The sequence below is a fragment of the Salmo salar genome, chromosome ssa02 (assembly GCF_905237065.1).
Source record: "Salmo salar chromosome ssa02, Ssal_v3.1, whole genome shotgun sequence".
NCBI classification, from domain to species: domain Eukaryota; kingdom Metazoa; phylum Chordata; class Actinopteri; order Salmoniformes; family Salmonidae; genus Salmo; species Salmo salar.
Window position 1 is genome coordinate 64907607 of NC_059443.1, and position 144179 is coordinate 65051785.

Below are 144179 nucleotides of genomic sequence, written 5' to 3' on the forward strand. Positions count from 1 at the left end.
TAACAAATAATTTGGTCAAACAGATTGTGAACCCAACACTGTACGTTTGATTCAAGAGGGGGGACAATAAATATACCAATTATTTGGTTTTGGTGAATGGGTAGATTTATGTGGTTTTCAGGAGATTGTATTATCTATTTACTTTATTTTGTCTGATCAGTGGAACAATTCTCATTCTTAACATTGTGCTACATTTTCAGCAAGAACACTACTGCTATTCCCCACACTTATTTTATTATTCTGCTTCTTCCCAATTTTGACAGTGCATTTAAATATTTGAAATCTGATATGCTGACCTGTGTCTCTGAAAATGAATTATATGAGGCTATGTAGTTTTTTCAGCCGTTCATGAACAGTTTTGAATAAGTCATACAAATAAGCATTGGATATTAAATGCTCCAGGAATCAAATATAATTTTTGGCATTTTAGAATTGTGTGCATCAGTGGTGGTTCTAGCTTGTATGGCTCCCTGGGCGAACCCCCTCTTCAGCGCCCCAACAAACAAACAAAAATCACCATTCTGCACTAACTGTCATTTTTTATTCAGACATTTTGAACAACATAAATAAATAATCATAACATTTAAATTCTATAAATATATATACAAAAATAAGACTCATAAATATCAAAAAGAAGTAACAAAGACAAATAGAAACAAATTGTAGTTTATAAATAAAAATAAAAAAGAGAATTGAATTATTAAACTATTACCGTATTGCTAACAAAAAACACAAATAAAACTAAATTGCACAAATCCTATATCACACAAATACACATATAGAATAACACACTTATAAAGAAGAGAACCTGATTATTACACTGTTGAACTTCAAACAAGAAACACACAAACTAAATTGCACAACTAATTGCATTACTAATTACATTAGTACTGTACAAAGTTAGAGATGTGCTGTATGATAGATTCCCCCACTCCCCCTACCTCGGGCTTCCAGTGGGGAGACCTGAGGTCAACCTACCCCCACCCCCTTCCCATCTCGTACTTCTGAGTGGGAGCTCACAAACTGGAATCAGGGCACCCACTCCGACAAGGTTAATTGACCCACAGTCCCACACGGTGACATGATATCATTGACATGACGTGTAAATGAGTGATAGAAAACCGATCGTGCAAATGTCACCATTCGGAATATTTGTTGTTTCTTTGTGTTTTTTAAAATTAATATATATATATTTTTTTTGTGTGGGCACCCCATGCCGCCCCCTGGCAAGATGCCACCCTGGGTGGCTGCTCATGTCGCCTATGCCTAAATCCGCCACTGGTGTGCATGCTAGGCAGAGATGGTAGGGGGTCTCACAACTCATAAACTCATATCACATTAATTTATGTTCTACTAGTTGAAGATCCTTGGCATCATCTTACTGATTATTACACTATTGTAAGATGATGCCACTGATATTCAACTAGTAGGCATAAACCACCTGAATATTGATATTCGTTCGATTTTTCTTGAAAAATGTATTGTTATAACAAGAACATTTTCAAACATCTAGCACTTGGAAAATATACAGGGTCAGGGGTGGCCAACCCTCTTGGAGAGCAAATTGAATTTTCTTCCAGCCTGATTTTAAAGTGAGTTCACCCAAATTACAAAATACAAATGTTTGTGTCCTTACCTTGAAAGCAGTCTATGGACAAGGAGACTGCGATCTATAATTTGGTTACCCACTGCCATGCACCTTTAATATTAACATTTCCTGTGGAGAGCCTTGGTGTAGTGGTACGTGTCCTTGGCACATGTCACATACAACCTTCCACCCGAGAACAGGGATCAATCCCTACTTCCAACCTTCCCACTGTTTCTAGCATTTGCCTGTCTCCCTATCTCATTTAATTATTGTCTGAACAAAGTGTCAAATTACTTAAAAAACATGTTTACAAAAATATTAGCATACTTTAAATGTCAAAGTAACAAAGTAGTTAAATTCTGAGAGCTCGTTTAATGTTCAAAGCCTCCTGTGGTTTTTATTTTCCAAATCTCACTCCAAGCTTTCTTCAAAAGTTGGCAGCCCTGCACTGCCTACCTCTACATATTACATATCTTCTCACTCCTTATTTTCTCTCTGGGCTAGATAAGATATGTTTAAATTAAATGATGTAAAGAAAATACGTGATTTATCTCTTTATCACATTTATATGATGTGTAGTGTTTTGAGATTTTATGAACTCAATATAAACTTCCAACTCTGCCCACCAGATGGCTGCAATGCGATGCACTGTTTCTAAACCGGGTCGTAAAACCGTAGAGGAAAACGCCAGCTGACAATCCCGGAAGGGGACATACATTGGTTTGTTTGGCTTGGCAACCTGAATCTGTCAATTGTGGTAATGTTGTGGTTATAAATCAATTTCGTGTGGATAACGTCACGTACCTATATGATTGAAGATTGATGGATAAATATGTTTTTAATCATCAGTGACTAAATAAATCGTGTGTGTGCAGCTCATTAACTACAGTAGCTAGCTATCTTATCGTGCCTTAATCTTATGCCAACTATAAATATTCATGTTCATGCTTTTATTTCAGCTGGACCTAACAATACATAATGCCTGAAGTCAAATCGATGTTCAGAGAAGTGTTGCCCAAACAAGGTGAGTAACGACCATTATGAATAAAGACTGTGTGGTATAAATTAGCAATTTCGTCTATCATGCAACTCAACACAGCAGCCACCCCTTCACTTCTGCAGTAACGTTAGATGCTCTAAAATACTGTAAACACATTCCTTTCAGTAGAAGGAACAGTTCGAAACACTGCCAAGTGTGTGCCAACTGCCAACCGATGTTATGTTCCTTCAGGTTTTTACTCCTACTGAAAATACCTCTCTGCCATCTACTGTTGAAACCGGTCACTGACCCCAAAAGATACACCTACACATAGCCCACCAGATTCTTTCTCTTTACCTGAAAACTTAACTACAGTATGTTCAGTGGAAAACTGCACGGTACTACAACAGTATACCATGTTGATAGTGTGAGGAATTATGCAGATTTTATTGGTCATAGTAATGAGTCTATTCTTTAAAGACAGTCTTGTAAAGTGTTGGTTAATTCCTAGGCTTGTGGCATGCAGGAAACCTGGGTTTGTGTCTTATTTTCTGTTTGCATTCTGATAACTAGAAGACAAGCCTGTAACTTCTCACTCTTGGTTATGCTACCATCTAAAGGGCAGTTGTCCATGGAGGACGTCCCCACCATGGTGCTGTGTAAGCCCAAGCTGATGCCGCTGAAATCAGTCACCCTGGAGAAACTGGAGAAGATGCAACTGGAGGCCCAGGAGGCCATCAAGCAACAGGATCTGGCACTGAACGAGCCACAGTAGACACGGTGGCAGCCACGCAATGGCAGCCCAAGGAGTAGTACGGTCAGTAGACACAAAATGGATGATAGTTTTATTATCAACCAACAGGAACTGAATGAGCAGCAGGAGCCACAATGGAGGACAGTAGCAACACCAGTAGACACAAAATGGACTACAGCCAGATGTTAAGATGGATACAATGGAGGGCAGAGGGTCACAACCTAATATTGCAATATATCACTGTTGGCATCAATCTCATGGATTATTTTAATTGCTGAGAATGTATAATAGCCTTGTAAATATGAGAAGTCTTATTTCTGAGAGAAGTTGAATTGGAGTTTAGGTAAATATAACATCTTTTGTGAACACGTTCTTCAAATAAACTAAGATTTATTTCCCATTTATGACAGTACTAGATTTAGATCACACCATGATTCTCAAGTCATCTTTCATCTACTCACACAAATATATTGACAATAGCATACATTTTGTATAGCAATTTATTGAACTTTTGACAATCAGGGTGCAATTAAGACTTGGTACATTTTCACAACAGTGTTCGCCAAATATAAAAATAAACATTCTGGACACCATTTTGTTGTGAAATGATCGCAACCAGATCCAAATCTCTTAGCTTAACTTTATTTTTTATTAATTGCCTTGAGTAATGACATATTTAATTAAAAAAAATATTTTTAATTTTTTTTTTTAAAGTGAAGAGAAAAAAAAGTCAAGCACAGCATAGAAATAGACTAGTCTGGTACCCAGATCTGTTTGTGCCATCTTGCCCAAATTCCTATGGTAGAAGTTGTGTAAAACAGCACAAACAGATCTTGAAACCAGGCTAGAAACAGACAGCAGCTGGTGAGGGAAGGTGTTGCTTTGAACCAACGATCTGCCCCCCTTTTCATTAAAAAGCTTTATACACAAACCAGTTTAATTCTTGTACAAACACTTTAATCTAGAACAAGAATGGAGTGGCAGTGAAATAAAGAGAAAATATAAAAACAACATGGAATGACTCGTTGAGGTGTGGCACTTTCTGGGTTTTAGCTTATACATGTATACTCAAACACCTTAAATGGGTGTATCGTCTAACTTTTCGTCAACTAAAGAACAAAGTACCATTTTACGCATTTTTTTATGTACATTCTTTCACTGTTAAGGAAAACAATAAGTGACATGGATCATAGTAAAAAGTAGCTTCAGTTTTGCAGAACATCTCTGGCACAAAATGGCTTCTTAGTAGCTTTCCAATTTGAAGCGACCGCCGTCCCCCTCGCTCACAAATCTCTTCCGGCCCCTGTGAAAATAGCCAAAATCAGTACATCTCCATCAATCATAAAACATGGATGTGTGTGAGAAACAAAAATAGTAAATTAAAAAGATACTTACCGACTAGGACAAAGATCCCTCAGCTTTTCACAGATGAAGCCAGCACTGAAACTCTTGTCGACAAACTGCTCCAAGATGAAGTACGCACGAGGGACGTCGATGTTGATTTCAGCTATGTCCATGTAAACTCTTTCGTATCCCTGCAAACAAGATAATTATCATGTAAACAGTGACTTTCAATGTAATTCCAATGAAAAAAATAAGTGTAACATTTTATAGATCAAATCAATGGTAAACAAGGAGATGCAGTTGATTTTTAGGTAAAAAGTATTATATATCACATTGGTCCTCGAACCACAAGTCTCAACACCAGGTGGCGCCACATGCACTGCAGTAGTATAATGTTACCACCAGGTGGCACCCAAGCTCACCCTTCTCATTTGGTCCACAGTGATGATGGAGGACACCCACAGAAACTTCAGCAGCTGCAGAACCATTTTGAACGTTTTCTCCCCTTTGGATTCCAGGACCATGACTATGGCCTATTGATAATAGGAAGAAAAGATGAATAACTTTTCTTACAATCAACTAAGGAAAATTCAGTATGTGAGTACATCAGTGAGTACTTTTCCAATGCACCTACAGGTAATACGTTCATATAAGATAAGTTAACATGAAAACTGGGGAAAGAAAAACTAGACAACGGATGCTGTGAGTTACCTCATAGACAAACTCATGGTGGAAGTGTGGTACCTCCAGTTCTCTCAGACACCTCTCTGCTTCCTTGTTGTCTCCAGACAGAAGATACTCCTTCAGCAACAGGGTCATCTGATACAAGTAGAGAAAAAAAGGGGACAGCCAAAGTCAATGTATGCCCATTGTACACCGGAGGTTCATCGATGACAACAAAAAGGCCTGCTCACAGATAGGGAATAGGAAGAACACATGAAACTAAGCCAGTTCTGCAACGGCTGAGGATGTTCACATGACGTGTACATCCGAGTAGCCGTAATGGACGTGTCGATATCATGTGATCACTGGAGACATCAGTAAAACTCTAAAGCAGGTCTTGATGACCTCACCCTTTCATAGTGAAAGCTCAATGAAATTACATTCCAATAACTTCATTTGGAGAACATAAACAAGATTTAAATAGCTGGCATACATAAAGAACACACACTTGACAAGCAGCTCATTCAGTCCTCTATAAGATGAGCAGGTCTCACCTCTCTGACGAGCTGGGTGACAGGTCTCTGACCCCCACCTGTTCCCCAGAGGTTGTCGATGCGCAGGCCGCCCATACCCATCTTCAACAGTACCGCCGCCCGGTCCAAGGCCGCTCTATATGGAAAACACACAGCGACAAGACAGTGTGGACACTCTCCTGTCAATCATCCATCTCTACCTCCCTCTGTCATGGAATTATCCTTCCCATAGTCATTCATTCCTCTGCCCCAGTTTATACCCTCTCATTCCAAACTCCCATAAACCATCCCTCGGGATGCATTAGATTTCCCTCATAAGTTCTCTCAATGCATTCATAGAATGAAGACATTTCATTACGTAAACTCTGCCTAGCAACAAGCCACCAACTATTCTGTAACCAATGTATGACACTTCCCCAAAAGCTTCACTCATTGGTCTCAGTGAATACACCCACCGAATTACAAGTTGAAACACTTAACATAACAACCCAGGGGTTCCCAAACCTTTTGGGGCTGGGGGACGCCTTTTATGACAGAAAATTCATCAGGGGCCCCCTCAATATCAGAACACAACTCCTACTTTAGAGTGTGATTAAAAAAAAAAAAAAAAAATGTTTTACTACGATTACTGCAGTGCATGCTAAGTCTCAAGACCTGGGAAAGAACATTTTAAATGCCCCCCCTCTGCATCGGAGAGAACATTTTGCCATTTTAAAGCTTTTCCTGAAACTCCACACATTTTCCCATGGAGCAGGCAATTTTGCAGTAGAGTTGAAAAACTGAATCATTGATGGAGTATTGTAGATCTCTGTGAGCCTCCCGGGCCCTGTTGTGCCTATAAGGGTATACTGTAAACGCCCTCATCAACATCTCCATGATCATACCACATAGAAATGGGAGAAGGCGTTTCGTGTTTAATAATAACACCAACACATACCTTGCATGAACACAGTCGACTTTCCCCTTGTAGCCGTCTAAGTAGCTCTTGGAGAGGATCTTGTCTTTGACAGCCCGGGCAATGAATTGGCCGACGAGCTGAAAGAAAAAGCAAACACGGTTAACACACACACACACACACACTCTGGCCTCGAACACTTATCTCTCTGGTCCACCCCAAAAACGACAGAACGGGAAGTTGGCAGAGCTAACGAAGAAATGAAAATAAATAGGGCAGACTGAACTGTTGCCAGATAGCATGCCCATGGGCCTGAAATATCTTGACTGCAGCATAATGTAATCCATTTGGAAATGAAGCGTCACGAACACATGTAAGCTTAACTGCATAGCCATAAACCATTATAGTACAATACACATATTTTATAACCTCATTTGATAATGAATTACTGCAGAGGCAAATAGACAGCAAATCACCTACATTTAGCATCAAAGTAAGCCAATGGAGAGACCAGAGGCTGGATGGATGCATAAACACTTGTGTTGTTTGGGATGAGGTGACAGTGGCACTGTTTGTTGACATGAGTCAGAGAGATGAGAGAGATGAGAGCGTGACGAAAAGAAGAAAAAAAAAGCCAGAGAAAAATGCTGGCCTTGCTGTTCTGGACAGGACAAACTGGACAAAGCCTGTTGCTAACAAGCCATTGTGTCTGTGCAGACAAGAGAGCCCCAAACTCATCTGACCAGAACCAGTCTGGAAAGAGAGGAATGAGAGAGAAAGAGACTGCACAGTCAGGGGGAAGAACAGAGCGGGTGGCCTTGCAGGAAGTGAGAGAGAGAAAGTGTGAGAGGGAGAGATGATAAATAACCCTTTTATCAGCCTCCTACGCTGAGCTAGCATTTTGTGCCTGGCGCTGCCGAGACAATGAGGCGAGAGATCGCATGTCTGCTCTGTGTGGACGGGGAGAAGAGAAAGAAAAGAGCTGAAACTCACCATCGCTTTCTTTCACAGACAGTCTCATCTACCGTACCACAGTGTTATTCAGTGGTGTAAAGTACCTAAGTAAAAATACTTTAAAGCACTACTTTAGTTTTGTACTTTACGACTTTTACTCCACTACATTCCTAAAGAAAATAATGTACTTTACATTTTCCCCGACACCCAAAAGTACTCGTTACATTTTGAATGCTTAACCGGACAGGAAAATGGTCCAATTCACACACTTATCAAGAGAACACATGGTCATCCCTACTGCCTCTGATCTGGAGGACTCACTAAACAAATGCTTAATTTGTCAATTATGTCTGAGTGTGCCCCTGGCTATCAGTAAATATATACAGTACCAGTCAAAAGTTTGCATATATTTTGATTTGTTCACCACTTTAAGGGTTTTCTTTATTTTTACTATTTAGAATAGTGAAGACATCAAAACTATGAAATCATGTAGTAAAAAATTTTAAAAAAAATAAAAAGTGGTGAACAAATCAAAATATATTTTATATTTGAGATTCTGAAAAGTAGCCACCCTTTGCCTTAATGACAGCTTTGCACACTCTTGGCAGTCTCTCAACCAGCTTCATGAGGTTCTCACCTGAATGCATTTTAATTAACAGGTGTGCCTTGTTAAAAGTTCATTTGTGGAATTTCTTTCCTTCTTAATGTGTTTGAGTCAATCAGTTGTGTTGTGACAAGGTAGTGGTGGTATACAGAAGATATCCTATTTGGTAAAAGACCAAGTCCATATTATGGCAAGAACAGCTCAGATAAGCAAATAAAAAACAAGAGTTCATCATTACTTTAAGACATGAAGGTCAGCCAATACAGAAAAGTTCAAGAACTTTTAACATTTCTTCAAGTGCAGTCATTGTAAATAAGAATTTGTTCTTAACGGGGTTAAATAAAATAAATAACCAAGCCCTATGATGAAACTGGCTCTCATGAGGACCGCCACAGGAAAGGAAGACCCAGAGTTACCTATAATGCAGAGGGTAAGTTGATTAGAGTTACCAGCCTCAGAAATTTCAGCCCAAATACATTTTTATAACAGACACATCAACTGTTCAGAGGAGACTGCGTGAATTATACCTTCATGGTCAAATTGCTGAAAAGAAACCACTAAAAGGACACCAATAAGAAGAGACTTGCTTGAGCCAAGAAACACGAGTAATGGACATTAGACAGGTGGAAATCTGTCCTTGGGTCTGATGAGTCCAAATTTGAGATTTTTGGTTCCAACCGCCGTGTCTTTGTGAGATGCAGAGTAGGTGAACGGATGATCTCCGCATGTGTGGTTCCCACCGAGGAGGTGTGATGGTGTGGGGGTGCTTTGCTGGTGACGGTCTGATTTATTTAGAATTCAAGGCACACTTAACCAGCATGGCTACCACAGCATTCTGCAGCGATACACCATCCCATCTGGTTTGCGCTTAGTGGGACTATCATTTGTTTTTCAACAGGACAATGACCCAAAACACACCTCCAGGCTGTGTAAGGGGTATTTGACCAAGAAGGAGAGTGATGGAGCACTGCATCAGATGATCTGGCCACCACAATCACCAGACCTCAACCAAATTGAGATGGTTTGGGATGAGGTGGACTGCAGAGTGAATTAAAGCAGCAAAAAAAAGCGCTCAGCATGTGTGGGAACTCCTTCAAGATTGCTGGAAAAGCATTCCAGGTGAAGCTGGTTGAGACAATACTTCAACTGGGCTTGATTGAGCTTGCCTGGCGCAGTGGAACGGAACACACAAAGTGGAAACCTTGTCCACCTGGCACTCTAAAGCAAATGTATTTGAAAGTATTTCAAATACTGTTTGAACCCAGCTCTGTTATGCACACAGGGTACAGAACAACAACATACATCCCACACAGTAGTGACACCAACAACAAAAAAAAGCATTGTATCTGGGACAAATCATTCACCAACTCTTGTAATGAATAAACTGTCATGGTAAAAACATATTGATACAACAGTAGCTAAGATGGGGAGAAGTCTGTCCATAATAAAGCGCTGCTCTGCATTCTTAACACTATCAACAAGGCAGGTCCCACAGGCCCTAGTTTTGTCACACCTTGACTACTGTTCAGTCTTGTGGTCAGGTGCCACAAAGAGGGACTGGAAAATGAAAATTGGCTCAGAACAGGGAGCACGGCTGGCCCTTAAATGTACGCGGAGAGCTAACATTAGTAATATGCATGTAAATCTCATGGCTCAAAGTGGAAGAGAGATTGACTTCATTACTACTTGTTTTTGTAAGAATTGTTGACAAGCTGAATGGACCAAGGTGTCTGTTTAAACTACTAGCACACAGCTCGGAAACCCATACATACTAGAGGTCGACCGATTAATCAGGGCCGATTTCAAGTGTTCATAACAATTGGTAATCGGCCTTTTTAGACACCGATTACATTGCAATCCACGAGGAAACTGCATGGAAGGCTGACCAGCTGTTACGTGAGTGCAGTGTCAAAAGGACCCAAGTTAAGTTGCTAGCTAGCATTAAACTTATCTTATAAAAAAACAATCACTAGTTAACTTAGTAATATCATCAACCATGAACCATGTGTAGTTAACTAGCTTGTCCTGTGTTGCATATAATCAATACGGTGCCTGTTAATTTATCATCGAATCACAGCCTACTTCAACTTCGCCAAACGGGTGATGATTTAACAAAAGTGCATTCGCGGAAAAAGCACAATTGTACCAACCATCAATGCCTTTCTTAAAATCAATACATATTAGTATATTTTTTTAAACCTGCCTATTTAGTTAAGAAATTCATGTTAGCAGGCAATATTAACTAGGGAAATTGTCTCACTTCTCTTGCGTTCAGTGCAAACAGAGTCCGGGTATATGCAACAGTTTTGGCCGCCTGGCTCGTTGCGAACTAATTTGCCAGAATTTTACATAATTATAACATTGAAGGTTGTGCAATTTAACAGCAATATTTAGACTTAGGGATGCCACCCGTTCGATAAAATACGGAACGGTTCCATATTTCACTGAAAGAATAAACGTTTCATTTTCAAAATGATCGTTTCTGGATTTAACCAGATTAATGACCAAAGGCTCGTATTTCTGTGTGTTTATTATAATTAAGTCTATGGTTTGATATTTGATAGAGCAGTCTGACTAAGCAGTGGTAGGCAGCAGCAGGCTCGTAAGCATTCATTCAAACAGAACTTTACTGCATTTGCCAGCAGCTCTTAGCAATGCTTGATGCACGGCGCTGTTTGACTTCAAGCCTATCAACTCCCGAGATTAGGCTGGCAATACTATAGTGCCTATTAGAACATCCAATAGTCAAAGATATATGAAATACAAATGGTATTGAGGGAAATAGTGGACGCGTCATAATTCCTATAATAACTACAACCTAAAACTTCTTAACTGGGAATATTGAACCACCAGCTTTCATATGTTCTCATGTTCTGAGCAAGGAACTTAAACGTTTGCTTTTTACATGGCACATATTGCACTTTCTTCTCCAACACTTTTTGCATTATTTAAACCAAATTGAACATGTTTCATTATTTGAGACTAAATAGTTTGATTTATGTATTATATTAAGTTAAAATAAAAGGGTTCATTGTTCATTCAGTATTGTTGTAAATATTATTACAAATGAAAAAATAAAATAGTCGGCATCGGATTTTTTTGGTCCTCCAATCAGTCGAACTCTAATGCATACCCCACAAGACATTTTACACTGCTGCTACTCTGTTATCATCTATGCAGTCACTTTAATAACTCTAACTACATGTACATAATACCTCGACTAACCGGTGCCCCCGCACCTCCTGTATATAGCGTCAATATTGTTATTTTACTACTGTTCTTAAATGTTACTTTTATTGGTTACTCATATTTTTGTAAAAAAGAAAAGAAAAGTCAACTGCATTGATGGTTAAGGGCTTGTAAGTAAGCATTTCACTGAAAGGTCTACACCTGTTGTATTCGGCACATGTGACAAATAAGATTTGATGCCACCAGAGGTCTCTTCACAATCCCCAAGTCCAGAACAGACTATGGGAGGCGCACAGTACTACATAGAGCCATGACTATGTGGAACATTATTCCAAAAACAGGTAACTGATGCAAGCAGTAAAATAAGATTTAAAAAATAAATAAATATAAAAAAAACGGGTAAAAATACACCTTTTGGAACATCGGGGACTGTGAAGAGAAAGGTACAGACAAACGCATATTGTTGTATGGTGGTATTATACATTGTGTATTGTACATGTGTAATATTGTCGTATTATACATTGTGTATTGTAGATGTGTAATATTGTCGTATTATACATTGTGTATTGTAGATGTGTAATATTGTCGTATTATACATTGTGTATTATAGGTATGTAGTGGTGTAATATTGTTATATGGTGGTATTATACATCGTGTATTGTAGATATGTATTGGTGTAATATTGTGGTATTATACATTGTGTATTGTAGATATGTAGTGGTGTAATATTGTTGTATGATGGTATTATACATTGTGTATTGTAGATGTGTAGTGGTGTAATATTGTTGTATTATACATTGTGTATTGTAGATGTGTAGTGGTGTAATATTGTTGTATTATACATTGTGTATTGTAGATATGTAGTATGGTGGTATTATACATTTTGTATTGTAGATGTGTAGTGGTGTAATATTGTTATATGGTGGTATTATACATTTTGTATTGTAGATGTGTAGTGGTGTAATATTGTGGTATTATACATTGTGTATTGTAGATATGTAGTGGTGTAATATTGTTATATGGTGGTATTATACATTTTGTATTGTAGATGTGTAGTGGTGTAATATTGTGGTATTATACATTGTGTATTGTAGATATGTAGTATGGTGGTATTATACATTTTGTATTGTAGATGTGTAGTGGTGTAATATTGTTATATGGTGGTATTATACATTTTGTATTGTAGATGTGTAGTGGTGTAATATTGTGGTATTATACATTGTGTATTGTAGATATGTAGTATGGTGGTATTATACATTGTGTATTGTAGATATGTAGTGGTGTAATATTGTTATATGGTGGTATTATACAATTTGTATTGTAGATGTGTAGTGGTGTAATATTGTGGTATTGTAGATATGTAGTATGGTGGTATTATACATTTTGTATTGTAGATGTGTAGTGGTGTAATATTGTTATATGGTGGTATTATACATTGTGTATTGTAGATATGTAGTATGGTGGTATTATACATTTTGTATTGTAGATGTGTAGTGGTGTAATATTGTGGTATTATACATTGTGTATTGTAGATATGTAGTATTATACATTTTGTATTGTAGATGTGTAGTGGTGTAATATTGTTATATGATGTATTGTTTTATATGTAATGTAAGTTCCTTAATGTGTTTGGACCCCAGGAAGAGTAGCTGCTGCCTTGGCAACAGCTAATGGGGATCCCTAATAAATACCATGCTTGAACAGTGCGTCTGTTGACTTTACAGTCGCGATAGGAACGGTCAGATGGCTATAGTAACTGTAAAGCTCTTATTTTATGACCTGCATATAGAATTTCCAAACAGAACATATGCATTCTGTTCTGAGATACACTGCTCCGGTTTGCATGCAGAACAGAACACAGAAACACAGCACAAGCATAAAAGACAACACATATACACACACTGCAGTGCGCCTGCTAAGTCACTCAAACATTCACAAGGGCACGCGGTCAATTAGACATTTTCACAGATACTCCCAAACACTTCTATTCTTAGACGGCGCGATATCAAAACACACTACCTGAGCGGCTCCAGGTGTGTCCAACACCAGGTCAGGCAGCTCCCTTAGTAACTTGTCAAATGAGCTCTCCACGTCTCTACGGCTCAGCACGCGGCCACACAGGTCCGCCAACAGCCTGGACGTCAGCTCTCTGTGGCTGGCCTTGGCCTCCAGGGCCAGGCTCACAGCCAGCATGGGCACACCGCTAGACATGGAGCCCAGGTTGAGTTCACCCAGGAGCTCCTACGGAGGGGAGAGAGGGGGATGGGTTTGGGTCAGATGGAATAAAGAGTCGGTCATGGGGAGAGAGAGAGGGTATTGGCCAAGAAGAGGGAGTGGGCTCATAGGGTCAAATCAGAGAAGAACATAGCTACATCCTTCAGAATTAACTTGGTCTACAGTTAGATAAATGGCAGAAGCAGGTCCAGTGTTTAGGACATTAAAAGCACTAGTTAGCACTACAGAAAACTCAACCTTTGAAATTAACCTACCGCTACTTCATTGGTGTCGCCATGTTCAAAGTACTCCTGCACGATGGGAGTGAGCGTCTTCTCAAAGTCCCCTTCCTCCAGCGGAGGAACCACCGTCTCATACACACAGTTCTCCTGTAGAGGACACCAGAAAGCAGAGGAATGAAGCCGATCAAGACTGGATACCAAAAAACTTGTATAGTACACTTAAGGCTCTGAGTTCTCATGAGCAGGTAAAACTCAGGGTCCTAACCATACTGTACCTAACTCAGACGGTCATAGGTCCAAAATAAAAATGGTCCAATACCTGAGCTTCGTCATAGTTGGGGTCTTTGACATCGACCTCCTCCAGGTCGTACACTTCTCCAGGTGGGCCCCACACCCCTTTGCCTCCCGCTCCACCTGACAAAGAACAAGGACAATGCCTCTGATGTTTTCAAAACAGAAACAGTTTCATGGTGCAAAATAGTTTAAATCTGTAGCAAAACGTAAAAATCATTAGAATCCGGCAGTGTGATTTAAAGACACAATATGCAGAAATCGCGACGCCATTTCCTGGTTGCTAAAATAGTTTGATAAAACAAGCAAGTACAGTGTAGAGAATCATTGTACCATCCGAACCACTGTGAAGTGTCTTTTCCATAGCTAAAAATGTTGTATTTTCAACTGCAAAAACAAAATTTAACAGGAAGCATAGAAATAGCCACATATACTGAACAAAAATATAAAATGCAACATGTAAAGTGTTGGTCCCATGTTTTCCATACGCACAAAAAGCTTAGTTCTCTCAAATTTTGGGCACAAATTTGCTTACATCCCTCCTTTGCCAAGATAATCCATCCACCTGACAGGTGTGGCATATCAAGAAGCTGATTAAGTAGTATGCCCATTACACAGGTGCACCTTCTACTGGGGACAATAAAAGGCCACTAAAATGTGCAGTTGTGTCACACAACACAATGCCAGACATCTCAAGTTGAGGGAGCATGCAATTGGGAAGCAGACTGCAAAAATGTCCACCAGAGCTCTTGCCAGAGAATTGAATGTTAATTTCTCTACCATAAACCACCACCAACGTCATTTTAGAGAGAATTTGGAAGTACCTCCACCAGGCCTCACAACCGCTGACCACGTGTAACCACGCCAGCCCAGGACCTCCACATCCGGCTTCTTCACCTAAAGGATCATCTGAGACCAGCCACCCGGACAGCTGATGAAACTGAGGAGTATTTATGTCTGTAATAAAATATTTTTGTGTGGGGAAAACTCATTCTGATTGACTGGGCCTGGCTTCCCAGTGGGTGGGCCGATGCCCTCCAAGGCCCATGGCTGCACCCCTGCCCAGTCATGTCAAATCCATAGATTAGGGCCTAATTATTTATTTCAATTGACCGATATGAACTGAAACTCCGTAAAATCGTTGTTTATATTTTTGTTCAGTATAAAAATAGCCACATACAACACTCCTTTCTTCAGCAATGTGCGTTATAAAAAGGCCACTATTGATGCATTGCTCAGATTAGGGTGAAGTCATCCCTAGACATTGGTCTTGGGGTCAGTTTTGCATTTCCCCCACTTAGGGTTAAGGTTAGGATTTAGGGAAGGCAAGCTGATCCTAGATCTGCGTCACCCCAGAGCTTTCAAAAACATACTACCAACCAGTAGCCGATATGTGGTCACCTGCAGCGGGTTGACATTACAATGCAGCCTACATCTGAACACAAACACTGTGCTGACAAAGGAAAGGTCAACAGTACCCCATGTACAATATACAGCATGTCACACACACAGCAGCGTTCTGTGCTTGAGACAGGATGCCTCCAATACAACTGAAGTGAAACACTGAAAACCACCTTCAGTTCAAAAGGCTTTTCTCCAGAAAGACAGAGAGCATATGACGTCATAGTGTCAAAATACCACAGGCAGACAGATACTACTGATTGCGGAAACCAGTATGAAACATTACTACAAACAGGAACTGGCCTAACTATACAGGGGTACAGATAAATAAAATCATATTTCCTATAGACCTTTTATTTATCCATACCACTATGGTGGGCCTATAACTAGACAGGAACAAGTGGTGAGCACAAAAATACCCCCTTACTTCCTCTATATGACACTTCCTATATAGTGTGTGTTGTTCAGACAGTATAGCACTTTAAAGGCTCAACTGGTGACATAAACCACATATTTAAAAAGGGGTCATTCCTCATTAGTAAGTAAGTGTTACACAAAGCCACATCTGTTGGTGGCTCTGTAGAAACAGATTGCCAGTCTATTTAAGAAGAGACCCATTTCCAAAGCAGCTCATCTTGTCTAGGCCTACATGTTTTAACCCCCCCACCCTCCTATAAGTCCCACCCAGTGTGTGTGTGTATATGTTACATTCCTCCTGTATATAGCTCTGCCCATTTAGAAAGTTGTCTGTGCCATGGCTGATTCCGGAACATGATGTACCTATTACCCTCGTTGCCCTGAGAGATTCCACCCATAGAATAGTTTCTGTTACACTTCCAAAACCTTACACCACTTTAATTTTTACAGGAGCCCCTAAACCACAGCGGGTCCTAGATTGTGTTCCAAATGGCACCCTATTCCCTTTACTATAGTGAATAGGTTGCCATTTGGGACAGAAGCCCAGGCATTTACATTGACATCATGGTTCTTTGGTTACATAACAACTCAAACACATCTGTGCCAAGATGGTTCCTTTCTATCAGAAAACAACTAACTGTACTGTGCTGCAGCAAGATGTTATTTTGGCAATGGGGACTGACATTAAAGGCCAAGAAAAATACGTCAGTTTCATTTTATCAGATAAGAACCGAACTAACCAGTTCGAAAGGTCTCTCAGAGCAGGAGTACTGATCTAGGATCAGATTCCCACCTTTCCACATAATCCTATTCATTAAGATCTAAAAAGGCTAAACTGATCCTTTATCAGCACTCTTACTCTGAAAGTCACTGTCAATATGAAACCAGAGGTAAAACAGCTGGGGGTATGGCAAGCTGCTCTGACTACATCCCAAATGACACCCTATTCCCAATGTAGTGCACTACTTTTGACCGGGGCCCATAGGGATCTGGCTAAAAGTAGTGCACTATATATAGAATAGGGTACCATTTGGAACACGTACTTTGACTCTGCTGAGAAGCAGCTTCCTCTCCAGTTATACATAACCGCTGAAGCGTCATGCATGTACAAGGTGATTACAAAGTAGTAAATAGCTTATCACCTTGAATATTAATATGCAGGCAACTATAAGATTTAAAAGGAGTCACTCATGTAATTGGTAAACAAGCCAGGCTAGTTGGAGATGTCGGCCACCATGGGAAGGTGAGGTGATGTTATCTACAACAAACCACCATGCTCTTGCCATCTAGGTTACTTTATTGCCTAGTTTGCATGTCTTTGGACAAATGCTCAATCTTGTTTCAGTTATCCAAATCGCTTAGACGAGATATTATAATGTGCTGAATTATGGAGCCTCTATAAGCAATAAGATTTCAATCTTATTTTTCTTTCTTTTTGACTCCAGGAAGGATCATACATCACCCACAAATCTACAAAGTCAGTCACCTTCAAAGGTCATAGGCCTAGTGGAAACTTCTAGGGGGGGAAAAGCCTTCAGCGGATGGATGCCAAAAGGAGATAAGAGTTGTGTTAATATAAGTGAGTGTTAATATAAGTGAGTGTGATCGGATCAGCCTCACCTTGACATTTTTTAACATGCTAATTGGTTTACTACTGGGCTGGCAGTTGGAGGGACAGATACACCTGTTAGGTATTACAATCTTCTAGAAATGTTAACGCCCCATTACTGGTCTTCGGTAGGCTTCAATGGCCTTACCTTCCCTAGCCGTGACTTCACGTGATCACAAGTAGGCCTATGTTAACAACACTTTATTACATAACCACATAAATAGTCACTCCCCATTCCTTTCTCTGATAGTCCTCTTCCCTTCCATTTAACATTATATGTTTTTAACATCTACATAACTCCCCATACCTTTCTTTGGAAGTCCTCTTCCCTTCCCTGCCCGAGACTTCCTGTCCAGCAGTTTGCTCTTGGGGCTGGTGGGGGGTACGGTGCCGTTAGTGCCCCGGGAGGGGTCCCCGTTATCACTAAACGAGTCCCCTCTCCCAGAGTCTCTAGAAGAAGTCTTCCTCAGCCTCCTCTTCGCTTTGGCTTTGAGACGGGCCTCGTGGATACTGTTAGGTGCCGAAATCCAGTTGCCATTTATTTCATTCTTGACGTTTTTGGTGATAATGCCATTCTCCTCTTCGCCCGATAGGAAAGAGTCACTCAGGTCGTCTGCGTCTGTTGGCGGGGGGTGAAAGAGGTGGTGAAAGACAAGGTAAGAAGGCAGTTTGACTGATTGACCAGAAAACACTTTTTGCAGATGTTATATTTCATGAGCGAGGTTATGGGTCATTTGATGTTCACAATGCACTAATTGTCTTATAAACATAGTGTGTATATAATATAATGCATTATCACTTTAAAAAAAACGTATTGACTATATAAAATGTAAGACCAGCAGAATACAAATCATGATCAGTGGTTACAGAAAACGCTGCAGTCACTGAAAGTTAGAATCGCCAGTAATCACTGAGTTACTTCCGCATAAAAAGTCCAGACAGAATAGACTGGTAAAGATAACTTACCAAGGGGGTTAGCGTTCAGCCATGCCTCGCAGTCATTTGCCATTGTTTTAAAATGGGGATTTGGAGCAGCGGAAATGCGTGCGAATAAAAAAAAAAATTATGCAGACACCTAAAATGATAAAATAACGTTTCAATTCATTTTGATGTGCATTCATTTCAATTGGCACGTCAACATGTCCAGACAAGCCCCCCCACCTGACCTAATTCATGCATTGATAATCTCCACACAAAAAAACATTTTGTTGACAGATTTGTATTTAGACAGCAGCACAGCAAATCACTTTTGTCAGTCAATCGCAAGCCCCTGCTGCGACGACGCACCACTACGCAGGCAAAACAATGACCGCATCGTTGTGCAGAAATCAATGACGAGATATTACACGGTAAAAATGGTAAGCAATGAAACAACAATAGTTAAATACAGCTTAAAGTTGATGCACTCTATATACAATTCATATTTCAGGGATAATTTGTATATTGTCATTAGCTTTGCAGTTATCACAAAGTTAAAGGCTGCCTCGGTTGTTGTCACTTGGCAGCCCAAGTCCCAAGCGACGGCACAACAACAAAGCCAGCTATATTACAGTAGGTAAAATAATTTTATCGTCAACTTAGAAGCGCTGCTCCATAATGTCAAACATTAGCTGTCTACCTCTTGCGTGTCCAAAGGAAAATCACTGACCGTTGATGTGGTTTTAAATTCTGTTGTTTTTATGTTGTGCACCCAGCAACACTTGGCATATAATTGTGTTTGAGATATCCGATTGGCTGACCTTGCAAACGTGTTGTAAAGAGGGCACCAATCAAAATCCCGGATGAGACCTGGCTTCTCGTATTTTCTGTAGGGTCGACTTCCTAATGATATAGTGCTGCCCCCTATCGTTGGGGTTGCAGAGTAGCAACAATACGTTTTTGAAAAACTTTCAACACTATTGCTATAACGCTATTGCTATAATAACGACTTATAATAAGCATGTTTGTGTTGGAGAAAAGGTCAAATAACTTTCATTGTATTTGAAACCCAACAAAATAAGCCTAAGTCCTAAATTGTGCAATGTTAGACCCTAAAATACCTAGAACATTTTGTCCACTACAGTGTAGGCCAAGGGTTCTGAAACTTTTTGGGGCCATAGACCCCTTTTGTGATAGAAAATTCCTCATGGACCCCCTCATAATCAGAACACAACTTGAGTGAGATAAAAAAAAAATAGCATACAAGGAGTACTATGACTGGCAGTGCATGGCCGGATGAATCAAATCTCGACTCTTTGGAAGGAACATTAAAGGCCCATACCTTGTCATCAGAAAGTACATTTAGCAGTTTTCAAGCAAATTTCCTGCAATTCTGCACATTCTGTTATGGGGCAGAGAGATGTTTTTGTTGTTGCAGCTTTAAAGCTAATATCAATCAAATGTATTTATAAAGCCCTTTTTACATCAGCCGATGTCACAAGTGCTATACAGAAACCCAGCCTAAAACTCCAAACAGCAAGCAATGCAGATGTAGAAGCACGGTGGCTAGGAAAAACTCCCTACAAAGGCAGGAACCCAGGAAGAAACCTAGAGAGGAACCAGGTTCTGAGGGGTGGCCAGTCCTCTTCTGGCTGTGCCGGGTGGAGATTATAACAGTACATGGCCAAGATGTTAAAACAATCATAGATGACCAGCAGGGTCAAATAATAATAATCACAGTGGTTATAGAGGGTGCAACAGGTCAGCACCTCAGGAGTAAATGTCAGTTGGCTTTTCATATGGGGTCATTCAGAGTTAAAGACAGCAGGTGCGGTAGAAAGAGAGAGTCGAAATCAGCAGGTCCGGGACAAGGTAGCACGTCCGGTGAACAGGTCAGGGTTCCATAGCAGGCAGAACAGTTGAAACTGGAGCAGTAGCACGACCAGGTGGACTGAGAGAGAGAGAGAGAGAGAGAGAGAGAGAGAGAATTAGAGGGCGCATACTTAAATTCACACAGGATAAGACAGGAGAAATACTCCAGATATAACAGACTGACCCTAGCCCCTCGTCACATAAACTATTGCAGCATAATTACTGGAGGCTGATACAGGAGGGGTCGGGAGACACTGTGGCCCCGTCCGACTATACCCCCGGACAGGGCCAACCAGGCAGGATATAACCCAACCCACTTTGCCAAAGCACAGCCCCCACACCACTAAAGGGATATCTAAAACCACCAACTTACTACCCTGAGACAAGGCTGAGTATAGCCCATGAAGATCTCCCCCACAGCACGAACCCGAGGGTGGCGCCAACCCGGACAGGAAGATCACGTCAGTGACTCAACCCACTCAAGTGACGCACCCCTCCTAGGGACGGCATGGAAGAGCACCAGTAAGCCAGTGACTCAGCCCCTGTAATAGGGTTAGAGGCAGAGAATCCCAGTGGAGAGAGTAGAACCGGCCAGGCAGAGACAGCAAGGGCAGTTCGTCACTCCAGTGCCTTTCCGTTCACCTTCACACCCCTGGGCCAGACTACACTCAATCATAGGACCTACTGAAGAGATGAGTCTTCAATAAAGACTTAAAGGTCGAGACCGAGCCTGCGTCTCTCACATGGATAGGTAGACCATTCCATAAAAATGGAGCTCCATAGCAGAAAGCCCTGCCTCCAGCTGTTTGTTTAGAAATTCTAGGGACAGTAAGGAGGCCTGCGTCTTGTGACCATAGCGTACATGTAGGTATGTACGGCAGGACCAAATCGGAAAGATGGGTAGGAGCAAGCCCATGTAATGCTTTGTAGGTTAGCAGTAAAACCTTGAAATCAGCCCTAGCCTTAACAGGTAGCCAGTGTAGAGAGGCTAGCACTGGAGTAATATGATAACATTGTTGGGTTCTAGTCAAGATTCTAGCAGCCGTGTTTAGCACTACTGAAGTGTCCTGCAATTCTACACATTTACAAGAAGTAAATACAACAAGTATTGAGTTGAAATATAATTGGTGAAGTAGGTACTGTGTGTGGATACCAATATCCGTGTGAGCTTCCCAGGCCCATGTTGCCCAGGGGTAAGAACAGACAGTACCAGTCAAAAGTTTGGACACACCTACTCATTCCAGAGCTTTATTTGATCTTTCCTATTTTCTATTTTGTAGAATAATAGAAGACATCAAAACTATGAAATAACACATATGGAATCATGTAGTAACCAAAAAAGTTTTAAACAAATCAAAAAATATTTTTGTTTCTTCAAAGTAGCCACCCTCTGCCTTTATGACAGCTTTGCACACTCTTGGCATTCTCTCAACCAGCTTCACCTGGAATGCTTTTCCTACAGCCTTGAAGGAGTTCCTACATATGCTGAGCACTTGTTGGCAGCTTGTCCTTCACTCTGCGGTCCAACTCATCCCAAACCATCTCAATTGGTTTGAGGTGGGGTGATTGTGGAGGCCAGGTCATCTAATGCAGCACTCCATCACTCTCCTTCTTGCTCAAATAGCCCTTACACAGCCTGGAGGTGTGTTGGATCATTCTCCTGTTGAAAAGCAAATTATAGTCCCACTAAGCGCAAACCAGATGGGATGTTGTATTGTTGCAGAATGCTGTGGTAGCTATGCTGGTTAAGTGTGCAGTGAATTCTAAATAAATCACTGATGGCGTCACCAGCAAAGCACCCCCACACAATCACACCTCCTCCCCCATGCTTCACGGTGGGAACCACACATGCAGAAATCATCATTCTTTTTTATTTAACCTTTACTTAAGTAGACAAGTGTTTAACTAGGTAAGTATTTAACCAAAGGTTGGAAACAAAAATATCAAATTTGGACTCAAATTTGCTTGTGTTTCTTGTTCCAAGCAAGTCTCGTCTTATTATTGGTGTCCTTTAGTAGTGGTTTATTTGCAGCAATTCGACCATGAAGGCCTGATTCACGCTGTCTCCTCTGAGCAGACGACACCATTCTGTATACTTCTGGCCCTTCTTTGGACACTGTGTTAACATCCCTCCAGACGAGCTTCAATGCCATACAACTCTCCTTCCGTCCGTAGCCTCCAACTGCTCTTAAATGCAAGTAAAACTAAATGCATGCTCTTCAACCGATCGATGCCTGCACCTGCCCGCCCGTCCAGCATCACTACTCTGGACGGTTCTGACTTAGAATATGTGCACCACTACAAATACATACAGTAGGTGTCTGGTTAGACTGTAAACTCTCCTTCCAGACTCACATCAAACATCTCCAATCCAAAGTTAAATCTAGAATTAGCTTCCTATTTCGCAACAAAGCATCTTTCACTCATGCTGCCAAACATACCCTCGTAATACTGACCATCCTACCGATCCTCGACTTCGGCGATGTCATTTACAAAATAGCTTCCAATACCCTACTCAATAAATTGGATGCAGTCTATCACAGTGCCATCCGTTTTGTCACCAAAGCCCCATATACTACCCACCACTGCGACCTGTACGCTCTCGTTGGCTGGCCCTCGCTTCATACTCGTCGCCAAACCCACTGGCTCCAGGTCATCTACAAGACCCTGCTAGGTAAAGTTCCCCCTTATCTCAGCTCGCTGGTCACCATAGCAGCACCCACCTGTAGCACGCGCTCCAGCAGGTATATCTCTCTGGTCACCCCCAAAGCCAATTCCTCCTTCGGCCGCCTCTCCTTCCAGTTCTCTGCTGCCAATGACTGGAACGAACTACAAAAATCTCTAAAACTGGAAACACTTATCTCCCTCACTAGCTTTAAGCACCAGCTGTCAGAGCAGCTCACAGATTACTGCACCTGTACATAGCCCATCTATAATTTAGCCCATCCAACTACCTCTTCCCCTACTGTATTTTTTTATTTATTTATTTATTTGCTCCTTTGCACCCCATTATTTCTATTTCTACTTTGCACTTTCTTCCACTGCAAATCTACCATTCCAGTGTTTTACTTGCTATATTGTATTTACTTTGCCACCATGGCCTTTTTTGCCTTTACCTCCTTTATCTCACCTCATTTGCTCACATTGTATATAGACTTATTTTTCTACTATATTATGGACTGTAGGTTTGTTTTATTCCGTGTGTAACTCTGTATTGTTGTATGTGTCAAACTGCTTTGCTTTATCTTGGCCAGGTCGCAATTGTAAATGAGAACTTGTTCTCAACTTGCCTACCTGGTTAAATAAAGGTGAAATAAATAAATAAATAAAAAACAGTTGATGTTGATATGTGTCTGTTACTTGAACTCTGTGAAGCATTTATTTGGGCTGCAATTTCTGAGGCTGGTAACTCTAATGAATTTATCCTCTGCAGCAGAGGTAACTCGTATACATAACAAGTTGTTACTGGGAAACTGTCCAAAGATAGATAGTTTATTGTAAAAAAAAATCCTATTTGACTGTAATGTGTAATGTCAATGATCAAGTCCAAGGGTGCAGTTGACTTGACAAAGTCTGTGCTATCAAAAGGAATAATCATTATACAATTCGTTTTGTCTGACAAGTGTAATATCCTACCTTAACATCTGGGGGCGCTCCCCTCAAACAGTAGAACGTCACAATGCCCCATGCACATGGAAGTACCAGTTTTTCTCATTCTCAAGGATTTTATTTATGCACGTAGTCTTTTACTGTGTTTTGCTTTCCAAATTGTCTAATAAACTAAACTCATTATTTTGCATCCCGTTATTCAATGTGAGAAAATAGAGAAAATAGCTAAATTGGTAACACACACACCACAGGAGGTTGGTGGCACCTTAATTAAGGAGGCAGGCTCGTGGTAATGGATGGAGTGGAATAGGTGGAATGGCATGAAATACATCAAACGCATGTTTTCCATGTGTTTGATGTCATTCCATTTGTGCCGTTCCAGCCATTATTATGAGCCGTCCTCCCCTCAGCCTCCGCCACTGATACACAAACAGCTTTCTCTCGTAACATTTTTATTCAAATGATTGCATCAGAAAATAACCATAAGAAAAGTTCAACAAAATCTTAAACCCAATCTTAAAACTTGGAGCAACATTCACAGTGTAGAAAACAGAGAGAGAGAGCAAGTTTCAAACCCTGCCTCGACAAGATATTATACTGACTTAAAATCACACTTAATTTAACTCTTAAATAACACACATGGTCCAGTTCAAGTTTCTCTACAGTTTAAAGGCACTGTATAAATTATTTAGACATTTGCAAAATATTGAACCTGATTGAAACAAACTTTACAATTCACAAAGTTGTCAAAGTATTTATAAATTAAATCAAATACAGGACAAAACACAATAGAAGAAAACCTGAAGAAAACGTATGGCGATACTTTGGCAAAACTGTATCTCAATTTAAAGGAAAATTCCACACCAAAAAAATATATTTAGGTATTTGTTTCATTAGTCGATTGATGACATAGTCCCAAAATGTTCTGCTTGTCAGAATTTTGGGACTAAAGCATTTACAGCACTTAAGTTTTCAAGATATGTAACTTTCAAAATTGATGCAAAATGCATCATACAGGGATGATTTCTGTATTTTGAAAGTTACATATCTTTCAGACTGATATGTCTTTGTCCATGTCTGTCGGGAACCGTATTCCATTTTGTCTCAATGAACAGACACAGTAGGTATAACAAGTGTAGGCCTTCATATCCTTCAGTTATACACAAAAACACTGTGTAATGAAATATACATTCAAAATTCAACATCTGAATGAAACCAACCTGAGGATTACTTCTACACTACCAATGGCAGATATGTTCTAAGGCACTTTGCATCTAAAAACACATTATGTAATATCCCTAACACTTTACAGACTAAAATTAAAAGTTAAATCAAATGATTATAGTACTATTTGGAGTACAGCTACATAGAACAACATGTAACCAGAACCAGGACAAATACTAATATGGATGAGTTTCAGTTCACTATATCACAGAATCTGACTTCCACAATAATTACTAGGAAGAAGGCTGTGTTTATTCCTGTGATGAAAAACAAACACATTTATTCTCTACTGCAAATAAATCAAAGGCTGAGAGATAGATAAATATCTTTTAACACAAATCTTTGGTGACCGGTTTTCATTTTCACAAATGTAGTACATTAACACTGGAACCTTTTTAAACTACAGTATTTTTATACTATGTACAAAATCAAACATATTGCTATATTGTATAGCCTCGTTATTGTTATTTTGTTGTGTTACTATATTCTTTAGCAAATATTTTTCTTTCTTTTTAACTCTGCATGGTTGGGAATGGGCTCGTAAGTAAGCATTTCACGGTAAAGTCTACACCTGTTGTATATGGCGCATGTGACCAATAACATTTGGTTTGATTTGATTTTTAGCAATGAGTTTTAGTCCAAGCAATTCTCATAGAATCGCTCTTCTCTCCGGGTCCAGTGCATTTTACCGTGTGACTTCCATCCGATATGTCATTTATTCATGTCTCTTTCGTTGAGTGGTCCTTGGCAAGCTCAGATCACTCAGTCTGTAGCACACACGCAACGCTGTCCACCATATCCACTTGATAGTACCGAATGATGAGTATAGGTCAGAGGTCACTCTGTAGCTGAGGTGTCAGTTAGTGCACCAAGTAGACTCTCCTCTGCCAGCTGAGACAGGTACTTCTGTGAAGAGCACAAATATAAAAGTTAGCTTTGTGTACGTAGTTGTAGAGTTCCCCTTTAAGTGGGATATTCAACTGCCTTCAAATACTTAGCCTATAACACAGCTATCCACGTTCCACCTTTATTTCGCTTTCCACTATGATACACTACAACTCCATCCGACTTCCTGTGAATTTTAAAATAAGGAGACCTGATTCATCTGTACTGAGTTTCTTATGCATATTCCGCCATAGAAACTCCTCAGCCAGAGCTACTGCTGTTTGACACAATAGTGAAGGAGGGAGACCTCAGAGAGTGGAATGTTCTGAGAGAGAGGCAGGTGCTTCCTGAACAGACATTAACCTGTCTAGTTTCTACATTCACTGTATTTCCCCAGTCCTGTTAAAGGCCAAAACCATCATCACCAGCCTGCTCTCGGCTAAGCGGGTAGCAGCAGGGAGCCCCGACACACACAATCATACACACAAAACCCCTCAGCTTTTGACGGACAGCGCAACTGTTCTTGAGGTTTTTTACCCTCGCAATGTAATCCATCAAATGTGAAGGAATCTTTTCCCCTTCTGGCTGCTTTCAGCTGTGCAGCTTTGCATGTGTGGGGGGTGTTTGCGTGTGTGGGGGGTGTTTGCGTGCGAGTGTGTGTGGATGTGCCTGGATGGGCATTGGGCACTAATAGGTAACCTAATACAACTCCCAGTACTCAACACTGTGAGGGGGCCTTCCTGTAGTCAATGGGCTGCCCCTTCCACTGCCTGTTCACAGCCGCACAGAAATACCCTGGCCTGCTGAACCAAGAGCCTATTGGGAATGAACCTTCAGAATGTTTTTACTTTACTTGAAGAGCACAATGGGTCTAACAAATGTAGGACTTTCTATCCGCCACTTAGTCTACATGTTGCCTGTATACAAAGTAGGTCCCCAGGAAGGACTAGAGCAGCTGGGAGCCTTTAGGAAGTAAAGTAATGGATAGACTCCCATGGGCACCACACTAACACCCTCTACTCTACTCACTCATCGAAAGTCTCCTTTTCTGACACCCCACTGTAGGACCCCCCCCCCACCACCACCCACGGTGGAGAGGGAAAAAAAGCTTTGGATTTTGACGTATGTGTGTGTGTGTGTGCGTGCGTGTGTGTGTGTAATAGAGATAGTGAGTGACTGATCTCTGTATCTTGTGCTCTGTCCCATGGTTGGGTAACATGTGCCACACTGTAACTCAACTCTAAAGACATTTTTCTGAACTTTGGTCTCACAATGATGTCACTGAGTGATAAGCTTTCAAGCGTTCCCCGTAATAACTAATACATGTCACACATATGTTCATGACTCTTCTGCAAGGGGTAGTGTAAGTTAACGATGGAGAGGGTTAGTGTTTCCTGCTATCAAAATCTTCATCATCATCATCATCATCGTTCATCCCCTTCCTTCTTTCTCTTCTTCTTCCTCCTCTTCCTCCTCCTCATCCTTCTCCTCCTCTTCTTCCTCCTCCTCCTCCTCTTCCTCATAACCATGTCTAATTAGAACGACCTATGTTAATAGTAAATGTGTTGCTGTACCTGAAGGTTCCTGTAGTGGACAGTACTGCGACAGTGAGAGGTCTTGGCTGTCTCCTCGCTGGTGTAGAACAGGCCACACAGCTTACAGTAGAACCCCGTACTGGGCACGATGAACTCCACCCCTAGAACAGCAACACACCAATCAGAAAACTGCTAATACACCTCTAGAACAGCACAAACCAATCAGAGAATAGAACATGTACCCCTTCAGCAGCCGCAGACCAATTAGAAAAGAGAATCCCCCGACCATACAACAGCATCAGACCAATCAGAACACAGCCCACGTACCTCTAGAACTGTTAATAAAAGTTGTTACAAATGTGATTAGAGTGTTAGTACACAGGGACTAGAGTAACGTAATGTAGTGTTACCAATGTAACTGACCGGCTAGAGAGGTTACCCAGGGCTAACTCCCAGGTCTGAAACAGAGGCAGCTAGGAGGAAAGTCAGCGGGCAGCATGGCCCCTCCACCCCTCATGAGTAGCCTTGTTGTCAGTGTGACAGAGGGAAGTTGTCAACTCTTCGAGCTGATCTAGATCAGCTGCACTGTCACTGTCTCTCTCATGGGAGAACACAACACTGCAGCCAGACACTACTCAATTGTGAATGACCGTAGCATTTGGCTGTGAAACACACACACACACACACACACACACACACACACACACACACACACACACACACACACACACACACACACACGGTGCACATACACTGACACACACCCACGTACACACGCCCGCGTACACACACACACACACACACACACACACACACACACACACACACACTTGAAGGCCATCATAGTCCACTCATGTGTAGCGTTCACCAACGAGGCACAGTAAGTCATGTGTTGTGTGTGTGCCTATGTCATTCCAGGCCTAAATAAACACATCTCAGGGGTGCGTTTAACACCTTGCTCTCAACAATTGGCCAGCTGAAGCTACCACATGCGCTCTTTCACTCCAGGCAAAGATAGCATTGGTATAACTGGTTGTTGATTAATAATCATATTATATTCAATAAGCTTTATTTGTCTCCAAGGCCAAGGGGCAATTGCTACTGGACTTAAAATGACATTGCAGATAGCATACATACAACAAAAAACAACAACAATACTTCATGTAAATAAAAGTAATTTGGTCCTTACCCAGAGGGATGCTGTGTTCACTGATAATCTTCTCCTGCTCTCTAGAAGGTGAGGGAGCCCGTATGTCTATCAGGTTTATAGGACGTGGGACATGTGTTGAATTCTGGATGACTGTAAATGAGAAGTGAACATAAGTTACCTATAAAATCTAGAAGAATAACATCTGTCCAATAATAAACAGGAAACATGGATGACGATTCAAAATCCCGATACTGGCTTATTTTATCAGGAAGTAAAATACTGGACATATTATTTCATAGTGAGAGCAAATGTTCTGTACCTCTAGGAGTCTCAGCCTTGTGCTGCTGTATGTCTGGCTCCATGACCGTTAATTCCCTCCCCACGTCCTCCATCTTGTGTATTACATCCTGGGTCTTGCTGCTTTCACACGCACCAGCGTGATTGGTTAGCACCAGCTCCTGCGTCGGCGCTCCACTCTTCAGTACTTCAGCTTCCAAACACGTCTCTTCCAGGGCTGCCTTGAACTCTGGGTTGGGGAAATCATCCAGATCTGAACTGATCTGTTCTGAGGCTACTGGGATGAGTAGCTGTGGATGTGGCTGTGGCTGTGACTGTAGCTGTGGCTGTGGCTGTGGCAGTGACTGGTCTGTGGGGCTGGGGTTTGTGCTAATCTCCCCATCTTTCTCCTCTGTAGGTGTAGGATCCACCACCCCACCTACCCCACCTCCTCTGCCCAACTTGGTATCCTCTCTCTGGGCTAACTCCTTCTCAGAGCAGGGCCTGGGACTGGGGGTGGAGGTTGATCGTGGAGCCTCCCCCTCTTCCTCCTCCTCCTCCTCCTCCTCCGTAGGATCCTTGTGGAGGTCTGAGGCTGACACGTCCTCATGCTCCTGCAGCTCAGGGAGGTCCGGTTCGATGATGGAGTCGTCCTCTCCTACCTCGTCCACTGTGACCAGCTCCTCCATGTTCTTGGGGTACCAGCACTCACCCTCCGTGTCGTCCCCACTCTCCCACTCCTCCGCCTCGCTGTCTTTTTCACTCTCATGTTTGCCACTTCGTTGAGGAGAAACAGACTTCTCTTTGGATCGCTGATCCTCAGCGGTTTCTCCCTGTAATGATATGGCATTTGTTTGTAAATAAGATATAACGTACATGTCCAACTTCTGTTTTACCTATAAATCTTACTTACTTAAAAAAAAATCCTAGCACTTACGTTATTTTCAGTAATCTCTATTTCCAGTTTCTCCGTTCCGTGTCTCATGGTGGGTTTCTTGCTCCTTCCCCGTGTCGGGGACACTCCTCTCTGTCTTCTGTCTTCTCCTGTCCTGGTGGGAAGAGACTCCTCTCCCAGCTTTGACTCTGAGTGTCTGGATCTGTGGTAGTCCCCTCCTTCCCTCCTCTTTGACATGACTCTCCCCTCCTCATGTCTCTGGTACTGTGGCCTCAGGGGCTTCTCTGACTTGTACACGTGTTGTGTTTTGTAGGAGTCCTCATCCATGTTCCTGTACGAAGGGAAGGGGGGCATCCCCTGAGGGCTACCCCGCGGGTGGGGGTACCAGTCTCCCCCCCTGTTTCCCCCCCTCATCCCCTCCCCACTTCCTCCTCCTCTTTCGTCCGCTGATCTGGGACTGATCCGGTCTCGGTCGGAGGGTTTCAGGTACGGCTTGTTCCGTCGATCCTGCATTCTCCCGTTCAGCCTGTCGTCATCCACTGTACCTCCGTTCCTCCATGGCACCTCCTCCCTTTCCCTCTCTCGTTCTCTGTCCTCATCCCCCTTTCTCATGTGTTTGGCGGTCCAGGAGCCCCGTTCCGGGCCTCCTCGGCAGGGTGCCCCCTGCGGGCTGTGGGCTGAACTACAGGAGGTAAAGCTGGGGCTGTGGGAGCGAGGGCTCAGAGAGCGGCTGATGGGACTACGGGACCGCGCTCTCTCTGGCATGTAGCTGGGAGGAAATAATATAATTAATATGCAGTTTGTAGTCAGGAAGTAGTGTTGGATAATTTCCTCCATTATTTGTCGTCTTCTTCAGGGGATCGATCGTACATGGACAATCGCATATTACAACAAAAAATTGCCGCTAAGAAAATGTACAAGGAAAGAATGAAACAAGTCGCCTTACTGATCAATCTCCTGCATCTCGTCCCTTTCCCTCAGAGAGTTGATATCCTGGATGATTGAATCAACGTCTTTACCTGGTTTCTGTATGAACAGAGCGTTTTACACCATAATATGATACTGTACTGTAGATACAGTACACAGTTGGTATGAGCTAAATAACAACTGTAATAAACATTTCAACACCACATTGTCAACCCAGTACAACTCACCTTGAGCTGAAGCTCCTTGTATCTCTTGGACATCCTGATCAGTAGTTTCTGATCGTTGATCGTGGCTGGAGTCAGCTGGTAGTATTGAACCATAGCCTGGGCCGCCTCAATGTACGCCATCTCCACAAACGCCTGTGGAGTGAAGAAGAGGAAGAGGAAGAATACTTTATTGATCCATTTTCCCTTACAGTCCAAGAAAATGTGTCTTACATTTTACCCCAACCCTTTCAAAAGGCAAACACACACAGGTTGGAGATGTTTGCGCAGAGGGTATTCACAGTGCAGGCTGCAACACCCCATGCAGACTTTAGGGCTTAAGTGCCTTGCTAAAGGGCACAACGGCAGTTAAGTGGAGTGAGAGAAAGACACCAGTGTTAGACAACTGTTTGTGACAGTTTAACGTCCTTTTTTTCAAATAACATTTTTGCAATAACATATGTCAAACAAGGTGCGAGCAAATCTTCTATATCCCAGCCAGGTTATCATATTTCATTGGCATCATAAATCAGAAAGACAGTTACAATCTGCTCAGATACATTTCTGGGTAACCAACACCCATGATTTTAGTGTAGTCGAGCCCCTTGAATGTGATGTGGGTGACATTAATGAGTCATTTTAATACAGTGTCTGATAAATGAAATTCTAGAGACTGAGTGAGACATCATGTTCTGTGATTAAAATGGTTGGATGGACCGTAGGAAAAAAGACATCATTATCACATTACAATGGAAAATGGTCCATGAGAAAAAGGCATCTTATCGTATTACAAGATAATATGAAGTGGAAACAATTCATCTGGTCCATAGCAACACAGGGGTACTGGTCCATAGCAACACAGGGGTACTGGTCCATAGCAACACAGGGGTACTGGTCCATAGCAACACAGGGGTATTTGTCCATAGCAACACAGGGGTATTGGTCCATAGCAACACAGGGGTACTGGTCCATAGCAACACAGGGGTACTGGTCCATAGCAACACAGGGGTATTAGTCCATAGCAACACAGGGGTATTGGTCCATAGCAACACAGGGGTATTTCAAGACATTAGAGAACTGCTCCAGTTGTCAAGGGCATTGACCCTTTTCTCCCAACAAATATATGTGACTAATATTGTGACTAGACTCCACAGTAGAGCAGTAGACGTTTGTGAGGGGGGGAAATGGGGTATCTGGTCCATAGCAACCGAGGGTTATTTCAAGACGTTCGCAAAGGGCCACACGTCCTTTGGTTTGCGTTTCTCCATGGCAGTTCTTTGTTCATTGAAGTGTGACTTGACTCCTTAGTGGTGCTGTATACATTAGTGAGTATTTGTTCTGCAGTGATATCCCACAGGGCTAATGGCAGTAGCTGTGAGGGTAAAGCGAAACCACAGGTTTGTTCTTTGAGGCATTTCCAACGACTAGGGCTCACTGTGAGGAGTCTGTCGGGATAGGCCTCAGTCGTTAAGTTAATCGTTTAATTAATCTTTTAATAATCATCAGGTAAGACCAAAAACGAACTCACTTTTTGGCCATTCTGGGACTGGAGGACTGGAGTTGTGTGCTTGTGTTTGGCGTTGTGTGCTTGTGTTTGGAGAGAATAACATTGTACTGTACCTGGTGGGTAGAGCGCATGAGGATGTAGTTGGTGACTTTCCCGAAGGGCAGTCCCAGGTTGATGACATCATTCTCTGTGCAGCTGCCCTCGGGGAGGTTGCAGATGTGGACGACCCGTCCTGTGATTGATTTCCTGGGTGGAAATAGCTAAAATAAAGAGAAAAATGCATCAGTATGTTTATTACTGTTAAAACATCATACAATTCGTGTAATATTTCACTGTATTTCGTGGATTATTTACACTAGTAAAAGTCTGATTAAAATAATCAATTACAGGTATGCTCTTATCTAAAATGACAAATATGAAAAAACATGTCCGCATTTAAGAAAACAGCAAAATGATCTGAGAAATGATCAGACAGAAATGCAGTCCATTCTAGGATGTTGCTGTCTTCTTCCCTCTTTTTGGAAGACTTTTAAGGTCAATGAAAATATTTGAACCTACTTCAGCCACAGACTGTAGACCTAGACTAGACTGTGGGGAACTATTTCCTCTCTAATGTCAAAGCACTTCAACATTATCACTCACACTCAGCTACAGAATGTGATGTATCCCTCCACTCTTAGAGCGTATCCCTCCACCTCAGTGGCTCTGATATAAATAGATCCCTGGTGAAGTGACACGATCGCCGTGACAGCGTGACAATGATAATGAGAGCTTTCTCGCTTGGATTTGGGAACATGTCAGCTGACCATGTACACACACGCACACACACACACACACACACACACACACACACACACACACACACACACACACACACACACACACACACACACACACACACACACACACACACACACACACACACACACACATCCCAGTCATCTTTGTCACTAATCCCTCTGGATTGCCAGAGGGCAGCGTAGCCTAGTGGTTACAGTGTTGGACTAGTACCCAAAAGGTTGCAAGACTGAATCCCCGAGCTGACAAGGTACAAAATCTGTCGTTCTGCCCCTGAACAAGGCAGATAACCCACTGTTCCTAGGCCATCATTGAAAATAAGAATTTTTAACTGACTTGCCTAGTTAAATAAAGGTAAAATATAATAAAAATAGCAAGCCCTGCTGCTCCTCTCCTCCTACCTCCTCCCTCAGAGTGGTGTAACTTACACCCAGGGGCAGCACTCAGCTCTGAGGTAAAAACCATTGGCTTCTCGTCTGACTGACTAATGGCCAACAAAGTAAGTGAATGAAGAGGGCGTCAACACTTTTCCCTAACAGCTACGACACCAGATGTAATGGGAATCAGCATCATGGGTCAACCTATGGAATATATCAACCACTGTGTTGTTCAGTTGATACAGCACTGGATGTACAGTAACATATGTACTGTACACTACTCAGACATTTCATGTTCACTTACGGGAAGACATTCAACATATCTTTATTTTTTATGTATCTGTAATCTTTCATTCTGCATTGTTGGAAAAAGGACCCGTAACTAAGTATTTTGCTGTTAGACTACACCTGTTGTTTACAAAGAATGTGACAAATACAATTTGATTTGATTTGGATTTGGAAATTCCAGGCCAAACCGGGATCATTCCTAACCCTAACTTTCACCTTCAGATCACTTCAAAGCAAAATGTGTTTATGTGTCACATAAAACAGCACTGACAGACAGTCCCTGACAGCCGGGGGTTTGGGTGACCATGATATTACCCAGGGAGGTCATAAATCCCTCCATGTTCTCCCCTAACCTCTGCCCTCTCTACTGTTCAATATGTCAGTTAGTGCTGGATTTCTTCAGATCAGATTTATAAGAACAACAACACTGCAGCCTTTCAGACCTGATCTGTCCGTAACCATGACATTACCCCAGAGACGGGCTGCCCAGCTAGCCTGATAGACAGTCCCCCTCTTACCTCTACCCTTTGTCCTCTCTGCCTTCTGTAAAATGTCCGGTAGTGCTGGATTTCTTCCGAGAATATTCCCTTTACATGTAAGAACAACACTGTAGCCTGACTAGGGTTGCAAAGGGAGGGTATATTAGTGGTAACTTTCTAAGTTTACCAGTACACTACCAGAATTTTGGTAACTTTCAAGGCATTTATGGAATTTTATAGTGGCTTTTTTAGGTACCGTAATTTCCGGACTATAAGCCGCAACTTTTTTCCCAGGCTTTGAACATCGCGGCTTAAACAATGACGCGGCTAATATATGGATTTTTCCCGCTTTGAATTTTTTTTCTCCAAAAAAACACATTCTGTGACGTGCTCAGTTTTTGCCGGCATGAAGCTTTCATTAGACCAATGAAATTGCCGAACGGGTTAAGGTCAAACAACTATTTTTGTTTACTGTTTAGATTAAATCGAGCGCTCTCAAACTTCCCATCATTCTGATTACGGTAGTCATTTTGTCACCCTGATTCCTGGGGGCACAACAAAGTATTTGCAGCCACTCGACATCAGTGTAAATCGTGCATTTAAGGTGGCGCTCCGTGTTCAGCGGGAGGCTTGGATGACAAGTGGGGAGAAATCCTTCACTAAAACGGGCCGCATGCGAAGAGCAACTTATGGTCAAGTCTGCCAGTGGGTCCAGACAGCGTGGAGCATTGTCAAAAAATCCACTATCATCAACGTGTTTCGAAAGGCTGGACTGCTGCGTGTTGAAGAGGGCTCAGCGGGGGATTAGCCTCCGGATGAAAGTGACGAGAGCGACAATGAAAACGATCCAATATCGGATGAAGCAATTCTGAGGCTATTCAACTCCGACACCGAAGGAGATGGTTTCAGTGGTTTCAGTGCACAGGAGAAGGAAGATGGTGACCAATGACTTTCTTGGTAGGCTACTGTTTACTGTTAATTTTGTATTTTTTGTTACAAGCCGTGTTTCGTTAAAGCCTATTTATTTTTGTTACAAGCCGTGTTTCGTTAAAGCCTGTGTAAAGTTCATTTGTTTCAATGTACCGGTAGGCACCTGCGGCTTATAGACATGTGTGGCTTATTTATTTAGTAGCCAGGGCCAGGGATGGTGTTGTTTTTATAAGGAACTTGTACAGAGGAAATCTAGCACCCCCGTAACGTCCCTGATGCGAGTTTGAGTAATGCCCAACGATCTTCTGTAAAATAACTTAACTGTCTTGTTAAGAAAATCAAACTTGCATCGTGCTTGATGGTCCCTATACACCAGGTCACAGGCTAAAATGGGGGAACTCTTACCAGCGTATCTGTATAGCTACCTATTTCCACTAAGGAACACTGCTACATTTGATAGTAGACAGAAAACTAGACCATACTAGTACTATGAGTTAGGAAAGTTGTGTCAAAAGAACATTGCTACTATGCTGCTACCCTATAATCCTTCCCTCACCCCAAGATTAGAACCAAGATGTTACACCACAAGATTAGAACCAAGATGTTACACCCCAAGATTAGAACCAAGATGTTACACCACAAGATTAGAACCAAGATGTTACACCACAAGATTAGAACCAAGATGTTACACCACAAGATTAGAACCAAGATGTTATACCACAAGATTAGAACCAAGATGTTACACCCCAAGATTAGAACCAAGATGTTACACCACAAGATTAGAACCAAGATGTTACACCCCAAGATTAGTAGGTAGTTTATGTGAAGAACATTGCTACTGTGCTGCTACCCTAGACTAATCCGCTATCCCCAATGTTAATCTATCCAAAGCCCTGATTGCCTACAGGGTTAAATAACTGTCGTTTAACTGCCTCTGGCACGCCACCTGATTTTAACGGTTTCAGATGCGAGAGTGATAATTCTATTAGCGGCTCTGTGCCAACTACCACTAGGCTAAGCTAGCTAGCTAGCGTGCACACACACACACACATGAAAGGTCACAGCAGCCCAGTCAGTAAACAGCTACAAAAATAGACAGCAACAGGCTGTTAATGTCCTTGAGGTGAAAGAGGGAACAAGAGTCTTGCCACCGGCCCGGCCGGTCATCGGGGTTGTATCAGTCAGAGTGTTTGCCTTGTAAATATGTGGTCCAGCGATCTGGACACTTGTTCATGCTTTTACATCCTTTGGATCCATAAATTGAGGGTCAAACAGTATCTGTTTCTGGGCTTGGGGAAGATGTTGACGCTTCTAAATCACAGATCTTGGATCAGATTACCCTAGTCATAAACCATTAGGAGGATGACTGTCTGACCTTGTATCAGTGGTTATGGGCTAGACTTGTTCATACTTTTATACAGCCTGAGCCTTACCCCTGACTTGAGGGTCATACAGTGTAAATGTTCTTAGGCTGTGGAAAGATGTCAACACTTCTTAAACACAGCTCTAGCATTTTTTTATTTAACCTTTATTTTACTTGGCAAGTCAGTTAAGAACAAATTTGTATTACAATGGCAGCCTAGGAACAGTGGGTTAACTGGCTTGTTCATGGGCAGAACGACAGACTTTTACCTTGTTAGCTCGGGGATTCGATCTAGCAACCTTTCGGTTACTGGCTCAACGCTCTAACCACTAGGCTACCTGCAGTAGCAATGACATTACCCCTTGCTTCAATTTTAACCATTGGAAGGGTGTAACAAAAAAAAGCCTGACATTGTATCAGTGGTTAAAGACAATTTCTTTACTATAAATCTATGTACTGTAGTGTATTGCAGATTAAAAATATATATTATTTCAAGCCATAATCCCCAAAAGGACCAAAAGGAACCACTGGTCCTTACGTTGACATTGGACATTGTTAGTGTGTATATTACTAATTTAGCTGATCTACAACAGCTGTGGATGGACTGGAGTGTTGCTGTTGATTAGTGTGTGGAGGCTGAAAATGGCAGATGATTTACACATCTCGTAAATCATCATCATGTGTACATTTACCTCATATAGCAGACGCTCTTATCCAGAGCGACTTACAAATTGGTAATGCGATGCTACTGGCGGCAGAGAAGTCAGGCGCAGGAGTGCGGAAACTGATTTACAATGGTTGTGTTTAATAACCATAAACCACCGTCAACAGAATAATACAATCAATGGGTCAAACAAAACCCGGTAAATACCAGCATACCGTGCACAAGCACTACAACAAACAATTACGGACAAGGACATGGGGGGGGGTTAAATACACAACATGTAATTGATGTAATTGGAACCAGGTGTGATGGAAGACAAGACAAAACCAATGGAAAATGAAAGTGGATCGGCGATAGCTAGAAGGTTGGTGATGTCGACCGCCGAACGCCGCCCGAACAAGGAGAGGGACCAACTTCGGCGGAAGTCGTGACAGTACCCCCCCCCCCCTTGACGAGTGGCTCCAGCAGCGCGTCAACACCGGCCTCAGGGACGACCCGGAGTGCGAGGCGCAGGGCGATCCGGACGAAGACGGTGGAACTCCTGCAGCATTGAAGGGTCCAATATGTCCTCGACCGGAACCCAGCACCTCTCCTCCGGACCGTACCCCTCCCACTCCACGAGATACTGAAGGCCCCTTGCCCGGCGCCTCGAATCCAGTATGGAGCGAACAGAGTACGCCGGAGCCCCCCCGATGTCCAGAGGGGGCGGAGGAACCTCCCGCACCTCAGACTCCTGGAGCAGGCCAGTCACCACCAGCCTGAGGAGAGACACATGGAACGAGTGGTTAATACGGTAATCGGGTGGAAGCTGTTACCTATAACAAACCTCGTTCACTCTCCTCAGGACTTTAAATGGCCCCAGAAACCGTGGACCCAGCTTCCGGCAGGGCAGGCGGAGGGGCAGGTTTCGGGTCGAGAGTCAGACCCGGTCCCCCGGTGCAAACACCGGGGTCTCACTGCGGTGGCGTTCTGCGTTCTTCTTTTGGCGCGTCACAGCCTGCTGAAGGTGGACACGGACGGCTTCCCATGTCTCCTCAACGTGCTTGAACCAGTCGTCCCCCGCAGGAACCTCGGTCTGACTCTGATGCCAAGGCGCCAGAACCGGCTGGTACCCCAGTACACACTGGAAGGGAGAGAGGTTAGTGGAGGAGTGGCGGAGCGAGTTCTCTGTCATCTCGGCCCAGGGCACAAACGCCGCCCACTCCCCCGGCCGGTCCTGGCAATAGGACCGCAGAAACCTACCCACATCCTGGTTCACTCTCTCCACCTGCCCATTACTCTCGGGGTGAAACCCTGAAGTAAGGCTGATCGAGACCCCCAGACGTTCCATGAATGCCTTCCAGACCCTAGACGTGAACTGGGGACCCCGATCAGACACTATATCCTCAGGCACCCCGTAGTGCCGGGAGACATGTGTAAACAAGGGCTCCGCAGTCTGTAGGGCTGTAGGGAGACCGGGCAGAGGGAGGAGACGACAGGACTTAGAGAAACAATCCACAACAACCAGGATCGCGGTGTTAGCCTGTGAGAGTGGAAGATCAGTCAGAAAATTCACCAACAGGTGCGACCAAGGCCCGCTGTGGAACGGGTAAGGAGTGTAGCTTACCTCTGGGCAGGTGCCTAGGAGCCTTACACTGGGAGCATACCGAGCAGGAGGAAACATAAACCCTCACGTCCTTAGCCAAGGTAGGCCACCAGTATCTCCTGCTCAAACAGCGCACTGTCCGACCAATCCCAGGATGACCAGAGGAGGGTGACGTGTGGGCCCAATAGATCAATCGGTCATGAACAGCAGACGGGACGTACAGACACCCAGCGGGACACTGGACAGGAGCGGGCTCTGCACGTAACGCCTGCTCTATGTCCGTGTCCAGCTCCCACACTACCGGCGCCACCAGGCAGGAGGCCGGGAGTATGGGAGTGGGATCCATGGGCCGCTCCTCTGTGTCATACAGCCGGGACAATGCGTCTGCCTTTACGTTCTGGGAGCCTGGTCTGTAGGAAAGGGTAAACACAAAACGGGTGAAAAACATGGCCCACCTTGCCTGGCGAGGGTTCAGTCTCCTCGCTGCCCGGATGTACTCCAGATTGCGGTGGTCAGTCCAGATGAGAAAAGGGTGTCTAGCCCCCTCAAGCCAATGTCTCCACACCTTCAAGGCCTTGATGACAGCCAACAACTCCCGGTCCCCCACGTCATAGTTTTGCTCCGCCGGGCTGAGCTTCTTCGAGAAGAAGGCACAGGGGCGGAGCTTCGATGGCGTACCCGAGTGCTGAGAGAGCACCTCTCCTATCCCAGCCTCGGACGCGTCCACCTCCACTATGAACGCCAAAGAAGGATCCGGATGGGCCAGCACGGGAGCCGAGGTAAACAGAGCCCTCAGGTGACTAAAAGCCCTGTCCGCCTCAGCCGACCACTGCAAATGCACCGGGCCCCCTTCAGCAGTGAAGTAATGGGAGCCGCTACCTGAACAAAACCTCGGATAAACCTCCGGTAGTAGTTGGCAAACCCTAAGAACGGCTGCACCTCCGTTACCATGGTGGGAGTCGGCCAATTACACATGGCTGAAATGCGGTCACTCTCCATCTCCACCCCTGAGGTGGAAATGCGATACCTTAGGAAGGAGACGGATTGCTGGAAAAACAAGCATTTCTCAGCCTTGACGTACAGGTCATGCTCCAACAGGCGACCATGCACCCTGCGCACGTGGGACACATGCTCGGCGCATGTAGCGGAGTATATCAGAATGGCATCAATATACACCACTACACCCTGCCCGTGCAGGTCCCTGAAAATCTCATCTACAAAGGCTTGGAAGACTGATGGCGCATTCATCAACCCGTACGGCATGACGAGGTACTCATACAGTGAGGGAAAAAAGTATTTGATCCCCTGCTGATTTTGTACGTTTGCCCACTGACAAAGAAATGATCAGTCTATAATTTTAATGGTAGGTTTATTTGAACAGTGAGAGACAGAATAACAACAAAATAATCCAGAAAAATGCATGTCAAAAATGTTATAAAATGATTTCCATTTTAATGAGGGAAATAAGTATTTGACCCATCTGCAAAACATGACTTAGTACTTGGTGGCAAAACCCTTGTTGGCAATCACAGAGGTCAGATGTTTCTTGTAGTTGGCCACCAGGTTTGCACACATCTCAGGAGGGATTTTGTCCCACTCTTCTTTCCAGATCTTCTCCAAGTCATTAACGTTTTGAGGCTGACGTTTGGCAACTCGAACCTTCAGCTCCCTCCACAGATTTTCTCTGGGATTAAGGTCTGGAGACTGGCTAGGCCACTCCAGGACTGTGCTTCTTCTTGAGCCCCTCCTTTGTTGCCTTGGCCGTGTGTTTTGGGTCATTGTCATGCTGGAATACCCATCCACGACCCATTTTCAATGCCCTGGCTGAGGGAAGGAGGTTCTCACCCAAGATTTGACGGTACATGGCCTCGTCCATCGTCTCTTTGATGTGGTGAAGTTGTCCTGTCCCCTTAGCAGAAAAACACCCCCAAAGCATAATGTTTCCACCTTCATGTTTGATGGTGGGGATGGTGTTCTTGGGGTCATAGGCAGCATTCCTCCTCCTCCAAACACGGCGAGTTGAGTTGATGCCAAAGAGCTCCATTTTGGTCTCATCTGATCACAACATTTTCACCCAGTTGTCCTCTGAATCATTCAGATGTTCATTGGCAAACTTCAGACAGGCATGTATATGTGCTTTCTTGAGCAGGGGGACCTTGCTGAGATCAGGAGCACTCCCTTTAAGAGTGTGCTCCTAATCTCAGCTCGTTACCTGTATAAAAGACCTGGGAGCCAGAAATCTTTCTGATTGAGAGGGGGTCAAATACTTATTTCCCTCATTAAAATGCTAATAATTTTATAACATTTTTGATGTGTTTTTCTGGATTTTTTTGTTGTTATTTTGTCTCTCAGTGTTCAAATTAACCTATCATTAAAATTATAGACTGATAATTTCTTTGTCAGTGGGCAAACGACAAAATCAGCAGGGGATCAAATCCTTTTTACCCTCACTGTACATGATGTCAGAGCTCAGGCTTTGCGCTTCACAGCTATGAATGGGTTTTGACTGACAACCATTCTGAACATGAGCACCGCGAGCGACAAGAAGTTGCCTCCCCCCTCCCTCACGCTAATTGGGCAACTTTTAGCAAATGTTTGGTTGTCCGAGTGAGGTAAATTCTGTAAATTACGAGGACTCTGTTTCTTACATATACCACATGGCACAAATAATATAATATAACAGAATAAAATAAAATAGAATGGATCATTGGTGAAAAAGGATGAATCTATCATTAAAAAAAACTATACTGAAAATGAAATAACACACGTAAAAAGATCTATTCATACTCCAAATAAATGAATACCAAAAATTCAACAGTTACATGTATAAACCGTTATTATCTGGCCAAAGCCTACGGGGGTTTAGTATCTGTGTAACTACATCTTCGCATAAGGTTGCGATTTAATCAGATAGACCCCTTTCATCACTAAAGAGCTGAAATCTGTGTTTACAAGCCAGGCATTTCATTATATAGTTTGTAGGATATATAAGTTACAAATCAAATCAAATCAACAACAACAAATAGTATAAAAAGCAACAAAAATGAACCGGGATTATGAAAATCTATCTTGCCACAGCCAATGTATTTTTTTTGCAGTTTAGCACTGTAGAGTCCTCGCATATGGTTGTGATAAAGTCCATTAGACCCGTTTTATCACTAATACGCAAACTTAAATCTGTTCATTTCACACACGCGTTTTCAAGCCAGGCATTTAATTACATAGTTTGCCGGAGATATCCATTTAAATGGAGTTAAGTTGTCTAGCAAAGACAAAAGCTGCTCTCTGGATCCACAGCTGTCAACAAGGCCCTTCGCTGGTCCGTTATTATTGACTGACACAACACACAACACCATCCACCACCACAGCTTAGATATCCTAATAGCTGAAACACAGTTGAAATCCGTATGCTCAAAACCAGAGAGATATGGATGGAAGCCAGTGGTCAAACTAAAACAAGAGTGCACATCTCAGTCAATATGGTTCTTTTAAATATACTGTATTTAAAAATACATCAAATAAGTAGAACTGACTGGAGAAACACTGCCATACAACAAGAAAAATACACCTTGGCACAAATACATAGCCTGCTATGTGCCCCCATGTTGGGCCCCTGTGTTGAGCCCTTCCTCTGCCATGCTCTCTCTAGGCACAGAGACAAGCCAGGGCATAGGTGGAACAAGGTGACGTGTCTAACCAGCTTTCTCACAGACACACAACACATCACACACCAAATGAAATATACGTTGATTAATTATGTAGGAATAGACACATTCAATTCAATTATATTAATAACTTTAAGAGCAGAGACTGTGCGCCAAAGATGGTGGTCAAATTAAAATACTTCACTGAGGCCATTTACCATTGACAAAAATGGTCAGTTCTTGTCTACTTAAGCTGTGATAGCATGGGTCTGGTCTACTTAGTTTATTGACTTCCATTGAAACAGAAAAAAATGAGGGAGTGGGATGTCTCTCTTCCTCTTCCGTCTCTGCTGTGCGCAAAGTAGAGAATCCCGCACATGCGAAGAAGCTTCAGACCTTTAGCTGTCAGGAAGAGGGTTCCAGAAAACATGGATCTGCAGCCACTCCGTAACTTTAATTAATAAGCCATACTAAATGCTTTTTAGTGTTTTTTATAAATTATTGTAATGCATATAATGCTTAGAATTTGCAATGCTTATAAATGTTTATAAATGCACTATTACTACTAACTTATTGATAGTGTATTTACTATGTATAAATAGTTGATGTATGCTGACTAGTTAAATTAAAGTAATATTTTATATTATAAAGTTATTATAAAGTGTTACCATAAAATCAATCTGTCATTCAGCCCAAATGTACTATATGTATTTCACAAAAGCATGTATTCACTAATCTTGATATACAAAAGCCAAAACATTGACCTTTAAATTGTTTAATCATGCTTATTAATGAAAGTTATTGTAAGGCGTTACCCCAAACTACAGTCCTTATATCTCATTCAGTAGGGCATTTACAGTTTTTGTTTCACAGCAGCAGCCTAACTGATCTTGATAAGAGAAAGCCAAACATTTATCTGACCTTTTACAAGTTTAAGTAACCCAAACTGTACAATCTGACGTTGTAGCCTACACGTATTTACATCCACACACAGCAGTAGCACATATCCCCTAATCTTGATAAGCGAAAGCCAAAACATTTGTCTGACCTTTGACCCAGGTGGGAGTTGGGTAAATCCAGCCCCTGACATGGGATAGGTCCTCATTACTCCAGCTGGTAGGTTAGCTCCGGATGATACATCTGGATAAATGTGGAGGAAACAGGAACGACAGGACCATGAAACACATGGGATTGGGGAAGTATATGTTGTGTTAATTCTTGACTGTGAAGAAACCAGAAAATCACAATGACCTATGTTAAAATGTTGTCATGCTATCCTAGTTTTGCTTGTTATGTTTGTATCATGGCTGTTCTTGAATTTAAAGGGCCAGTCTACTTCACAAGCTCACCTTAAAAATTAAAAATAAAACATATTGGCTCCGATAAGAAAATACCACATTTCTATTATTTTATTATTTTTATTTAACCTTTATTTAACTAGGCAAGCCAGTTAAATACAAATTCTTATTTACAATGACGGCCTACCCTGGCCAAACCCGGACGACTCTGGGCCGTCCTATGGGACTCCCAATCACGGCCGGATGTGATACAGCCTGGAATCGAACCAGGGACTGTAGGGACACCTCTTGCACTGAGATGCAGTGCCTTAGACCACTGCGACACTCGGGAGCCCAAAAATAAGTTGTACTCTCAAAATACTGTAATCTTTACTGAAAAAAAACTATAAACCCCAGACAAATAGTGTAAAAATACAAGTTGCACAATTAGTATTAGTAATTTACATCGGTATTACAAGTTTTATTCGTGTTTTATAAGTACTATATTGAGATGATATCAACACATCAAGTTAGCCCGATCTGCTCCCTACTCCCTAGATCGAAAAATCCAAAATGAGACCCATGCCATGCACCCTGCAGTCTAAAAATAGCAGCAGTTCCACCCCCATCTACTGCATATCTACCACATATCACATATTTCCCCTCTTAAAAACACCACAAAATTGACCTTCAACCTCCAACCCGAAGTCTTTGAGACACAGACACACACACTCCAACCTACCTTGATTGGCGGTGGAAGAGTAAGCCATGGAGTTATTCACTCCGACGTTGTTTAGGCATCCTTCAGACGACCCGGCGGGACCGTAGTGGACGGCTCCGGCTGTGATTGTAGCACTGCGGACAGAACCGGACGCCACGAGAGGCTTGTTTTAGTTTCCTGACTAACTGATTGAGTGATCTGACTACCTGCACTGCTCTGTCCTCCCTGGCTAGTCTATCTTGCTGACTAACAGAAAAGTAAACGTATGAAAGAAAATTAAATAAAGAATTTTGCACACTCTATATATAGTATATCCCAATGATTTAATGGGTATTAATTACACCAATGTTTTGGGCATTATGGCCCTTCTGCAGGGACGCTACCGGAGACTAGTTTTAGATTTCTGACAGACTGACTGACCACCCTCCCCTCGACTGTCCATGCCTGGCTGTTGCTATATCTTGTGACGGGGGACCTCAAGTCTCATATTCAAAAGCCATTAAGGCTGTATATGGAACACAAGTGTAAAATCAAATGCCTCGGCTGTCCGGGGGTTTTTACTTTGGGAATAACGGATGAGATTAGATTAAGGTGAAGACATGACGTAATGGTCACAAGAGTATAACGATTAAACTTACAAAACAAGGACAGAAACTAATACATGAAGTAACTCATCCTCTTTTATAAAGCATTTTATAAAGCATGTATAAACAGGTATAATGGCTTAATTATGAATGTTATTACAATTTTGTAGCCTATATCTGACTGTAACGTACCCTAAGAACAAACTTTCAGTGAAGCACATGCTACACAACTGCTACACAACACAAAAACACGTTTTTGATAATACTTTGCAATAAGGTACACTTTCTAAAGCGTTTCTAATTATGTTATTAATGATTTATAATGCATTTACAAATGATTAAATAACCATTAATGTAGTTATAAACCCTTTAAACTCTATATGAACGGTACCCTATTGTAAAGAGTTTTTTTCCTTATATCTGACGTCAAAACAAGATCAAAACAGAACACATTTAAGAAATAGTTTTAGCCTATACTCTATCTAACAGAAAGGCTCCCTCAATACTGTACTTCACAACCCACAGTATGAGCGGAGCACGTTACACATTACTCATTTGTTGTCAGTCACTCCCTATTCCTAGACAGGAAACAGAAAGACGTTTCTAGATCACACAGAAGCATATCAACGTGCTGTCTAATAGATTTGACCTCCCTATAACTCATCCTTATAACTCACCCTTCAGAGTACAGCAAGCGGTTCTGCAGGTGTAGTTTACCTTTCACGTGCTGGTCCCAGTCCTGAAAACACACATCCAACCAAACCCAGTCAGATAGATAGACCCTGACTCACTGAACGCTAACCCCTACCTCAGTGCACCCCCTTTGAGCACAGCAACATTCCCCCCCTGTGTGTCTGGCCCTGATCATGGGTGGCTGGACTATAATTAAAGGGGCAACGACTTGGAGCGGAGAGCAACTGCTTCTGGAGCAGCTACAGTTAGTCTGGTCTCAGATCTGTTTGTGCTGTATAGCCAACTTGTCATGCCAATGGGATATATGAGTCCCAAAGGAGTTGGCTAGACCACACAAACAGATCTGGGACCAGGCTAACTGTAGTTGGCTCTGTGGTGTAATGATGTTACAGCCTGCACACCACAGTAAAACTAAACTGTTCCTCACACCCCCATTCAAGGAAGAGGCCATTTACAGTTCAGTTCACACACACTAATGAACTAGTAGTTGTTGAGCAAAGGATCTATTACAGAGCTTAACATTAGAAAGAGCAAGATGCAAAAGGGATTGAGTTCAATATTTACACCATAGAATTAGGAATTAGTATACTAGAATCTACATGAACCTTCTTATGATGGGATAAAGGTCAGCCATTTTGGTCAGGAAGTTGATCAACCATGGTTTGCCAGTGTTGTGATAAGATATTGTGTAAAATAATGAATTTGAAGAATTTATCTGCACTGTGTTTGTTAGCTAGCTAGCCAGCCAGTTTTAGAGGAATGATTCCAATAACTTTTCAAATTTACTGCCAATATGCCAACATTCCATTCAAACAATGCAGTCAACCCACAGCGAAACACTGGCTGAAATCAGTTGATGATAGGACTTAGACAAGTTGTAAATGCAACAAGTACTGATTGTATCATATAATAGCACTCACAGCATTCCAAGAAAACTGAAATTGAGACATTAATGGTCTGTTTACATATATTTTTGTCACGCCCTGATCTGCTTCAACTGTCCTCGTGCTTGACTCCACCCCCCTCCAGGTGTCGCCCCTCTTCCCAACTATCCCCTGTGTATTTATACCTGTGTTCTCTGTCTGTTTGTTGCCAGTTCGTCTTGTTCGTTCAAGCTAACCAGCGTTTTCCTGTCAGCTCCAATCGTTTCCCAGCCTCTCTTTCCTCATCCTCCTGGTTTTTGATCTCTGCTTGTCCTGACCCTGTGCCTGCCTGCCTGACCTCTCTGCCTGTGTCTGCCTGCCGTCCTGTACCGCTGCTCCACCTCTGGATTACTGAACTCTGCCTGTCCCTGACCCTGAGTCCGCCTGCCATCCTGTACCTTGGCCTTACCGTGGTTCTTTCGACCCCTGCCTGCCTTGACCTGTCTTTGCCTGCCCCTGTTGCGGCAAGAAACATTGTTACCTCAACAGTCTGCACCTGGGTCTTACCTTGATCCGTGATAGTACGAACTGGCCATGACTGACCCAGCAGACCTGGACCAGCTCCGCCATGCCATCTCCTCCCAAGGAGCCGCCATTGGTAGGCACGAGGAGTTGCTTCGCGGTATGATGGAGGGGTTCCAGGCCACGGCCGAACGTCACGACCAAGCATTGGACATTTTGCGGGAGCATGACGGTAACCTCCCAGCCCCTCTGTAACCCGGCTGGTAGCAGCGCCGTCACCCCGGTTTCCCGGGAACCACGCTTACCTCCACCATAGCACTATGATGGAGATTCCGGAACCTGCCAGGCCTTTCTCTCCCAGTGCTCCCTCGTTTTCGAGCTGCAGCCTTCTTCGTTCCCCTCAGACCACTCGAAGATAGTGTATATTATTACGCTGATGTCCGGGAGGGCACTTGTCTGGGCCACAGCGGTGTGGGAGCAATAATCTGCCATCTGCCTCAGTCTGGAGGTATTCGTGGCGGAGGTGAGAAAGGTGTTCGAGGCTGTGGTGTCCGGGAGAGAGGCTGCCAAGAAATTACTCCAGCTTTGGCAGGACACCCTTAGTGTGGCAGACTATGTGGTGGAGTTCCGCACACTAGCAGCGGAGGGTACCTGGAACCCGGAAGCGCTGTTCGACACATTCCTGCATGGATTATCGGAGGAGGTAAAGGATGAGCTAGCAGCCCGAGAACTACCGACGGATCTCGACTCACTCATCGCTTTAACCTGTTATGGCTAGGGAGCAGTATTTTCATGGCTGGATAAAAAACGTACCCGATTTAATCTGGTTACTACTCCTGCCCAGTAACTAGAATATGCATATAATTATTGGCTTTGGATAGAAAACACTCCAAAGTTTCTAAAACTGTTTGAATGGTGTCTGTGAGTATAACAGAACTCAAATGGCAGGTCAAAACCTGAGAGATTCCTTTACAGGAAGTGGCCTGTCTGACCATTTCTTGAACTTCTTTGCCATCTCTATCTTTTACAAAGGATCTCTGCTCTAACGTGACACTTCCTACGTCTTCCAAAGGGCGCTCAGAGCCCGGGAAAAAACAGAATGTCGTCATCCCAGCCCCAGGCTGAAACACATTATCGCCTTTCTCAAGTGGCCGATCAAGGGACTGTGGGCTTAGGCGCGTGCCCTGGCCGCCCCCGTCTTTGTGATTTTTCCTCTGTTTGCCGAAAAGGAGATTCCCGGTCGGAATATTATCGCTTTTTTACGAGATAAATTGCATAAAAATTGATTTTAAACAGCGGTTGACATGCTTCAAAGTACGGTAATGGAATATTTCGAATTTTTTTGTCACGAATTGCGCCATGCGCGCGACCCTGATTTACCATTTCGGATAGTGTCTGGGACGCACGAACAAAATGCCGCTATTCGGATATAACGATGGATTATTTTGGACCAAACCAACATTTGTTAATGAAGTAGCAGTCCTGGGAGTGCATTCTGACGAAGACAACAAAAGGTAATCAAACTTTTATAATAGTAAATCTGATTTTGGTGAAGGCTAAACTTGCCGGGTGTCTAAATAGCTAGCCCGTGATGGCTGGGCTATGTACTTAGAATATTGCAAAATGTGCTTTCACCAAAAAGCTATTTTAAAATCGGACATATCGAGTGCATAGAGGAGTTCTGTATCTATAATTCTTAAAATAATTGTTATGCTTTTTGTGAACGTTTATCGTGAGTAATTTAGTAAATTGTTAGCAAATTCCCCGGAAGTTTGCGGGGGGTATGCTAGTTCTGAACGTCACATGCTAATGTAAAAAGCTGTTTTTTGATATAAATATGAACTTGATTGAACAAAACATGCATGTATTGTATAACATAATGTCCTAGGTGTGTCATCTGATGAAGATCATCAAAGGTTAGTGCTGCATTTAGCTGTCTTCTGGGTTTTTGTGACATTATATGCTAGCTTGAAAAATGGGTGTCTGATTATTTCTGGCTTGGTACTCTGCTGACATAATCTAATGTTTTGCTTTCACTGTAAAGCCTTTTTGAAATCGGACAGTGTGGTTAGATAAAGGAGAGTCTTGTCTTTAAAATGCTGTGTAATAGTCATATGTTTGAAAAATTGAAGTTTTTGTATTTTTGAGGAATTTGTAATTCGTGCCACGCCTATCATTGGATATTGGAGCAGGTGTTCCGCTAGCGGAACGTCTAGATGTAAGAGGTTAACCATCTGGATCGATGGTCGGCTGCGGGAACATAGGAGGGAGAAGAGGTTCTATTGCAGTCCCAATTGCTCACTCAGGGATCCCACCCTGCAGCTGATAAACTCCGTAAGTCCCCGAAAGGATCCGTGCTTACCCGAGTCCCTCCAAGAGCCTCCGGAGACTGCAGATTCACCTCTTCCCGAGCTGACACAGCTCGACAGGGCTAGGCTGCCTCCAGCCGAGCGCGTACGCAGACTTGGAACCCAGAGTTGTCTGTATTGCGATACTGCTGGTAATTTTGTGTCTACTTGTCCCTTCAAGAGAGTTAGCTCATCCGTTGGAGTGAGTACACTGGTGGGTCTGAGAGATAATTGTTCTTCTCCCCTTACTCGCCCCCCTTTCTATGCCACCCTGCTGTGGGGCGACCTGTCCAAGTCTCTCCAGGTGCTCATCAACTCGGGGTCCGATGTGAGTCTCATGGACAATACCCTGGCGTCCGAGCTGGGCATCCCCACTCAACCCCTCCCCATTCCCATGGGTGTTAGAGTGCCGGACGGGCGCTCTATAGGCTGGGTCACCCACCAGACCACCCCCGTCAGCCTACGAGTGTCAGGAACCACAGCGAGGCTATCCAATTCCTGCTGGTTGAGTCTCTGCAGGTTCTCGTGGTATTGGGATTCTCTTGGCTCCAGCGACACAAACCCTCCATTGACTGGGCTGCTGGTGCCATTGTGGGCTGGAGCCCGTCATGCCACACTCGTTGCCTAAAGTCAGCTCTGCCTGCATCTTCCTGGGGGCTTGGAAATTGCCCCAGACCTCTCCGCAAGCTCCACAGAGTACCAGGACCTCCGGGAGGGGTTCAGTAAGACCCGGGCCACTGCGCTTCCTCAGCACCGACCGGTATCCAAGGAAGTCAAGTCTGAGGCACTGGCACGTCGCTTTAGGGCCATGGCTACACCCCCGGAAGCCACGACCTGTCCCCCCCGCTCCAAGATCACTAGCCCCTCTGCTGTTTGTCTTCTGTTGCCCTGTACCCTCCGTATTTTTCCTACCTTTTCGGTGTCTAGAGTCAAAAACATGTCTGACTGCCCATTGTCTTCTGTTTCTTGCCCCCCCCCCCGTGTCATTGATGGCCAGCCAGCGTACACAGTGAGACGCCTCCTGTGGATTCGACCACGGGGCAGGGGTTTCCAGTACCTGGTTGACTGGGAGGGTTATGGCCCGGGGGAGAGGTGCTGGGTTCCCGCTAAAGACATCTTGGACCCGGCCCTCATCACCGACTTTCACCGCCGGCACCCGCCCAGGTCGAACTCCAGGTGGCATCCCTAGAGGTGGGGGGGTACTGTCACGCCCTGATCTGTTTCACCTGTCCTCGTGCTTGTCTCCACCCCCCTCCAGGTGTCGCCCCTCTTCCCAATTATGTCCTGTGTATTTATATCTATGTTCTCTGTCTGTTTGTTGCCAGTTCGTCTTGTTTGTTCAAGCTAACCAGCATTTCCCTGTCAGATCCTATCATTTCCCAGCCTCTCTTTCCTCGTCCTCCTGGTTTTTGATCTCTGCTTGTCCTGACCCTGTACCCGCCTGCCTGACCTCTCTGCCTGTCCCGGACCCTGTGTCTGCCTGCCGTCCTGAACTGTTGCTCCACCTCTGGATTACTGAACTCTGCCTGTCCCTGAGTCCGCCTGCCATCCGCCTGCCATCCTGTACATAATTAAAATCAGGATTATGCCTCTACTGCCATTCATTCCAATCAGACTGGTTTGGATTTCTCCCTGACCAATATGGCTGCAATTTTCACTTCATTCTGGAACTTTGAGGGTTTATGACATAGCCCCTCTAGTAATTTAATAGGATCTCTATGGTTCGCACACTACAGTAAATTAAAATTGAAACGTATTGATGATATATGTTCACTAGAATAAAACCAAATGTTATCCAGCATCGTCTATGCCTGCATCTCAGTTTCAAAGAGCAATACATTCTAACCAAGCTTGTTCAATGTAAGTATTTCTCTAGTCTAGACTTTACAGGAAGTTACATGTTTCTCCACAGGAAGTGACATACTGCCCACAGGAAATTATATAATCCCCGTCCAGTGAGCTCCACCCACCTTGAGGTTATAGACCTTCTTCTCACAGATGGTGCACTGGTGGGGAAGGTGGGGTGGCGTCACAGCGTGGAAGTCATTCAGCTGGTGAGGTTGGAGTTGTACGGAACCACCTGTAGACAGGATCTCCTCTCCCCCCTGCAGGGGCTGCTTGTGGTATCCCACAAACCCCTTGGTGCCACCCATGCCTGCTCCGAACGAGGAAGTAACTCCCCCACCGCCGGAATACAACTTGGGGTCAGAGGTTGGTTCCTCTGGATTGTACAGTTCCTCTCTGGAACGGAATGGCTGCCCAGTCCCCATCCATACTGTGGCAGTATTGGAAACCATGTCCAACCCTTTTCCCGTGTGGCTCATGTTAGCTGGGCTTTTCCACTGCTGTTCATTAAAAGCGTTCTTGTTCTGATCGTTTTGATTCCCAACACCGAACCCAGCCTGTTGTTGTTGACTCTGACCGTTTTGTCCATAGAAGTCAATCTGAAAGCCTTGGTTTGTACTCTTTGCCTGAGTCATGATCGGCACGTACTGTCCTTGTCCCTCTCCGGCTTCACTCAACGCCACCGACGTCCCCCCTATGAAGCCATACTGGAGATGCCTATCCGTATCTGAAGGGTATGTTGAGCCAGTTTTCTTGCCGTAGTCTGATCCACCATGCTGGTTGGCCTGTTGCTGCTGCGGTTGGTTCCCAGAAACACCCCCACCTCCGTAATGGTTCAGCCTCACATTACCATGATTCTGGTTGAATCCGGCCCCTACCAAAGTCCCCAGGGCAGAGTTGGGGGGCGGTGGCGGTGGCGGCGGTGGTGGCGGTAGTGGAGGCAGTTGGAAGGCTAGGGCACTGGAGTGGAAACCACCACCAACTGCTTGGGTATTATTGACCATGGCCGAGGCGCGGAGCTGGTTGAAGAGGGGCTGGGACATGGCCACATTGGCGAGGACCTGATTGAGGGAGAAGATAGATGAAAAAACATTAGTCTCGAAAACAGCCGAGAGTTATTTGAAAAGTGTGTGAAAATAAATGTTTGCATTTCAGAATAAAATTCCCAGATATGTAAATACAAGAAAACCAACCAACCCTGTTACAGATCTGATTGAGGAAACTGTATGACACTGTAAGTATGTCAAAATAAAAGCTTGCATTCCAAAGTACCCAAAAGAATACAAGCAAACCAATAAATTCTGTAACAGACCTGATTGAGGATGCTGGCTGCGTTTGCAGAGTTTGCGTTGCCCCCCACAGCACTCTGGGCCAGTTTAAGGCGGTGGAAGGTGAGCTGGGCCTGGAGCTGGGCTAGCTGGATGCTGGCGGGTGTCAAGAGGAGCTGTGTGTTCTGGTGGGTCCCACCCCCACCACTCAGGTGGCCCTGGCCACCACCCACTGGCTGGGGCTTGTTATAATTGCCGTCTGACACGTTGGTGCTATAAACAAACAGAAAAATATGGATGAGAAAATGTAAACAACTATAAAACACAGCTTTTAATCAGAGGTTTAAAATGAATAAATAAATACATTATGTAGCCTTAACATTTAGCTTCTGTGGAGGAACTACAATTCGTATCAGGATCATAGACTGTTGCATTATAGAGGAACCAGTAGCAGTAACAGCTTGTTTCGCACCACGCATGGTTAAACGAGACAACAACGTTTTGCAACCAGCTGTAGACATTAACCCTTATCCACATACCCACATACCCACCCCAGACCCTTCCCGAAGGCACTTTGACTGGGCCCTGTCCTTTCGTGTTCTGATGAATGTGCTCACATGCTGGCTAAATTGAGTGTCTTGCACTATCAATCAAATCATCTGTAGAACCCCATGACTTGACACAGCCCAACCCGACCAACCATCACCCCCGATCCAACACTCTAGAACTAGAAGGCGAGAGACCAATTGAATTAGGGGTGGGCAAGGTCCCAAGAGAAAGTTGTTTTAGACATTGATGGACACGGCAGCTATGTTGTTTTCTCACATACACGAAGGTCTATAGCCCCGCATAAGGGACATTTTGTTTGTGAAACGTAACATCACAGCTTCTTCACAGGGTTAGTGTCTGCTGGGTTCCAATTCTGAAATATGGACAAGAGATTAATATAGATATTTAGATCGTTGTGGTTTTGTTCGGAACATGGAGAAGCAACTGAATCGTTGCGAGGATTAGCACCTCTTGGTTTGTGGTGCTACCGGCTTGTAGAGTTGTCATATGATCTTACGAAGACGTATGTTTCCACATCAGAAAGTCAACACGTCAGTGCTGTCGCTAAATTAGACATCACTTATATTATAGACCACGGAGTTGATTTTGTTATTGAGATTTCACCATTTTAACAACCGATCACATTTGAACGATTATATGCCATCATTATTCCATAGATTATTCAAATAATATTTTTCCATAGTAATAGTCTAACATCATACACAGTTAAAGTGCACCTGCGACTTGCATTTTTTAGAGACATCTTGATATTAGCATACTGCATTACACACTTCTGATAGTACACATGTCCCTCTGTGACCTAATTCAAACTTGGACAATTAACCGCTATGACTTAACGGTAACAAGATGACCTCATACTGACATCCTCATACAGTATTACTGTGTATATCATATCACTATGACTTTGGTCTTACGGTCACATGTTACTGTATAACATCATCATACTTTGTTTGCACCATGGCACCAGAGCTTCATGTTAAATTACATACTAGCTTGTACTGAGGCTTGTTGCCTACGGTGACGCTAAGACTTTAGGACCCCACAGCAGCTGCCCTTTTAATTGCCTGTCTGTCTTTCCATCCTGGCAACACCACACGCTAACTCTGTTGTAGTATACGTAGCCATCTTTAAAAGTCCTGCTTTACGACCTGCAAGCTGTAAAACCACACAAACAACAACTGCCCCGGTTGCCCCTCGTCGTCCTTCTGTTAGCTGAGATTAAAGTGGCAGTAATGTCACAATGATACCCTCTGTCTCAGTCAGAACAGACCAGACTATAGGCCTAGCTGCCCAGATCAGATGAAGCTGTTTATGTCATGTCACCCAGTAAACGGATAAAAACTGTGATTGTCACGGTATAGGTGGATAAGCAGGGTGACTTGTGCTAGAGTATAGGACAATATGAGAGGTGATTTATAAATACGGGTTTATAAAGGAAGCAAGGAAGCAAAAAGATTGAATAATTTAAATACTTTGCAGCATATTGTTGTCTTTCCACAAGATGCTTTGAGCACCAATACCAATATGTACTTTATTTAAAAGCTACGTAAGTAAGTGTTGAACTAGATCTCTTGGACACTTGACAGGGCGGTCAGCCCCCTGTGCTGCATGTTGTACACACTCTTATCAGTACAAGCACGCTGATGGATCATATAAACTCTGCCACAGCCAATGACTCGCTGCTAAAAATACTAGTCTCTCATCTGTTCTGACACACAGCCCTTAATAGACAAATATGGCCTTGGCTCTTACTGAGGCAGTTGGCTCTGAGTAGAGCAGACCTGGGTCCAAATAGTATTTGGTTCATTCAAATCCTTTAGCTGCTCTTGATTGAGCTGGCATAATGGGACCAATGGAATAGTCCCAAAAGTTCAAACACTGCCCACCTGGCATTCAGGGCAAAGCTCAATCAAACGGCTAAAGTATTTTAAATACAGAAAGTACTATTTGAACCGAGGTGTGGCTCGCTGAATGCTGCTAGCCAGGCCACAGACCTGTTCAGATCTTGTAATACGAAACAGATTTAGTAGTAGAGGTATAGATCCATGGATGAGTCTCAAATGGCACTTTATTTTCTATATACTACTACTTTTTACTATGGGCCTTCTTCAGAAGTAGTTTTCTACATTTATTTTATTTTAAGAACAAATTGTTATTTACAATGACGGCCTACACATAAGGAATAGGGTGTCATTTAAGACGCAACCCAGGTGTGAAGTCGTCCCGGACAGTAATTTATTCATTAAAATCAGGTGGTGGGATATTGGAGCGTGATATGATAAGCCATCATTAGATGCCCCCTGAAGAATGTGTGTGTGTGTGTCTGCCTGTCATACAATCATTAATAAATTCAAACCAGGTGTTAGGGGTATTGGAGCGTGATCGGATAATAGATCATTAGATGTGCTCTAAAGGATTGGAGGCCTTTACACCAATCAGAGATGGATACAGTGTATATTACACTGACTGATGACAATATGAATGTCACACTGTGAATTTCTCTTGGAGCGATCCTCAGCTGAAGATGACTACATATGGTAAGTTGCACTTATACCTGTGTATTAACTAAAGCAACAACGTTGTATTAAATAGTACCTAAGTAATTGCATTATAATTGAGTTAAACATGTTTTTTTTATTACAGAGGAATAAACTGTTGCTTTTAAAAAAACGCTGAGTCCCCTGTTGTTTTGCTAATGACCTTGTAACTGACTAGGCTATTAGGCCCAAATGCTTGTCTGAGGTCCTATTGTGTGTCTGCTGTCTGCTGGGAATCTCTTACCATGTCATAAATGCTGGACCCAGTCTCCTATACGCCAGAAAAAGACTCGCACACACAGGGTGACGTCATTGCTGCCTTAGCTTATGTCGCCACGGTTCAACAAGCTCAACCTTGAGTGTATATTTGGGGGTGTTCAGTTTTAGAAACACAATAACGACGTAGGGAGTGAGCTATTATTTTCAACAGGTACATACCGGTATGTCTAGTTGTACACCAACTAAAATAGAATTAGGATCTTATAAATCACTATATCAGAGACAACATTGTGAATAAATATAATACAGAAATACATCACAAATACAAATTATTAATCATCCAAAATAATCTTAGCAATATCCAATCCTATACATATAATTCAACCGAATCAGACTAGTTTTAACGTGTGAAATTATTTCATGCTCCTGTTTTTAATGGTGTAACAATGTGGACGGGACGGTGTTGTACTGTGGGTATGGCCACATGCTTCATCATTAATTAGTAGTAGTTATTATAAACAGGGAAGGGCGGAGAGCTCACTGGCATTGTTATGCTGCATACAGGTGTTGGATCTTCATTTCACCAGTATTGTCAAAGCAAAATAATTTTAGTCCATAATGTTGCTTGATTATTGGTTAGGCTATTAGCTGGCCAAAATTAGGCTACATGAAAACTGCAATACTGTTAGTGTAACCCACCATGTGTTAGTGTGGGTTTTCAGTGAATTCATATCAGTCATGAAGCTCATCTGCATTTCCTGAGGTGCATGAAAATTCTCATCAACAAAAGAGTGATCAAATTAATATCCTACATCTGTACGTATATGGTAATATGTGATAATATGTTAAACGTTGGAAATGTAGTTCATATAAGCAGTCATTTAAAGAAACAGGATACTAATAATGTTAATGATGTCAAATTGCCCTAAAGTGTATGCGTTCAAAAACTAAAATATAGTCACTATTTTGTATATTCATTTGAATTGGGTTGTTTCTCTCAACATGCTGAGAGAGACCATATTGCAGTCTAACTTTTACTAACAGAAAACAATTAAGCTAATAATAATTTATTAGCTAATTTTCCGTTTACAATTTTACTAATAGAAATGTGCAGTAATTGAAATAAATGAACGATAGACATATTTGTATTTGTGCTGCTACTAGGACACAAATATTATACATTTTATAAAGTTTATATAAAAGTATTTTTTTTAAATTATATATTTTGTTTAAGTATATGTCAACATTTGTTAACATATACTTAAGTTATATGTATTTAACTTATACTTACTGTATACACTGTGTGTTTGAAAACACTAGGAACACCTGCTTTTTCCATGTTCCCTGTGGAACGCTTTTGACACCTTGTAGAGTCCATGCCCGGACAAATTGAGGCTGTTCTGAGCGCAAAATAAATGGGGTGCAACTCAATATTAGGAACATGTTCTTAATGTTTTCTACACAGTGTATGTTATAAGTATAATTATAATAGTATATGTTTTGGGAAAAAGCTAATTGATTGATTATTATTGTTTGATTATTGGGTTCTACTTAATTCAATAACTTACATTTACACAAAGAACAGTTTATGTATTATGAAACACTAATTATTTGAATGTATTTATTTATTATGAAACACTAATTATTTGTCCAAACAATGCTTCAAGCAAATGTGTTCCTAGCAAAATGGAATATTGTTGTGTAAAATATACTGTATACAAAAATGCTACTCACAAAGTCAAACAAATTCTTAATGAATCATTCTAAATGAACAAAATCTTAATGAATCATTCTAAATGAACAAAATCTTAATGAATCATTCTAAATGAACAAAATCTTAATGAATCATTCTAAATGAACAAAAACAAACATAACCCAGCAAAAGCAAGTCCCTCTATCTCCGCTCCAGACTTTCCTTCTCTCTCTCCCTTGTTCCCTCTTTCCTCCCATGCAACACAAGACACTATTTGGAGCAGCTGGTTCCCTCTCCTCTGTGTGTATAACCAATTTGTCATGATCAGACTTCTCACCAACATTCAAACACACAGTCCCCCTCTCCTCTGCAGACTGATAGATGACTGTACTAACCATTATCACCCGTTTCTGTTATGTGACTGTCTCAAAGCCCAATGAGTGTTGACTCCACAACAAATGAGGACAGAGTAGCTTAGCTGTGTAGCATGTCTCCATAATGGACTCTGTAACGTACACTGCATGCATATATGATACATTGCTAGTAAATACAGTATATGTGTATGGCTATATGTATGGAGTGTGTGCATGTATGGCGCATTACACAGACGTACTATATGTAGCCTGCATGTTGGGGATTGCATTTCTAGGGACATAGTATCGATATAGCACATACATATTTTAAATGAATAGAAACAGTATATATTAATTAGCTCAATATATCATTGACACTATATTTTAGTCTCACGCTGAAAGATTTGTCTGTAAGCCAAGTGTTCCTGCTGAAAATATTAACACACACTTGAACTTGAATGAATATGTAAAAACTGAAATAGTACATTGAACAGACGTAGGGAGAAGGAGATATGATATGAATTAATCGTGTGTCCAAACAAATACAATAATTATCTTATATTAGTAGTGCAATAAAAATGCCAGGGATAAACCTTCATGTTGATTCATTGAATAATTAAAAAGGACACCAATTACATAATTTGATAAATAAATCTGAACTAAATCACTTGAACAAATTATTTGTGGACAAAAGTAAAACTAGCAAAATAAATATCTGAAATAATATCTGAAACAAACTCAAAATCACTCCCACTTTCCAACAAATCCCAAAACCCCCAGTGTCTACCAGTAAGTCATCAAACAAGTCCAATATTCAGATATAAGTCCATATTGTTCAGATATAAGTCCATATTGTTCGGATATAAGTCCATATCGTTCGGATATAAGTCCATATCGTTCGGATATAAGTCCATATTGTTCGGACATAAGTCCATATTGTTCGGACATAAGTCCATATTGTTTGGATATAAGTCCATATTGTTTGGATATAAGTCCATATTGTTTGGATATAAGTCCATATTGTTTGGATATAAGTCCATATTGTTCGGATATAAGCAGGGTTACTCAACCAGTCCCATTCAAGTAGAGATCCATAGTTCCTTCCACACACTTACAACTTAGAACACTTCTGAAGACATCATCATAAAGTTCTACACACCAAATAGGCCAAGTCCCGCTAGCTTTATGAGAGGAAATATACTACTTAACTGGACCCTAAGGTGCCGAGTGAGTGAAGCAATTTAGGGAGCACAGTTCAAAAGTGAAAAGTGTGCGGAACAAGACGGCACATGCTTTCCCCAACCAAATCAAATCAAATGTATTTATAAAGCCCTTTTTACATCAGCCGATGTCACAAAGTGCTATACAGAAACCCAGCCTAAAACACCAAACAGCAAGCAATGCAGATGTAGAAACACAATGCAGATGTAGAACCACAATACAGACGTAGAACACACAATACAGATGTAGAACCACAATGCAGATGTAGAACCACAATACAGACGTAGAACACACAATACAGATGTAGAACCACAATGCAGACGTAGAAACACAATGCAGATGTCGAACCACAATACAGACGTAGAAACACAATACAGATGTAGAACCACTGCCCAAACACAGCAAGCCTACAGAGAGATATCAATTTGACTTTTGGATTTGATGAATTAAGATCCCCATTAGCCAATGCCAATGGCTCTATAGGTGGCCGTAGGCTACAACCCACCACTACATACCCCTGCACAACACAGAGAGCTATCAATCTGTACAACACAGTGAGCCTACAGAGAGCTATCAATCTGTACAACACAGCGAGCCTACAGAGAGCTATCAATCTGCACAACACAGCGAGCCTACAGAGAGCTATCAATCTGCACAACACAGCGAGACTACAGAGAGCTATCAATCTGCACAACACAGCGAGACTAAAGAGAGCTATCAATCTGTACAACACAGCGAGACTACAGAGAGCTATCAATCTGCACAACACAGCGAGACTACAGAGAGCTATCAATCTGCACAACACAGCGAGACTACAGAGAGCTATCAATCTGCACAACACAGCGAGACTACAGAGAGCTATCAATCTGTACAACACAGCGAGACTACAGAGAGCTATCAATCTGCACAACACAGCCTTGACCCTATACTTCTATACTCCTATACTCAACAGAGCATCTCCAGTCTTAGAAACACTCCCAGAGGAACAGAAAAGTCACACCAACCTGGAGCAGCGGTTGCACTGTAGGAGTCCTCTCTATGTTACACCCCACTAGCAGCTACTGTAGTTACGTTATGACCTATGTCTAGTGGCTGAAGAGGCATGAGACTTGCTTACTGCCCGTCTCTCTACTAGCACTGCGGCTGTGTACACCAACTCCACCACCCCAACCCTTTCCTATGTAGTTAACTTTAACTCCACCACTACACCCCTGCCCTTGAGAGTGCACTGACGCTATAGTCTAACACACTGCCCTGTGAGTCCCTGTATGAGAGTGTCCCTGCCCCTATGTAAGTCCAATGTTGTTAACGCTAAGTTTACCACTATACCACTACCCTCGGCCCTTCCCTGAGATGGTCCCCCAGCCCACCTGGTTTATTATTTACCACCAGATGTATTGGGAGAGATGGGGGCCATTTTGTGGGTCAACTCTACTAGGATTCCACTATGACAAAAAAATACAGTATTTAGAAAATATGTATATTTTATAGGTTTAAAATAAATTATATTTAAATTACTTGGCTGTTGCAAGTTAATATAATTTCAATGATCAGACATCTAAATACATAAAACAAAAATGTCTTCTAAATCATAACATAGATATTTTAGATAGAAGCTGGAATATCGGGTAGGTTAAAGATGGTATTTATAAAGTGCATTACCTTTATAACGTATATGAAAACAATTATTAGGTGATATGTTCAACCCGGCTTTCTCATACTGACCGTAACATGGCTTAAATAAAATGTTATCCACATCTATCCACCTTGGTAGGCACACACACACACACACACACACACACACACACACACACACACACACACACACACACACACACACACGAACACACACACACACACACACACACACACACACACAGACAATTATATTGAGTATTATATTAATATTTTACCCTATGGTACATTTATAATAGGAAACATTTAGCAACAGGTTTAACAACACAAAGCCCATCCTAAATGGATATAGCAACAGACGCCAATGACCATAATGAGAGATTTTTTTTCCCATAACGTTTTCTTTGCCCACATATTAAAAACAGCTGCAGGTATGCTGATAATTTGCTTGAATAAATTGTTTATTTTTATTCTTCTACCTATTATTGTTATTTTTTTATTTTTTTACAAAGAACCCATTTTCATTAAGAAAATATTTCGAGCGGCTTTATGAATTATTAGGTGTTAAAACTGTATGTTTACTGACAATGTAGTAATGCTTTTGAAACAACTACATAGGCCTACTTCATCTATCAGTTTGCACCCAAAAAAGAATGTTCACAACTTCGTATAGATTGTGTATTTTAATTTGACAACGAAGGAATATTATTGCATCTTCAAATGTGTTTTATGAAGATATTTTTTTTAATCAATTTTCCTAGGCTTATCAGAATTAGATAAATGTCCACAAGCAAATTAATGAAAGTAAATGAATAGGCCTACATTAACTTTAATTAAGTTGTAAAGTTTCATAGCATGTTTGGATAATGTTTGATATTGTCGGTTGTGTAAAATGCATAGCCTATGCTATTATAACAAAGAAGAAGACTAAACATAATTAATAAGAAGCCTACGACACAGACTTATAATATAACGTTAGCAAATGCGGACAATATAGGCTATTTAAATCAATTAACTTTTCTACAACTTTTTCATCTATTTGAAGAAAAAATGTACAATTTGTATTCTGCCTTTTAGTCCCCAGATAACATCATTCTGCCTCATGTTTGTCAACACTGTAATTCTCAAAACTCAACATAAAGATATAAATTAAATTCGATCGATATTTGAAACACTACCCACTTCGGACGACATTGCTAACTTGCCAGAAAATTGGTGAAGGCGACTAGGTCTAATATCCTGTTAATATGTCCTTATTATGCATTAATAAAAATGGTGATTGGGCCATACTTCGAATCAATAAACTCTAGGCCTACTTTATTAACATGCGGATAGTTAATTTGGTGACATCTCACCACTTTTGCGCATTGGTTTCCAGCTCTCATAAAGACGAGCATTTAACCTAAACTCCCAGGCATCCTATTCTCTGTGAGGTGCCAATGCAACAGATTTACATCCCCTCCATCTGTTGCAGTTTAGCTCGGGGCGGTCCATCCGGTGGAGAGAGAGAACAAACTGCTTTTAGTGAGCCTATCTCCAACTTATTTTAAAAGTCCGGAACAGGACATGACTGGGCCAAAATGTTAGGCCCTAAATACAGTGCACCGTGCAACACGGTTCTTTCCACCGAGTTTCTCTCAGGACAGCAGCATATAAGGTGACGCCTGTGGCCTACAGGTAAACTCCCCATCTCGCTGACCGTAAATATAATTCACGGAGCATCAATTTGATTGCGCAATATAAAACTTTTATATTGAGTTACCAAGAAATGTGCCTGCAGAGGACGAACGTTTGCCTAAAAAAGTACAACATTAATATCACAATAATCATCATTAATATAAAAAAGTGACAAGCAAAATTGACAAGCAGAATTAATGCATATGACCTACAAACCTGTTCACTTTAAAATAAATGAAATTGACAGATTATCAATTAAGCCCCTTAATCAAAGCAACCCCACCAAACCATCGCCTCTGTATGAATACAATCTTTAATTAACCTAGTCTAATTTAATCCCACTAGATGGCACTAAATGCTTTGCTCTGTGGCTCCAGGAGTCCCTGTGGAGATAGGATTTAACCATATGAGGGCACCATTCTCTTTCTGATGAATCTAAACCTGAGGTCTCCAAGCCTTTTCCCAGAGAGTTACCCTCCTGCAGGTTTTCACTCCAAACCCAGTTGTAACCAACCTAGTTAAGTTTATCAACCAACTAATTATTAGAATCAGGTGTGCTATATTAGGGTTTGAGTGAAAACCTACAGGAAGGTAGCTCGCCAGGAACAGGGTTAGAGCGAAAACCTACAGGACGGTAGCTCGCCAGGAACAGGGTTCGAGCGAAAACCTACAGGACGGTAGCTCGCCAGGAACAGGTTTCGAGCGAAAACCTACAGGAAGGTAGCTCGCCAGGAACAGGGTTCGAGCGAAAACCTACAGGACGGTAGCTCGCCAGGAACAGGGTCCGAGCGAAAACCTACAGGACGGTAGCTCGCCAGGAACAGGGTTCGAGCGAAAACCTACAGGACGGTAGCTCGCCAGGAACAGGGTTCGAGCGAAAACCTACAGGACGGTAGCTCGCCAGGAACAGGGTTCGAGCGAAAACCTACAGGACGGTAGCTCGCCAGGAACAGGGTTCGAGCGAAAACCTACAGGACGGTAGCTCGCCAGGAACAGGGTTCGAGCGAAAACCTACAGGACGGTAGCTCGCCAGGAACAGGGTTTGAGATCTCTGATCTAAACTGTGTCATGTCTGTCTGTCATGTCTCTGTCATTTATTTATTATGTATTTATCTTGCTCCTTTGCACCCCAGTATCTCTACTTGCACATTCATCTTCTGCACATCTATCACTCCAGTGTTTAATTGATATATTGTAATTACTTCGCCACCATGGCCTATTTATTGCCTTACCTCCCTTATCTTACCTCATTTGCACACACTGTATATAGACTTTTTCTACTGTATTATTGACTATATGTTTGTTTATTCCACGTGTAACTCTGTGTTGTTGTATGTGTCGAACTGCTTTGCTTTATCTTGGCCAGGTCGCAGTTGTAAATGAAAACTTGTTCTCAACTAGCCTACCTGGTTAAATAAAGGTGCATTTAAAAAAAAAAAATTAAAATGTCTATCATGTCTCTGTCATGTCTGTCCTCACAGCTATGAGAGTTTGATTATTGATAGAAATGTGGTCCAATGTGGCTCAGTTGGTAGCTTATGGTGCTTGCAACACAAGGGTCACGGGTTTGTTTCCGGCTGGGGCCCCATACGTAATGTATGCGCGCATAACTTTAAGTTGCTTTGGATAGTTATTATATTATTAAAAACTGCAGCCATAAGTAGTATTAGAATGCAAGATAAAGCAAAGAGTACATCATAAAATGGTCCCTTGTGGCTCAGCTGGTAGAGCATGGTGCTTGCGACGTCAGGGTTGTGGGTTTGATTCCCACAGGGGACCAGTATGAAAATGTATGCACTCACTACTGTAAGTAACTCTGGATAAAAGTGTCTGCTAAATGACTAACATGTAAATGAAATCACCTGCCTGTTGATAGTTAATAGAATAAAGAATAATGCATTTAGGATGATGACCGTCTCTCTAACACAGGTGTATGCCGCTACGCTGTCTTTGTCTCACCCAAACGCACACCAGTGGAGGCTGCTGAGGGGAGGACAGCTAATAATAATGTCTGGAAATTAGCGAATGAAATGGCATCCTGGAAACCATGTATTTCATACCAATCCACCTATTCCGCTCCAGCCATTACCACGAGCCTGTCCTCCCCAATTATGGTGCCGACAACCTCCTGTGACGCACCCACCCAAACCCCCCAATCTCACGAAGAGACATGGATCAGGTTGTCAAGTCCATCAACCCTAACCATGCCCCTTGACTTTTCCCAATACGGAACAACCAGTCAATCACATTCCCACAACCCTAATGAAAGTTTTCAACAGATCCATCACATAACACTCGACTGCTTACTCATCACGGGGTTGTCATGTTCACTGAGGTGAGGGAGGGTGAACTATGGATGGATGGGTCAGCTAGATTACTCATCATGTGGTCTAAATGTTTGTTAGGGTGGGGGGGGGGGGAGGTTTGGGGTAAGGCCTGGGCTAGGGGTAAAGTATGTATGGACGAGTCCGGGGGGTCTGGGTCAGCTAGATTGAGCCTGAGTTTGCAGCTCCAGGGGATCAAATACATGGTATATGGCACAGCTGAGGGAGCCTCTGATTTATAGCTGCCCAGGAACGGGTGAGGAATCCTGGCCACGGACACATGGGCAGGATCCTGAGGAGCCTGGAGGACTGGTGCTCCATGAGGCTGATGGGTGGTAGCTGTGGTAGCGTGTGTGTGTGTGTGTGTGTGTGTGTGTAGTGTGTGTGTGTGTGTGTGTGTGTGGTCCAAGTATAATGGCCGTGATTGGCACATTCCACCTGACGTTTTTAAAAGGTGGAAATGTATGTTGCAGGTTAAATGTGGGGTTTTTATTAAGTAAAATAAAAACATTTACTTTAGGGTAACACACACTAAAAGCATCACGTCCCCTCTGTCCCCTGCTGTCAAATAAATGTTGAGTCACATGGTAGCAAACACACATACTCTCACAAATCCTCTCTCTCTCTCTCACACACACACACACACACACACACACCGTAGCTCTTATTTCAGCCACCAGCTATTAGGAAGGTGTAACATAGGATATCAGGGTCACAGAGAAACACGCAGGTCAAATGGAATCTTCTGGTCGAAGACAGCTGGACCATAACTGTGTTTCAGCACTAAGAGCATTCCTGCTAAAATGATCATACGTGTGTGTGTGTGTTCATTCCTGCTGTTCGGTGTGCGTGTGCGTGTGTGTGTGCGTGCGCGTGTGCCTTCCTGCTAAAACACACAGTGGAAATACCTAAATTAGTGTTTGACACTGACTACCAGTGGAAGTGTGGAATTGTTCCCTAGAGTACTATGGAAATACAGTGACACCTGTTGCAATAATTAAGTAAAACATTTATTTAAACAGGAAGTTAAGGTTATAAACAATGGATTTACCTTAATCTATACCCATCATTGCCTTCATTATAACTATCAATCATTGTAACTGTCACGATTGTCGTTGGTAATGGAGGACCAAAACGCAGCAGGTATGTGTAAGCTCATCTTGACGTTTATTAACTCAGAATGAACGTACAAAAATAACAACCAAGAGAACGAACACTCAACAGCCAGTCTGGCCAGGCACAAGGCTAAACACAGAACAATCTCCCACAAATACACAGACAAACACACCCAACTAATATAGGACTTCCAATCAAAGGCAACACCACACAGCTGCCTTCAATTGGAAGTCCACCCCAATTAACTCAACATAGAAACACACTCACTAGACTACACATAGAAATACATAAACATAGACCATAACTCAAAACCCGGAAATAATAAATCAAACGCCCTCCTAACTAACACACCACCCTGAACCACATAAAACAAATACCCTCTGCCACGTCCTGACCAAACTAAAATGACAATTAACCCTTATACTGGCCAGGACGTGACAGTAACCATACAGTAGTAAGTAGTAAGCTCACTTTAACTGCAATTTAAGAGAAAAATATTCTGAATTCAACGAGACAAAATATCAACCAAAACATATTTCAGAAAAACGACTAATTGATTGATTCTCAATGGACCAACACTTAAAAATGTAATACATGAATATAACACATTCCTACGGCTAATGTTTTTCAGTAGCTAGATAATGTCTCTGAGTAGAGAGTCATTTCTTCAGCTGGTGTTTCTGAGCACGAAGCTAGCTCATAATACAGCTAATGTTTTTGAAACTGTTCGTCAGTACTTGTCCACTGTATCGAATGCTCCTCTGCGGTTTGCATTGTGAGGTGTGCATAGAGCTCTGCATGTGTGTGTCTAAGGTGGTTGGACCGTCTACAGATTGACACAGGAGGCCCCTAGGAACTGTAGATGGGAGACGAGAGACCGAGAATGTCTAAAACTAACTAACAGACGTTACTTATAGTGGGTGGCCTTAGGGATCACTTCCAGGTCAATAGGTCAATTCTTCGCTCCACTATCAGGTCGACGACACTACAACCCTGCCCCAAAACGAAACCTAACCCCTACCTCCTGGATTTAGCACTAGATCGGAAAGAATTGTGTAGATCAGAAAGAATTGGACAGGTATAAGCAATATAATTGTAGATCCAACTTGGCTTCTGATAGGATAGTTCCGATTTAGGTATTTGCTCATACCTCTCCAGTGCTTTCAGATCTACACCAGGAGAATCACTAGTTTCTTTGGCAGACAGTGAATTGTTTTGGCTATAATATAAAGGGAGAATTGCTATAACAGCTGAGTCTGACAAGCAATTTTCCTGCTGTGTTGTAAAATATATTTATAGCTTTACTAGTGTCCCCTTGTGGAGAATCAATTCTCCATTTTCATTGGCTGAGCTATTCCTGTGACAGATTAAAAAGCCATCTTTTTTCCCTGATGAAATTCCACAGTCAAAACAACAGTGAAAACCGATGTTCCCACTGACATTTTGGACAATTTGAAGGATGAAGTGCAGCTCCTTGCCACTCAGGAGTCTTCCCTCTCTGCAGACAGCAACACAGGAGCTTTTTTTGGAGTAAAGGGTGACGCATTTGTATCTCCCCCTCTGTCTCTCTCCTTCTCTCCCTCATCCCTCTTTCTCCCTCTCTTTCCTTCACTCTCCTTCTCTCTCTCCCTCCCTCGTCCCTCTATCCAAAGCAAGCGTAGCATTTAACCATCTGTCAGCGCCATCAGCCAGCGACTGCCAATCACACCCTGTCACACCCTGGCAAAGTGTGCCTCATCAGCCAATCGGAATGCAGTTTCCCCTCCACCTGCTCCACCCCCCCCCAACCCTGACCCCTACCACCCTTGCTGTCCACACATGGAAAACTATGGCCACTCACAACAGGAGGTGCGAGGTAAGGCCTCTCCAGCCTCTCTCCTTGGCCTGCCTGCCTGCAAACCTCTCTGCTCTCTCTTTGTTAAAGACGAGATGCCCTCCTTGAAAGTAATAGTGCCCTGGGCACTGATGAGTAGGATCCCTTTGCCATGGCAGTCTGTGTATATCAGTTCAGAGCAGAGGAAGAGAGAGAAAGGAGAGAGGGAAGAAAAAGTAGACTATGGAGAGGATGAAGTGAAGAGAGAGAGGGAAAATGCTTGCCTGTCTACCCAGAATTTTTGCTCCGGCCAAACGCCACACCCACTGATGTTAGTTTCTTCTCCGCAATGAGTCTGGATCTGAATACCTCCCAGACAATTTATAGAATGGAAATCCATTCTAGACCGTCTGATTGGTCCCAGAAACCAATGGGTTGGGCCAGAGCAGAGCCAGAACACATGTGGGTACAGAGGCGTTTGAAAATGTGTCATTGTCTTTGTACAACACCCCTCATTTTGACGTCACCACAAATGACTTCAACGATGGCAGTCTCAGACTGAAGGAACATAGATCAGTGGAAGAATTCAGTTTGAGGCAAGGGACAGACAGGATAAGAGAGTGGGGTAACGAGAGAGAGAGAGAGAGAGAGAGAGAGGAGAGAGGAAAGATGAGATAATGGAGAGAGAAGGGAAAGAGAGAAGGAGGAAAAATGTGAGTATTGAGAGAGAAGAAAAGAGAGAGGTAAAAGAGAGAGTGTAAGACAGGAAAGTAGCAAGAGAGTGGGGTAAGGAGAGAGAGAGAGAGAGAGAGAGAGCGAGAGCGAGAGAGTGAGAGATAATGGGATACAGAGAGAGAGAACATGAGGCATAGCCTAAACATCTCTAGATCTCTCACTCTACCCTGTAGGACTATTTTTTCACATCTCATTCGTATCCACCCTGACAGGGAGTGTTGAGCCTACTTGAGTTAAGTTACGTTGTAAGATAAGCTCTCACCTTCCATCTCTGTCAGATGGATTAGACATGGCCGTTCTCCACAGGAGTGCAGTTCAATTCATGACTCATATTTGTAAGATGGATTTGACTCCAACTGTATTAGATTCCTTCTCCTGTGAGGTAGCCTGGTACCAGATTTCTTTGTATTGTCTTGCCAACACACTATGACCACAGGAGTTGGCAAAACAGACAGACAAAACTACCCCTGCCTTGCTGTAAGGTAAAAAAAAAGTCTACTCTATTTCAATATAAGGGCTTTATTAGCATGGGAAACACATGTTTCCATTTCCAAAACAAGTGAAGTAGATAATAAACAAAAGTGAAATTAACAATACAAATTGACAGTACACATTACACTCACAAAAGTTCCAAAAGAATAAAGACATTTCAAATGTCATATTATGTGCAAATAGTTAAAGTACAAAAAATAAGTAAACATAAATATGGGTTTTATTTACAATGGTGTTTGTTCTTCACTGGTTGCCCTTTTCTTGTGGCAACAGGTCACAAATATTGCTGCTGTGATGGCACACATTGGGTACGTTTTCGAATTCTTTGTGGGTCTGTGTAATCTGGGGAAAATATGTGTCTCTAATATGGTCATACATTTGTCAGGAGGTTAGGAAGTGCAGCTCAGTTTCCACCTCATTTTGTGGGCAGTGTTCACATAGCCTGTCTTCTCTTGAGAGCCAGGTCTGCCTACGGCGGCCTTTCTCAATAGCAAGGCTATGCTCACTGAGTCTGTACATAGTCAAAGCTTTGGGTCAGTCACAGTGGCCTTCTCATGTACTCTCTCTCTCTCTCTCTCTCACCAGTAAGAGTGGATTGATGTGGTTGTCTGTGTGAAAGCCAAAGCTATTGAAATATTATGTTATAATTGTAAATGTTTCACATAGTGTAAGCCAGTACAGTACAGGAGAAATACAGGAGAAATGTACAGGGGAAATGTAGATCGATTAAGCTTTCTAGTTAAGACAGAGGAACAGATGGGATGAGAAAAACAGTTTAGGAAAAACCTTGCATAACACACACACACACACACACAGACAGACAGACAGACAGACAGACAGACAGACAGACAGACAGACAGACAGACAGACAGACAGACAGACAGACAGACAGACACACACACACACACACACACACACACACACACACACACACACACACACACACAGACACATAGACACACGCAGATGTGATTCTGACAGCCAAGCCATGTGGTCCCATTTGTCTCCTTCCCAGAAGCCATTGGGATCATTTTCAGGCCACATAAATAGCCAAATAGCCATTAGCACAAATGAACGTAAACAATGAGAAGAATGAAGCGATCTCGCTAACAGCTGCCATGGAACTTCAACAGGAAAGAAAGCCAGCTCAGTGAAAGCCAGTGGACAGAACGCGTTGGATTTGCCCTGATATAGTCACCATCTAGCACTGGATATCAAGACCTGGGTTTAAATAGTATTTGCTTTCTTTCAAATAATTTAGCTGCTCCTTCATCGAGCATGCCTGGCGCAATGGAACAAATTAAATAGTCCCAACAGTACAAACTCTGTTCCTCTCACACTCCAGGCCATCACAATTAAACGCTGAAAGTATTTAAAAGAAAACAAATACTATTTGAACCCAGTTGGATATCAAAGCCATGCAGGCCCAAAGGTAGTGTGATGATCCCTCATTCATTACACTGCACGGACTTTTGAGGAAATCAGAGCGCTTTGTGGATGAAGACATGCAAACTTGTCAAAGTCCAAAGAAAAATGGCAACCGCAGCCAAGTCTCAGACTAGTGCTGATCTACTCTGAGACTATGGTAACTGGTGCCTCCCTCCCTCCCTCCTCCCTCCCTCCCTCCCTCCCTCCCTCCCTCCCTCCCTCCCTCCCTCCCTCCCTCCCTCCCTCCCTCCCTCCCTCCCTCCCTCCCTCCCTCCTTATCTCCTGTCACTATGGTAGCTGGTCTCCCTCCTTCAAACTGGTGCTTCCCTCCCTCCCTCCCTCCCTCCCTCCCTCCCTCCTCCCTCCCTCCCTCCCTCCCTCCCTCCCTCCCTCCCTCCCTCCCTCCCTCCCTCCCTCCCTCCCTCCCTCCCTCCTTATCTCCTGTCACTATGGTAGCTGGTGCTTCACTCCCTCCCCCTCCCCCTTCTCCCTCTCTCCCCCCTCCCTCCTACTCTCCTGTCATTATGGTAGCTGGTCCCTCCCTCCCTCCCTCCCTCCCTCCCTCCCTCCCTCCTACTCTCCTGTCACTGTGGTAGCTGGTGCTATGCTTATTGATGGTGCTACCAGAATGGATCTTGGCTGCTGTTTTGAAGGGATGATGAGTGAGGAATTGTCACATTCCATGTAAGACAATATACTGTCAGAAATGATCAGATATATTTCACAGGTACATGATTGTCATGCCAGAGGGAGTCCTGTGTAAGCTAATATACTGTCACTGACGTTTTTCACCAAAGGTTGCCCAGACATTGTTATCGGAAAATATTCCGAAGTTGCCAAGATATTACACATAAATATTTCCCAGGTGTGTGCAGGCCAGGCCTACAGTCTATGTATGGCTTAAAGCCATAGGTGATGAGTGGGCAACAAGACAGGCCAAGAGCTTGATATCTAGTTCAGCTCCCATTCTGTGACCTACAGATCACCTCTGCAGGTATGCTGGTCTGGATAGTAAAGAATAAAGAACTTACCCACCTCGGATGTACATCTCAAACTAAAGCAACGTGGGTTTATTATCTTCAGTTAACAGCCTGGAATGAGGGGCTGGCTAGCCTGGAAGCCGCAGGAGGGGCTAAAACGATACGGCCACCCCTCCCTCTCTCTCTATCTATCTTCACCACGGAAAGTCTCTCTCTCTCTCTCTCTCTCTCTCTCTCTCTCTCTCTCTCTCTCTCTCTCTCTCTCTCTCTCTCTCTCTCTCTCTCTCTCTCTATCTATCTTCACCACGGAAAGTCTCTCTCTCTCTCTCTCTCTCTCTCTCTATCTCTCTCTCTCTTTCTCCTCACACACACACACACAATCAAACTTGTCAAGTTGGCATCTATGTCTTGCAGAGCGAGAATACATTCACATCTAGGGTCCGATTACTTAATAGCAGCTATCATCAGGTCTCCATCAGCTACCTCTCCCAGTCCTTTCCCTGGACTCCTCTCCCTGTGGGCCCAGTGATTGGCTAAGAGTTAATAAGCAGGAGACTCTTTAGCTGGAGTCACGACCTTGTACTGACAGACCAACATTTTCCAGGCCCTCACTGTTGTCCTATATGGGTGTTTTGGGGTAGGCCATTAACATGCCTGATGTTAAATGAGTGCCGCCAACAATACACTCTCTCTGTCACGCTCTGTCGTTCTCTCTCTATCTCTGTGTATATCTGTCGCTCTTTCTCAGTCTCGCTCTTCCCCTCTCTCTCCCTCTCTCCCCATCCTCTCTCTCTCTCTCTCTCTCTCTCGCTCTGCCTCTCTATCTTTCTGTCTCTCCCTCTCTCCACGTCCGTCCCTGACACTCATCTGTCTGTGTTAGCAGATACAGTAGCTGTAGAGGAAGGGATGATAGCAGTGGTCCAGAATAGCATTCTGAGGTCCGGGGAGTTTTGTACAGAGCCAGGTGCCGTGATTAGAGCCAAGGGGAGGAGGACACCTCATAGAAGGATATCTCATTAAGCCCTTGCTTAAGGGACGCACGGTGACACCACCGGTGACACAGCAGTTGGTCTAAGCCGAGAATGATTAATGACGTCATAACTGTATGTTCTGTAATGAAGGTAGCCTACATGTGATATCCTGAATACACTTCCCTCTGGGCACACACTGGTCGAATCAACGTTGTTCTACCAACGTGGAATAGACGTTGAATTGTTAGTTATGAAAGTTATGAAAGACTCGTCCATAGCACCCAATTCAGAGGAGGCATAGAACACTTGACAAAAGCATACAATAGATAAAAGCCTCACTGTGACTGACCTTCGTACTTCAAACAGCCATTTAGAGGCGTTTTCATTTTCAAATCCTACGATCCAAACTTTCCAAACTGGGTTACCTCAAAGCGACACATTTCATAACCCACACGGCTGACTCTGGCCTCAGGCAGTGTTGTTATGGTATGGTTTACGTACTATAGGCCTGCTGCTTCAAACTAACACATTGCATCCCCCCTAGAAGTGGTGAACCAGTTATCAAAGTAGTACCAAAGTGTGTGTGTGTGTGTGTGTGTGTGTGTGTGTGTGTGTGTGTGTGTGTGTGTGTGTGTGTGTGTGTGTGTGTGTGTGTGTGTGTGTGCGTGTGCGTGTGCAGTTTGTGTGTGTGTGTGCCTGTGTGCGTGTGCGAGCGCGTGTGGTGTGTGTGCATGTGTGGTGTGTGGTGTGCGTGCGTGCGTGCGTGCGTGTGTGTGGTGTGTGGTGTGTGTGTGTTATGCAAAGTGTAGGAGTATAGACGGTCAGTCAGTTATCAAAGTAGTACCAAAGTGTGTGCGTGTGTGTGTGTGAGTATAGACTGTCAGTCGTGACTCACTCAGACCCACCAACCAACCTGTCATATGAGTCACTTGAGACTCAGGTCTCTAACACTGTTCCACACCAGCTATGTGCCCTTTTCAGACCCCCGCTTGCTATTTCAAACGGTACACATTAAATAAATACATGAAATAAAGACATTAATGAAGCCACAAAAATATCAAAAGTGTTATTTGCACTTGACTTTGCACCTGCTGTGATCAAAGTCTCGCCAACGGGAGGAAAAATCAGGAATAATCGTCGACGTCTGACTTAATTAATAGTTTCAAGGTAGTGTAGGCACATCCAGGGACTTGCAGGGGCTCAGTTATTAATAACCTCCCGTGAAGAGGAAGAAAGCAACATTTGATTAGAAATGTCTCCATGTCAGGGGAAATAATAATGTATGTAATTAACTGTATGAGCAATCATATTATATTTATCGTCTTCATGTGTTCCGGACATGACTAATGATGATTCATGTGTTGAAAAGTTGTGGGATTTAAACACCCAAAGTGTAATGGAGTGGTGAATAGAACTAACCAGAGAGCTGGGCCAACTTTTAGAATGGACGCCATGTTAGCGCCTTTGAGCATTCTATTTGTCCATTCATGACGAGAATTTGGACTCTTGTACATTGCATTGTTTAAAATGTAGAAAATTCAGTGGACTGCTATTGGTCAATATTGCACATGCGGAGCTAACATGGCTGCCGTGGAATGTAGTGTCATGTAAATCTCTATAGTTACTACATGACCAAAAGTATGTGGACACGTGCCTGTCAAGCATCTCATTCCAAAATCATGGGCATTAATAAGGAGTTGGTCCCCCTTTGTTGCTGTAACAGCCTCCACTCTTCTGGGAAGGCTTTCCACTAGTTGTTGGAACATTGCTGCGGGGACTTGCTCCCATTCAGCCACAAGAGCATTAGTGAGTTTCGGCACTGATGTTGGGCAATTAGGCCTGGCTTGCAGTCGGCGTTCCAATTCATCCCAAAGGTCTTTGATGGGGTTGAGGTCAGGGCTCTGTATAGACCAGTCAAGTTCTTCCACACGGATCTCGACAAACCCTTTGTATATGGACCTCGTTTTGTGCAAGGGGGCATTGTTATGCTGAAACAGGAAAGGGCCTTCTCCAAACTGTTGCCTCAACATTGGAAGCACAGAATCGTCTAGAACGTTATTGTATGCTGTAGCGTTAACATTTCCCTTCACTGGAACTAAGAGGCCTAGCCTGAACCACAGCCCCAGACCATTATTCCTCCTCCACCAAACTTTACAGTTGGCACTATGCATTGGAGCAGGTAGTGTTCTCCTGGCATCCACCAAACCCAGATTTGTCCGTCGGACTATCACATGGTGAAGCGTGATTCATCACACCAGAGAACGCATTTCCACTGATTCAAAGTCCAATGGCGGCGAGCTTTACACCACTCCAGCCGACGCTTGGCATTGCGCATAGTGATCTTAGGCTTATGTGCGGCTGCTCGGACATGGAAACCAATTTCATGAAGCTCCCGATGAGCAGTTCTTGTGCTGATGTTGCTTCCAGAGGCAGTTTGGAACTCGGTAGTGAGTGTTCCAACCAAGGACAGACGATCAGCACTCGGCGGTCCCGTTCTGTGAGCTTGTGTGGCCTACTACTTCGCGGCTGAGCCATTGTTGCTCCTAGACGTTTCCTATAACAGTACTTACAGTTTACCGTAGCAGGTCTAGCAGGGCAGAATTTTGGCAATAGCACTTGTTGGAAAGGTGGCGGTGCCTCGTTGAAAGTCACTGAGCTCTTCAGTAAGGCCATTCTACTGCCAGTGTTTGTCTATGGAGATTGCATGGCTGTGTGCTTGATTTTATACAACTGTCAGCAATGGGTGTGGCTAAAATAGCTGAATCCACAAATTTGTATATAGAGTGTATATGGCTCTGGGTCTAATGGTATGCCACATCTGGACCCACCTAGATAGACTGAAAAATCACAAATGTAACTGTTCCACAGTTTATGGTTTCTGTGAAAACAAAATCCATGTGTGGGCCATTAATTCAATTGCTAATATGGTGAGGAGCAGGGGAGGAGAGTTTGGTATGGCCCTCCAAGTCTCTGATTACATGGAAAGATAATACGGCTAGGGCCTGGCCAGTGCCGGTGACAGGCTGACCAGCCGGAGTCGGATTTCCGGAGCTGGGCCGGAGTCGATTTTCCTGACCCTCAGTATCCATTGGACAGCGTGAACATTTCTGTTGCCACCCGGGCTTGTCCCATTTCCTTTCCATCCTTCTCCTTTGGGAGAAATCCCATGTTGGTTCCCATTTGTGTTGAACCAGGTGTCAAAAAGGGACTGAAGCCAGAGAGAGGGGAGACTGAGAGGACATGGGATGATGATTCTCTCTCTCTCTCGCTCTCAATTCAATTTCAATTCAATTTAAGGGGCTTTACTGGCATGGGAAACATATGTTTACATTGCCATAGCAAGTGAAATAGATAATAAACAAAAGTGAAGTCTCTCTCTCACCCTCTCTCTCTCTCTCTCCCTCTCTCTCTCTCTCTCTCTCTCTCTCACCCTCACCCTCTCTCTCTCTCAATATACTGTAGCAGCTATATCTTTAGCAGCTAGTTTCTCCCATGTGATCCTAATTGTTCTAATTCTACTCCTGTGGTTTCCTCTGTGTGAGAATACAGACTACAGTATAACTGGTTCGTGTAGACCTCCATGCAAGGCCTCCTCTTCTTATGAACTCATCTAATGCTCCATGAATATGCTGTAACATTCACTGAAAGCCATGAGCTTTTGATTGTACATGGATTTAACATCTGCTTGCAATAATAAACATAAAGGTATCATAAACCAAATAAAAATGGATTTTTCTGTTTGTTAAGTTTATCTAACCCTATTTTGTGAGACTTCTAAGATGTCCCGTCAAAGCAGCCAAGCCAAACTGATTGTACTGTATTTCTTCGCTATAGTCAGAGTTATTTTTCAAAAAATGATTTATATCGCCTATCAGCAGTAGAATTAGAGTCCCCCGAGTGCCAAAATGAGCGGACTACAGAATATTAGTATTGCCATGCTAAGCCCTCCTTATTTTTTTAACATATCGCACAGTAGGTGTTGGCCATTAGACACCATGGCACAAGACAAATGGTGACCTGTTTTCAACTGTCAACAAGTCCCACAAAACGTCACCGGGGCCTTGATCCTCGCTCAACCCCCATTGACTGAGCACCACCCGCACGTACCTCATTGGCCGAGACGGGTCTTGTGACACTCCGTGGAGAGCTCCGTTGTGAATAGCACACATTGTTCCTTTATGATGCGGTGGTGGGTATCGTATCTTGAATAACCAAATGGTGAGGTGTAACATTTTCTATTAGCCCCCCCTCTTCTAACACACCTGCTGGCCAATCTGATCAGGGGCACAGTGGAGGGGGCAGTGGGGTGAGGATTCAGGGGTGTTGGTGTGACAGATCATTTATACACATCCCATCTGGTGTTATACTCAGACAGGCCAGACCTGGGTTCAAATACTGTTCTAAATCATTTCAAATACTTCAGCTGTGCTCGAATGAGCTTGCCTGCCACAATGGACCCAATAGAAGAAAAAGTACAAAAGTGAAGAAAAGTGGAAACCCAGCCTCCAGGCAAGCTACAGCAAACATTGAAGGTATTTGAACCCAGGTCTGGGACAGGCTGTCTATAGGGCCAGACATTATTCAGGCCCCAACCGATCTCCTTGTAGTGTGTCGTTGGTGTAGCTTAATACGTCACAAATCACTGTCACTGGTGTCATTGGTGTCAGGTAAAAACATGCCGTTAGTGAGGGGCTTAGGTATGCATCAGCACCTCCCTGGGAGACATAGGTCTGGGTAGATGGGATACATGTAGGCTACAGGGACTACTTTCAAACATTAAGCACCTGGACCCACCGCCACAGACACTTACTCACCTACGATCCAAAATACAAAACACAAACTGACATGGCACCTCCCCTGTCCAATGAACACAATGATTATCAACTTCATTCCATGGTTACCAACGTGATTACATGATCACCAAGTTGTCAAACACACCTACCGTATGTGGTTCTTCAGAGAGACACACAGCACTTGTTATACAGGCCCTTCCCCTCCTCCCCTATCTCCTGCCATTGTCCTCCCCCTCTCATTCTCTCTCCATTGACACTGAGCGACAGGCATATTGGACTGCTGACAGGGCGATGGTCGTGTCATACAGGGCTCTCTGATTTCACTCGTTTTCAAAGGCTAGGCCATAGGAATGCTCTACACACTCCTCCGTTTTACCCCTCCCTTCCTTCCTCCCTTCCACCCACTTTACCCCTCCCTTCCTCCCTTCCTCCCTTCCTCCCACCCACTTTCCCCTCGTGATCAGGCTCCACATGTGAATTTTCAATATCGCTTACACACCACCAGGTGTTTTGTGGGTCTCTCTCTCTCTCTCTCTCTCTCTCTCTCTCTCTCTCTCTCTCTCCGAAGCTGTGCCGGAGTCGGTTTTCCCAACCCTCAGTGTCCATTGGACAGTGAGAATGTTTCTGTTGCCACCTGGCTTTCCCCATTTAATTCCCATCCTTCATACCAACTCCTTTGGGAGAAATCCCATGTTGGTTCCCATTTGTGGGACTGAAGCCAGAGAAGGGTAGACTGAGAGAACATGGGATGATGATACTTTCTCTCTCTCTCTCTCTCTCTCTCTCTCTCTCTCTCTCTCTCCCTCTCCCTCTCCCTCTCTCTCAATTCGATTTGAGGGGCTTTATTGGCATGGGAAACATATGTTTACATTGCCAAAGCAAGTGAAATGGATAAACAAAAGTGAAATAAACAAAAAGTGAACAGTAAATATTACACTCACACATTTCAAATGTCATATTATGTCTATATAGTGTTGTAACAATGTGCAAATAGTTAAAGTAAAGAAGGGAAATAAATAAACATAAATATGGGTTGTATTTACAATGGTCTTTGTTCTTCACTGGTTTCCCTATTCTTGGACAACAGTTCACAAATCTTGCTGCTGTGATGGCACACTGTGGTATTTCGCCCAATAGATATGGGAGTTTATCAAAATTGGATTTGTTTTCGGATTCTTTGTGGGTCTGTGTAATCTGAGGGGAATATGTGTCTCTAATATGGTCATACATTTGGCAGGAGGTTAGGAAGTGCAGCTCAGTTTCCACCTCATTTTGTGGGCAGTATTCTCTCTCTCACTCACTCACTCACTCACTCACTCACTCACTCACTCACTCACTCACTCACTCACTCACTCACTCACTCACTCACTCACTCACTCACTCACTCACTCACTCACAACCCTAATGTTACCCCAATGTCATCTATAACACTAATGTTACCTTTAATGGTACCATAATGTTACCTATAACCCTAACGCGTGCGCCATCGTGCATACATTTATTTTGTCCCCCTACACCAAACGCGATCACGACACGCATGTTGAAATATCAAAACAAACTCTGAACCAATTACATTAATTTGGGGACAGGTTGAAAAGCATTAAACATTTATGGCAATTTAGCTAGTTAGCTTGCACATGCTAGCTAATTTATCCTATTTAGCTAGCTTGCTGTTGCTAGCTAATTGGTCCTGGGATATAAACATTGAGTTGTTATTTTGAAATACACAAGGTCCTCTACTCCGACATTTAATCCACACATAAAACGGTCAACCGAATTGTTTCTAGTCATCTCTCCTCCTTCCAGGCTTTTTCATCTTTGAACTTATATGGTGATCGGCATCTAAACTTTCATAGTATTACTACGACGACCGGCAACACAATTCATCTTTCAATCACCCACGTGGGTGTAACCAATGAGGAGATGGCACGTGGGTACCTGCTTCTATATACCAATGAGGAGATGGGAAAGGCAGGACTTGCAGCGCGATCTGCGTCAGAAATAGAAAGGACTTCTATTTTAGCCCTTGGCAATGCAGACGCGCGCGAGCAGCGTGGGTGCAATAATTGAATAACATAGATTTCTAAACGTATTTTGCAACGTTTGCGCACGTGAGCGGTGTAGTCAGGGTATAATGTTACCTATAACCCTAATGTTACCTATAACCCTAATGTTACCTATAACCCTAATGTTACCATAATGTTACCTATAACCCTAATGTTACCTATAACCCTAATGTTACCATAATGTTACCTATATCCCTATTGTTACCCTAATGTTACCTATAACCCTAATGTTACCTATAACCCTAATGTTACACATAACCCTAATGTTACCCTAATGTTACCTATAACCCTAATGTTACCCTAATGTTACCTATAACCCTAATGTTACACATAACCCTAATGTTATCCTCATGTTACCTATAAACCTAATGTTACCTTTAAACCGAATATTACCTGTTACCATAATGTTACCTATAACCCTAATGTTACCTATAACCCGAATGTTACCTATAACCCGAATGTTACCTTTAACCCGAAAGTTACCTTTAACCCTAATGTTATCTATAACCCTAATGTTACCTATAACCCTAACGTTACCCTAATGTTACCTGTAACCCTAATGTTACCCTAATGTTACCTATAAAGTTAATGTTACCTATAACCCTAATGTTACCCCAATGTTATTTCCTCCAAACATAATGTGGCATGTATTAAAAGAGAAGAAGGTAATGTAATTGAACTGAAACATGATGAAATATGAACAAGATAATCAAAGGACAGGAAGGAAGTAAGGACTTTATTTCAACATGTCTGTCTGCTTTGTTGAGGTAGCCTAATCTGTCAAACTGACTATCTTAAGGGGTCAAAACTGCTTTTCGGCCCTTACAATTCCACAGGAAGGTACATTACAGCTAGCATTTAATGGGTTGGGGCATTCCAGAACCTTCAGAGGAGGAAGGAACCCCACAACATGTCAAAACACATAACACCATCACTGAAAAGCATCCTAGATCTTAACAACACTGCTTCATACAGTTATGAGGTTGCGTGACATCATATTTCAGTTTCCTTGTCATCATATTTATAGTTTAAACATTCAATAAAGCTATACCTGATCCACAGGACGTTTTATCTACTATATCAAGGCACGAGGGTAGCTTATAGAAGCCATACTTGCGCACACACACACGCCCGCCCGCACACACACACACACACACACACACACACACACACACACACACACACACACACACACACGCCCACATAGACACACACGCGCACACACACGACAAGCTAATATCAAATAATGACAATAATGACATTACGTCCATCTAGAATCTAGAGACGTAAATCTAGAATCTAGAGACGTAAATCTAGAATCTAGAGACGTACATCTCGAATCTAGAGACGTACATCTAGAATCTAGAGACGTAAATCTAGACATCTATTGACGTCAGGAATATGAGTCATGTTTCACTAGTCTGTAATTTATCTGGTGGATTACTAACCAGCTCATTAACACGCCATCTTTAGCCCCCCATCGAGTCTAAACATCCACGCACCCTCCTCAGTAATCTTCTACACGGCCAAGAAGTCTGAACCCAGTGTCGCTGCCAGCAGGGGGTGCTATAGATAGCAGGACACCTGTGGAGAGGATGAGGGCATCACACCACGGCTCTGACCGTGATACAATTGAATCCTTAATTCTGTAATCTCACTCTTTTGTTACGTAATCTACTAACAGCACAACCTTGGAACACTAAAACACTGTAACGTTGACTCAAAAGTGATGTTATGTCTGCATTGTCAAGTGTGAGATATCCAGTTTCATCATCCTCCCCATTAGCTTCTCTGACGCGGCTGTTTTTGAAAATAGAATGTGGTATTAACAGGGGGTTAGCACTAGACAATAACACACAGTCATTATAAGTAATAGCGTGTGCCAGATGAGCGCGGGGCCAGGCTATATTCTGCTCTGGGCTCTCACACTGTGAGAAACACTACCCCCACCAATGGAAGCTCTCAGGGGGTAGGTCCATCTAAAGGAGGTAGCCTAAACACGGTAAGGACATCTAAGATGATGTAACTAAATTAGAATGGGCTGCTATTAATATTCGTATGCAGAGGGGGACGGCATTTACATAAACATGATATGATATTTTGCACATTATTTTGACCAGCTTCCTGAAGTCAGCTATGGCTGTTTGTTCCAGCTATAGACCTACATGTACTCTATACAGTCCAAACTGTTGCCACAAATGTGAATTTGACCCATTTGAGCAGAGCAATCAAATAACTGTAGAAGAAAGAAGTCTGTAGGACTTTACAGTGTCTGCACCCCACATCCAGTCCTGCAGTTCACATTCGTCAATGAACAACTGGTTGAAGTATTAGCCTGCTAGCATTAGCCTGCTGCCATTGTGAAACGTGTGAGGGTTTATATTTGATTTCCTGTATTCTGTTCCAATGTAGATGAAAGCAGAGGGATGCCTTTGGGGTGAGCACAGGTGCTGCACACTCTACCAGTCCCTCAGCTGTTCACACACAAACAGACGCATGCGCACACACTCAGACAGAGACGTGCATGCATGCATGCGCGCACACACACACACACACACACACACACACACACACACACACACACACACACACACACACACACACACACACACACACACACACACACACACACACACACACACACACACACACACACAGCATGGCTCTGGACTTCATACAGGGTGGTTATCTTCTTTAAAACAGGCTATCCCGCTAGGCTAACCCCTGCTAGGCTAACCCCTGCTAGGCTAACCCCTGCTAGGAGTATCCCCACTGGGTAGACCTGGGCAGCAACATGCATACAGTACATTCTCTATATTAGAACACACAGGGGATGTCCTCAGCATTTCACACACGTGGTTGGGTGCAGACCTGGGTTCAAATACTATTTTGAAATCCTTTCAAATATTTTGTCTGTGCTTGATTGATCTTGCCTGTTGCAATCAATAGAGTAGTCACAAAAGTGTTAACCCTGCCCATCTGGCACTCCAGGAAGGCTAATGTTTGAACCCAGGTCTGGTGGTTGGTATGTATTTGAGGGAGAGAAGGCAGCGAGAGAGACGGAGAGAGAATGGGAGATGGAGAGAGAGAGACGGAGAGAGAGAGATACAGAGAGAGAGACAGAGCGAGAGCAAGTCAATAGGCATTACTTTGTTGAAGCCCTGATCTCTTTGTCACTAATAATAACCAAACCATGTGTATTTTGGTGACATGCTCAGTCGATAGAAACCCTTTCTTTTTTGATATGCCTACGCAAGCCTGACGACCTCTGATATAAACCATGGATTAATGGATTGTCCACACACACACACACACACACACACACACACACACACACACACACACACACACACACACACACACACACACACTGAGCTGATCGTATTACTTTTTCAATCATCGTTTAGATGTCTAAGTTCATAAGGTTTATAAAGTACAACAAGTGTTGATGTTAAGGGAGGATGGAAAGATTTGAGGCTGAAACACACACTCACTAACGTGTGTGACACACACACACACACACACACACACACACACACAGGCGCACTTACCCACACAAAGTACTGCACGCACACACTAACACACAGTACTTGCGGCCCACCCACACACACACACACACACACACACACACACACACACACACACACACACACACACACACACACACACACACACACACACACACACACACACACACACAAAGTACTGCATGCCCACACACACGCGCGATCACACACTCGCTGACGCACACGTACACTCTGAATTGTAAACTCTTATATAAAGAGTCCACGTGTTTTCTGAAATGTTACCCATGGTACACTGCGTCTTTTTACAGTCAAATAAAGGCTATATCTGATTTTCTATAAAGTTGACAGCCTGTCCCTCATTCACCATGACCATTCCTAGTGTGATCTACATGAACAGCTCTTTTCATTTTAGAGCCTGTTTAACACTGACTGGGACGTTTACATGTTTCCAGATTGGCCTTCTAAATTACAGTACAAGACAAAGACCTGCCAGTAAATGGGCCCATTATGGTGACATATGATCTAATACCTTAAATTAGTACTTTAAAGGAGGCTATTTAGTTATATTTCCAGCTGCAAATAGCACTAAATGTCCACTATATATCTGTAGTAGTAAAGGAATAGAATTCCCAGAGAGGAGCCTTCCACAACAAAGGCTGAAAATGTGATGATCTGTGGAAATTAATACAGTATGTCTCTCTGATTCCCATCTCTGTGTGTGAAAAGCTCTTGGCTGTGTAAGAAACAACAAGCCAAGGGACAATCTTTCATTGAGCGCTTATCTAAAGTCGGCTAAACTCTTGCCTGTCAACCTTGACTTATCAAACAGACGTTTAAACCCCTTCAAAATCCTCTTGTTCTGAACAAAGTTCCAGATGCTTAGTACTGTTAAGTCTACACACTCCACACCTCTACTCTGATTTTGTTTTACCATGGGGTTATTATTCAGCCCTCCTGTTCATAAGATGCTTTCGATAAAATGCTCTGGATTTCCTAGCCTGGTCGCAGATCATTTTGTGGTGTCTTGTCAACTCCTCTGATCATTGGCAACAGCACAAACCGTTTTGGGACCAGGCCACGAATTCTCTTGAAGCCGTAAGGAAAAAAACTCTTCCATATCCAACAAAAATCTCTCTTAATCTCTGATGTCTACGGATGTAGGAGGCAGTTTGCTACAGCAGGGAAATAATCCTGCAACAACAGGAAATGTGAATTATCATGTGGATTATAATTAATGGACATTTTTTGTAGGTTTTTCGTAAGGGGAAAATCAAGTCTGAAATTAAAAACTTTAGAAGCCTTTTCTAAAACTCAAATACACTACAGGTTTGCATTTACTGCTGTGCAGGAGAATTCTCAGCAACAGAAGGGTGATCAAATTAAGATCCGACATCTGTACCTTGTAGGGTAGCTCTGGTGTCATAGGGGTCATACACAGTATCTATAGGATAATATATTACCAATGGTGTAATTAAAGGTTATGTTTAATCTATCTGGCTGCTTTAAGGCTCTTTCAGTCATCTAGTACAGCTCGAAGGATTTTGATAGGGAAACTGAGTAAGGCATCAATAATTGGGCACAAGCACCTGTAAGAGAGATCCCTGCTAGATTGGGATCACCAGCCTTAATTCTTCTGAACACGGATATTTTGTTACTTTGCAATGTTTCTATGACATCACATACTTTGTACTTCCCCAATCAAATCATAAAGTTTTGTAACTTAAGTTACAATGATTTATCTGATGTAACAAAGATTCCTGAGAAGCATAGATTTTGTACAGACGCAGGCACAGACGCAGGCACACTTGCTAGATTTGTGAGAGGGTTTCATTTGAACAAAAGAGAGAAGCTAACTATCAACCAAAATATCTGAGTAACTTTTCAAAATCAGCTTCTTATTTCTCGAAAGATAACTTTGTGAAACAACACAGTAGATAGTCAGACAAGCGTCAAAGACCTCAGGAACCTCAGCCTCGCAGCCCGGCACCTTCTACTAATTCCACTGGGTTACACTATGCAAACATTAGAAAGGTTGACCTGGGTAAGCCTACCTTTCTAATATCAACATATTTTCGCTTGACATTACTTTTCTAAAACCTGTTGAAGCAACATCAATCTGTAAATATGACCATGTGGTATTAGAGTCAGGAGTTAGGAGCACTGACACAGCATGGGCAAAATGCTTCAGAAACCCCAACAACTGTCTAACACCTAACCTTCTAGCTTTCCAATATCTGTTTATTTCCCCTTGATAAAAGTTTCCTAATGCCCGGTGCCCACAACACTGTTCAAACACAACCTGCTCTAAACACATCTTTGTGAAACCACATGGTAGTGAGTCAGGTCAAGAGCACTAACTGAAGCATTATGGTCAAGGAGCTCCATGCTGCTTTCTTAGTGCCACGGACCTGTCAGCCATTTAACATAAAGATTAGCCCAGTTGCTGCCATGTGTCAACACAGCAATGAACACATGCTCAGGGTCCAGGGTTAGATGGGGGGTGGAGAGGAAGAAGGAGGAAGGTGAGGGAAGAGGAGGAAGAGGAGGAGGAGGAGGAAGAGGGGGAGGGGGAAGAGGAGGAGGTGTTGCTCCAAATACACAACTTCTGTAGCAAGGGAGGAATTAAATGATCCCTGTCCAGATCAGTTTGTGCTATCCTGCCAGCTGACCACAGGAATGGGCAAGACTGGACAAACTGATCTGGGACCATGATAGAATAAAATCACCTATCTACAAATAGGCCTTAGTCGGTGGTCTGTGTGTGTTGCAGCTGTGGCCTACTGTGGCCTACTGTGGTTGGGCAGAGCAAATAAGATCTGTCCCCTGGCACCAAGGCAGTTAGCGTGTCATGCTAATGTTGCTAACGTCCTTCTAATGGTATTTTCTAAATCCATTTTATAAGAAGCAACAGCCACATGGAGTATTGTTTTTATGTCGCTCTCCTTACTGCCATGGCCCGGCTTGACTCGGTAAACTGTTTACTTTCACAGAGGCACGAGGATTAGGACAAGCACCTGTCGTCCGGGTTTAGCCGGGGTAGGCCGTCATTGTAAATAAGAATTTGTTCTTAACTGACTTGCCTAGTTAAATAAAGGTTAAATAAATACAAATAAAAATAAACCTGCCTTTCCCTGAATAAACAAATACAAAGTGGGGTAATGGTATTTCAACTTGATGTCCCCCTAAAGCAAACTGAGTGATTTCAAAGCAGTCCCTCTACTGTTAGTCTACTATCCCAGAGCTGTTAATATAGCCACTAATCAATCATCTAGCCACTAATTAATGTCAAGGCTGACATTATTATTGCCTGGCAGGGGGTACTATGCCGTGTTGGACCTGGGAAAACACATTAGAGAGCTTTGGTTAATGTCCCCCTATCTGTCTGGTCAGTGTGACAGAACTACTGACACCTTCTTTCTCATCAACTGCAGCACTTTACTTCACTTTATAGCACTTTACTGCAGCAATTAACATTTATGGTCCTTACGGTGTTTATGATTATTGTATTATTTTGTTCAAATACTTGTGTAGTAACAATATAATTACTATGGTAACAATGTTGTAATAACTTTCTGTTGCTTTGTAATAGCATACTAATGTACTTGAGCGCTTTTTGCAAAAGAACATGAATGTCATACCTTCAGCCATTTGTCTTTCTGAGATCTACAGCGGAATCACCAGCATCAATGGTGAGCTATTGTTCTCTACACCATCATGGCATGGGACAAATAGCAAAGCTTAGAGAACAAAATAACAAAAGCATTCAGAACATGTTCTCCGTGTTTTCCACAGGTATTTACCCGTCATCAGCCGCACCCCAGTACCATATCCTGCAAGCTACATCCTTAGAAAAAAAGGTTCCAAAAGGGTTCTTCGGCTGTCCCCATAAGAGAACCATTTTTGGTTCTTGGTACAACCCTTTTTAGTTCCAGGTATAACCCTTTTGGGTTCCATGTAGAGCCCTCTGTGGAAAGCGTTCTACATGGAACACAAAAGTGTTCTACTTGGAACCAAAGGGGTTTTACCCAGAACCAAAAACGGTTCTTCAAAAGGTTCTCCTATGAGGACAGTCGAAGAACCCTTTAAGGTTCTAGATAGCACCTTTACTTCTAAGAGTGCATTAACAGCACTATGAACCTTTAAAATGGTGTAAAATAGTCATATGTTTGAAAAATTGAAGTTTTTGCATTTTTGAGGCATTTGTAATTCGCGCCACGCTATACCATTGGATGTTGGTGAGGCGTTCCGCTAGCGGAACGTCTAGATGTAAGAGGTTAACAGAAATATACAAATATTTACAGTCATTCTTTGGGGACAGCTATCACCTCGCTAGGCTAGACCATATGTCCTACTACAGTACGGACAGCTATCCCCTAGCTAGTTTAAACCATTAGTCATACTACAGTACGGACAGCTATCCCCTCGCTAGTCTAAACCATTAGTCATACTACAGTATGGACAGCTATCCCCTAGCTAGTTTAAACCATTAGTCATACTACAGTACGGACAGCTATCCCCTCGCTAGGCTAGACCATATGTCCTACTACAGTACGGACAGCTATCCCCAAGCTAGTCTAAACCATTAGTCATACTACAGTACGGACAGCTATCCCATCGCTAGTCTAGACCATATGTCCTACTACAGTACGGACAGCTATCCCCTAGCTAGTCTAAACCATTAGTCATACTACAGTACGGACAGCTATCCCCTCGCTAGTCTAAACCATTAGTCATACTACAGTATGGACAGCTATCCCCTAGCTAGTCTAAACCATTAGTCATACTACAGTACGGACAGCTATCCCCTCGCTAGTCTAAACCATTAGTCATACTACAGTATGGACAGCTATCCCCTAGCTAGTCTAAACCATTAGTCATACTACAGTACGGACAGCTATCCCCTCGCTAGTCTAAACCATTAGTCATACTACAGTACGGACAGCTATCCCCTAGCTAGTCTAAACCATTAGTCATACTACAGTACGGACAGCTATCCCCTCGCTAGTCTAAACCATTAGTCATACTACAGTACGGACAGCTATCCCCTAGCTAGTCTAAACCATTAGTCATACTACAGTACGGACAGCTATCCCCTCGCTAGTCTAAACCATTAGTCATACTACAGTATGGACAGCTATCCCCTAGCTAGTCTAAACCATTAGTCATGCTACAGTACGGACAGCTATCCCCTCGCTAGTCTAAACCATTAGTCATACTACAGTATGGACAGCTATCCCCTAGCTAGTTTAAACCATTAGTCATACTACAGTACGGACAGCTATCCCCTCGCTAGTCTAAACCATTAGTCATACTACAGTATGGACAGCTATCCCCAAGCTAGTCTAAACCATTAGTCATACTACAGTATGGACAGCTATCCCATCGCTAGGCTAGACCATATGTCCTACTACAGTACGGACAGCTATCCCCTAGCTAGTCTAAACCATTAGTCATACTACAGTACGGACAGCTATCCCCTAGCTAGTCTAAACCATTAGTCATACTACAGTATGGACAGCTATCCCCTAGCTAGTCTAAACCATTAGTCATACTACAGTACGGACAGCTATCCCCTAGCTAGTCTAAACCATTAGTCATACTACAGTATGGACAGCTATCCCCTAGCTAGTCTAAACCATTAGTCATACTACAGTACGGACAGCTATCTCCTAGCTAGTCTAAACCATCAGTCATACTACAGTACGGACAGCTATCCCCTCGCTAGTCTAAACCATTAGTCATACTACAGTATGGACAGCTATCCCCTAGCTAGTCTAAACCATTAGTCATACTACAGTACGGACAGCTATCCCCTCGCTAGTCTAAACCATTAGTCATACTACAGTACGGACAGCTATCCCCTAGCTAGTCTAAACCATTAGTCATACTACAGTACAGACAGCTATCCCCTCGCTAGTCTAAACCATTAGTCATGCTACAGTACGGACAGCTATCCCCTCGCTAGTCTAAACCATTAGTCATACTACAGTATGGACAGCTATCCCCAAGCTAGTCTAAACCATTAGTCATACTACAGTATGGACAGCTATCCCATCGCTAGGCTAGACCATATGTCCTACTACAGTACGGACAGCTATCCCCTAGCTAGTCTAAACCATTAGTCATACTACAGTACGGACAGCTATCCCCTAGCTAGTCTAAACCATTAGTCATACTACAGTATGGACAGCTATCCCCTAGCTAGTCTAAACCATTAGTCATACTACAGTACGGACAGCTATCTCCTAGCTAGTCTAAACCATCAGTCATACTACAGTACGGACAGCTATCCCCTCGCTAGTCTAAACCATTAGTCATACTACAGTATGGACAGCTATCCCCTAGCTAGTCTAAACCATTAGTCATACTACAGTACGGACAGCTATCCCCTCGCTAGTCTAAACCATTAGTCATACTACAGTACGGACAGCTATCCCCTAGCTAGTCTAAACCATTAGTCATGCTACAGTACAGACAGCTATCCCCTCGCTAGTCTAAACCATTAGTCATGCTACAGTACGGACAGCTATCCCCTAGCTAGTCTAAACCATTAGTCATACTACAGTACGGCCATACTGTGTCTGTAATAGGAGTCTCACCACATCATTCAAGTGTGAAGCAACAACTACTACATCACAACAAGAGAATAGCAAAACAACAACAACAACATCCATAACAACAACAACAACAGCTAGAGAAGAATAGGAATATTACAACAACATACATAACAACAACAACAACAACTAGAGAAGAATAGGAATATTACAACAACATCCATAACAACAACAACAACAGCTAGAGAAGAATAGGAATATTACAACAACATCCATAACAACAACAACAACAGCTAGAGAAGAATAGGAATATTACAACAACATCCATAACAACAACAACAGCTAGAGAAGAATAGGAATATTACAACAACATCCATAACAACAACAACAACTAGAGAAGAATAGCAAAACAACAACAACATCCATAACAACAACAACAGCTAGAGAAGAATAGGAATATTACAACAACATCCATAACAACAACAACAGCTAGAGAAGAATAGGAATATTACAACAACATACATAACAACAACAACAGCTAGAGAAGAATAGGAATATTACAACAACATACATAACAACAACAACAACAGCTAGAGAAGAATAGGAATATTACAACAACATACATAACAACAACAACAGCTAGAGAAGAATAGGAATATTACAACAACATACACAACAACAACAACAGCTAGAGAAGAATAGGAATATTACAACAACATACATAACAACAACAACAGCTAGAGAAGAATAGGAATATTACAACAACATCCATAACAACAACAACAACAGCTAGAGAAGAATAGGAATATTACAACAACATACATAACAACAACAACAGCTAGAGAAGAATAGGAATATTACAACAACATACATAACAACAACAACAACAGCTAGAGAAGAATAGAAATAATACAACAACATCCACAACAACAACAACAACAACTAGAGAAGAATAGGAATATTACAACAACATACATAACAACAACAACAACAACTAGAGAAGAATAGGAATATTACAACAACATCCACAACAACAACAACAACAGCTAGAGAAGAATAGGAATATTACAACAACATCCATAACAACAACAACAACTAGAGAAGAATAGGAATATTACAACAACATCCATAACAACAACAACAACAGCTAGAGAAGAATAGGAATATTACAACAACATACATAACAACAACAACAACTAGAGAAGAATAGGAATATTACAACAACATACATAACAACAACAACAACTAGAGAAGAATAGGAATATTACAACAACATACATAACAACAACAACAACAGCTAGAGAAGAATAGGAATATTACAACAACATCCATAACAACAACAACAGCTAGAGAAGAATAGGAATATTACAACAACATCCATAACAACAACAACAGCTAGAGAAGAATAGGAATATTACAACAACATACATAACAACAACAACAACTAGAGAAGAATAGGAATATTACAACAACATACATAACAACAACAACAGCTAGAGAAGAATAGCAAAACAACAACAACATACATAACAACAACAACAGCTAGAGAAGAATAGGAATATTACAACAACATCCATAACAACAACAACAACAGCTAGAGAAGAATAGGAATATTACAACAACATCCATAACAACAACAACAGCTAGAGAAGAATAGGAATATTACAACAACATCCATAACAACAACAACAGCTAGAGAAGAATAGGAATATTACAACAACATACATAACAACAACAACAACTAGAGAAGAATAGGAATATTACAACAACATACATAACAACAACAACAGCTAGAGAAGAATAGCAAAACAACAACAACATACATAACAACAACAACAGCTAGAGAAGAATAGCAAAACAACAACAACATACATAACAACAACAACAACAGCTAGAGAAGAATAGGAATATTACAACAACATCCATAACAACAACAACAGCTAGAGAAGAATAGGAATATTACAACAACATCCACAACAACAACAACAACAACTAGAGAAGAATAGGAATATTACAACAACATCCATAACAACAACAACAACAGCTAGAGAAGAATAGGAATATTACAACAACATACATAACAACAACAACAGCTAGAGAAGAATAGGAATATTACAACAACATCCATAACAACAACAACAGCTAGAGAAGAATAGGAATATTACAACAACATACATAACAACAACAACAGCTAGAGAAGAATAGGAATATTACAACAACATCCATAACAACAACAACAACTAGAGAAGAATAGGAATATTACAACAACATCCATAACAACAACAACAGCTAGAGAAGAATAGGAATATTACAACAACATCCATAACAACAACAACAGCTAGAGAAGAATAGGAATATTACAACAACATCCATAACAACAACAACAGCTAGAGAAGAATAGGAATATTACAACAACATACATAACAACAACAACAACTAGAGAAGAATAGGAATATTACAACAACATACATAACAACAACAACAACAGCTAGAGAAGAATAGGAATATTACAACAACATACATAACAACAACAACAGCTAGAGAAGAATAGGAATATTACAACAACATACATAACAACAACAACAGCTAGAGAAGAATAGGAATATTACAACAACATCCATAACAACAACAACAACTAGAGAAGAATAGGAATATTACAACAACATCCATAACAACAACAACAACAGCTAGAGAAGAATAGGAATATTACAACAACATACATAACAACAACAACAACAGCTAGAGAAGAATAGGAATATTACAACAACATCCATAACAACAACAACAACTAGAGAAGAATAGGAATATTACAACAACATCCATAACAACAACAACAGCTAGAGAAGAATAGGAATATTACAACAACATCCATAACAACAACAACAACTAGAGAAGAATAGGAATATTACAACAACATACATAACAACAACAACAGCTAGAGAAGAATAGGAATATTACAACAACATCCATAACAACAACAACAGCTAGAGAAGAATAGGAATATTACAACAACATCCATAACAACAACAACAGCTAGAGAAGAATAGGAATATTACAACAACATCCATAACAACAACAACAACAGCTAGAGAAGAATAGGAATATTACAACAACATCCATAACAACAACAACACAGCTAGAGAAGAATAGGAATATTACAACAACATACATAACAACAACAACAACTAGAGAAGAATAGGAATATTACAACAACATACATAACAACAACAACAGCTAGAGAAGAATAGGAATATTACAACAACATCCATAACAACAACAACAGCTAGAGAAGAATAGGAATATTACAACAACATCCATAACAACAACAACAACTAGAGAAGAATAGGAATATTACAACAACATCCATAACAACAACAACAACAGCTAGAGAAGAATAGGAATATTACAACAACATACATAACAACAACAACAACAGCTAGAGAAGAATAGGAATATTACAACAACATACATAACAACAACAACAACAGCTAGAGAAGAATAGGAATATTACAACAACATCCATAACAACAACAACAGCTAGAGAAGAATAGGAATATTACAACAACATACATAACAACAACAACAACAGCTAGAGAAGAATAGGAATATTACAACAACATACATAACAACAACAACAGCTAGAGAAGAATAGGAATATTACAACAACATCCATAACAACAACAACAACAGCTAGAGAAGAATAGGAATATTACAACAACATACATAACAACAACAACAACAGCTAGAGAAGAATAGGAATATTACAACAACATCCATAACAACAACAACAACTAGAGAAGAATAGGAATATTACAACAACATACATAACAACAACAACAGCCATAGAAGAATAGGAATATTACAACAACATACATAACAACAACAACAGCTAGAGAAGAATAGGAATACTACAACAACATCCATAACAACAACAACAGCCAGAGAAGAATAGAAATAATACAACAACATCCACAACAATAAAATGTTCTACAGCCTCAGAGGAACATTCACTGAGGAGGCAGGCCTTCTGTAGGGGCTGTAGGTGAGAGAGAGGGGGGTGGGGGGGGAGAAAGAAAGCAAGCGAGAGAGGGGGGAAGTGAGAGCGAGAGAGATAGAGAGAACTAAATGGCAGAAGAAAAACAGCCCCGCACTTCAGGCTGCGGATGAGTTGTGGGCCTAGAATGGTGTCTGGGGCGCTAATCAGTGCTGCCTAAGAAGAGGGGTCAGAGGCAACTTCCCCTTCTCTGACAAACTGGTCAGGGTGATATAAAGCACACAGCTGGGGAAAGAGAGGGATGAGAGAGAGTGAGAAAGGGGAGAGAGAGAGAAAGGGGGAGAGAGAGAGAAAGGGAGGAGAGAGAGAAAGGGAGGAGAGAGAAAGTGGAGCGTGTGTAAGACAGAGAGGTATAGGTATAAATGAAGCACTGTGTAAGGCGATACATAAACTTCCCTACTGTACTATGTTATGTTTACTTGGGTGTAAAACCTTAACATATGGTTCCTGGTTCCTGGTTGCTGGTTCAGGAACAGCTAAGAGAGGAACTGCCTGATATTCCCGTAATGTATAGAACCTGCGGTAGTAGTAATGTATAGTACATAAACTACAGTACTGGGCTATGTTATGTTATGGCTACTTGTGTGAAGCCTTAACATATGTTAAGATGCCTCAGGAACTGGTATTCCCATTACGCTAAGATAGAAAACCCGTGTCCTGTAAAAGTATAACTCACACAGGCATGACAGGTGCTCTACAGCTGGACTGAGACTAGGTTACATCAAAACTTAACTGACTCAACAAAGAGTAGTGAGAGAGAGAGAGAGAGAGAGAGAGAGAGAGAGAGAGAGAGAGAGAGAGAGAGAGAGAGAGAGAGCACATAATGGTCTACTGCTTACATTTATACAAGCAAGTAACGTATATATTGATGTGTAAAAGTAATTCTATCAGTGTCTTTGCCTAGACAAATTTCTCCAGAAAAATACAAGAAATGCATGGAGTATTGTTTTTGACAAAGACCACGACTGAAGACTTCTCCTTTTAAAAAACACTTTTGATCTATAATCCGAATAATCAGTTATCTCCACATCTGTCCACAGTTGAAGCAGATTCTATACATGAACCAATGATTTATTTACAATTCACTGGTCAAGGTCATTTTTCATTGAATTAGCTACTACTGTGGTTACTATGTAGTGGCATGTAACATTTCAAGAAATGGATGCAAGTTGATAGTTCAACCAAATTTCAAATGTACATATTTGTTTTCTTATCTTTAAAGCAGTTTATGTCTAGATTTGTAATAGCCTGATCTTTCCCTCTAAGTGTACTGTGACCCAAAACGAATGTGTATTATTAGTTAGGACTGGTGAGTAGGCTATAAATCATGTGTAGAGAGGTTAATCATTCTATGTTCTTCTAATTGATGGACGGCTATAAACCATGTTGTGTGTCAGGTGAGGGGTCTGCGTATATAGAAATTGTTGCTGTTTTAAAATAGAATGAGTGGGCAGGCAAGCCATATAAGGACTGCTCTAACATTTCACTTTCTAGCTCAGCAACACACAAACATGGCCGCTTGATCCTACGCCTCTCTGCACACGCACGCGTGCATACACGTGCGCAAATACACGCACAAACATACACGGGTGCACACACACACACACACTTAACTCTTTTCCGTTCCATCCCCAGTCAAATCCTTACTCTTATCCTTATCGTTAATCAGATGTCGTGTAAAACATTGGTGTGAATTACACATATTTACTCTACTATTTACTGTCTCAAACTCAAAGACATAAGGCCTAGTTCATAGACTCATATTATATTCTGTGACGACGATCAAAACGTAAAGAAAAATCGCCTACCTGTGCCGTTTCACTGGGCGATAATTATAAATGTAACTGTAAAAATATAGATTTTGGTTGCAGTAACGGAAATAAATGTACATTTGTAGGTAAAATGACATTTTAAAAGTGATTTAGAAACAGACATCAAGAACCTGTGCCGTGCTGCATTCACTTGTCTTGATCAAGCAGATCGCTTCTCTCACGACGTTTATACATTTACGTCTTACATATTTTAAGCCGCGAGACATGTAATATGACATATTACTTATGATCTCTCCCCTTTTCTAGTTACTCCATCATGATAAGTCCCCATAACTATGATCTCTCCCCTTTTCTAGTTACTCCATCATGATAAGTCCCCATAACTATGATCTCTCCCCTTTTCTAGTTACTCCATCATGATAAGTCCCCATAACTATGATCTCTCCCCTTTTCTAGTTACTCCATCATGATAAGTCCCCATAACTATGATCTCTCCCCTTTTCTAGTTACTCCATCATGATAAGTCCCCAGAACTATGATCTCTCCCCTTTTCTAGTTACTCCATCATGATAAGTCCCCATAACTATGATCTCTCCCCTTTTCTAGTTACTCCATCATGATAAGTCCCCATATTACTTATGATCTCTCCCCTTTTCTAGTTACTCCATCATGATAAGTCCCCATAACTATGATCTCTCCCCTTTTCTAGTTACTCCATCATGATAAGTCCCCATAACTATGATCTCTCCCCTTTTCTAGTTACTCCATCATGATAAGTCCCCATGAACTCCCTTTACAAATAAGGTACACCTTTAAGCTGTGCAATTTTCCTCCCTCAAACAGCCTACTTTACCACGGCTCACTGGTTCACATGGTAAAATGTGGGGTTTTCTATGATCAAATCGTACATATTAGTGCACTAAAATACTGCTTGTACCCTTTTGCATGTTCACTAGGTGTACAAAGACATGGTCAGTACAGCGGCTTAATGCCAGTAAACAGTTGGGCCAACTTTATCATTACAAGTAGTAGCAAAAACAAAGGCTTACTTTGTTATTGTAAAAGTTAACGCTGATAATCAATGTTATATAAGAGTCAACATTGAGAAGTTAACATTGATAATCTATTATAAACCAGACTAAATCCAGTATAAACTACCCTTGCATAAGTATTCACACCTATGTTGAATAGAATTTTAATACAGTCAATAATTACAGCTTTCTTAATATACATTGACACAATTATATTTAATCAGTGGAAAATATGTCAATGATTAGCAAATAAGATAATACCTGTTTTTTTGTTCAACATGTAAGTCGAGGTCAAGGTTGCATAATTCAAGATAGATAATCAGTTATATTACACTGACGCTGCTAAACTTTACACACCTGAAAATAATCATGGTTGCGGAAATTCCGTGTGTCGTTACCGTAGATACTGTATCAAATGTACTTTTTGAAGAAGACACCAAAGGCTATTACATTGCACACGTACGATTATTTATTACATATTATTTTTTAACATAAGATTACGAAGTTAAATGTTGAATCTGATATCAAATAACGATTTATTGTTGCTATGACATTTGTTCCACTGACAATGTAAGCCTAAAATGGGACATTATAATAAAATGAAGGGGATATCTAACTACACTGTAGGGGGATTAGAGGAAATTGTCCGTTAACTTTTCATAGAATGAGTTGGTCTTCAATAAACTCAATTCATCTCTTCATTATCGATAATACATATTGTTGTATTTTAAACTAGTGAAATAAATTAAATATCTATTTACTACAACTTGTGTAATGTGTTTGAATGGCAAGTTAATTTGGCCTAGGGGAAGCTAAAGTCTATGACAAAAGTGGTAAACATTGTATTTGTGATTTCTCTTAAAAACAAATATACTGATTTATTCTACACTATATTGAGAATGGTATGTTCCATGTCGTTATAGTTATATAAATAACAATAAAGTTGTTATCACAAGGTCTCAATCCAACTTCTCATATAACGCTTGTTACAAGTTGTTAATAAAAGGTCTCGTATTTAGCTCACGTTCATTTAGAAAGTCAGGGTTTTTACTGGCGTCTGTAGAATCTCTTGGGCTGTTTATTGCTTATTTATTTAACAAAAACAATGATGTATTCATTATTTAAGAGGGAGATCTAATACTTTAATTTACTTCTAAAGTTCCTCAACTCATATAAGCCCGGGTTTTAGTCTACCCCAATGGATTTTTGTGCTAATATTCTCGAAAGAAGAAATACAAAAAAACTAACAAATAAAAGTATAATAACATCAAAACAAAGGGAATGTTTTAGGAAACACAAATATAAGGAGAAACGACTAATACATTCTTCAACATACTAAAGTTCTATATAATTATGACTAGCAAATTTACTTTAATTTCAAAAAAATTAAAATTTCAATCTAATATTTTCAGTTTTGCCTTTAGTATGTCCTGCCTACTTTACTTAGAGCATAGTACTGCTTGTGTTTCAATATGAGACCTTACTGTCTGTTATAAACATATACAGTGTGTGTGTGTGTGTTTGAGACTGAGTCAGACAGCTCTTCTATAAAAGATCTTTGTTGTAATATTCTCTGTTTTCTCTTTTTCTCTTTTTCCATGGTAGGACTTTCTGTAAAACTCTGTTTGAGACCGTGCTACTTCCGCTCCATGGTAGAATGAACACTAGTGAGCCACAGTTAAATAAATGATTGTACAGAAACACTGTAGGCCATTGAGCCCACCCCTTCCACCTCATCCATCTTGCTCACAGGGATGACATTGAGGAGTTTTGGGAAGTGTTTTTTTCCTCTTTCCACAGCTTTTCCGAAGCGTATATACACTAGAACTCATCTGCCACCATCCGACTACAGTATTCCTTGGAACTATTGTTCAGAAGTTTGAATTCCATCATCCATAGCTAGTTAGAGAAATATATATTCATGAATACCAGCCTGCCAAATCTCCCTTCAGCAAATGAATTATCCATCCCTATTCCTCGGAAGTTGGAATTGCCTCAATGCCGCTAAGGAGACATTTATTAATTTATATATTGATCCTAAATCCCCCTTGGAACTAATTCATTTTCATACATGCCTTTGGGATAACAGCCATGGCATGTTTTTAATATGACATACATACATACATATATATATATATATATATATATATATATATATTGTCTTCCCATAGCCTGTCTATGGCACATAGCATACCGGTATATGTGCATATATTTGCAGCAATATTTCCCTTACCTCTGGAAGTGTTCGTTGGACGTCTTGGCTCCCATATATCCTCCTTGGTTTTTCCCCGACATTTCACCCGTTTGGCCGTTCTTGACACCTTCGATGTGAGCCTCAAAGAGAGCCTTATCCCAGGCCTGTTGCATGGCCAAACAAAATCACTAACTAGTCCTTTATCTTCACTAACCAACCACACACACCCCTCAGAAAAGTTGTTACTGACTGTCGCCGTGGGCTATAAATAAAAAATCCTTTGGTGTAACTCTCTCTCTCCCTTGCGATTGCCGACCGATAGCCTAGGGAGGCTGTTGAATACTGTACGCGCGGTCCGGTGGACTACTTTAACTCGTCAGGAACTTTTTCTCTCTCTTCCCTCTCTCTCTCCCCGGTGCTTCTCCTGACAGACAATGACAATGGCAGCCAGCAAAGCCCCTGGCCTTAGCTCTCTCTCTCCCTCTCTCCCTCCTTTCTCTCTCTGCTTTCTCTCTTCCTCCTCTTCTCCCCAGTGACAGAAAGTAAAACCCCAGGGGAGGAGGGTGATCAAAGGGAAACGACCACAGTTGAATGAAGAGTTTGAGGAAACGACAGAGGTGGGGAGAGTTGGAGGGATAGGGTGGGATCGGGAGGGAGGGAGGGGGTAGTAAATTAAAAGGCTCTTGACCAAATTGGGAGTCCCTGCCTGCTGGCCCAGTGGTGGTAGTGTGTGCATCATATTCGGACGGTGTGTGTAATAACAGGGGAAGAGTCCTCCTTACGCCACGCTGTTGATTATCACCTCATGCTCACAAATTCACACACAGAGACAAACACACGCATGCAAGCAGGCACGCACATGTGTGTGAGTGTGTGTGTGCATGCGTGTGTGTAGGGGCTGCTCCCAGTCCCTAATTCCCTAGGACACAGTGTCAGATTATTTACATTTTGTGATGGCCTGTCTGTCTGGAGTTACACCTCTGTGCCTGAGCCAAAAGTCCTGGGACCCCTTTCAATCATAAATCACTACTGGTGAAGAAAAGTACTGAGTGGAAGACTTAGCAACTACCCTCTCTACCAGTTCACTTTACCCTTAAAGAGTCAGCTACTACCCTCTCTACCGGTTCACTTTACCCTTAAAGAGTCAGCTACTATCCTCTCTACCAGTTCACTTTACCCTTAAAGAGTCAGCTACTACCCTCTCTACCGGTTCACTTTACCCTTAAAGAGTCAGCTACTATCCTCTCTACCAGTTCACTTTACCCTTAAAGAGTCAGCTACTACCCTCTCTACCGGCAATGGCGGTTCTAGACCATTTCAACTGGGGGGGCCCAAGCTGGGGCCAGTTGTACTGTTAGAGGGGCCAGTTACATTAGACGTTATTGTTGTCATATCGTTTTCTTCACTGCATTGCAGGCATTAGCAGGCAAAAGACCATGTTCATAATCATCATCGTTGCCACTGTCTAATAACGGATGTAAAAAAAGAACGATAGCAAAAATTAGTTATGTAAAAACTATTTCATACTCCACATTTAGGGGGGCCACAAGGGGGTCCAAAATTGTTGTCACAGGGGCACTGGCCCCCCCTGGCCCCCCCCCCCAGAACCGCTAGGGTCTACCGGTTCACTTTACCCTTAAAGAGTCAGCTACTACCCTCTCTACAGGTTTCCAAAGGATGAATAGTGCTGGCTGACTGAGGAGTGAGAGTGTCAGCAGTCAGTAAACAACCCCTTCCCCTTGCTTACTTTACACAAAAGACAGTCCTTAAATTGTACTGGCACATCTCGTAGAATAATGGATCTAAAACATGAACACCTGTACTGTATATTATTAACACCTGTACTGTAAAATATTAACACCTGAGTGTAAATTACAGTGAGGGAAAAAAATATTTGATCCCCTGCTGATTTTGTACGTTTCCCCACTGACAAAGAAATGATCAGTCTATCATTTTAATGGTAGGTTTATTTGAACAGTGAGACAGAATAACAACAAAAAAATCCAGAAAAACGCATGCCAAAAATGTTATAAAATGATTTGCATTTTAATGAGGGAAATAAGTATTTGACCCCTCTGCAAAACATGACTTAGTACTTGGTGGCAAAACCCTTGTTGGCAATCACAGAGGTCAGACGTTTCTTGTAGTTGGCCACCAGGTTTGCACACATCTCAGGAGGGATTTTGTCCCACTCCTCTTTGCAGATCTTCTCCAAGTGATTAAGGTTTCGAGACTGACGTTTGGCAACTCAAACCTTCAGCTCCCTCCACATATTTCCTATGGGATTAAGGTCTGGAGACTGGCTAGGCCACTCCAGGACCTTAATGTGCTTCTTCTTGAGCCACTCCTTTGTTGCCTTGGCCGTGTGTTTTGGGTCATTGTCATGCTGGAATACCCATCCACGACCCATTTTCAATGCCCTGGCTGAGGGAAGGAGGTTCTCGCCCAAGATTTGACGGTACATGGCCCCGACCATGGTCCCTTTGATGCGGTGAAGTTGTCCTGTCCCCTTAGCAGAAAAACACCCCCAAAGCATAATGTTTCCACCTCCATGTTTGACGGTGGGGATGGTGTTCTTGGGGTCATAGGCAGCATTCCTCCTCCTCCAAACACGGCGAGTTGAGTTGATGCCAAAGAGCTCCATTTTGGTCTCATCTGACCACAACACTTTCACCCAGTTGTCCTCTGAATCATTCAGATGTTCATTGGCAAACTTCAGACGGGCATGTATATGTGCTTTCTTGAGCAGGGGGACCTTGCAGGCGCTGCAGGATTTCAGTCCTTCACGGCGTAGTGTGTTACCAATTGTTTTCTTGGTGACTATGGTCCCAGCTGCCTTGAGATCATTGACAAGATCCTCCCGTGTAGTTCTGGGCTGATTCCTCACCATTCTCATGATCATTGCAACTCCACGAGGTGAGATCTTGCATGGAGCCCCAGGCCGAGGGAGATTGACAGTTCTTTTGTGTTTCTTCCATTTGCGAATAATCGTACCAACTGTTGTCACCTTCTCACCAATCTGCTTGGCGATGGTGTGTAGCCCATTCCAGCCTTGTGTAGGTCTACAATCTTGTCCCTGACATCCTTGGAGAGCTCTTTGGTCTTGGCCATGGTGGAGAGTTTCGAATCTGATTGATTGATTGATTGCTTCTGTGGACAGGTGTCTTTTATACAGGTAACAAGCTGAGATTAGGAGCACTCCCTTTAAGAGTGTGCTCCTAATCTCAGCTCGTTACCTGTATAAAAGACACCTGCGAGCCAGAAATCTTACTGATTGAGAGGGGGTCAAATACTTATTTCCCTCATTAAAATACAAATCATTTTATAACATTTTTGACATGCGTTTTTCTGGATTTTTTGTTGTTATTCTGTCTCTCACTGTTCAAATAAACTTACCATTAAAATTATAGACTGATCATTTCTTTGTCAGTGGTTAAACGTACAGAATCAGCAGGGGATCAAATACTTTTTTCCCTCACTGTATTAACAGCTGTACTGTAAAATATTTACACGTTTTCTGTAAATTGTAAATGAGTACGGGTATCACTGCCTGAAGGGACAGGGTGGTGGTGGGATCAGACTATAGTATCACTGCCTGAAGGGACAGGGTGGTGGTGAGTGCAAAGTGTGATATCACTGCCTGAAGGGACAGGGTGGTGGTGAGTGGAAACTGTGGAATATTTCACGTTAAACAGAGGAGTTGATTAAAGAAACGGTTATTCGGGGGGATAATATTATGTCTGGCAACCAACCCTAGGCCTGTTTCTACAGGACAAGAGTAGAGGATTGTCTAAACTGGGATTTCCTCTCTCTTCTCGTTGCCAGATATAGTATTAAAGCACAACAGTTTTCTTTGATAGTCCTGAATGGCTGGCTTGATGATATAACCACATCATTCAGACAGAATAAAAACACACCTTATGTAATAGTGGCCTACCAATGGAACATAACGGACAATTTCACATGTATGACTCCAGATTACCCGTCTAATGTATCACCTGTCTCAAACTAGTAGTGACTATTTTTCTCTCCCTGAAAAGGTTGGTTCTATTATTCAGTTGTAACCTAACCCTACTGATGGAACATAATGGACTTCACAATTTCACATGTATAACACTCCGTTAAATGTGCCATCTCCCACTGGGCACAGACGTCAATTGAATGTCTATTCAACCAGTGTGTACTGAGCGGCGTCATGTTCATAACAACATCTGTATCCCTGAAAACATGTACGTCTCTTAATCAAACCATAACGCTTTTGACTGTGTGATGACAGATCAGCCTCCCCAATGTGCTAGAACCACGGACAGGGAGATAAATGTCTTCTAACTAGATAGACAAATAAATCATGATAATGCAGAGAGTACAGGCCGCTCAGGGCCCAGTGTCCTGGACAGGAGACATCAACTCTACATCTACACATCATCTGTTTGGATGAGTGATGGCAAAGCTGATAGATTTCTTGTTGACAACCCCCGGTAACTCTGGGGGAGCATGCAGGCATGTATATACTCAACCGTGTGAGCACACACACCCGTGTATTTTTGGCCCGCGGGAGAGATACTACCACTGTCCTGAGCCTGTGACAGAAGGAAGAAAGGTGCTTTTTGTCCCCTGCGATGAAATCGGGGAGGGGACTGTGGATCTGTCTCTGTACGTTCGTACGTCCCACGCGATATCTCAGACACCATTGGTCCAATTTTTATGAAACTTGGGTGAATGACACTGAATGCCTGGTTGGTGGTGCTATAACAAGAGATTGAAAATGCAAACTTTGAAAAGTCATGGCCTTCAACCCGTTCAACCGAGAGTCGTGAAATTCGTTACCTAGGTCCCTGTCATCATTCGTGGGGGACGACATGTTTACTGTTGATTTTTTCCTTGATGAATAGAGTAATGAAACGTTCAAAAAGAATATTCAGTGTTTGAGAATTCTGTTTTAGGATGTTCAGTGGTTGAGAGTTCAATTCCAGGTGAAGCTGGTTGAGAGAATGCCAAGAGTGTGCAAAGCTGTCATCAAGGCAAAGAGTGACTACTTTGAAGAATCTAAATATATGTTGATTTCTTTAACACTTATTTACTACAGTATTCTATATGTGTTATTTCGTAGTGTTGATGTCTTCACTATTATTCTACAATTAAGAAAATATTAAAAATAAAGAAAACCTCTTGAATGATTAGGTTTGTCCTAACTTTTGACTGGTACTGTATGTCTGGAGTGAAATCCTTGCATGCTTCATCCATGGCCGGAAGGGGCTGTTGTACTCTCTTGGGGATGGCAAACATACAGTGAGGGAAAAAAGTATTTGATCCCCTGCTGATTTTGTATGTTTGTCCACTGACAAAGAAATGATCAGTCTATAATTTTAATGGTAGGTTTATTTGAACAGTGAGAGACAGAATAACAACAAAAAAATCCAGAAAAACGCATGTCAAAAATGTTATAAAATGATTTGCATTTTAATGAGGGAAATAAGTATTTGACCCCTCTACAAAACATGACTTAGTACTTGGTGGCAAAACGCTTGTTGGCAATCACAGAGGTCAGACGTTTCTTGTAGTTGGCCACCAGGTTTGCACACATCTCAGGAGGGATTTTGTCCCACTCCTCTTTGCAGATCTTCTCCAAGTGATTAAGGTTTCGAGGCTGACGTATGGCAACGTGAACCTTCAGCTCCCTCCACAGATTTTCTATGGGATTAAGGTCTGGAGACTGGCTAGGCCACTCCAGGACCTTAATGTGCTTCTTCTTGAGCCACTCCTTTGTTGCCTTGGCCGTGTGTTTTGGGTCATTGTCATGCTGGAATACCCATCCACGACCCATTTTCAATGCCCTGGCTGAGATTATTATGTTCTCACCCAAGATATGACGGTACATGGCCCCGTCCATCGTCCCTTTGATGCGGTGAAGTTGTCCTGTCCCCTTAGCAGAAAAACACCCCCAAAGCATAATGTTTCCACCTCCATGTTTGACGGTGGGGATGGTGTTCTTGGGGTCATAGGCAGCATTCCTCCTCCTCCAAACACGGCGAGTTGAGTTGATGCCAAAGAGCTCCATTTTGGTCTCATCGGACCACAACACTTTCACCCAGTTGTCCTCTGAATCATTCAGATGTTCATTGGCAAACTTCAGACGGGCATGTATATGTATTCTTGAGCACGGGGACCTTGCAGGCGCTGCATGATTTCAGTCCTTCACGGCGTAGTGTGTTACCAATTGTTTTCTTGGTGACTATGGTCCCAGCTGCCTTGAGATCATTGACAAGATCCTCCCGTGTAGTTCTGGGCTGATTCCTCACCGTTCTCATGATCATTGCAACCCCACGAGGTGAGATCTTGCATGGAGCCCCAGGCCGAGGGATATTGATAGTTCTTTTGTGTTTCTTCCATTTGCAAATAATCGCACCAAATGTTGTCACCTTCTCACCAATCTGCTTGGCGATGGTCTTGTAGCCTATTCCAGCCTTGTGTAGGTCTACAATCTTGTCCCTGACATTCTTGGAGAGCTCTTTGGTCTTGGCCATGGTGGAGAGTTTGGAATCTGATTGATTGATTGCGTCTGTGGACAGGTGTCTTTTTTACAGGTAACAAGCTGCGGTTAGGAGCGCTCCCTTTAAGAGTGTGCTACTAATCTCAGCTCGTTACCTGTATAAAAGACACCTGGGAGCCAGAAATCTTTCAGATTGAGAGGGGGTCAAATACTTATTTCCCTCATTAAAATGCAAATCAATTTATAACATTTTTGACATGCGTTTTTCTGGATATTTTTGTTGTTATTCTGTCTCTCACTGTTCAAATAAACCTACCATTAAAATTATAGACTGATCCTTTCTTTATCAGTGGTCAAACATACAGAATCAGCAGGGGATCAAATACTTTTTTCCCCCACTGTACATCTTCTACCTATATTATAATCGTGTATTGTATTTTACAGTACTGTACTTATGTTTTGTAGTGGTACTGTACGTGGCTCAGTTCATAAGAGCATGGCACTAGAGTTGTGGGTTCGATTCCCACTGGGTTCACATACCAAAATGTGTGGACTGTTGTCACTTTTTATCAAAGTGTCTGCAACGTAAATGGCATATATTACAGTATTACAGTACTGTATTGGCCAATGCAATTTTTGTAAAGCAGTGTGACCCCACCCCCACCAATCAAAAAGACCCCAGAAACTTCCTTTTGGATACATGTTTACTGTATAAGGGATGCATTTCTTTCTTGTTTTGGACTTTCTGGATTATTTGCGTATTGAAATGATATTGTATTACTAAACCGTAGGAGCTAGAAAACACAATTATTTTTCTGCACCTGATGTAACATGTTAATGCGCGACCAATAAAGTTTTATTTGTTACATAAAGTACATCTCTGATCTTGTCAATATCAGACTTGTACAAATTTGAGTAAAATCATAGTAGTTATCGTCATTACATTTACGTCATTTAGCAGACGCTCTTATCCAGAGCAACTTACAAATTGGTGCATTCACCTTATGATATCCAGTGGAACAACCACTTTACAATAGTACATCTATATCTTTTTTTGGGGGGGGGGTTAGAAGGATTACTTTATCCTATCCCAGGTATTCCTTAAAGAGGTGGGGTTTCAGGTGTCTCCGGAAGGTGGTGATTGACTCCGCTGTCCTGGCATCGTGAGGGAGCTTGTTCCACCATTGGGGTGCCAGAGCAGTGAACAGTTTTGACTGGGCTGAGCGGGAACTGTGCTTCCGCAGAGGTAGGGAAGCGAGCAGGCCAGAGGTGGATGAACGCAGTGCCCTTCTTTGGGTGTAGGGACTGATCAGAGCCTGAAGGTACGGAGGTGCCGTTCCCCTCACAGCTCCGTAGGCAAGCACCATGGTCTTGTAGCATAGTAGTACGTTTGAGTTACAATTGCCTTCGGAATGTATTCAGACCCCATGACTTTTTCGACATTTTGTTACGTTGCAATCTTATTATAAAATGTATTAAATAGTTTTTTCCCCTCATAAATCTACACACAATACCCCATAATGACAAAGCAAAAAAAGATTTGTAGAATTTTTGCTAATTTATAAAAACTAAAACACTGAAATATCAAACTTACATAAGTATTCAGACCCTTTACTAGGTACTTTGTTGAAGCACCTTTGGCAGCGATTACAGCATCAAGTCTTCTTGGGTATGATGCTACAAGCTTGACGCACATGTATTTATCCCATTCTTCTCTGCAGATCCTCTAAAGCTCTGTCAGGTTGGATGGGGAGCGTTGCTGCACAGCTATTTTCAGGTCTGTCCAGAGATGTTTGATCGGGTTCAAGTCCGGGCTTTGGCTGGGTCACTCAAGGACATTCATAGACTTGTCCCGAATCCTTCAGTCTGGCCACTCTACCATACATAAAGGCCTGATTGGTGGAGTGCTGCAGAGATGGTTGTCCTTCTGGAAGGTTCTCCCATCTCCACAGAGGAACTCTAGAGCTCTGTCAGAGTGACCATCAGGTTCTTGGTCACCTCCCTGACCAAGGCTCTTCTCCCCCGATGGATCAGTTTGGCCGGGTGGCCAGCTCTAGGAAGAGTCTTGGTGGTTCCAAACGTCTTCCATTTAAGAATGATGGAGGCCACCGTGTTCTTGGGGACCTTCAGTTCTCAGAATCTGTAGTAGACAAACCAATTGACATGTAAAATGTACAGGTTCACCAAACATTTAAGTGATCATCTTTTAAGGGAAGTTGAATTAAGTAATAGTAAACTGTCTTCCAACAAAAGAGAAGAAAATCATATTAAAAGTAACGTGGGCGTTGCGAAAGGCAATTACTTTATATGAACATATATTGCAATGTGAAACATGTATTTTAGATGAAACACTGATTAAGTTTGGTGAAAAAGTTACTGTATGATTTTGTGTATTGTACTTAGTCGATTGAAAATGTGCTTAGAGTTATTAAACAACTGCCTTTTTGATTGTGTTTTGAGTTTTGTACTAAGAGTTGTGAAAATGTACCACATACTTGTGAAAACTGCATGAAAGCGATTAAAAAAAATGGCATGAAATATGCCGTAGCACTGACAGATGCCAATCATTTGTAATAAACTGAGAGTTGCCCATCTTTTTTAAATAAACACATTTTCCAGTCTTTTTTTCAATACATTTTAGTTTTTGGTTTTAACAGTAGATTTGAGGGAGAGGTGGGAGGAACCTGTGGATTAGAACACGTTTTGACAAACAATAAATGAAAGTGAAACAAAAGCTCTGTGAGTCCCTGTCAGACTATGGTTTAGTCTCATCACTTCGTCACAATAATTCACCAAAACACAGACAACCATAACAATCCACCCGGCCCTGCTTGGTTAAGAGCAGCTCCCTTCCCTCTCCATACGATCACTTTTCCAGAACAGAAACGTTCACGGAGGGTACAGCTGAGAATTCCATTCCCCAGAACACGGCCGCAGGGCATTCCCATGAAGGGGTTGGGTATGTTTATTTTGCGGGGGATTAAACCAGATGTGTGAAGTCATTATCTAGGCTTAGCTTTATAATGAAAACCATTTGAATATGCTACCTTTATGCCTCATTACCAAATCAAATGTTATTTGTCACATGCGCCGAATACAACAGGTGTAGACCTTACAGTGAAATGCTTACTTACAAGCCCTTAACCAACAACGCTTTAAGAAGTAAAAAAAAAAGTTGTTTTAAGTAAAAAAATGATAAGTAGAAAATAAAAGTAACAAGTAATTAAACAGCAGCAGTAAAATAACAAGCAAGGCTATATACAGGGGGTACCGGTACAGAGTCAATGTGCGGGGGCACCGGTTAGTCGAGGATTATGCTAAACCCTCTGTTTGGACTCGACCGCGGGTATTTGACGTATGCACACACACACACACACACACACACACACACAGGTCAGCTGTGGCTAAGGCCATGGCGTGAGAAGAAGATATTTATTTCGCCTTGTCTGTTCTCTCATTATCTTGCTCTTTCATTCTCTCTCCCTCTCATGCTCACTCTAACCCTACTGGGGCCTGGGGCTCTAAGTCGCTTATGCCTGGAGCCGGCCCCCCAAACCACAGAGGACGTTGATCGTTGGTCCCTGTTGCTACCTCCATATCTACGCGGAGGACGCCTGACCTCATAAAATAGGCTTAAAACAGGAATGAAAGCACCGGCCATCGCCGATGACAACAGCTCGTAAATTCCATTGTTCACACAGGTATGGCAGATGCATTTTGTCTATGGAGAACTAAAAGTACATAGCGACAGAGCATGGCGATGACATACATTTACATTTTAGTCATTTAGCAGACGCTCTTATCCTGAGCGACTTACAGTAGTGAATGCATACATTTCATTTCATGCATTTGTTTTTGTGCTGGCCCCCCGTGGGAATCGAACCCACAACCCTGGCGTTGCACACACCATGCTGGCGTTGCACACACCATGCTCTACCAACTGAGCCACAGGGAAGACTGACCATGGCACTGGTCAGTCTGTGTTATATTAGTGGGGTTTTAGGTTTGAGGAAGAGGTACAAAGACGACTGTTTTAAATGGTTGTGAAAAAAGACTTTGTAAACACTTCAGAACGTTTTATGGAATTGAACAGCACTCACACACCAACACTTAGTTAACACTAGGTGTTAGGATTGTAAAAGCACAGGATGAAACAAGCCTAGTGTTGCTAACCAAAAGATTAAAGTAGCAAAACAAATGTTATGGACATTGTAATGACGTTTGATGCTGAGTAAAGAGTTAAGGTTGAGGCTACGGTTAGGGTGGAACCGGATGTGGACATGAAGCTAGGGTTAGGTTGTGGTTGAAGGTTAGGGTTACGGCTAGGGTAACAGCTGTAAACAACTACTGTGGATGTTGTGTATTCCCATAGACATACTGTAGGTCATTGGCTGTGATTTAAAATTATATTACCACATTTCCAACTACAGCAAAACTGAATCCAACAACATTCACTCAACACATTTATTAAAGAGGCATTATTAAGCTGTAGTTTAATCCATCAACATTCACTCAACACATTTATTAAAGAAGCATTATTAAGCTGTAGTTTAATCCAACAACATTCACTCAACACATTTATTAAAGAAGCATTATTAAACTGTAGCTTTATTTTATGTCTCACTCTCTAAGGGCTACATTGAAACCAACACCATTTAGTTCTGGGTAGTTAGTTACCAAACAAACACTAGTTTAATACCAGTCCCATCAACTAAAGTGCTACTGATATAATATTACAGTAATTGAATTAGAGGGTAAATCCATCTCATCTCCATTGGGACCCCGGCGCCATGGTGTCTGAACCGCTAAACTGGCCTCCTGTGAGGGCAACAGGGGGAGGGAGGGCAGCCCCAACCCCAGTCCTCCAGCCCCAACCCCAGTCCTCCAGCCCCAGCTCCACACAGACAACCATAGCCCTGGGTTCATTAGGCACCAAACGGAACTAAACTGATTTAACAGGGAGGGATCGCTATCTGCTCATTTTCATTTTCTGTTGCAATTACAAAACGTAAAAAGCATTTTCTGTTGCCTGCCCTAATGAACATGACCCTGGAGTTGCACATGAGGTGCCCTTGTGAACATGACTCTCATCTAGTAGCCTGCCTAACAACTGGTGTCTCATCTTCCTGACGTCTCCTCTCCCCCATGACATGTTTATTGGATGTGTGACACTGTACAGATCCTATCAGACCAGACCACCGCAGTGCAAGGACAGGGCATCCGGTGTTAATAACGGGTCCCTTACCATCACCACAGAGTCAGACCTGGGTTCAAACAGTATTAGGAACATTTCAAATCCTTTTTGCAATTGCTTTAACCTGCCTGGAGTGCCAGATGGGTGGGATTTGCTATTTTGTAGCTATTCTACTGGTTCAATTGTGCCTGACAAGCCCAGATCGGGCATTTGAAATATTCCAAATAGTATTTGAACCCAGCTGATTTGTACAGTACCAGCAGTATAACGGCACCTGTCGGACAACAAATTAACTTGTTGGTGTGAATGGCTGTACATCCCGGACAGATTTATGTTGTGGTTTATTGAAGTTAGTCTCTCGCTTTATGTCTCTGGCCTGATTATGGGTTTGGGATCATCTGTTGATTACTGTGGGAGCATCCCAAATTGTACTTTATTCCCTATATAGTGCACTACTTTAGACCCGAGCCCTATGGACCCTGGTCAAAAGTAGTGCACGATAAAGGGAATAGGGGGCGGAACCTGTAGCTCTGATTCCACAGGATATGAGGGGTAGATGAGTGGGAGGGTATGGAGGGGAGGAGCAGGTTGACATTTATTGTCATGAGTCTTCTCCTTAGATAGGCCAGCTGCAAAGTCGAAATTGTCTTTTGTAAAAAAAAAAAAAATGTTAAGTCTTAATTTAAGGTTAGGTTTAGGCATTAGGGTTAGCAATGTGGTTAAGGTTAGGTTTAAAATCCGATGTTATGACTTTGTGGCTGTGCCAGCTAGTAACCACCGTGCAGTGCTGCCTCCAGAACAAGATTCATGACAAAACACTAACCTGCAGGGGAGGAAGAGAGGAAGTGGGAGGTTGGAAACTTGATTTTATATGTTCTGTAGAGGTGAGGGTGGAGGGAAGGAAAGGAGTACTGTATTTAAATATGATAGATACAGTGGGGAGAACAAGTATTTGATACACTGCCGATTTTGCAGGTTTTCCTACTTACAAGGCATGTAGAGGTCTGTAATTTTTTATCATAGGTACACTTCAACTGTGAGAGACGGAATCTAAAACAAAAATCCAGAAAATCACATTGTATGATTTTTAAGTAATTAATTTGCATTTTATTGCATGACATAAGTATTTGATACATCAGAAAAGCAGAACTTATTTGGTACAGAAACCTTTGTTTGCAATTACAGAGATCATACGTTTCCTGTAGTTCTTGACCAGGTTTGCACACACTGCAGCAGGGATTTTGGCCCACTCCTCCATACAGACCTTCTCCAGATCCTTCAGGTTTCACGGCTGTCGCTGGGCAATACGGACTTTCAGCTCCCTCCAAAGATTTTCTATTGGGTTCAGGTCTGGAGACTGGCTAGGCCACTCCAGGACCTTGAGATACTTCTTACGGAGCCACTCCTTAGTTGCCCTGGCTGTGTGTTTTGGGTCGTTGTCATGCTGGAAGACCCATCCACGACCCATCTTCAACGCTCTTACTGAGGGAAGGAGGTTGTTGGCCAAGATCTCGTGATACATGGCCCCATCCATCCTCCCCTCAATACGGTGCAGTCGTCCTGTCCCCTTTGCAGAAAAGCATCCCCAAAGAATGATGTTTCCACCTCCATGCTTCACGGTTGGGATGGTGTTCTTGGGGTTGTACTCATCCTTCTTCTTCCTCCAAACACGGCGAGTGGAGTTTAGACCAAAAAGCTCTATTTTTGTCTCATCAGACCACATGACCTTCTCCCATTCCTCCTCTGGATCATCCAGATGGTCATTGGCAAACTTCAGACGGGCCTGGACATGCGCTGGCTTGAGCAGGGGGACCTTGCGTGCGCTGCAGGATTTGAATCCATGACGGCGTAGTGTGTTACTAATGGTTTTCTTTGAGAATGTGGTCCCAGCTCTCTTCAGGTCATTGACCAGGTCCTGCAGTGTAGTTCTGGGCTGATCCCTCACCTTCCTCATGATCACTGATGCCCCACGAGGTGAGATCTTGCATGGAGCCCCAGACCGAGGGTGATTGACCGTCATCTTGAACTTCTTCCATTTTCTAATAATTGTGCCAACAGTTGTTGCCTTCTCACCAAGCTGCTTGCCTATTGTCCTGTAGCCCACCCCAGCCTTGTGCAGGTCTACAATTTTATCCCCGATGTCCTTACACAGCTCTCTGGTCTTGGCCATTGTGGAGAGGTTGGAGTCTGTTTGATTGAGTGTGTCGACAGGTGTCTTTTATACAGGTAACGAGTTCAAACAGGTGCAGTTAATACAGGTAATGAGTAGAGAACAGGAGGCATTCTTAAAGAAAAACTAACAGGTCTGTGAGAGCCGGAATTCTTACTGGTTGGTAGGTGATCAAATACTTATGTCATGCAATAAAATGCAAATGAATTACTTAAAAATCATACAATGTGATTTTCTGGATTTTTGTTTTAGATTCCGTCTCTCACAGTTGAAGTGTACCTATGATAAAAATTACAGACCTCTACATGCCTTGTAAGTAGGAAAACCTGCAAAATCGGCAGTGTATCAAATACTTGTTCTCCCCACTGTATATCGTTTAGTAGAACGGGAGGAGGCAGAGGGAATGGATGGTAAGAAGAGGAGGGGGTCTGAGTTCATTTCAGCTGACGAGAGAGAGGGGCAACATTGCTTGGGTAGTCTTGGATAGATGTCAGATCATCTGACAGCAATTACTTGACACTTGGATGAAATACCGAGTTCAGATCAGCTGACTAGGGACAGTGAGAGAATATGGAGTATTGCCTGTTCCCTGGCTAATGGCTTGGGCCTGGCAGGGCACAGGGGTATGAGGTGTACTGTTGGCAGGGTGTGAGACTAGTCTGGTGGTCAGTTAGGTCAGTAATCAGTGTACTGTAGTCACGGTCAGTAGGGTCATTAAGCAGATGACTATCTATCCCAGATGTCTGGCTGACTCTGGGCACACAGTCTGAGGGTGGGTCACACCCTTTCACATTCACTAACAGGGCACTGGGTTACCCTGGTCCCAGAGAGACCGTAAGTGGCAAGACAGCCTAGGTCATGGGGATTTCATCAGACAGAAAATAAAAAGTGTGAGGAGACGAGAGGATCACAATTAACTTCTGGGTGTCCAACTTGGCAGATTGAAATCCATTCAATGGTTCAATTAGGGCCATTGATCAGCTGTTAATCTGGGTTTCATTACCTTCCTGACTAGTCATACTGTTTCAGATTGACATCTTATCAACCAATTTCAGAAATACTGTCAGGCTCATTGGTAGAAATCTAATTTCTTTCTCATGTTTCTTTCTCAAATTCATTCAATGGTGGCCATTGAATGTTCAACTGGGTTTCTGGTAGCTAGCCTCTTCACTGATATGATCCCCATGTCTGATATTACGTCTTCCAGTATGAAACACCAGTAGGCTCATTTGGTGATATCAATCTCTGTGCCACTCTAGACATTCACTATGTATATTATAGGTCCCTCATTACAGCTCGTGGTGTAACTTCATCTTATTCGCGGTCCATGTAGTTACCAGACAGATGTATGGTTCAGGTGACAAGTTTGTGACCTAGCGCCACCCAGTGGTATAATGCTACACAGATCACATGTCACACTACAACTTACTTCACTACAAATGCACACAACTTCTCTTCAGGAAATGTCCTTATACAATTTTTATTGTTTTCTAATAGAGTAACAGGGAGAGAACAACTAGTTAAAATGCTGCAGTCAGTGTAGAACTAACTGGTTACAAGATAATGACCTACAACAGGGAATGCCAAGACACCGTTAACAAAAAGAAAGAATAAAAAAAAAATTCCGAACGTTTCAAACCATTTTTCTGGTAACGACGTTACAACAAGTAAATAATACGTCATATCTTAAACATGGAAGATTATTCTGACAAACTGGTTATTATTTCTGTCTTTCACTATACCTCACAGTTTGAGATTCAAAGTGACCAACCAATTTATGATGACAAATCATCAGCACAACATCAGCACAGACCAACAGTTTCAAATAAAAAAAGAACATGCATTTGAATCTGAAAAGTTCTCAATTTTCCATTACATACAATGAGGTCAAAGGCTGCGCCAGCACTGAAATTCAACCCTCATCTCAAACATCAACACCTGAAAACGTTGTTAAAAATAAAATAAAAACAATCCAGAAAAAAAACGAAATTAACTTTTATTTTCCCTCCTCGGCCGCTAAGACGATGGATGTCGTCATAACGATTGCATAGAGGAGGGAACAGTGGTGCAGCTACTAAGCGCTAGATGATGGACTAGGGAGTTCTGACGGTAGAATGAGAATAGATTCCAATAACGGCTGACCATAGAGTTCTGGTTGAGTTCTGTCAGAGTGGAGAGGACTGAAGGCTCAGAGTTAGGCAGTGCACTATGGAGGTGGATGATGAAGAGTTGATTATTCTTAACCATGGGTAGTGTCGTCCTCCACAAAGTCTTTCGCCTGCTCTGCCGAGATCACGTCAATGTGACTCACCTGAAAACACACACAGTGAGTGACCAATGCCTGTGTCTGAGTTCCACTGAGACAACCATCTTATGAAACATACTTTTCACGTCTCTGAATGCCAGAGGTTATTAAACTAGTCTAAAACTAGCCAGTGAGTGAGTAACCAGTACCCACGCATTCATACCGATGTGGACCAACGTATAAACTTTTAAGTAACTTCACCTTGTTTCTGAACTTGACTCCGTAGAACTTGTCGGCTGACTCCAGAAGCTCAGGTCTGAACGTAGTGGTGATAAACTGGGCATGGCCCGCCAGCTCTACAATCATATCTGGAACACACATTACACACCGGTAAGGATAAGATATTTATAGATATGTTATAATGCTTAAATTTCTTCATGCTTGTTGAAGGATTGTGGTTGCCTGACGACTCAAACTGAATTCTTCCACTGCTCTACATACTTCAGTCTGAGACTGCCATCATTTAAGCCGTTTGTGGTGACGTCAAAACGATGGGTGTTGTACAAAACAAAGTCATCAGCAATTGGATCATTTCTAACCAATCAAGAGTATCAAAGCCAATGACGAATTTTCAAATTGCTGCTTTGCCCAAGTGTGTTCTGGCTCTGGCCCAACCCATCCGTTTCTGGGACCAATCAGAACGTGTTTGCATTCTAGAAATCGTCGGGGAGGTACTCAGATCCAGACTAATTGTGGAGAAGAAACTAACGTCCATGGGCGTAGCGTTTTGCCGGAGAAAGAAGTTCGGGCAGTCAGGCAAGGGTTGTGGATGGCCGAACATTGAAAATCAAGACAGAAAGGCTAGCTGTAAATTCAACAGACTTATTAAAGTCAGAAAATGTATTTTACAGATACATTTGTCATTCAGCAGACGCTCCAGAGCGACTTACAGGAGCAATTAGGGTTAAGTGCTTTGCTCAAGGGCACATCGACCGATTTGGCTCGGGGATTTGAACCAGCGACCTTTAAGTTACTGGCCCAACACTGTTAACTGCTAAGCTACCTGCCACCCATTGAAAATTAAGACAGAAAGGCTAGCTGTAAATTCAACACACTTATTCCATCTCTTCTTATCCAAGGGAGGCAGTCTGTGAGTGGTTGTGTTGTTTAAAATATGCTATTAAAATATAATCTCTTTATTTGATACGAGTGGTGTTATTACCCGAGACAGCCTTCCTGTGCTGTGCATCCAGGGCCTGGTCAATCTCATCAAACAGGTAGAAAGGAGCGGGGTCACACTTCTGGATGGCGAAGATGAGGGCCAGGGCCACCAGGGACTTCTGACCTCCAGAGAGCTGCTGCATCTCCCTCATCTCCCCCTGCTTCCCCGTGAACGACACCTGGATGGGGCAAGACCAGAGAAAGAAATGTGGAAAATTATTGAAAAGGATATACACATACAGTGCCTTTGGAAAGTATTCACACCCCTTGACCGTTTCCACATTTTGTTGTGTTACTGCCTGAATTTAAAATGGAATCAATTGAGATTTTGTATCACTGGCCTACACATAATACACCATAATGTCAAAGTGGAATTTTGTTTTTTTAAATTAATAAAAAATGAAAAGCTGAAATGTCGTGAGTCAGTAAGTATTCAACCCCTTTGTTATGGCAAGCCTAAACATGTTAAGTAGTAAACATTTGCTTAACAAGTAAGTTGCATGGACTCACTATGTGTGCAATAATAGTGTTTAACATAAATGACTACCTCATCTCTGTACCCGACACATACAATTATCTGCAAGGTCCCTCAGTCGAGCAGTGAAATTCAAAACACAGATTCAACCACAAATACCTTGCAAAGGGCACCCATTGGTAGATGGGTAAAAATGGATCCCTTTGAGCTTGGTTAAGTTATTAATGACACTTTGGATGGTGTATCAATAAACCCAGTCACTACAAAGATACAGGCGTCCTTCCTAACTCAGTTGTCAGAGAGGAAGGAAACCATGAGGCCAATGGTGACTTTAAAACATTTACAGAGTTTAATGGCTGTGATAGAAAACTGAAGATGGATCAACAACATTGTCGTTACTCCATAATACTAATCTAAATGACAGAGTGAAAATAAGCAGGTAAGAATAAACAATAAAACATGCATCCTGTTTGCAATAAGGCACTAAAGTAAAACTGTAAAAAATGTGGCAAAGAAATTAACTTTGTCCTGAATACAAAGCGTTATGTTTGGGGCAAATCCAACAACACAACACTGAGTACAACTCTTCATATTTTCAAGCATGGTGGTGGCTGCATCATGTAATGGGTATGCTTGTCGTTGGCAAGGACTAGGGAGTTTAGGATAAAAATAAATGGAATGGAGCTAGAGGAAAACCTGGTTCAGTCTGCTTTCCAAAAGACACAGAGACAAATGAACCTTTCAGCAGGACAATAATCTAAAAACACAAGGCCAAATATACACTGGAGTTGCTTACCAAAACTAATACAGCTTTTATGGCAAACCTTGAAAATCTATGGCAAACCTTGAAAATGGCTGTCTAGCAATGACCAAAAACCAACTTGACAGAGCTTGAAGAATTTTTACAAGAATAATGGGAAAATATTGTACAATCCAGATGTGCAAAGCTCTTAGAGACTTACCCAGAAACACTCACAGCTGTAATCACTGCCAAAGATGATTGTAACATGTATTGACTCAGGGGTGTGAATACTTATGTAAATTAGATATTTCTGTATAAAATGTTCTATAAATTAGTTTTAAAAATCTGAAAACATGTTTTCAATGTCATTATGGGGCATTGTGTGTAGATGGGTGATATGTATTTAAATGTTTATCTATTTTGAATTCAGGACATAACACAACAAAATGTGGGTATGAATACTTTCTACATACACATTGACATATTGAATTTCATGACTTTTAACCAAATTTTCATGACCAACAATTGTCGTCTATGTACGTATAAAAAATAAGCGTAATGTGGAATCGACACTGGGAGACTGCTCTCTGATCCCATGTAACATCGCCTGTCGTGGTGCAAGGCACTTAGGCAACTGTATAAAACACATGTGGTCAACCCTCAGTCTGGAGAGCCTATGGATGTGCAACCCTGCTCAAACACATCAGAGCCAGTTTATCAAGGTCTGGTTGAGCAGCTCATTTCTAAAATGTGGTTTGTTAGAGGGGGACTGGAATAAAAGCCTGCACACCCGTTAGCTCTCCTTGAGGATGGTTGACCACCCTTGATGTATAACATTGCGACATTACAACCAAATACGTTTTTTATGCCTTTTAAAATCATTTGCTCATTCAATATATCAAAAGATCAAATGGCTATGGTAGGCTACAAATCCTTTTATTCAGTTGAAGCAAGCCCACAAATCTTTTTCAGGAAATGTACCTTTTCGAGTTTAGTCATTTTATCTTATAAGTGGTTATTTGCAGGCAGACTAGCATCTATTGAGTTGCAATGTCCCAAACATTGAATGTTCAAATCAACTGAAAGTATCTACAAAACAAGTTGAAGGGACATAATCCAAAATAAACGCCAATTGCAAATTATTATTTTGATTCACTGCGATTGAACAGAATCCCAACTAATACAAAGGCAAAGTGAATAGTGAGTGTCGTTAAAATCTTTTAAATGAATCATATGAATCGTTCAAAAAAAGTAAATCAACTTTGTATGGCCTTATTCGTGTGTGTCGGTGGAATGTGTTTTGAGTCATGCCAGAAAAATGAACACATGCTATTAACAGCTAAAGTTAACTAGAGGGTACAAGATATGTTTTGAATTGGCTACCTAGTTATTAGTCCGTTCTCTCATATTTTATAGGCTAGGCCTACATGGTGCTGCAATGTCCGTCTCTCTCCTTGAGCAATGGCCTACTCGACTAGTCTCGCACACATGAAGGTGATGCCACTGAGGTATAAGGTGATGCGCGCAAACACAGACGATGCTCAACTACACTTTGAAATTTCAACTTGTGTATTCTACCTTCCAACATTAGGTTAAGACCCCAACTGAGTTCTTTAAAAAAAAAAATGGTAAAGGGTTGCTCATCCCTGTTCTACATGAACCTGGAAATACGACAGAACCTTACCTTTTTTCAATATTAGGAAGAAAAGGTGACATGAGCAACAGCAAACTAGGATAATGTGATACAGTCAATAATGAAACTAATCATGTTTTGCCCATGCTGGGATTTTGATTACTTTGTGTAAAATAGGGAGAAAAAAAATATATCTTAAAAAAGCTATTCGGAGTACATATGACATTTTCACTATTTATCACAAATCTCTCTCGTGGTTCTCGGGTTCACTCTCAAACACACACACCGGTCCACTCACCCACCCGCACAAACACTCTTACCCTGATGCCGACTCCGGTGAACTGGTCTACAGAGGGCACACTGCTCTGAGAGCCTGAGCCCTTCTCGCTGTCGGTGCCCCCCTCCCCCTCGTCCTGGGACTGACCCCCCTCCGTGTCACCCTTTTTCATCACCAGGGTGGCCTTGCCCCCTGGAACCAGCTTCTGGAACACCTCACTGAAGTTCTTAGACACCTGAGGAGAGGAAAGATGGAATTAGTCATGATATGGTTAGTCACTTTGGAACAGAGATAATTACTGTAAAATGAAAAGAGCTTGTAAGTAAAAACTACTATTATCCATCCAGCAATGTGATTGATTGAACTCATGCTGACAGAAGTCAACAACAACCGTGTCCTTCATTTGAGGACTTGAGTTCATATGGTTAAATCATGAACATTTCTGTTGAAGGATAATGACTTATTCGGGGGGTTGAAGTCTCTGATTGAGACCTTGCTCAGAGGTACAGGTGTATGTGCAGAAGGTGTCACAGTCTATCTGTTAGAGACCTAAATCAGGTTGAAAGCGTACCAGTTTCAGACTTGATTGAGGTTTTGATTCATTTTTTTTTACATTTACATTTTAGTCATTTAGCAGACGCTCTTATCCAGAGCGACTTACAGTAGTGAATACATACATTTCCTTTTTTTTTGGTACTGGCCCCCCGTGGGAATCGAACCCACAACCCTGGCGTTGCACACACCATGCTGGCGTTGCAAACACCATGCTCTACCAACTGAGCCACAGGGAAGACGATACAAGGGTTGAAGCGTACCTGTCACCTAATGAAGAGGTTGGGTACTTGCCCATTGAGGACAACGTACCTGTTTGAATGTGAGCTGGATGGCCTCATACTTCCTGAGCTCCAGGACGTTCATGAGCTCCATGATGGACTTGTGTCCTCGCTCCAGCTCGTCCTGGCGCTTGATCAGCTTCTCCTTCTGCTCAGAGAAGTTGACAAACTGGTCCAGGGCCTTCTTGTTCACGTGGCTGTACTTCTTCAGCTCTGTGTTGCACTGCTCTAGCTTACGGAACAGCTACAGAGGGAGGGAGGGAAAGAGAGAGAGTTAGGGTAACATGAAAAATGTCTTGTTCACGTGGCCGTACTTCTTCAGCTTACAGAACAACTTGTGGGGAGGAACATTTGGTTGAAGAGGCAAGGTAACGCGTTACTACACATGCTGTATTGTAGACATACACGTTTCAAGTGAAAAGCTTGATGATCATCTCTTGAGTATGAAGAGGAGTTGAAATAACCATAATCCCAACTCTGACACGTATTCCTTCAAAACACTCAAAACTATTAATAATCTTCAGTTTCTATGTCAAGTCAAGAGACCTATCAAAGAGAGAGGCTGTATAAGAGGTAGACTATCATCCTTTGGCTTCATCCACTTCTCACTATCTGACCTGGCCGGCTAATCAAGACTCAATGTCTTGGGGAGAAGGATTAAGGAAGCTAACCTTCATCCTCATGAAGTATGGGATATTTCTAGTCTTGTCAAGGAGACACACACTTATGAGAGATGAGCCAGCAGCCCACTCGACACATACGGAGAGCCCAGGGACGTCTGGCGGCGGGAGCTGGCTAACTAGGTGTCTGAGTCACAGTGAGGTGGCTGCTGCTTTCATAAGTGTGAGAGTGGGTGGGCGGTGTCTCAGTTGTGTGTATGTGACCAGGCCCTGGCCCCTCGGTCGAGGTGGCTCTCTGAGATAATTGTCGTCGTGACTGTTTGGCTTTGGCTGCTAATAAGTCCTGAAAGATAAAAACAGGACAGGGAGCCCAGAGAGAGAGAGAGAGAGAGAGAGAGAGAGAGAGAGAGAGTGTGTTTACCTATAGAGTGTGTGTTCAGAGTATTTGTGCAGGTTTATCCCTAGGGAGTGTGTGTGTATACTCCTAGAGAGAGAGAGAGAGAGAGAGAGTGAAAGAATTCACCTGTTTGAGCGTGAGGGTCTGGTACTTCTCGAAGGCCTCCTGTGGTAAGGACCCCAGCTCCCTGATCTTCTTCATGCACTCCTCTTTCTTCTTCAGCAGCATGCCCTGTAGTAGGAGTAGTAACAGTAGCATTATGGTTTTTGTAGTAGTAACAGTACTTTATTTCCACACAGCATCAGCAATGATCAGAGACACAAGGAGCAATAACAGGTGTTACCTGTCAGGTATTTTAAACTATTCTAATATCTGCTTATCAAATGTTTTTAATGTCTACTACTGTCGTCTTTCACCATAAATTGTCAAGTCTTATGTCTAATGTATTTTTAGTCATGTGTATGGACCGCAGGAAGATTAGCGGTTGTCATGGCGCCAGTCAATGGGCATCCTAATAAGGTACAGTAAGTAGCCTTGGTTTGTGCGAGCCACAATGGCTCATAGGAGCAGGAGCCCATCTCCTGTTTCTGTACACCCACTGGGCAGGATGCTAGTCTATCGCTGGAGAATCAAAAGGCGGACCTGTCGGTTGGTCATCTTCTCCAACTCCTTGGTGTCATGGTTGATGGCGTCGTTCTGTTCCTTCTCTACATTCTTCCAGCGGTCCATGCTCTTGGCGTGGTCCTTGACCTCAATCTCCGCCTTGTCGATCAACACGTCCAGGTCTGGGGGATGAACAGGGACAGATACCATTTTTTTTTTTAAACGTTGGCACTTTGAAGACGTAACAATTGTACCTTTATTGATATTGAGGATTGTGTGAAGGTTTTCATCAATTCAGGTCAAATAACGTACTACTGTTCAAGAGAGACCAACACAATACTTCCTGTGAGCTCCATTCTTTCTATTGCTAATGCCTGTCTGTGTGTGTGTGTGAAACCTACCCTCTGAGCGTGCCAGTGTATCTTTGATGCGTTTGTTGATTCCCTCCAGCTCTGAGGAGGTGGCTGTGAGCATGGTGCCTCCCTCAGTCTCTCTCAGCTCATTCAACTCCTACAGGATCACATGGAGAAAGAAGTTAATAAGGAGTAACAAACACATTCACAAGCGCTTCCCTATGTCTCTCCTAGCTCATACATCTCCTACAGGAGTGGTATTCAGTCGGGAACAAAAAATAAAGAGTACAGATTATTGTATGGGACAATATACAAACATTTTTGAGAAAGATATTTAGAAAAATTACATTTTATTCTGTATTTATTTAATGGTTCCTTTTCATTTTGATAAGAGATTAAAATGTAATGAACTGAAGGTTATTTGAAGATGTAAAAATATTAATGTAGCAATTTTAAGGTTGTGTCAATATTTGGGGTGGGGTCACAAGACATTGTGAAATCAATTCTGACTTAAAAAATGTTAAAGGTTAAATACATAAAAAATAATAATAAAAATGTTGCTATTGTGATATTCTGGAATTCTACCTGTTCTAGGTTCCCATCTAGACATTCTGGAACCGGACCGGTTCTAGTGTCTGTTTGGAAAATTCTGGAACCGTACCTCTACTGTGGAACCGGACCTGTTCTAGGTTTAGTTTTGCACATTGTGTAACACCATACCTGTTCTACTTGGTCGAGGCGTTTCCGTAGGTTCTCGTTGAGGTACGTCTCCACCCTGGTCATGATCCCCTCCAGCTTGATCCTCTCATTCAGCAGCTGCCTGTTGTCCTACACACAAAGATAACCTGATGAATTACTCCTTTCGTACAACAATACATCACACACAAACACAGCAATCATGTTTGTTGTTCTACATTCATGTCCTCATCTTTCATAACAAAATACAGAACACATTTCAGAGAGAGACTCCCTCTGTTCGTAATAGAATAGATGAGAGAAAAAGAGCGTACACCCCCACACACCAAACAAATGAGCCTTCATAAGAAAGAAAGAAAAATGAATTTAGAGAAGAAAAAAAATAATGAAAAGAACTGCAGGCGGGGAGAAAAAGAGAGAGCGAGGGAGAGGAGACTGAGGGTCACAGCCCGTCTACCTACTCCTGTACAGAACATGAGTCTATTTCTATATCGGGGACGATTGCATAACGTTAGCAGATAGACCGGCTGAGGTGGCTACTGAGGTGGTCATTGTGAGCAGCTGGTAGTGTGTCTGTGTGGTTGGGTGTGAATGCAGTGCCCACACCACAGCAGCTAGCTAGCGCTCAAACTCATCGAGGCCACTTAAAACTCGACTGTGAGTCTTAGGGTGTTTGTATCAAAAAGGCAAAGACAAAGCTGTTAACAATCCATGTATGATATAACAACGGAAGGAACAAGACAGTGAAAAAAAAAGTATTTCTTTTTTATTTCACCTTTATTTAACCAGTTAGAACTTGTTCTCAACTAGCCTAACTTACAACTGCGACCTGGCCAAGACAAAGCAAAGCAGTGTGACACAGACAACAACACAGTTACACATGGAATAAACAATAAACAAGCCAACAACACAATAAACAGTAGAAAAAAAGAAAGTCTGTATACAGTGTGTGCAAAAGGCATGAGGAGGTAGGCAATAAATAGGCCATAGTAGCGAAGAATTACAATTTAGCAGATTAACACTGGAGTGATAAATGAGCATATGATGATGTGCAAGTAGAGATACTAGTGTGCAAAAGAGCAGAAAAGTAAATAAAAACAGTACGGGGATGAGGTAGGTAGATTGGGTGGGCTATTTACAGATGGACTATGTACAGCTGCAGCGATCGGTTAGCTGCTCAGATAGCTGATGTTTAAAGTTGGTGAGGGAAATATAAGTCTCCAGCTTCAGCGATTTTTGCAATTCGTTCCAGTCACTGGCAGCAGAGAACTGGAAGGAAAGGCAGCCAAATGTGGTGTTGGCTTTGGGGATGATCAGTGCTGGAACGTGTGCTACGGGTGGGTGTTGTTATCGTGACCAGTGAGCTGAGATAAGGCGGAGCTTTACCTAGCATAGACTTATAGATGACCTGGAGCCAGTGGGTTTGGCGATGAATATGTAGCGAGGGCCAGCCGACTAGAGCATACAGGTCGCAGTGGTGGGTGGTATAAGGTGATTTGGTAACAAAACGGATGGCACTGTGATAGACTGCATCATAAGCATTAATTTTCTTCTTTCATCAGGGACAGGGTGATAAATTAGAATCAAGTGAACTTCCGGTATTCATTCACTCACTGTCTGTATTCTTGACAATATCCACAAACTTTCTCAACCAGGTATTACGTCATTCGGGGCAGAAGATACATACCCCGTATAGGCCTAATTGCAAGAAGATACATGTGCTAAATTACTTTCTATGTTCTGAAATGGCATGTAGAGCTCTGGTGGAACTCATCAAACCTTTGAAAAGATGCCAAGAGGGGGGGCTGAACTCTGATATTACACAGGCTCTTAAGGATTGGGAGAAGGGGTTTGCTAGTTTGTTTTCAGGTATCGAAAATGTAGCATATTTTGAGGAATCATTTTATAAAGACATATGTTCCCTGAGAACTAAAATGGAAAATAAAAATGTCAGAACCCTCATATATATGTAACCCGTACTTAAATGAGGAGCTGTCTGCAAAAGTTAACTTGTTGAGGATAGGGGGCAGTATTTTCACGGCCGGATGAAAAACGTACCCAAATTAAACTGGTTACTACTCTGGCCCAGAAACTAGAATATGCATATTATTAGTAGATTAGGATAGAAAACACGCTGAAGTTTCTAAAACTGTTTGAATGGTGTCTGTGTATAACAGAACTCATATGGCAGGCAAAAACCTGAGAAAAATCCAACCAGGAAGTGTAAAGTCTGAGAATTGTAGTTCTTCTTTTGATTCTCTATCGAAACTACAGTTTCTGTGGGGTCACGTTGCACTTCCTAAGGCTTCCATTGGCTGTCAACAGCCTTCAGAAAGTTCTTTCAGCATTCTCCTGTCACTGGGCAGATAATGGGAGCTCAGTCAATCAGTGGACTGCCTGTGGACAAAGGGATTGGATATGCGCGGTCCCACGAGCGCGCTGTTCCTTCTTTTTCTCCATGAATGAATACGCTATTGTCCGGTTGAAATATTATCGCAATTTTACGTAAAAAATTACATAAAGATTGATTTTAAACAGCGTTTGACATGCTTCCAAGTATGGTAATGGAACATTTTGACTTTTCGTCTCTGGTACCGCGCTCACGCGTTATGCCTTTGGATAAGTGATCTGTACGCACGAACAAAACGGAGGTATTTGGACATAAATATGGATTATTTCGAACAAAAACAACATTTCTTGTGGAAGTAGCAGTCCTGGGAGTGCATTCTGACGAAGATCAGCAGAGGTAAGAGAATATTTATAATACTAATTCTGAGTTTAGGTGACCCCGAACTTGGCGGGTGTCTGTATAGCTTGCTGTGATGGCGAGCTATGTACTCAGAATATTGAAAAATGTGCTTTCTCCGTAAAGCTATTTTAAAATCTGACACAGCGGTTGCATAAAGGAGTACTGTATCTATAATTCTTAAAATAATTGTTATGTATTTTGTCAACGTTTATGATGAGTATTTCTGTAAATTCACCGGATGTCTTTGGTGGGAATACATTTTCTGAACATCACGCGCCAATGTAAAATGCTGTTTTTGGATATAAATATGAACTTTATCGAACAAAACATACATGTATTGCGTAACATAATGTCCTAGGAGTGTCATCTGATGAAGATCGTCAAAGGTTAGTGCTTCATTTAGTTGTGTTTTGGGTTTTATTGACACATGTCCTTGCTTGGAAAATGGCTGTGTGATTATTTTTGTCTATGTACTCTCCTAACATAATCTAATGTTTTGCTTTCGCTGTAAAGCCTTTTTGAAAATCGGACAATGTGGTTACATCAAGGAGAAGTGTATCTTTAAAATGGTGTAAAATAGTTGTATGTTTGAGAAAGTTGAATTGTGACATTGTTGTTGTTTTGAATTTGCCGCCCTGATATTTCACTGGCTGTGTCCCGCAGGTGGGACGCTAGCGTTCAAACACCACATACAACCACCACACAGTGCCCTGTTTAAACTTATTCCCCCTGTAGTCTTTCATTAACTGTCTCCTTACCTGCTGCAGCTGTCTGATCTCGTCGTTGAGGTCATCCACACGTCTCTGGTCCTCCAGACTGAGCTGAGAGAGCAGGTCTGTCCCCAGCTCAGCCTTCAGAGACTCCCTGGTGGACTCCATGGCATGGAGACTGGCCTCTAGAGACTGCAGTGAACGTTGCTGTGAGGAGAGAACAGAGGAGAGATAGTTGAAGAGAGGAAGAGTTACAGGGTAGACACCATGGAATGGAGACTGGCCTCTAGAGACTGGAGAGAGCGTTGCTGTGAGGAGAGATTGAATGGGTTGAAATTACTTTATCAATACCCAAAAGATGACATTTGGTTTGCAAGCAGCAGGCACAGTTTATGCTAGTACAGTGCAGCAATGTGTTCATGTATTCAACTGGTGGACTACATGTTCAAGATAATTCAAGAAGTCTAGACAGAAGAAGACACCAACAATCATACAGTTAGCTATATAACTGTAGGCTACCTTAGGCATGAATGTCTTCTCAGACTGCTGCATTCTCACAAATGTAAAAAGGCGGGGTGCTTGTCATGGTAGCATAATACTGACATTTGTAGGGTATAAAAATACACCCTTCTCATCATCCTCCTGGATGTGCACGGTACTTTTCTGAATCTCAAAACAATCTGACATTTTTTGTCATAACGCTGAACTGGATCAAGGTCTGATTCAGTCAACTACGACTACATTTTATTCATGATTCCCTTGAATAGGGCCCAATAGAAACCAAGAGACACATTGAAGTCCAAATCAACCTCACCTTCGGCATGAACGTCTTCTCGGACTGCTGCCTCTTCTCCTTGAGCATCTTCATCTCAGACAGGATGGAGTCTCTGGAAGCCTTGAACTTCCTCTGCTGGGTCTCAATCTGCTGCATCTGGTTCATCAGCTGGTCGATCTCATTGTTGATACGTGATGCAGGGTTAAGGAACATACTTTATACACAAATAGGACCTATATAACCTATAGATCTCATTGTTGATACATACAGGGGAGGGTTACGGAACATACTTCATACATGATGGATATCATTGTTCAATTGATTGATTGGTTGGTTTTTGGGATTTATAACACACTTTGGAGAGGCTCAAAGCATGTAACATTGTATTGGTTAAACTCAAATCATCCAAAACTAGATATTTCGTTTTCCATACAATTGAAGTGGCCATCAGCAATTTAAACAATAAAAATTGGACTCCCTGCCCGTTTGGGTTAAAAGCTGAGGGAAAGGGCTGGAGAAATGTAACCGCTCTCAAATTCATAGGACTGACCACCCATGATATAAAAATTATAGTTTTAACCATGTTTTGAGTCTATATAGTGTTTGTTTACATTTACTTTGTTTACAAACATTGGCGTAAAACAAGCTTATATATTTTGGGGTATGATGGGGTATGACAGCTGAACTAAGCTCATCAGGCATTTCTAAATTTGATTCTTCAAGAATCAATGGGTCCATATCATAATTAATAAGTCAAAAAATGATGTAGCAACTACAGATTGCCCCTTTAAAGACTGATTTAAAATAAAACAGGCAGGCATCTCCCTAATGGCAAGCTTACCTAAGGACAACACACCATCACCGACTGAGCCCCTGTATTTAGGACTAAAATGGCATATTAGTATCTCTGGTGTCTGACTCACTTCAGGTCCACTGTAGGGTAGGGAGTTGAGTTAGTGTACAACAAGCTAGACTGAGACAGGACCATGGTAAATGGGTCAGATCAATACATGCCTGTATTCCTGACTAATCAGAAACAAAAACAGTGCCTATAAAATCCCCGATGCGGAAAATGCGGACAGAATCATGGAATCCAGACATTAAAACGGAATTCAACAATATTAAAAAAAACGCATTGAATTTAGTAGGGAATCAACTAAATGTATTGAATATTAATTTGCCCAAGTTTATCATAATAAATTAACAGAATGCATAAGTTATTCGTATTTCCTAAAACTGCTTGTCTACCACCTTGTGTAGCCATTTGCGATGACGCTAATGAGTGTCTTCTGTTAGATGGAAAGGCTTTCCCGAAAACCTTTTCATTTAAATGTTAACTACAAAGTAGCCTATGCTTACCTGGCAGATTGATATGGTTATTTGCATCAGTATGCGTTTTGCAATCTCTACCATCACGTGCACTACAAAAACACAAATTAACTACCTACATGTACATACTACCTCAACTAACCGGTGCCCCTGCACATTGACTCTGTACGGGAACCCCCCCTGTATATATTGTTATTATTTTTTTGTACTTCTTAAAGCGTTGTTTGTTAGGGGCTCGTAAGTAAGCATTTCACTGTAAGGTCTACACCTGCTGTATTCGGCACATGTGACTAATAAAATTTGATTTGATTTAAACAACAGCCAAGTGCTTGGTGTGCACTAGAACGAAAAGGGTAACTACATCCAAAAATACACGTTTCCAATTAAGTTGCTTTTCCCTTTTTTTTTTTTTAAGAAACAGGGGAAAACAGAAACCTGGAAAAACAAAATGGAGAAAACGGAATTTGGGTAGAAACAAAACGGAAATCAGACAAAAACAATCTAATTTTATAGGGCCCTACAAAAAAATCAGTTTGGGTCTTTAATTTAGAGGACTAGGAAGATCTGTGTGAATGAATGAACCAACAAACCAGCAATGGAGTTAAAAGATATGTTCGATGTTCCTGCGGAGGTTCTCATTGAGTTTGGCCTCCAGCTCTCCCAGCTCCTCCTCAGCCTTCCTCATGTCCTTCTGCAGCTCCAGACGTGACTTCCTGGTGTCATAGTAACCCCCTGTCAGCGCCCCGCGGTGGGACACCTGGTCACCTGAGAGACACAGTAACAAAACAAAACAATTACAAAAAATATATATAAATAACAAAATTACACACCAGAAAAATAACGAATTAAATTACAATTAAAATAACTAAACTGTCCCACAGCACACTAACTGGTATGGTACTGTGCTGGTCACCTCTGCAACAGAAAAACACCTGTGATCTCAACTCACAAACACAACAACAAAAGCCGAAACACTTCAAAATCTACACTAAGAAACCTCTAGTTACTTGAACATAGACTGTAAAAGGCAGACAAGAATTCGTGTCATGTACATTAATTGTCATCTTGATCACGTAAGTCGTCACCTACCCTCCAGAGTTATACAGTCCATGGTGAATGCCCTGGCCAGCTGAGTGGACACCTCCATGCTACGACAGATCAGGGTCTTTCCAAACACGTGCTTGAAGGCCTTGTCAAACTGCTGGCTGTAGCGCAGCTTGCTGATCATGGGGATGGCATCCTAAAGGAGAGAGAGAAGAAATATAGGTCAGTTTAACAATCTTTGACGACCCTAAGTCATAGCAGGCCTGGGTCAAATACATAGTACAGTATTTGAGGTATGTTTCATTTTTTTGCTTGGTTACACTTTTAGGACGATTCCATTCAAGAATATTCCCTTACGTTGGTCTCAGGGTAGGCGGTGTCCCTGACATCCAGCTTGCTGAGGGGCAGGAAGGTGACCTCTCCAGGCAGGTTCATCTTGTTGAACTCCGTCAGGATCTTGGTGCTCACCTCATCTGTCTCCACTATGTGGTAAAACAACCTAGTCGGGAGGGGGACATGAAGGAGTATGAGCTGACAAATTTGAGTAACAGTTACTTTTACATTGAGGAAACAAGCTTCTCTCTGGCTTTCTCAATGGTCTTTCCACGATTCACCGTGTCCCCTCTCCCCGTCTCCTTCTCAAAACACACCGGAGGTCAGAGAGGAAGAAACTCAGATCTTCTCCTCCAATGTGTTCTCCAATCCAGGAGAAAAGAAACGACATAAGGTATACAAAAAAAAAACGATTGAAAAAGAGCCTGTCACTCACCTGGTTCCCGCAGTGACCTCCACACAGGTGTAGAAGGCGGGCTCACACTCAAAGTTGTTCATGACGATGCCATGGTAACCGTTGATGACGTGCTGGTTGATCCCCTTTCTGCGGAAATGCTCCAGCACCTTGTTGATGCTGTCAATACCGTTCAGAATGGCCTAGTGGGGACAAAAACAGCAAGATTTACCTTAACATTTCAACACTTTTTAAATGCATATTCATCTGTGGCGTCATACAAGCGTCTTCATTGGGGATGGGCATTTTTTCCCAGATATTCGGACAATTGAAATAGATTCGTTTTAAAGAAAGCACTTGTTTTGATCCCCACGTCCTTGTCTACAACTCAATTGATATTAAAACAGCCTACCTGTTGGTTGCTCATTGTAGCCTAATCCTCATAATTTAGCCAATTTAATTCCGTAATTCTAAGTCCATTTAGCATTGATTAGAAATCTCCCACTTCACTTGCTACACATGGAGCCTTTGATGGTAGTGAAGCTTTGACTGACCCACAATAAGCCACATGCGTGAAAAGTGTGTAGGCTACCGGCACCTCTTTTTCTGTTTGTTATGGGGCCCAGTCATAAAAACGATCAAACTGTTGTTTTATTAAAATGTCATGGTCTGTCTTTGTATGTACTCTCGGAAGTCATTGAAAATTAACGTCCGTTTCGATATTTATAATAATAGTGCCCATCCCTAGTCTACGTAGGTGAAAATAGTGATTCTCCACATTTTGTAGTCCAAAAGATAAGTACTCTCTGTGACGTCCCGGGTATAAGGCAGCTTCGACCAGACCACTCAAGCAAAGTAAAGACGGCAATCACCAAGTTAACCATCTGGAATTTTGATAGAACGTCATTTTGAGGAGATTTTGATTGAAGAAAGGACTGATTAGTGTGACTGAAAAAGTAATAAGCAGCTGAGTCATAGACACACACTGTAGATTTCTAGGAGAGTGGGGAGAAAGGGGTGGGCTGATTCTTTGTTAGAGTGTCTTTACCTCTACGCAATTTCTTTCCCTAATAATTGGTTGAGTCACAAAATCACTACCCCTCTCTCTTTCCCCAATAATGGAGTCACAAAGTGAGTCTTCAGTGTTCAGGTGGGATTGCTTTCATCAGTGACTCATCGTTGCTAAAGCCGAGCCATCGACGTCGGTTGAGTAGGTAGTGCGAAGGCGTGTGTGTGTAGCCTTTATTTCATGGTGTGGACTTAATAATACATCTGTAACACCAGGCCCATGACATGACTGGTAGTAAACAGTAAATATGTGGAAATGAGTGTCCGTGTGAAGGTGTGTGTAGTCTTTCTCCTTGGCCGTGGGGCAGGGAGTATATAAATGGATGGGTGTGTGTAAAGGTGTGACCTTCGTAATCTATGATTGCCTCAGAAGATTTACCACATGGCTAGTATGATCACGTGTAAAGGGAAGGTGTGTGTCCTTTCTAATCTGGCATTGATTCATAGATAAATGGAACTACCACACATGGTTTAGCATAAGGCTAGTAGGATGATATGGATTACATAGACATTCATGTAGAGGTGAAGGTGGGTCTTCTATAATTAATATGACTCATAGGTCAATCTAACGCCATGGGGGGGTTATTTTGACCTGCCGGTGGCAGTATGATGATATGCATGATATGATGATGCATGCTAAGGGGCGAGTGTGTGTGTGTGTGTTTCGTTGGGTAGGAAGTCACACTGACCTTGCCGGTGGCTGCTCTAAGGAGCTGTTGTTTCTTCTCCAGCTCCTCTCGTTTGGCTGCCAGGGCCTGCTGCTCAGCGTTCTCCTCCCGCCACAGATAGCTGTTGGAGGCGCACAGACAAACACACTGCTAGTTTAATGCATTAACTTGTCATTCAGTCCAAAAGACATTGTACGAAATTATGCAGCCAGGGCAAATATTGTAAATGCTAATTTTGTTGAATCACTTCCAGGAAAATGCCTTAATTTTGAGAGCAGCTCTATTGTAAACTTTAATGACCCATATGTCATATTCATCGTCTCTGGTCTTCTCCCTCCTCCTTACACAACTCAGTATCTCAAGGCCCTTCTCTACAGCACACAGTGCAAAGCTCCAGGCAGCGTCCAACATCCATCTCACAGTGTTATAAATACCCCTCCATTGTTGAGGAGAGGAGAGGGGAAAGGCATGCTGACATTCACAGCAGAGCAGACCATAGTCTGGTAAGGAAATAAAGGTTGCCAGGCGGAAGATGAATGAAAGTCTTAACCTGTCAAGGTATAGGGGGCAGTATTTTCGATTTCGGATGAAAAACGTGCCCAGAGTAAACTGCCTAATACTCGGGCCCAGAGTCAAATATTTGCATATTATTAGTAGATTTGGTTAGAACACTCTGAAGTTTCTAAAACTGTTTGAATGATGTCTGTGAGTATAACAGAACTCCTATGGCAGGCAAAAACCTGAGAAAAATCCAACCAGGAAGTGGGAAATCTGATGCTTGTAGTCTTTTCAAGTCATTGCCTATCGAACACACAGTGACTTAGGGTTCATTTTGCACTTCCTAAGGCTTCCACTAGATGTCAACAGTCTTTAGAACCTAGTTGCAGGCTTTTGCGGTGAACACAGAGCGAACAAGAAGGCCGAGAAGTTGGTGACTCAGAAAATGACATGAGTTTTGTGGCACGCGTTCACGTGATGAGGTAGCTGTGTTCCATAACGTTTTTCAAGACATTGGAATCGTCAGGTTGGAATATTATTGAAGTTTTATGTTAACCTGTTGGGGGTAGGGGGCATTATTGACACGGCCGGATAAAAAAAACGTACCCGATTTAATCTGGTTACTACTCCTGCCCAGTAACTAGAATATGCATATAATTATTGGCTTTGGATAGAAAACACCCTAAAGTTTCTAAAACTGTTTGAATGGTGTCTGTGAGTATAACAGAACTCATATGGCAGGCAAAAACCTGAGAGGATTCTATATGGGAAGTGGCCTGTCTGACAAGTTGTTCTTCATCTTGGCTCTTTTTATTGAAGACTGAGGATCTTTGCTCTAACGTGACACTTCCTACGGCTCCCATAGGCTCTCAGAGCCTGGGAAAAAGCTGAACGATATCGAGGCAGCCTCTGGCTGAAACACATTATCGCTTTTGGCAAGTGGCCGATCAGAGTACTATGGGCTTAGGCGCGTGCCCGAGTCGACCCCATGCTTTATTTTCTTTCGTCTGTTTACCTAAATGCAGATTCCCGGTCGGAATATTATCGCTTTTTTTACAAGAAAAATGGCATAAAAATTGATTTTAAACAGCGGTTGACATGCTTCAAAGTACGATAATGGAATATTTAGAATTTTTTTGTCACGAAATGCGCCATGCTCGTAACCCTTATTTACCCTTTCGGATAGTGTCTTGAACGCACGAACAAAACGCCGCTATTTGGATATAACTATGGATTATTTGGGACCAAACCAACATTTGTTATTGAAGTAGAAGTCCTGGGAGTGCATTCTGACGAAGAACACCAAAGGTAATAACATTTTTCTTATAGTAAATCTGACTTTGGTGAGTGCTAAACTTGCTGGGTGTCTAAATAGCTAGCCCTGTGATGCCGGGCTATCTACTTAGAATATTGCAAAATGTGCTTTCACCGAAAAGCTATTTTAAAATCGGACATATCGAGTGCATAGAGGAGTTCTGTATCTATAATTCTTCAAATAATTGTTATGCTTTTTGTGAACGTTTATTGTGAGTAATTTAGTAAATTCACCGGAGGTTTGCGGGGGGTATGCTAGTTCTGAACGTCACATGCTAATGTAAAAAGCTGGTTTTTGATATAAATATGAACTTGATTGAACAAAACATGCATGTATTGTATAACATAATGTCATAGGTGTGTCATCTGATGAAGATCATCAAAGGTTAGTGCTGCATTTAGCTGTCTTCTGGGTTTTTGTGACATTATATGCTAGCTTGAAAAATGGGTGTCTGATTATTTCTGGCTGGGTACTCTGCTGACATAATCTAATGTTTTGCTTTCGTTGTAAAGCCTTTTTGAAATCGGACAGTGTGGTTAGATTAACGAGAGTCTTGTCTTTAAAATGGTGTAAAATAGTCATATGTTTGAGAAATTGAAGTAATAGCATTTCTAAGGTATTTGAATAACGCGCCACAGGATTCCACTGGCTGTTACGTAGGTGGGACGATTTCGTCCCGCCGGCCCTAGAGAAGTTAAAAAGGCCCTAAAGATTGATGCTATACAACGTTTGACATGTTTCAACGAACGTAAATATAACTTTTTTAGACTTTTCGTCGTGAAATTTTGGGCTCGCTTCCTACATTTGGAGTAGCTTACTGAACGCGCTAACAACAAGTAGGTATTTGGACATAAATAATGGACTTTATTGAACAAAACAACATTTATTGTGGACCTGGGATTCCTGGAAGTGCCTTCTGATGAAGATCATCAAAGGTAAGTGAATATTTATAATGCTATTTATGATTTTAGATGACTCCAAAATGGCGGGTATCTGTATTGCCTGTTGTATTTTTCTGAGCGCCGTACTCAGATTATTGCAAAGTGTTCTTTCCCCGTGAAGCTTTTTTGAAATCTGTCACAGCGGTTGCATTCAGGAGATGTTTATCTATAATTCTTTGAATAACAGTTTAATATTTTATCAACGTTTATGATGAGTATTTTTGTAAATTGTTGTGCTGATTCATCTGCAGTTTTGGAGGGAAAATATTTTCTGAACATCCCGCGCCAATGTAAAATGTTTTTTTTTTATATAAATATGAACTTTATCGAACAAAACATACATGTATTGTGTAACATTGAGTCCTAGGAGTGTCATCTGATGAAGATCGTCAAAGGTTAGTGCTGAATGTTAGCTGTATTTATGTTTTTTTGTGACCCCACTCCTGCTTGGAAAATGGCTGTGTGGTTTTTCTTGTGTTGGCACTGTCCTAACATAATCTAACTTTATGCTTTCGCCGTAAAGCCTTTTTGAAATCGGACAATGTGGTTGGATTAAGGAGAGGTGTATCTTTAAAATTGTGTAAAATAGTTGTATGTTTGAGAACTTTGAATTATGACATTTTGTTGTTTTGAATTTGGCGCTCTGATTTTTCACTGGCTGTTGAATAGTGTGAACCATGGGTGGGACGGTAGCGTCCCACGCAGCCCTGAGACGTTAAGGGGGAACAACCATCCAACCTTTAACACGGTGGAGGTCGAATCAGGGCTAATAGGCCTTCGTCATACATTTTACATTTTAGTCATTTTAGCAGACGCTCTTATCCAGAGCGACTTACAGTAGTGAATGCATACATTTCATAAATTTTTTCTCCGTACTGGTCTCCCGTGGGAATCAAACCCACAACCCTGGCGTTGCAAACACCATGCTCTACCAACTGAGCCACACGGGACCTGGGGTCTTGCATTCCAGACAAAGTAAATACATATTTTCTAAGTAAATAAATATTTAAAGTGCAAACCATGACTCAATGAGGAAAGAGTAAAAAAAACAAAAAAACAAAAGAGCAAAGAAAGTTACGATTTATAAGTTAGAATCAATATATAAAAGCGCAAATGATGACTCAACGAACATTGACCAAAAAGCAGTAAAGAAGAAAGAAAAGCGAGATGGCGAAGTAAAGATTTACAGGTTCAAATCAATATCTTTGCCTAACAGTGCAATGACTCAACCCAAGAAACAAGATGGAGCAAAACAAATGATTAAGATATGGATCATGATCTTACTTTCTCTCGCTCTGCAGCTCGTCCTTCTTATTCTTGACTTCGTAGTATTTCTTGTCCAGCTCTTCCACCCTGGTCTTCACCTCATTCAGGTCCTGGTCCAGTTTCTACAGGGGAAAACAGACCAGTCAGATAGAAACTTGATCCCAAGAATTATAGAATAGAGGGAAATCTAGAACAGAATCGAACATTCTATTTAAACAAAATCATTCTTATAAGGGCATTATAATCAACCATGATAGTTCCAATTGAACTATAGCATAATGAGTCATGAGTTAGGTTCCATACACTATACTGTTCCAGGTTCTTCTCCTTGTTGGTCTCAGTGTCCTCCAGGTCTTTATGGATGGCAGCAATCTGCCTCTTCTTGTCATTGATGGCCTGGTCTAGGGACTTGAGTTCCTTCTTGATCCACTTGTCCCTCTCCTCTTTAGAAGTAAACTGGCTGCCACGGCCCTGCTTGGCGTACAGGTCTGTTCTCTCCTGGGTGGCCTGGGCCAGTCTGGGTGGAGCGACAGATGACAGGAGGTGTTAAAAGGTACATGGGGAAGTTCAGAAAAAATATCTGAAAGGGGGGCTTATTCCTTATTTAGTGGCCTACTAATAAGGTGCCATGTTGGACACACTCCAGTCTATCACCAATGAGGATTACAAGAGTACCAACTTCATTCACCTTCTAGTGGATCATTCTTACTGACTTCTACCACATTCTAATTTTCAGCAACATCAGGTGTAACTAACATTACATGGGGGAAAAAATGAGTAAATATCCTTTTACTAATACATTAAAAAGATGTCTATTAAATTATTAATTCATTGTTGAGCCTTGAGCAGTGTAGGGTTTTCCTACAGACCTGGCGATGCCCCTCTCCTCCCTCTCCTTCACAGTGTTGAACTTGGGCTCAGTCTCCTGCAGCTCCTTCTGCTTCTCCTCTATCTTCTCTAGCAGCTTCTGCCGCTCCTTCAGTAGACGTTTCTGGAGGAGGAATTCATTATTATTAAATAGAAACAAATAGTGACAATGGGTGACACTCAGAGGCATTTGAGGATACTCATATGTGTGTGGGGTCATCGCTGAAATAAATTCAAACGCCAGCAGATTATCTTTTATCTACACGTGATTACTCTAGATATGTCAACCATAAGGGAAAGGGGATACCTAGTCAGTTGCACAACAATGCATTCAACTGAAATGTGTCTTCTTCATTTAACACAACCCCTCTGAAGAAGAGAGGTGCCGGGAGCTGCCTTCATCGATGTCGTCGCCGCCGCCTGGGGAGCTTCCTAAAGTCTGCTTTGATCCATATCACTCAGATAGGATCATGTGACTCACAGCAGTCAGAAAGGCAGATGACGCAGGTACACCCACCCTCTTTCTCCCTACTTCCCTCTTCCTGCCCCCCTCCAACCATCCCAACAAAACAATGCTAACAAGAAAGCTGTTCTCCCGGCCAGGTGGGCCTAATCCAACCTCGCTGAGATGCTGCTGTCTAATCTGCAACACACACAGGGATTGGGGCCAGATCTCTTCCCTTGGGCCACTGCCCAGAATGAAGGGATGCAGGGAGAGAGAGAAAGAGAGGTTAAGACTAGCAGTAAGGGGAGAGGGATGGAGGTGTGTGGTGAATCAGTGACGCAGATGGAGAGGCTTCTGTCCTTACCCTCTGAGAAAAAGAAGGGGGGACGGAGGGATGGAGAAAAGAAGAGGTAGGTGGTGTTGGAGGTGTGGGGGGGATTATAACTGACGCAGATGGAGAGGCTCCTGTTTGAGGATGGAGAGGTAGGTACGTAGTAGGTAAGGATGGCGAGTCTCACACACACATCTAAACCCACACACAGTGACGCAGATGAGGAGGTTTCTAACCGCCCCGTTTCTTCGGTTCACTGTTGCCAACTACACACCACTCTCTATCTCAGACACGCACACACACACCACCACCACCGCGCTCCCCTACCTTCTGTTCGCTGTTGCCGGCCAGCTCCTCCTGCAGGTCTTTGGATTTGAGCTCCAGCTTGGTCCTCTGTTTAATCTGCTCCTGTCTCTCTGAGCTCAGCTGCTCCTTCTCCTCCTTCATGGCACTGATCTTAGATTTCTTCTCACGCACCACACGCTCCGTCTCCTACAATGGGAGGAAGAGGAGGAGGCCATGAGAGGAATAACACGTAGACTAGACGGACACCGACTGAAAAAAGCTAGTCAGGTTTGCATACACAAGAGCCCTAAGATAGAAACCTTTTTTTGTTTTACCCCCTTTTCCTCTTAAATTTCGTGATATCCAATTGCGATCCAATTACAATCTTGTCTCGTCGCTGCAACTCCCCAACGGGCTCGGGAGAGGTGAAGGTCGACTCATGCGTCCCCTTGAAACATGACCCGCCAAACCGCGCTTCTTAACACCAGCCCGCCCGCCACAAGGAGTCGCTACAGCACGATGAGCCCTCCCCCCCGCCAAACCCTCCCCTAACCCTCCCCTAGTCCTTTTCAGCACGGTTACAGGAACTGTGGTGGATGGATGCGTAACCAGGCCAGCTCAGTACAGCTTGGCTCAGTAGTGTGAAAAGCTGATCATATCCATTTACACTCCAAGCCATTCTGTGCAAATACTGTATGCAGAATCACTTACCTCTACTTTGTCTCTGGCATCCTGCTGGGCATCTCTCAGATGTCTGGACTTGTCTCCACAGGTCTCTCTCTTGGAGGACAACTGAAAGAGGAAACAGAATTTAAAGAACAGTTAACTATGCAATCAAAAATATCAAATGCCATTTAAAAAAGGAAGAATTTGAAAGGCCAGACAACAAAAGCAAACCCCTACCAACTGAAAGTTACTTTTTGTTAGACATCCTTTGCCCATGATGAATACAATTTGATAGATATTTATTTCTCGACCCAAACTCCATAAACACATTTTGTTGATTTTTTAAATTCTTGTTACCTCGTCCAGCTTGGCGCGTGTCTCGTTGAGCTCCTGGTTATAGATAGTGTACTCCAGAGCCCTCCTCATCTTGTCCCACTTCTGGTACTGAGCCAGCTCCTCCTTCTCATCCTCCAGGGTCTGGAGACGCTCCTCAATGTACTTCAGCAGCTCATTGATCTTCTCTCTCTTACCCTCTGGGGGAAACACAAAACAGTGCACCAGTATGTTATTTAGGTCTAGTTATATCTATAGCTGTGGTGGCCCAACCAAGGGCCATTTGTAATAGGAAAGGGAGATGCTTATTCTGGGAACTAAATGTATAGCTTTTCCTTGGAAAATAATTAGGAAATTGAAAGAGCAGCATTTATTTAGAAAGTTTGTGCGATAGGTCTGAAAGTCGACTGTTTCTTTCCGTAGATAACTGCACGTTTTGAATTTGTCTAAATCAAAGCCCATCTTAGGTAGTGAGTCAGAATACCTCTGCTTAGATCTGGTGACTGAATGCATGTGAACAGAGTCTTAGATGGTGTCATCGTAGACATATAGAGAGACTTTGGTTCTTCTGTACCTGTTTCCTTCATGAGGGAGATGGACTCCTCCTTGCGCTCGTCGTACACCCTGGTTCCTGCCACCTCACGCAGCAGCTTCAGACGCTGGGAATCAGGGGCTGTAGCCATCTGGTTAATCTGGATACATGATAAAGAGAGGAAACACACATAAACGATACCCATGTATAACTTACGTAAAAAGTGATCTGGATACAGGATAAAGAGAGGAAACATATGAAAGGTATCATATGTATAAAGTTATATGGTTGATCTGGATACATAATGAATCAAATTTCAATTGTCACATGCGCCGAATACAACAGGTGTAGTAGCCCTTACAGTGAAATGCTTACTTACAAGGGGTGCAAATAGTCTGGGTAGCCATTTGAGAGACGAAACATATTAAAGGTATCCTTTGTATAATTTATGTAGAAAGTTACATGGTTGTTCTGGACACAGATTACGGACAAGGGAAAACATGTTACTTAAGATATGATATGGTATGATACGTTGGGTTGTATGAACAGATATAGTCAGCACAGTGGTGCAAAGAAACATGTTTGCAGCAAATAACCAATGAATGTTGCACAACGGAGCCTGTTTAGAGCATATGTTCATAGTGCTGTCTTACCTTCCCCTGCTTGACGATGTAGTAGGGGTTACTACGGGAGAAACCAGCACTCTCCAAGAGGTTCATGACATCATTTTTACTGGAACAAAATCAACATACATGATTGCTGATTACATGATGATTACATATTCAAACAGAGAGGCAATTTTCGATCGTTGCTCAGTCACAACAGACGTGTAGTCAACAGATACTTACGTCACCATCTTCTTGTCTAAGAAGTACTGGTCCTTCTTGGCGCCGATGACACGGCGGAGGGACACCTCCTCTTTGTCGATCTGGAGGGAGAGTGAATTTATTGACCAACGAACGGAGAGATATCAAACTAAACATGAGAGACTAAATAGTCAAAAGGTGACAATCATGTTTGGTGAGAATCTTACCGGCAACCTGTTGTCAGAATTGTCAAATATAATCTCCACAAAAGCTGAGATAACACGAGGACCAGTTCCCTCCTGCAGTGACAGGGAATAACATTGTTATAACAGTGTTATAGGGTTAACAACAGACTGAGGATTATATAATATCCATTACTGTTAGTATAACTTCCACTACTTACATGGAGCAAGGCCAGGCGCTGTTCGGGGCGAAGATGGCTGAACTCATCACTGAGCACAAACTGAATGGCTGAAAAACAAACATTTGTTTTTGTTATATACAGCAAATAAATGCATCACCATTTTTTATATTCTTCTAATTTCATATGGTAGAAAACATCAGAAGAGGACAGGGGAGAGCGCGCACGTACCGTAGAAAAAGTTACTTTTTCCAGATCCATTTCTTCCCACTGTGAGAAAACAACATACAGGGAGGGAAATGTCAGTCAATCAATGGATGGAAAGGCAGCAGCCCATTGTTTCCTCTACCTACATCGTGATGTGTTGTTGATGACTAAAGATAGCTAGAGGTTTTGGGAGAAAGTAAACATTGCAGAAACTCACCGATGACATTGGACTTTGGACTGAAAGGATCCACCACAGTCTGGTCCCTGTAACTTCGGAACCCCTGGATGATGACCTGAGAGGAAAAGAAGGGAAGTGCAACTGCTATCACAAATCTGAAATGATCCATGCTTGCTAGTTACAGCACCATTGCATTGAATAAACGATTCAGACATCCACCAATATTTTTTCACAGGATGTTGAAATTAGCTGCCAACAATTGCTAGCCAGCTAGCTTGTTAGCTATGTCAAAAGGCAAACTAATGTCATGCAAGCTAGATGGGGCAGTATTTTCCGAGCTAGCTTAGCTAATAACAAACAACGTTATCTGAATAGCTAGCTAATGTGACTACTTTATAAATGGCTTGCCTTGATAGCTAACTGGCAAGATAGTTAGCTGCCCTAACTAGTTACGTTAGCTGGTATGAAGAAAGTTACCACATATTGCTAGCTATTATAACGTTAGCTAGCGACTAGCATCACTACTACTTGTACCTGAGCTAACTAGCCTACTGACAGACATGGTCCGAAATTATTTGCAATCCGGCACATGACAATTTTTGTAGATTACTTTTCCAATTGCAGTATTGTAGACTAGATCCAGCTAGCTAGCTACATGTAAATTTACAGTAGTTCTTAGCTAAAGCTAGCTATCTGGCTAGGCCGCAAGCATCCTTTTCAGAGAGCGGGTCGTCGAGATGGAGCTCGCGCCGTTAGTTTACCTGTTTGATGTACATGGTCGCCTAATCAGGAACTTTCCTCAGAAAGCGAAACAAACAACTTAAATAAATACCCCTTCTCCTTCAATAAAGGGAAGGTGGGCTTTTAAAGTGATTATTGTGAATATTTTTTCAAAATGCATGTATCCAAGTTTGTTGAAATATCCTGGCGAAAGAGAAACAACAAGGAAAATGGCGTCACGAGCGGGATGAAATGGAACAGTCAATAATGAGAAAAGAGGGGGAGCATAGATATTTAGATGAATGAATATTAGATACAATCGAAATATAAAATGTTACTCGTTTACCCGTTAAAATATAAACATACAAAGGATATGTATAAATGTGAACTTGATTCATACAAGTACATACAACATATTTATTATTAGTATTCTGTTTTATTACATCCCCATTATTTGTACTTGGTATGGTCCTCATGCGTGCGATTGTTGGGCGCCAAAGAGCTGACAGAGAAAGTATATTTTGGTACAGTATTTAAAACTGCAATACTGTATTTTGAAAAACTGTGTTTTCTTCGCCAAACGAAGGACTGAGGGAGGGATATTTAAACACCAGAGAGAAGAAACAGGCCACCCATTTTTATAATTGTTTCCTAAATGTGACACTGAATGATGTTCTATGATTTCCACTCAGAGTATATATATATATATATATTTTTTTTTAATATATATATTTGTTTACCTTAATTTAACTAGGCAAGTCTAAGCATGCATGGTCAACAATGCTTCTGTATCATTAATTAACTCAAAATTGCTACAATGTAGTCATCATAGACTAGTTTGGATCTCTCTCTTTTTAGGACGCTGCAGGTGTCACTGTTGCCTAATGCTAATCTTTTGGCCTAGCCTACTACTGTATGGTTATGTATCCATTATCCTAATTATGCATATGTGTCAGAAGAGGCAGGTGGGAGGAGGTATAGGAGGATGGGCACATTTTAATGGCTGGAATGGAATAAAAGGAATGGTATCAAACATGTTTGATTCCATTTATTCCATTACTGTCTTTAAAATGAGCCTGTCTTCCTATAACTCCCCCCACCAACTTCCACTGATTACTTTGTTACTGCGTTTGAAATACAGTTCAAATAAGGATTGTGATCGATCAATCAATCAAATTCCTTTATAAAGCCCTTCTTACATCAGCTGATGTCACAAAGTGCTGTACAGAAACCCAGCCTAAAACCACAAACAGCAAGCAATAAAGGTGTAGAAGCACGGTGGCTAAGAACCAGGCTATGAGGGGTGGCCAGTCCTCTTCTGGCTGTGCCGGGTGGAGATTATAACAGAACCATGGCCAAGATGTTCAAATGTTCATAGATGACCAGCAGGGTCAAATAATAATAATTATAGTTGTTTTTGAGGGTGAAACAGGTCAGCACCTCAGGAGTAAATGTCAGTTGGCTTTTCATAGCCAATCATTCAGAGTATCTCTACCGCTCCTGCTGTTTCTAGAGAGTTGAAAACAGCAGGTCTGGGACAGGTAGCACATCCGGTGAACAGGTCAGGGTTCCATAGCTGCAGGCAGAACAGTTGAAACTGGAGCAGCAGCAGGGCCAGGTGGACTGGGGACAGCAAGGAGTCATCAGGCCAGGTAGTCCTGAGGCATGGTCCTAGGGCTCAGGTTCTCCGAGAGAAAGAAAGAAAGAAAGAAAGAAAGAAAGAAAGAAAGAAAGAAAGAAAGAAAGAAAGAAAGAAAGAAAGAAAGAAAGAAAGAAAGAAAGAGAAAAAGAGAGAGAGAATTAGAGAGCATACTTAAATTCACACAGGATACTGGATAAGACAGGAGAAATACTCCAGATATAACAGACTGACCCTAGTCCCCCGACACAAACAACTACAGCATAAATACTGGAGGCTGAAACAGGAGGGGTCGGGAGACACTGTGGCCCTGTCCGACGATACCCCCGGACAGGTCCAAACAGGCAGGATATAACCCCACCCACTTTGCCAAAGCAAAGCCCCACACCACTAGAGGGATATCTTCAACCACCAACTTATCATCCTGAGACAAGGGCGAGTATAGCCCACAAAGATCTCCGCCAAAGCACAACCCAAGGGGGGGCGCCAACCCAGACAGGAAGATCACGTCAGTGACTCAACCCACTCAAGTGACGCACCCCTCCTAGGGAGGGTTTATTGATTGGCAATATTTGATGTTGTATGTTGTGTTGTGCATGTTGCTGTGGCTAAAGACAGATTCCGGTGTAAGAAGATTGTTGTGGCCTATATGTCCCACCCGGGACTAAGAAAGACTTAATAATTGTAAGTAGTAGCACATGTTGCCCTGTGGAGGCTTGTGGGAGGAGCTATAGGAGGACTAAACACCTCCCTCTGCAACTGGATCCTGGACTTCCTGACGGGCCGCCCCCAGGTGGTAAGGGTAGGTAACAACACATCTGCCACGCTGATCCTCAACACTGGAGCCCCTCAGGGGTGCGTGCTCAGTCCCCTCCTGTACTCCCTGTTCACCCACGACTGCATGGCCAGGCACGACTCCAACACCATCATTAAGTTTGCAGACGATACAACAGTGGTAAGCCTGATCACTGACAACGACGAGACAGCCTATAGGGAGGAGGTCAGAGACCTGGCCAGGTGGTGCCAGAATAACAACCTATCCCTCAACTTAATCAAGACAAAGGAGATGATTGTGGACTACAGGAAAA

General features: G+C 42.3%; 4 protein-coding genes and 1 non-coding gene across 8 annotated transcripts; 1 reads left to right on the forward strand and 4 right to left on the reverse strand.

The window, feature by feature from the left end:
- The first annotated feature begins 2255 nt into the window (after positions 1-2255).
- On the forward strand, positions 2256-3723 carry LOC106590145 (BBSome-interacting protein 1). Of its 2 annotated transcripts, none has more exons than XM_014180786.2 (3): positions 2256-2345; positions 2548-2612; positions 3188-3723. In XM_014180786.2, exons 2-3 carry the CDS (start codon positions 2567-2569, stop codon positions 3340-3342), a joined length of 201 nt encoding a protein of 66 aa, XP_014036261.1. In that variant the 5' UTR covers positions 2256-2345; positions 2548-2566; the 3' UTR covers positions 3343-3723. The 2 variants fall into 2 exon arrangements, with proteins under 2 accessions (XP_014036261.1, XP_014036272.1); XM_014180797.2 differs by having other exon boundaries at positions 2262-2308.
- Positions 3724-3803: 80 nt separating this feature from the next.
- Positions 3804-19418, reverse strand: pdcd4 (Programmed cell death protein 4). Of its 2 annotated transcripts, none has more exons than XM_014180174.2 (12): positions 19296-19418; positions 18644-18752; positions 17985-18296; positions 14279-14373; positions 13993-14106; positions 13523-13744; positions 6799-6896; positions 5883-5997; positions 5377-5484; positions 5088-5198; positions 4717-4856; positions 3804-4624 (listed from the first exon to the last, which is right to left on the reverse strand). In XM_014180174.2, the coding sequence occupies exons 2-12, from the start codon at positions 18684-18686 to the stop codon at positions 4564-4566; spliced, it is 1419 nt and encodes a 472-aa protein (XP_014035649.1). In that variant the 5' UTR covers positions 18687-18752; positions 19296-19418; the 3' UTR covers positions 3804-4563.
- A 5093-nt stretch (positions 19419-24511) lies between these two features.
- rbm20 (RNA binding motif protein 20) lies at positions 24512-99268 on the reverse strand. 2 transcript variants are annotated; one of them, XM_045707939.1, is made up of 14 exons: positions 98722-99268; positions 52972-53200; positions 51785-52720; positions 46066-46127; positions 44826-44938; positions 43855-43946; positions 32792-32938; positions 31196-31327; positions 30988-31067; positions 30084-30810; positions 29190-29979; positions 28910-29020; positions 27760-27881; positions 24512-26206 (listed from the first exon to the last, which is right to left on the reverse strand). In XM_045707939.1, exons 1-14 carry the CDS (start codon positions 98853-98855, stop codon positions 26138-26140), a joined length of 3744 nt encoding a protein of 1247 aa, XP_045563895.1. In that variant the 5' UTR covers positions 98856-99268; the 3' UTR covers positions 24512-26137. The 2 variants fall into 2 exon arrangements, with proteins under 2 accessions (XP_045563895.1, XP_045563896.1); XM_045707940.1 differs by lacking the exon at positions 98722-99268 and adding an exon at positions 60525-60715.
- Positions 32503-32636, reverse strand: LOC123739783 (small nucleolar RNA SNORA18). The gene has a single exon (XR_006767927.1). It is a non-coding gene; the product is annotated as a small nucleolar RNA SNORA18 (small nucleolar RNA).
- A 14732-nt stretch (positions 99269-114000) lies between the features above and the next one.
- Positions 114001-141715, reverse strand: LOC106590166 (structural maintenance of chromosomes protein 3). The gene is made up of 30 exons (XM_014180841.2): positions 141494-141715; positions 140772-140847; positions 140579-140617; positions 140390-140457; positions 140214-140285; positions 140029-140108; positions 139834-139912; positions 139223-139340; positions 138673-138848; positions 138361-138441; positions 137692-137856; positions 136591-136712; positions 136025-136238; positions 135740-135843; positions 131723-131822; positions 130008-130168; positions 129596-129737; positions 129284-129434; positions 128807-128959; positions 126905-127056; positions 126139-126297; positions 122656-122763; positions 121984-122092; positions 121622-121764; positions 121106-121210; positions 119994-120206; positions 119173-119364; positions 116004-116181; positions 115043-115149; positions 114001-114847 (listed from the first exon to the last, which is right to left on the reverse strand). The coding sequence occupies exons 1-30, from the start codon at positions 141506-141508 to the stop codon at positions 114776-114778; spliced, it is 3654 nt and encodes a 1217-aa protein (XP_014036316.1). The 5' UTR covers positions 141509-141715; the 3' UTR covers positions 114001-114775.
- Positions 141716-144179: the final 2464 nt, after the last annotated feature.

What these genes read in the sequence shown, in the direction of transcription:
- LOC106590145 (XM_014180786.2), top strand. Translation starts at nt 2,567, where the DNA reads ATGCCTGAAGTCAAATCGATGTTCAGAGAAGTGTTGCCCAAACAAG. An exon ending in AGAAGTGTTGCCCAAACAAG is followed by an intron (nt 2,613 to 3,187) that starts GTGAGTAACGAC and finishes TACCATCTAAAG; the next exon opens with GGCAGTTGTCCATGGAGGAC.
- pdcd4 (XM_014180174.2), bottom strand. Translation starts at nt 18,686, where the DNA reads ATGGCAAATGACTGCGAGGCATGGCTGAACGCTAACCCCCTTG. An exon ending in CCAACTATGACGAAGCTCAG is followed by an intron (nt 14,107 to 14,278) that starts GTATTGGACCAT and finishes TGTCCTCTACAG; the next exon opens with GAGAACTGTGTGTATGAGAC. An exon ending in ACCATGAGTTTGTCTATGAG is followed by an intron (nt 5,199 to 5,376) that starts GTAACTCACAGC and finishes TATTATCAATAG; the next exon opens with GCCATAGTCATGGTCCTGGA.
- rbm20 (XM_045707939.1), bottom strand. Translation starts at nt 98,855, where the DNA reads ATGCAACAGGCCTGGGATAAGGCTCTCTTTGAGGCTCACATCGAAGGT. An exon ending in GAGATGCAGGAGATTGATCA is followed by an intron (nt 30,811 to 30,987) that starts GTAAGGCGACTT and finishes ATTTCCTCCCAG; the next exon opens with CTACATGCCAGAGAGAGCGC. An exon ending in TGAACACAGCATCCCTCTGG is followed by an intron (nt 27,882 to 28,909) that starts GTAAGGACCAAA and finishes TTGCTGTTCTAG; the next exon opens with GGGTGGAGTTCATCGTGCCC.
- LOC106590166 (XM_014180841.2), bottom strand. An exon ending in TTAGACAAGAAGATGGTGAC is followed by an intron (nt 139,913 to 140,028) that starts GTAAGTATCTGT and finishes ATTTTGTTCCAG; the next exon opens with TAAAAATGATGTCATGAACC. An exon ending in GGACTGTATAACTCTGGAGG is followed by an intron (nt 128,960 to 129,283) that starts GTAGGTGACGAC and finishes TGTGTCTCTCAG; the next exon opens with GTGACCAGGTGTCCCACCGC.